Genomic DNA, 133,643 nt, shown 5'->3' with positions numbered 1-133,643 from the left:
ATTCGAATTAATTTAGTATAAAGTCAAGCGGTCAAAATTAGAAGGTTAATAAATTAATTTTAGTGCAATCATTTTTGAACGTTTTTTGACCGCTTGACTTTATACTAAATTAATTTGAATGTTTAAAAACTTCACATGTAGATGCATCACACGTAAGGTAGGCGGATTTCAACGGTTCGGATTCGTCATTTGAAATCGATTTGATGAGTTTTAGAGTTAAGCTCACCAAAACTTTGGTGAGCTTAAGAGCACCCTAGTTCTACTCTAAAATTTGTGCAAAGTTCTTTGGACAAAATCCAATTCGTGTATATTTATGCTTTCTTCCTAGGGAGTCTGTATCTTTTAAGAACTAAATTTTACATTCTTTTTTCTAATTTTGATTATCTGTGAACTACAATACAAAAAAGAAATCTATGTTATATTTATGAATATGTACGAGAAAATAATTTCTTTTAACCTTTTTGGGTAAAAAAAATAAAATAAAATGAATCTATTTTTGTTACTGCGCTTATTTAATAAAAAAAATACATTCCTTTTTCTATTGGATGGCCTCCTCGTACTACATATATAATAAAAACTTAAGAAAAATAATGCCGTTGATCAACTCACATACAATTACAAGATTGCATTTGTAATGTTTTTCCTCATTCTGCATGCGATATGAACTTGGATATAATACCTATATGTTCATCACATTGTATACTTGTATACCAATATTTGCATGATATATATTTTTGCTAGGAGTGGGGCTGTGGTACTATGCATAGTGCGGATTAATTAGTTTGTACTACAAATTAATATTTTTGTTTCAAAATTCTAACAATCGATTCGAACCGTACTCAATATAAATCTCCATATGAATATGTACTTATAAAGCAAATTTTATATATTATTTAATTTTTTTACTAACTTTTTAGATGGGTAGAAAATCATTGTTTTTGAATGGTTCAAAATTTTCAAATCAAGTGATTCGAACCGTCCATCCAAAAAAAAAATAGTAAAATAATTTTAAAGAATGTAAAATTTAATTTACAAATACATATTAATGTCTCCAATCAACAGTTAGAACTTTCAAACTGAAAATTTGAGTCTGTAGCACAGTCCAATATGTGCTATGCATACTACCATAGCCTTGCTCTTTTGGTAGTGAACATTCTAAGGTTCAAGTTGGGTTCCATTCCATTCCTCTACAGTATCATCAGTACAATTAAAAGAGGAACAAATTAAATTAATTAAACTGTTGTTAATTGTCAAAAGTGATGACAGTACATTGTTTTCCGTGCAAAAAGCCTCTTTTGACTATAAATATGCATGCAATAACACTGCATGGTTTTTATCAGAGAGAGAGAGAGAGAGAGAGAGGGGAAAAGAAAACTGAGACAACACATGCATATGCTTCCGAAACACTCAAACAACAAGATAACAAAAGAGAAAAAGAGAAACAAATTATGCCTTGCCATGCATTGCAAGGGAGAACCATTTAACATGAGAACAAGTCCCCTTTGGAATAGATGCATCACAGAAAGAGAGAGAATAGAGAAGAGAGAGATTATAAGATGCTGTCGGAACATAACAACATAATAAAACACAAGTCTCATGTCAAGTCCTTGTCAATGTCATGCCTTGCCATGCATCAAAGTGAGAGTCTCACAGATCATTTTTTTTTTCTTTTTTTGCTTTAGAATAGTGACACAATTCAAGTTTTGAATTTTCATTTTATATAGATCAACATCTACACTTCTTCTTACTAAACAAACACATGCAATTCTACAAAGTATATATATTGATACAGTGTTCTTTAATTATACTGGCTTCCATTTCATTCATTATCATTGACAGTGGGCCTAGGGGTGCAAACGGATATGGATACGGATCGGATAGTGGTAACATCATATCTGTATCTGCTTTTATTTTTTTGATACGGATACAGATATCTGCTTTTTATAATGGTGAATAACATAATTTTTTTTCATAAAACATATTAAACTATATGGTATATATTTACTATTCATATATGGATAACTAAATTTGAAGACATATCCGTATTTTTATATGCACGAATATTCAAATATCGAATATTTATAAATAATTTTCAAATACGGATTCAAATACCAACGGATAATGTCCGACCCATTTGCACCCCTAGCTAGTTGGGCCCCCTTATGTCAGTGGAACCCATCTAAATGGAGTTTGTATAGCTTAAATTTTGAATTTGAATCCGGAGCATTCGATCATATTTGACACGAATATTAAAAGGGTTTATTGCAAATTGGAATGAATAATTAGTCCGGATTTTGATCAAATAATCTTGACTTCAAATAAGCACATTAATTTTAAAAACATGATGAATAAATGCATGTTTTTGGTGGGTAAGAATTATAGTTACCCTCTAAAGTTCACATATTTTAGACCAATTTACCCAAAAAAAAAATAAAAGATACAGGATGAGTGCTACTTTTTTGCTTGTACATGTCTTTGTTTTGATTCAAATGAGTGTTTATTTAAATATGGTTTAGATAATGAATTTAGAAGATTAAAACAATAAGTATACATTTCGGAGGAGTTTGATAGTAAATTTAAAAGTTTAAAATAGTCATTGACAACAGTTAAAAAATATATATATGACAACTGTCAAAATATTTATTTACCAAATTATATAATTATTTATTTTGATTCAAACAAATGTACTTGTAAAATATTATTTCACATTTTTTTTCATATAAAATAAAATTTAATTCATGGTAAGATTAAGATTATATTATTACATGGAACAAAAGGTACTTGTAATTAATTTATCAGAGGAACATATGGCAGAGGATTTGATTTGATTTCTACGACCATCGAAATTTCACATCAAGGAATCTACCTCAATTTTTCTTTTTCTTTTTCTTTTTTTTTTACTTTTTACGTCATAGTAGTTCGTTTTAGAGATGTGACACAACACAAGACTTTCACCATCCAAATTTCATACACCGACCATACAATTTTAGATTCAAAAATGACAAATTTTGATCTTTGAAGAAAGTGTCTGTACAAATTGTACACAATTTTTGTCAAAAAAGTTATGGCATTTATCTTCTGTGGCATTTGCACTGTTGTGATCGTTGTGGATTTATAGTAACAAGATTTGTGAATTATTCGCAAATAATTCAGATTGAGATGTCGACGTATATATAATTCTGAAAAATTTGTGAATCACTAAGTTTTTTACCCTGCCGAACCTTTTCCAAATCATTAAGTTGTCACTATGGAACTACTTGCATCTTCTTTTTCTATTTTAGATGATTCGTTACACGGATATAGACATAGAAATGAGCGGACAAGAACTAGTAGTGATGCTAGAAAAAGTAAGAGAAGAAGAGAAGCACCGAAAGAGGGACACAGTCTGAGAGAAAAAAGTTGGTTATTATAAGAAATGGGGAGTTGGGCCTTGGCGTTACATGGCGTGGCCCATGGGCCCACAATTGGGGGCCCACACGCGTGACTAAGGCACGCTTTACACACGGATGGAGATGGATCCTTCTAAAGGTTCGTGGGTCCCACTTCCTTTCGCTAAACTTACCCAGACTTTTTCCCCAACAAAGCTGCCACCTTTGCAAGCTTTTCATTCCATCTCAGCACTCTTTTTTTTTTTTTTTTTTTTCTACAAATAAATAATGATTTTTAGTTTCTCATGATTAATTTGATATAAAATTATACACGAATGAAATTGAACGATTTCCAGTATATTATAAATCGTATTATAATAATTCGGTTTGTGTAGTAATCTTAAAACGAACAATTAAACCAGATCTACACCATCAATGCCTAATATGAGCTTTAACTGGACATGACATGAATTCAGTCCATCTATTTTAGATCTAATTGACAATATCGTATTAATAAGACATGTTTTTAAGATGAACAAAATTCACAATCACATATTGAGCAACCTTTGATAATAATTAAGAAAAACATTACATATATACCATTACAAATAATCAAATTGATTGATGAACAATGAAACGTGTATGAAATATCACCATTTTTAATGTATGATGCATTATATATCATATGTAATACAATATTGTGTTTAAATTTGTATTTCAGTTATTAAGATTGTTTTATGGAATTCTTTGTCAATAAATCCAATCTGATGGCCAGGCATCATTGTCATTAAATTTTTCATATATTTGTTGGCTTGCATCGTACTTCCATCCACTAACCTAATTAGAAGCAAATATCATATGCTTATGAGTTTTCACATTTGAATGATTCTAAGGATTAGAAGGAAGAACAAGGCGAGACGATTTTAATTTCTACGATTTTTTTTATGATACCATGGTTCATATTATGGTATATGACAAGAATTAAGTCATAACGAATTGAATAGTCAAAACATATACTCATGTTCTTTCTTGCAGTCGCTTGAAAGAAGACATACGTCAACAGACTCTAAATGTTCTATAAGACACTATTGTATCTCACTTTTCCTTTTGCTCTATGTGTAAAAAAAAAATTAACTAGAATATGCATTTGTAAATTATAAAAAATGCAATTAAGGTGAATTATAATTCTTTCTCTATCTAATTCTACATAACATTCTATTTATTCCTTCTGATAAAAAAAAACTTAAAATCCAAACCATCATTATCTTCTTCTTTTTTATATTGAGTGTAGCATCTATGGATTTTTTTTTAATTTGAACTAAAACAAAAATCTTCAGATATAAGGAGCATCAGTCGAAGCAATTTTGTCAAAAAAATAGCTCCACTAAACCAATGATTTGTTCGACCCATGAGTGGAACTTTTAATGGTAGGTTGTTTGGCGAGGTGGACAAACTAATTTCTTGCCTCCACCGAACCGTTGCTTCGGACTATTTTTTTTTTTTTTCTAAAATTCAATCAACCGATGCTCCTTCCATTTGAAGAATTTTGTTAAATTCTACTTTAAAAGAAAAAAAAAATCACATGTGTGTGCACAGAAGTGGGAGAAGCGTAGCAAATCAAAACTAAGTAGTTTCTTCTACACCTTTCTCTTTCTTCCTTAAGTAGTCATTGTTTGTTGGCCTCTTAAGGAAACAAATATCCAATTCTAGTATGCAGTAATCAATTAAGCGGGACCCATCTCTCATTATCGTTACCATACATATATATATATGCACCGTGTGCATGCATGTTGATGTACTTCTGTTTAAAAGCATGCTGTGCTATGAACTGCAAATTACCCAATAGATGTGGTCCACATGCATCGTCTCGTACGATCGATCTGACATGCATGTACGGAACCTGATCATACAAACTTTGTACATGTCGTCATACAAAGACTTGCGTAACTCTCGCCTCTGGGTTTTTACTATGCAGCTGCTTAATTGGTGCATGCAATGCATAGTGAGGCAAGTTGTACACTTAATTAATGAGACTCAATTGGTGCATGCATAGTGAGAGAAATTCTACACTTGCAACTTTGTTTGGATGGAGAGTAAGGAAGGGATGGGAGGTTAAAAAAATAGAAGGAAATGAAACAAGGTTCTAAATAGCGTTTATAACGGTACAGCGGGGAGATAAAAAAAAACTTTAGCAAATAGCGCAGCTATAGCGAAAGCTATCATAAATAGTATTTTTTTTTATTTCAAAAATTATATTTTATATTTCTACTAATAGTAAACATGATGTCTTATCAAGAAAAAAAAAACACCAAATTGATTAAGAAGTTCTAATATTCATATTGAACCAATACAAAGTTCAAATTGTTATTCAAAATATCCCTAATTCAAAAACTATCGATATATTTTATATTCAAAATATATCACTACCATATATTAATTCATGATACAAAATTTAATTAATATAGAGGTATAACCTGCACATGTTCCATTGTATTGATATAGCTTGAGAAAGTAAAAAAAAAATCCATCTGGACATTAAGGCCCATTAAAATTACAAAATCATAAGCCATGTAGCATAGCGGACTGCTATTGCCACTACGCGCTATCGCGGACCGCTATTACCGCTATAGCGGCCGTAGCTCGATTAGCGATATTTTACATCGTAGCTTAGCTTTATAGGTCCAAAACTGCTATAGCTAGCTATTTAGAACACTGGAATGAAATGAAATAAAAAGGGAGACAGGGGCGGACCCAGCATATACTAGGGGGGAGGGGGGCCCTAGATTTTGAGTTTAGTAATGATTTATCGGTACTAATCGATTTTGCCCCCTCTGAAAAAAATTTTGCCCTTCTCTGGATGTTTGATTTGTAATTCAGGTCAAATTTAATGTTAAACTCAAAATAAATTTCTTAAATTATGATTGATAATTAGAATTATAAGTTAAAAGCATCAGAAATTACAAGTCAGAGCTTTGGAGAATATAAGTCAAAATATTATTTTTTATTGAGTACTTAATTAGTTAATAGATTTAAATCCATTAAACTATTTAAACCCGATTCAATATTTTTTTACCTCCCCCCCGACGAAAATCCTGGATCTGCCCCTAAAGGGAGATTAACATATTTAATCTCTCATGTTTTGTTGATTAATGAGTGAAAATAAATTTAAATTTCTTTCCAGTTTTATTTCTTGTTTGATTTATTAAAACTTAAAATATTAATGAGATTCGGTGTTTGCTATAATTTTGTAACAAAGAAACTTTGATGAGAATTAAATATGTAAGATATAAAGTTCGACATTTAATTGTGTTATATTTTTTTTTTTTGAAAATATTTGCAACAAAATTTCTTTCCATTTGTTACACCCCAAATAGAGGAAAATTGATTTTATTAATTACAATCATGCAAAATTAAACCTTTATCCTCATGTATCTTTCACATCTGTCATAATTTTGTCAACCAAACACGATTCGAAGAAAAAATTTCTTTTATTTCCTTCCCTTCACTTCCTTTACTCTCCATCCAAACAAGGTGTTAATGAAATGAGGGCTAGATTGGGTGCAAACAGATCGGATATTCCGAATCCACATTTGTATCCGAAGATTAGATACAGATATATGATATCTGAATATCCGTGTGGATACTTATATGATTTTAAATTTTAATTATCCGCATCTGTATAGTAAATATATATATATCATATAATTTAACATATCTTATGAAAAAAATTATGTTATTCACCGATAAATATTATGAACTTTGATATTTTTTAAGATAATATTATATTTTTTTAATAGAGAATAGTATTGGAAAATATCCAATTTGTATCTGTATCAATATCTTTAAAATAAAAATAGATACGAATATAGTTTTATCACTATCCGATCCGTTTGCACCCCTATGGCTAGACCCTCTTTTCTTTTTCAAGAAAATTATGAGACTCAATTAACATTAAGTTTAACAAGTTTTTATTTTAAGTACTTTTCTTCAATTAACTTTTTTTTGGATGAAATCTACATATGAAAACATTATAATCGAATACATATCTTGGCATTTCGATCTGTTCCATAGAATAAACATGTATAAACAATATAGATAATGATATTGTTCCCAAAAGAAAATTATGCAAATTTCATCTAGTGTTCATTTCTTCTTATTTTTTCGCTCAAAAAAGATGAACTCTAGTTATTTAAACAATGAATTTTGCATGAATTTTAAAGCAAATAAAGAAAAACTTCATATAGAGTGTTAGACAAAAATAATAATTTGAATGATAAATTAGCATTCCTTGATCAAATTAAGCAAATGTTTGACAATCCTACATCTATTTTTTAAACCCGATTCGCTATTTTTTTTGCCCTAGGCGAAAATTCTAAATCCGTTCCTGCTTGTAGATCAAATTTTACTTTTTTTAATAATTTTTACTATTTTTTCAAATGGATAAATAATGCAAAAGTTGTGATTTTAGAGACAATTAAAAATATTCTTGACTCTTAATGCTCTCTAATAATAATAAAACTCTCTTGTCTATCTAGAGAGTAGGGGTGGCAACGAGCTGTTAAAGAGTGAGCTAGGTCACACTCGTATTCGGCTTGTTGGTGTATCAAGCTGAGCGAGCGAGTTTGGATTTTAGGTTCCAAGCTAAAATTATTGCTCAAGACCGACTCGTGGCTTGTCCGAGCGAGCCGAGCTAGCTCGTTACTAGCTTGGCATATTTATAATTTTGTATATTTTCTTTCCTACTATATCTTAAATTTTCATAACACATATTATCAATTATGACTAAAACAAAATAATATTTATATAACTAATTACTGAGGAATACTCTTAATTCAATTATAATTAAGCAAATCAACTACTATAAATTAACTTTACAGCTAAATTCATACATACAAATATATCAAAATCCTAAATTCATACAAACATATTCACAGAATAAATTAATGCATACCAAATCAAACAAATTCATACAAATTAACTTAATTGCTTACAATTAATTCACACATATTCCATATAATATTACCAATCAACTTAAACACAGTCCAAAGTGCAATTGCCATAACATTGACTATAACATCCATACACCATAATATCCCCAATCTGAAGTGAACGGATCCAATTAAACTATTAAACTATGTATATTAAATAGCTCGTTAACGACCGAGCTGGCTCGTGCCGAGCCAGGCCAAACTCAAACTCATTAATTCTGGTTCGAGTATGTAGCGAGCGAGCTAATTTTAACTCGATCCACTAACGAACGAGCTGTTATCAATCGAGTCACGAGTGAATACCAAGCGGGCCACGAGCCACGAGCTTTTTTGCCAGTCCTACTAGAGAGAGAAGGAAAGAAAATAGTGAAAGAAAAAGCAAGAAAATTAAATTAGTAGATGAATGCAATATAGAGACACAATGGCAGACTATGTTTCAGTATCCGCTCTCCCAAACCTAGCATTAGATAATGTCAGTTCTCTCTCTCCTCTCTCCACCCTCTCTCTCTCTCTCTCTCTCTCTCTCTCTCTGGATATATAGCGCCAAGTAGTGCCGCAGCCAAAAGCTGCAGCCATCCAATTATAGATTGAAAAATAAGGAGCACACAATGTGACCCACTTTAGTTTTAAGATATGATTCCACGCCACAGTTCTGTACCGCATGGCTGGCAAATTTTTTTTGTAGGGATAGAACAAATTTTGTACAATATGTACCATATAGCTGGCAAATTAAAATGGTGAAATATGTACAATATAGATGACAAAATAAAATGATAAAATATGTACAATGTGGGAAAAGAAAGGAATGAATTAAATTAATTTTGAAATTTTGGTTTATGATGACAATAAATTGATATATATATATATTTCACCATTTGGATATGTTTTAGATTTATCATTTATCATTTTGGTTTATGATGACAATAAATTCACATTTTAATATGGAGAACACATCTAACGGTTTAGATTTATCATTTGGACTTTAAAAATCGGAAAATGACTTGGTTGCACGGGAGGCGTGGTGCAAACGTTTTGATATTAGCCATTCTCTCTCTCTCTCTCTCTCTATATATATATATATATATATATAGAGAGAGAGAGAGAGATGGGCTACGGTGAGTTGCGAAGTAAAACACGTTTCTACTTCACGCCGTATTTTTATTTTGAAAGTCCAAACGAGTGATCCAAACCGTTAGATGTTTAATCTATATTGAAATGTACTTGGAGACCAAATTTTACATTTTTTGAAATTTTTTTACTATTTATTAAGCATTTTTGAAAATTGTTGTTTTGCTGTGAACAGTAAAATTTTCTGGACTATCAGATCAGCGGCATTCAAAATTGCTTAATAAATAGTAAAAAAAATCCAAAAAATGTAAAATTTGATCTCCAAGCACATTTCAATATGAAGAACAAGATGAACAGTTCGGATCGACGTTTTGAACTATAAAATCGCAAAATATGAGCGTGAAGTAAAATAGTCGCTTTACTTCTCAACTCACTGTAGCCCACCTCTCTCTCTCTATATATATATATATAGGGTCTGTCTAAATTGCTGCTGGCAGCATTTCAGCAGAGGTGCTGCCGGGGCTATATTTAGCCGTGTGATGTCCAAACAACAAATCGAAACCGTTAGATGTTTAATCTATATTATAATCTACTTGGAGACCAAATTTTACATTTTTTGGAATTTTTTTACTATATATTAAGCTGGTTTGAAAACCGCTGATTTCAGTAAATTTTTGCAGCATTGAAATCAGCGGTTTTCAAACCAGCTTAATATATAGTAAAAAAATTCCAAAAAATATAAAATTTGGTCTCTAGTAGATTATAATATAGATTAAACATCTAACGGTTTGGATTTGTTGTTTGGACATCACAAAACAGAAAAATGGGCGGCAGCACCGCTGGCAGAAATGCTGCCGACAGCAAATTAGCCACAGCCTATATATATAGTAAAAAAATTCAGAAAAATGTAAAATTTGGTCTCCAAGCACAATTTAATATGGAGAACAACTTGAACGGTTCGGATCGACGTTTTGAACTTTGAAAATTGAAAAACAAATTGGTAGCACCAAAGCTCAGGAACTACCACTTTGATCTTAGACAATCTCTCTCTATATATATATATTAGTTGTGAATGCATTCATTCAGAAAATAAATATAGACTTTTCAAAATTTGAAAACAAGAATACTGTTTCTGTTGGTGTTACCTTCCATTTGGAAAATCAGGTTAGCCAAAAAAAAAAAAAAATTCAAATATCATTCGTATAATAATGCTGAAATGTGGGTGCATATTTGTGTTATCATTCATCAATTAATTTAAATTTCTACTTATCAAATGATGCTTAAAAATGGCAAAATATGTCCAATAAATTAATTTCTACTCATCGGTCATAGCTTATTGTACAAGTAATTTCACTTTTACTTGGAAATATACTATTTTTTTCAACTTCGTAGAATATTATTACCTTTTGAAATACTAATTAAAGTGTAAAAGCATGAAAGTAATGTTTACATATAATTAATATTTATATTTTCTTTTCTGAAGAATTACCTAAAGAATTTAAGAAACAATGTATCAATTATTATTAATTAAATCTTTGAATGAATTTTAGTCAACCGTATTATATATTCTTGGTAATTAAACTACGAAGTTTACATACGACTACTTTGATCTAGTGAAGCATATAATTTTAATAATCAATTAGCTTATAAACATATTTATTTATTGAATAAGTGTACATCATTGCATGATATAATACTTTATTTTTATTCTATTTGTATTGTTACATGAGTATTGATATCATGTCAGATATGAACACGATAATTAAGTATCACACATAAATACATCACAATACTAAAATGTACATAGGAGGGTCAATATTTTTTTGAATAATTATATTGATCTTCTCACCTCTGTCCCCCCATTTAACCCCGCACTCTCTCTCTCCAAATTAACTCCCTAAACTGCCTTTTATCTCCGCATTAATTCCTCTAAGAATTTCCATTTATCTCCGCATTAATTACTGCCCTTTAATAACAATCCCCGCATTAATTAACAATCCCCACATTAATTATACTGTCCTCTAATAACAATCCCCGCATTAATTATACTATCCTTTAATAACAATTCCCGCTAATAAATATTTATCAGTTTATTGATGTTCAAGAAAGTATTTATCATTGTTCTGACAAGTATTTATCCTTATGTCTGAGAAGTATTTATCATTGTCCCTGACATGATAATACTTTGATTTGATTAAACATTACTTATTGACAAGTTCAAGAACAAAGTTCAAGAAAGTATTTATCGTTGTTCTGACAAGTATTTACGATTATATATGGAAAGTATTTATCATTGTCACAGATGTTTTACTGTAAGTTGCAATTATGTCTGAGAAGTATTTATCCATGTAACATAAAGTATTTATTCATGTAACATAAAGTATTTATCATTATGTCTGAGAAATATTTATAATTGATATTTTACTGAAAGTTGCAATTATGTATGATAAGTATTTATCCATGTAACATATAGTATTTATCAATGTATCCTAAAGTATTTATCCTTATGTCTAAGAAGTATTTATCATTCATATTGTACTGAAAGTTGCAATTATATCTGATAAGTTTTTATCCATGTAACATAAAGTATTTATCAATGTATTATAAAGTATTTATCCTTATGTCTGAGAAGTATTTATCATTGGGTGAGGGGATAGTTTATTTAATGGTCCCCAGTTGTGCGGAGACAATCCAGGAAAAAAAGGAAAATTTGTGCAAGGATAAATGACAAGTATTTATGAGGGGATTGTTTATTTAATGGTCCCCAGTTGTGCGGGGATGATTAAAAAAAAAGGAAATTTTGTGCGAGGACAACTAATGGATTGATTTATTCTTTCCTAAATAGAGATCATTGCATAGGGATTAACACTTTGCAAATTCACGATAAATACTTTGATGCTTCAAGTTAAATACTAACAGTTTCTGCGGAGTATTAATTATTGAGCGGCCCCCCCATGATATTTTTGGCAGTTTGTGCGGGGTTTTTTGCGGGGATAGACCTGCGGGGATTGTTATCAGGATCCTATTTTTTTTTTATAATTCATTAATACATAATACATATTCAGTGACGGTTGTGAGTTCATTAGTGATAATACCGACACTTAAGAATAACATTTATGGAAGTTTGACAACCAATTAACAATGTCACTTCTATGCAATAAAACCAGGTATGTTTTATATGGTAGGCAAAAAAGGAATGGAATCAAAACTCTTATTTAATTATATTTTTCTTATCAAGGTATGTGTTCTTCTACGCAATAAAGACATGCAACAGATGGAAACTGACACTTATAAGTTGTAAGTGATGATTTCTTTGCATTAGGATTGAACAAGGCATGAGAAAAGCCAACTACTACAGCTTCAAGAAAGTGACCATTAAAATGATCTATTCTTGCTAGACACAAACACAAACTCTCTCAGTCTCTTTCTCTTCTCTCTTTCTTTGTGAGTGTGTTTTTTTTAATCGCTCTTCTCTCTCTCACGAGACACTATGACTGTAGATACAGTACACTTTATTCAGAGATAAAGTAAATAAAACCATAGAATACCGTACTCTCCTTCTGTATATCACCTGTCCTATTTGCAAAATGGAAAAAAAAAAAGGGGAAAAAAATTGCTTAAATTTATGTATAAAAAAAAAAGTTCTAGCGCTCCTTTTATATTTTTTCATGGTATTAATCTCTGCTCAGTTGTTTATAGCTTGCTTGCCGACACCTTTCTTGGTTATCATTCCTCTAAAGAAATAAAGAAAAGTATACAATTTCTTACTGACACTTAGTTATAAAGTTTGACCCATTATATAAATACACCATAGCACTAGATAATTTGTGAATGAATGAAATAGAAATTAAATTAACAAGTCTAATGAATTCTTTTAATTTATATATACAAATAAGATGTCTTCACATAATTTCACTAATTAATGATATCAAGGCAAACAATCAATAAATCATAGCAGGTGGTAATTAATGTCGGTGGGAGTGCAAATAATTTTTCAATACAATATAAATTAACAAGCAAATTCCAAGATTCTAGCCAAATGATTACATCAAGGAGAAATACAAACAACTACCTATGATTAATGTTTGTGTTTATATCCTAATTAGACAAGTTTCATGCCTGATCAGGGATCCTTTCAGCTTGTAGAATATATAAAATGATATCATCTGATATGATATACCAAGTCTCCTACACCTCTCAATTATTATTTCAAGATGCATAAGGAGAGAGAAGCATTTGATGATCTTTGTTCTCTACGTCGCTATAATAGAAACTGTTGAGCATACAACCTGCGATAATTAATTAGTTAACTGTATATATAAAGCAATAAATAACTAAAATATCATATGATCATGATCACCATTATCATCTCCAATGGCACCATCATCTCCATCCTCTCCGTCTTCATCCTCATCATCGCCATCGCCATCAGCGTAACAATCAACATCATCTCTCATCACATTATCACCAACAATCATTGACTCAATCATATGTGGTGCATGGCCATCTCCGAATGACCGGACATGATCCTTCAACGATCTCTTGTGCCTGAAATCCGAGCCGCAAATGCAGAACCATAAACGACCACAATTTTTCTCGTGAGTACGCCAATCTCCACGCACTGCAAATGGCTTGGCACAACGCCTACATGCAAAAGGCCTCGGACAATGCTTACGTTTATAGTGTGTTTGAAGTGTGCGAAAATCCTTGAGTGGTCGTGCACGTGGGTGATCGATGTTATTTCTGCAACCTTCGGCACAACAGTAACATGGTAACCGCATAAGTGATGGTGAAAGTGCTGTTGGAGCAACGACCGGGCCTGGCCGGGTTTGACCTCGTAGTGAATCGGAGCCTTTTCGATATTGTGATCCATGCCCCCACATGTGCATCTGCATGAGCAAGAGGAAAGGTAAATATTATTTATAGTTCACATATTGTTACCTATCTTCATTTGATCATTGAGAAAATATTAAATGTATATGTTTCTGTTGTTTATTTTCACTTTTGACAAATATAAAATACTGTAATGTGTAGTTATTATTTGTGAACATGGAATAGAGAGTTGTATATATAATTGTCCATGTAATATTACAAGGAGCATGTACTGTAAATCAAGTTAAACAATAGTGTAGATTTAAAGGTTAAAATACCACCTGTTTATGTGAAAAATGATCATCTCTTTTCGGATTCTTATTGTAAGGAAATATATAGCAATAAGAGTAAGCACTGTAAAAAAGGATCTACATTTGTTCTAGTAAAATATATAACATATGGAAACCATCCTGTATATATGTGTTAACTGATTAAACTCATATATACAAGAGGAAGAAATTAAACCATGAGTAATTAAGCAAATTAATATACATATATCACACATGTTTTTGCCTAATTTTATTTTAAAAAACAACGTTTATTTATGAACAAACAAATGAATACCTGCATATTGTTGAAGCGATTGAACGTCTTATGGCAAACTGTGCATGAAAACTGTGTGGTGCCTACAAGGATCTCAGCAGGAGAAGGTATCCAGTACTGGCTTGGAACATGGTTGCCATTGCCAGGTGCAACTGCCGCTTGGTTCTCACCATTCGTAGAATCAACACCAGGTGGTGCAATTGATAGTGCAATTGTTAGGTCAGAAGGCTCAGAAGGAAAAGAAAAGGAAGAAGCCGAGACAGAAGCGGACGCACTAGAAGAAGAAAAGCAAGGAGAGGTGTAAGAAAAATTAGGGTTTTGGTGGCCAGGTGGCCAAAGTGTGAGAAGTAGCATGGATTGATCTTCTTCCTCTTCATGGTTTTTGTGAAATTGCATTGTTAGGTTCGGAGGATATATATTAGGGTTAAGAGATTTTTGGGGGAAATGATTAGAGGAGAGAGATGAAGAGTTGGTTACAAATATCTTGGTAAGGTCTGTTTGTATATATAGATGTAGAAAGAGAAAGAGTAAGGGAGTGGAATGAAATCAATGATTAATTGGTGGATGGATTTAGTATGGATCAAATTGTAAAAAGCAACTGAAAAGCAAAATGCATGGGTTAGAGGGATGGGTTGCATGGGTTATACGAGATAAAAATATATAAATTACATATATCTAGTTCCATATTTGTACCATGATTCACTAGGTATTATTGTACATATAGTTGATTAATTGTTTATTATTAAACATTAAATTAAGAATTAATTTTTATATATAATAAATGCCAAAAGAAATGAATGGATGTTATTTTCAATAATTCATTGAAACCGAGTTTTATTACTTGAGAAAGTGTATATATATTGTTCCATATATATACCTTTTTATTATTAGCGTAAATGTTTGATGAGGTTGAATATATATATAAATTTATTTTAGTTTCTCTTCTAGTACATTTATATCTTGATGAGATTAAAACAGGGATATATAATATGTAATTAAATAGTAGGAAACTAGTTAACTAGGAATTATAGGATGCAATGATCGGTATTTACGGTATTAAAAAAAAAAAGAAGATGAACTCCCACCTTGCATAATCTAGTCACAAATTCAATATTTTAGTAAATAAAACCGTGACAATCACCATATATCTTGGATAAAAAGAAGATTAGTCGCTTTTATTAATTAATTTCTAATATACAACAACTTAAAATTTAGATATATATCGGACAGTGTTATTAATTAACTAAATTCAACTGGGCCATGGCAAGTTATTAATTTAAGATTCAAATCAGAATTGGAATTAATTGGAATTATTTTATTGCATAACTAAACTGGAGAACTTAGTTCCAAAAGAAATTTCATTACCAGAGAGCAATAGGTTGGTCATAAACCTATATAAACCTAAAAATCATGGTATTTTGGAGGGTTCTGATAGGAGAGGAGAGACACAAGCCCAGCAAAGGAAAGCATGTGGGACCCATTATAGAAACTGGGCCCACAACATGCAGTGGCATGCTGGTGCACGAATTCCGAGGCACATAAATAAATAAATAATTAAATAAAATGTGCTTATGTTAATAAGGTTTCATCTTCTCCACCACATATATCATGCATATATATCACTTCTCTTGTAATTGATTGATCAAGTTTTCCTTTTCTGGATATATTCACTGCTGCCTTTAGACTTGTCCAGTTTTAGCTAAGTTGGTTTCTTTTATTAATTCCTTGAGAAATTAAATATTTCTTTAATTTCTAGACTGGGCCCACCATTATGGTTGGTTTATTATGTACTGAGAACTGAGAACTGAAAACTTAGTTAGGTTTTAATTTGGAGGTTGGGGTTGAGTACTGATTCCTATAGAAGCAGCATTCACTCATCTCCTTTTTTTCCTTCTCTCAAATAGTACAAACATCACTTGTGACACAAGTCAATGGGTATCAGATCAAATTCAGTCCGACGTCAGGAAACCGTTAGATCTTGGTTGAGATTAATTCGCACATCCGGTTTAAATTCACTAATGATTTACAATTTTAATTTTACACACGAATATCAACACAGAGAAAATAGTTCAGAATGTGCATTGGACTGAATTTGGTCCGATGCCCATCAGATGTATCATGTGATCTGATAGCGAGATCAGACGGTCAAGATCGATCTGCCTACAATGCTTCAACAAATGAAGTTCAAGTAATAAGATTAATTGATATTTATCCGCTTTGAATAACAATCTAACTGAGTTGATACACATAAGTAATAAGATCTCACAAAACATACATTTCCGCTTTGTAAATTATCCTTTTTATTTTTATTTTTCAGAAGCTGAAACAAAATATGTACCTTTACCTTAAAATATTTCAACAAAATGGCTTAATTTGTGAGTATGAAACTTTATTCTTACCCTACTTTTCCATGTCATTATCAAAATTGAAAACTTGTAACTATAAAAGAAACAAATGAAAGAGAGATGTTAATAGACTTCACTATTTAATTAGGAGTTGGGCCTAACAATGTGAAACCAGGCAAGGCCCAATAATAACATAAAATTCCCTACACTTCTCAATTGAATAAATTGATATCGGATCCGTCCGACCAAATCCACCCAATTATATTATTTTTTTTCCATAAATAAACCCTATAAAATTAGTGCCCTCTTCCTGTTCAATGATTTTCCACCGGCTTGCATTAATTAATCATTAACCTTCATATAGTACCGTGTATATTTTGATATTGCATTAATTTTGTTTTTATTCTATATATATAATTTTGCCTTAATTAATGGTTTTACATTTATCCTTTGTTTGATACTTTGATACTTTTTTAAGGGGGGATTCTATGTATCTCCTCAAAAGTTTTATATAATATTAGGAATTTCTTTTTTCAAAATCAGTAGTTACATAATGTATGGGTAAAAAATTTAGTGCATGGGAAGTTATTTGCATCACAAAGGGTGGATGTAAGATTTTTGTCGGAGGTGGCAAAAAATAGCGAATTGGATTTAAACCCATTAACTAATTTGGTACTAGATAAAAAAATAATTTTTTAACTTATAATTTTCAATACTTACTCTAACTTATAATTTCTTATTCTCTAACTTTTAATTCTAATTACCAATCATAAATTCAAGAAATTTATTTTAATTGTAATTATAAACTAAATCCGAATTACAAATCAGCATTTCAGAGGGGAGCAAAAAAAATTTCAGAAGAGGACAAAGTTGACCGTGACTGATAGATTTTAATTTAAATTCAAACTCCGGGGGCAGTTGCCTCATGCAAATGAGGGTCATTTGCAGATGCCCTGGAACTGCTTTTAGAAGAGATGCATGAGCTCATAAACCACAAAGTAGTTAAAATTAGGATCAGATTATCTAATTAAATTAGGAGACAGCTGAGAGGAAATTACATGGTGGTCATAAATCAAAGTTGGTTGTACTAAAGAGCTGAGTCTCATAAAAAAATCATATTGATTTATACATCCATTAGCATTAGCTTTGCATGATAACAAATTAAGCTACCTCTTGATTTTGACCTCTCTAACTACCTTAACATTGCCATGGCAGCAGCCTACTTCATATATTTTATTATATTTAGTGGGTCAATATTCTCTGCATGTTTTTTTTTTCTTGTTGAGATAATAAAACCCAAATTGAATTTGTGGTGGAAGTCACCATTTCTGTCTTTGGTCAAACCTTCAAATATAATATGGAAAAGATTGGTTTACAGGCATTTGGTAAGTTAATTCTTAAGCAAGGTATTATATTGGTAATTTAGTGTGGACAAACACCAGAAATAAATTTAACCTTGAAATCGTTAGCATGATAAAATGATATATATAGTAAAGTAGTGTACTGTATATTTATTTGAATTATAATTATTTGAGTTTTTATACACCTTAATAATTATGTAATAACTATTTTTGTTTTAAAGCATAAATATAAAAATAGAACTAGGGTGTTCTTAAGCGCACCAAGTATTTTGGTGAGCTTAGCTCCAAAATTTACCTGAAGATTTCAAATAACAAATTCAAATTGCTGAAACCGATCTATTTCATGTGATGTGTTTACATAACAAAGTAATAATTTTTTTTTATTTATGTTAGTATTAAACAATCGGTCAAAAAAAGAAGATTTATGAGTTTTTTGTAATAACTAATTAATAGCTTGCAATTGGTTAATTAAATTGATAACATATTATAATATTTTTAAAATTAAACAAGTATAAATATGAATGGTTCACATACTAGGAGACTACTATAATACGTACATCTAATATCATATTCGATAAAAAGTCGATCCGAACTTTTCAACATAATCATCATATTAAACTTTGCTTGGAGACAACATGTTTATTTTTTGAAAATTTTTACTTTTTCCTTAGAATTTTTTAAAATTACTATTTTTCAGAAAAATTCTGGACCATCGAAAAACAGTGACATTCAAAAATTCTAAAAAATAGTAAACAATTTCCAAAATATGTAAATTTGGTCTCCCAGCACAATTTAATATGGAGATTAAGTTGAACGGTTCGGATTGACTGTTTGAACTTTGAAATCACAAAATATGAGCATCAAGTAAAATACGTCATTTACTTCATGAAGCACAATAGCCCAACTAATGAAGTCAAGCGATTGTTTTACTTCATACTCATATTTTACAATTTTATATTTTTTTTTACTTTTTTTTTAGAATTTTTGAAAATCATTGTTTTCCATAAAATTGTGGACCATCAAATATCAGTGATTTTCAAAAATTTGAATAAAATAGTAAAAAAAAATTCAATAATTGTAATATTTCTTCAAGCACAAGACCTTCATTTTTCTTAAACAAGCTACAAATTTTTTATACTTTTAATAAAGAGTAAAATGAATATTTTATAAATTTAAAATGAGTTTTAATATAAAAGACAATAAAATGAATAAATTTGTAAGTTTTGGAGGTTTAAAGGGGGAATGCATAATTTTGAAGTTTAAAAGGAACACATAATTTTGTAATTTTTGAAGGGTATACATACGTGAAATTCCCCCTAAATTTAAACGGACCCGTAAATCTAAACTATCTATACTAATTTTGATATGAATTGAACAATTTAGATCCGACTTTGAATAAGATGTTGTCCAATATCTTTTGACAAAAAAAAGACTCAAAAAGAAATATAATATTAAGTTGGGTAAACAAGATTCAGTTGGATTTGCTCGGTCTGAATCCGAATTCAAATTATTCAATTCAGAAGTATAATGATTTTATTATTATTATTGGGCCTTGTCTCTTTCACATTATTAGGCCCAACTCCTAATTAAATAGTAAATTCTATTAACATCTCTCTTTCACTTTTTTTCTTTTATAATTTGAAGTTTTAAATTTTCATAATGACATAGAATGATAGAAAGGAGTAAGAATAAAGCTTAAGGAATTCACAAAGACATTTTGTTGAATATCTGAAGATAAAGATATACATATTTTGTTTTAGCTTTTTTTGTTAAAAAAAAAGAATAAATTGCTAAGCGGAAATGTATGTTTTGCGAGTGCTTATTATATAATTAATTATGTTAATCACACGATCGTCCTTGATTGATTAAAATGTCACAGTAAGGATCAAGATGTATCCGACAGACATCAGATCAAATTCAGTTTAATGCACAGTATGTACCATTTGTTCTACAATGAGATTCGTGTTTAAAATCATTTTTTTTTTTTTTTTGATAAAAGTGGGTAACTCCCACCTGTTTCATATAGAAACCAATAGTAGTTCATACAATAATCGATAGAACAGAATTCTATCGTCCAAAAAGAAATAGCTAGATTACAGCAATAAAGCCTACAACAAAGCAGAACAGAACAGTACTTAGCTAGCAATCAACAACAAAATATAACAACATAACAACAGACCATATATCAAAGTAGTGGTTTAATGGGCGGGCGGGTACGGGTACCCCGGGTATACCCGGGTACGGGTACGGGTACGTCTCGGGTACGGGTATGACGGGTACTAGGGTATACGGGTACGGGTATGTCGGGTATTTTTTTTCAAAAAGCATACCCTACCCGTCCTATACCCGTACCCGTTGTACCCTTGACGGGTAGGGCGGGTATGGGTATTTTTTTTTTCTTTGCTGTTTTTTTTCTGGTTTTTTTTGTTTCAGTTTTTTTGTTGGTTTTTTTTTTTGTTGTTTTTTTTTTGCTGTTTTTTTGCTGGTTTTTTTTTTCGTTTTTTTTTCATTTTTTTTCCGTTTTTTTCCTGATATTTTTTTTTTCTGTTTTTGTTATGTGTTTTTTTTATTTTAAAACAATAAAATATAAATAAAAAACAGAAATTAAAACAGAATTTTAGAAACATAAATTAATAAACTGAAATTAAAAACTGAATTTTAAAAACAGAAATTAAAAAACAGATTTTTAAAAATAGAAATTAAGGGTTTGAGGGGAAATTTGAATTTGGGGTTTGAATTTGGGTCGGGTATAAGGGTACGGGTACGGGTAAGGGTAGACGGGTAGGGTAAAGTCGGGTACGAGTAAGGTCGGGTACGGGTATGGTCGGGTAGGGTATAGTCGGGTATGGGTCCAAAAAACCCCGTCCGGTCCGGTTTTTGCCTCTACCCGCGTATCCGCGTACCCGACCCATACCCGGGCTCGGGCACGGGTACCCCGGGCAGCGGGCACGGACGGGCAGGGTAAGGTATACCCGACCCGGGTATTATTAATACACTATATCAAAGTAGGCTAATATTTTTCAAATACTAAGCATAAGTACTGACACACACACATACTAAGCATAAGTACTGACACGCAAATTAATTTGATACCCATTGAATCCCCATCGCTCATGTCATAGTGATATCATGTTTGTACTAGTTGAGAGGACAGAGATGAGTGAATGCTGCTTCTATAGGAATCAGTACTCAACCCCAACCTCCAAAAACCTCACCTAGTTTTCAGTTCTCAGTCCATAATAAACCAACCATAATGGTGGGCCCAGGCTAGAAAATAAATTTTTTAATTTCTCAAAGAATAAATAAAAGAAGCCCAACTTGGCTAAAGCCAGGCAAGAATAAAGGCAGCAGTGAATATATCCAGAAAAGGAAAACTTGATCAATCAATTACCAGAGAGATGATATATGCATGATATATGTGGTGGAGAAGATGAAGCCTTATTAACATAAACATATATATTTTTTTTATTTATGTGCCTCGGAAGTCGTGCACCAGCATGCCACTGCATGTTGTGGGTCCAGTTTCTATATTGGGTCCCACATGCTTTCCTTTGTTGGGCTTGTGTCTCTCCTCTCCTATCAGAACCCTCCAAATACCATGATTTTAGGTTTTAGGTTTATGACTAACCTATTGCTCTGGCATATCTTCCCTGGTATCTTCTGTAATGATTTTTTTTTTTTGAAACTAAGCTCTCCAGTTACTTATGCAATAAAATATTTCCAATTCCAATTTTTGTTTTGAATCTTAAATTAATATAACATGCTTGCCATATATACTTGATTAAATAGTTTGGTCAATCTAGTATAACATTGTTTAATAAAAAAAAATACTTTGTTCTATATTTAAAACAAAACTAGTGATCTGTTCTAATTTTCTGCTTTTTATCCAATATATTGTGATTGTCCCGGCTTTATTTACTGAAATATTGAATTTGTGACTACATTAATATGCAAGGTAAGAGTTCATCTTTAATTTTTTACCATACCGATCATTGCATCGTGTAATAATTCCAAGTTATATTTGTTTCCTACTATTTAATTACAAAAGATGCAGCCATGTTTAATTTAGGAAGACGGGCAAAAATATATTTACATGTATATTCAACCGCACCAAACATCTAAGCGCCACCTGGCCACCAAAACCCTAATTATTTTTACTCCTCTTTGCAAATGTGAAACATGTTGCCATTATGTGTTGAATATATTTTTATTTATGGTTAATTAACCATTCCAACATCCCAAAAAGTGTTACAAATTAAAGATGAATGCCTATAGAAATTCTCTATGTAACATACAACCAAACTTATAAAAGCCCGGACATATATATATACTAGTATCATGCTCGTGCGTTGCAACGGGAACATATTATAAGAAAAAAAATATCAATGAAAATAATAATTATCCAAAAATTAAGACACATGTTAATAGAAAATTTATATAATTCTATATTTTTAATTAACTTTAATCGTGATCTCTGATAACAATTTGATAATGTGATGATTTTTTATTTTAAGTACTAATGATATCAAATAATAGCTTGATTCGAATCTAATATCAAATATCGTACAACAATTCAATATCGACATATAATATGATATCAAAAAACATAAATAAAAGTGTTATCGTGTGAATGTATAAGATACACACACACACACATATTATAAGAGAAATATATATTCACATACACGTTCCAATATATATTCTTATTTGTTTCCAATTTAGAATATATATATATATATACACACACATTGATATATTGTATATTGGAATTATATTCTAAATTGCCCAAAGAAAAAAAAAAGGAAAAAAAAATTGATTTCCATTGTGATCCATATAGAAACAAAGAAATAAGAAAATGGAAGGTAGAGTCTTCTCAATTGAAGAGGAGAAATATGGAAACAAAGAAATAAGTAAACATAGAAATATATCGCTAAATTTCAGAGTCTGTTCAATTTTAATTGTAACGTATCGTGTGGCAGCACATGCGGTGAGTATGTTTTTAACTAAATTTAGACTTCTATACATAAAACATATACATTTAATTAAAAGAAGACAAATTATGTAATTGGAGGGCTAAGATCAAATTTGAAATTTCATCTTTCAATCGTAGTCGTTGGCGAATCGGACACCCAACGTGCTTAATAATAGAATGAAGATATCTACCATAAAACCCATTAAAAGTAAAAAAATAAAGGAAAAAAACAAATAAAAAAATAACTACAAAATATGCAATTTGTAAGAAAATGTGTAAAATCTCTTGACTAAGTTGCAATCACACTACTTGATTGCCTTTGTATTGAAGCAGAAATGACGATGAAATTCTCCCCCAATGCAACATTTTTCCTTGAGAAAACTTGGCTCCTTTGGAGCTGTCAGAGGCCTTGTAGATCTGCAATTAAAAATATGAATTTAAAGTACTTAAAAACTAATAATCTAAAAAGCTGTATGAAGGTAGGACAAATCCAGAAAATAAGGGGTGGGCAAAATTTTCAGATAAGGCATATTTGTATAATAATTTTAAGCGCAAAAATTTTCTATAAATATTTCAAAAAAATTTGACAAAAGAATCATATTGTGAAACTTTTTTTTGCCTAATCTGCAAAAAAAAAAAAGGAAATAAGGACAAATTGATCAATTAGTTAATTTGGGGTTGGATTAAGTTGAATAATGAAATATTACCTCTGAGGGTAAAATGGTCTGTCAAAAATAGGCATGAGTTGGGCCTTTGGGACCATCTCCTTTCTCATAACTTTTATCTCTTCTTCTTCTATAACCTATAATATAATATGTCATGCATATATGCAACCAATTTTTATTAAGATCGATATATAGTATTGAAATTATTTTATTAATATTTTTTTTGGTGCTTATATATATCAACTTCAAACTGCAGGTGTTGCAACAGATGAAATTTTATGTTTGTATACTTCTTGTTATTTTCAGTGACATGCCACATGACTGGGTTGAGCCTGCTTTTGCCACAGCAAATCTAGACTCTCTATTGGAGTTTCCCTGTTTTCTTTTCTATATGTCACTTAGAACAAATATGAACCGATCACCTATGATAAAGACATATATAAATCAAACATACCTGAAGATTTGAATAGAAAGTTCATATAAATATTTGATTAATTAATAAGGCTTTTAGTATATATATATACAAGTGCTTTGATGAGTACCTTCATGATCTTCTCCTCAAATCTCTTAATTATCCCCAAGGAATTTAGTTTGCTTGACATCTAAAAATTAAACCATATATATACATTGCACAGTTAAAAAATTGGAATTAAAGGACATCAAATGGATTAGTCAAATTAATATTTCTTTGTGATAGTAGATATATATTGTCTCACCATGTAATCGAAACTGGCGCGCCGTAGAGCTCTTTCTTCGCTATGAAGCCGAAAGATCTTCTCTGCCTTTATCGTTTTCTCCTTAGGTGTTGACTTGGGTGAATACTAGAATTAATCATTTGAAAATTAAGTTTAAAGATAAAAAAGAAAAAAAAAACTATTATGCCTTAAATGAACATAAAATAGAAGAAATAGTTCCAGATTATTAGATGAGAACCTTGTATTTTTCATCTTTTGATGGTGATCCTAGTGCCACATACACATATTCTCTAGGCTCTTTCTCAGGTGATCCTTGTATCATTTTTGTGAATGTTTGTTTTTTTGGCGAATACTAGAATTAATGTCATTTGAAAATTGAGTTAAAATGGACAAAAAGAAATATATTATGTCTTAAATGAAGATAAAATAGAAGAAATAGTTCCAATTGTTAGATGAACCTTGTATTTTTCATCTTTTGGTGTTGATTCTAGTGCCGCATACACATGTTCTCTAGGCTCTTTCTCAGGCGATCCTTGTACTCTTTTTGTGAATGTTTGCTTTTTTTGTGAATACTAGAATTAATGTCATTTGAAAATTAAGTTAAAATGGACAAAAAGAAATATAGTATGTCTTAAATGAACATAAAATAGAAGAAATAGTTCCAGATTATTAGATAAACCTTGTATCTTTCATCTTTTAATGGTGATCCTAGCGCCGCATACGCATGTTGTGTAGACTCTTTCTCAGATGGTCCTTGTGCCCTTTTTGTTAATGTTTGCTCTTTTTGTGAATACTATAATTAATGTCATTTGAAATTTAAGTTAAAACGGACAAAAGAAATATTATGCCTTAAATGAACATAAAATAATATCAAATGAACCTTGTATTTTTCATATTTTGGTGCTGATCCTTGCGCCGCATTCACATGTCCTCTAGGCTCTTTTGGTGGTGATAATTGTACTCTTTTTGTGAATGTTTGCTCTTTTCTTATTCCATATTTCTGCCAATTACCAAACCAATTCCGAAATTAGTTAAAACAACCATATTTAAAATATATTTGATATATTTATATAGGAAGTAAACCATTTACTTGCTAGTTCATAAAAAAGTAAATACTTGTAGTGATATGGTATATATCAAGCTAGTATATATTATCAGAGTTAGTACGGTCGACATCTTTTCTTTTCTTTTCTTTTTGTTAATATATATATATATATTTTTAATAACAATCAGTTAGTATTATATCCATATCTTGTTCATGAGCACCTTTTAAGTAAATAGTGATGATTTTATCTGTAAAGCATGTAATTATTATATACCTTATCTGGGTAGAAAGGGACATGCATTTAAAGTTACCAGAAAGTTGTTATCATTAGCTTAAACATTCCAATTATTGGCAACTTAGAAAACATGTACAGTATCATGGAACTAACTTAACAGGGAAGTTAAAGCTAGCAATTAAGTATATTTAAATATTGATTTATTAATTAATTAATCTATATTACTTGATTGGTATTGATCACTCTAAAGGGCAAAGATTGAGTGTTCCTCAACGAGCACTTCGTAACCGGGTTCTGACCTTGCTTGCTTGGGTTCTGCAATCATATATCAAAAATTAAATCAATATATATAACTGCATTAGGTTATTAGGATAAGTAACAACATATAATTAATGGTCTAAATGAAATGATACTTGTATCTTCTTGGAAGTGCATATGTTAACTAAGTAATATATTTACCTTATCATATCATTAATTATTAAGAGTGTATATATACTCTGCATTATAAAAGGCTTCTACTCTGTGAATCATCACTTTACCTAGTTATTGTTATATAAAATAGTCAAACTCATTTCTAAGAAATGCAAAAAGAAAGTACACATGCATATCATGTGCTACATATTTATATTACTATGCAACTCACTAGACTAGTCCATGCAATAGCTAGATATATATATAGTACTATCAAAGAACATTTAGTCTATTGCAATTTCAAAGTTTGTTTTATTCAGCACAAAAGAGTTCAAATGTCTTTTTAAAGCAAGTAAAGAAGCATGTGCAACATAAAGTTGCATGGTATTAATTCTAACCTTTGGTGAGTGTAGCAACTTGGTTGTTTCCTCCACCATTTTGATTAATTTCTCAAGTTGTGATGAATGAATTCCTCTCTCTTATTACAACCTCAATTTATAGCTGCCTACTCCAAGTAGACTACACTAGTGTGGCTTTCATGTCTTATTGCCCTTTCACCAGCCATTACAAGAGTGCAATCCTTTTAGCTAGACCTAGTTTACCACTTCATTACATAGCAAATATATTGGTCCATATTAATTTACAAGTGCTTAATTAACATTTTTCACATAATTTCATACATAAAACTTTTAGTTTAATTAAGTCTGACCTTCTAATTGGACTAATTAGTTCCTCTCATTATACTCGTATCAATAATATGATCAAACATATAGTTACCAATTGTTTTTCCTTTTTTTCTGAAATAAAATAAAAATCAAGCCCCATACTCAACTTTAAATATCCACAAAAAAGTTTCTTATATGAATTGAACATGCGGTTTTCCCATAAACATTGATCTTTGTTTCTTTTTGTGTTGAAAAATTCAGAATCTCTAGAAAGGTTCTCAGCTTGCATTGTCATTCATTGCAGTAAAAAGAAATACACTAATCAAGCATTAATGAAATTAATTATTTCAAACTGTTTTCATTACCCCAATATAATTAGGCTAGTCAAGTGGTGCATGAAACGAGCCTACCTAGCTAACTAATAAGAATTGTCATGGCTCTAATCCATTTGAAGCAACATAATATTTTTTGTCTCAGTTCTGTGTTTAGTGTTCAAGTAGTGTTACCAAACATCAATTGTTACACACTAACAAACTAAAAATAAAAAACATTATGGGTTCAGACAGATTTTTGTGCATGCATGGCTTCAAATTTCATGTATTGTACCCTGGTTTTGAGGGATACCTCGCAACGGGAGCTATCGCTCGATAACGCTGTCACTTATCATAGTTGGTTATGGTAGGAAATAAGTCTTTGTATTATATCATGTCACATAATATGAACATATATAATTAATTCATTGCATGACCAAATTAAGCTACCTCCTTGATATTGACTACTCTAACAAACATAACACTAGCATGCTAACAGAAATATTGCACTGTTGATAATGGGATTTTGGTTCTTTTTGTTTCTTTTATATCTACATATATAACTTTTCCATATGCATGAGTTACTAAAGAAATTAGAATTGTTGTAATTAAATGAAAAAAAAATAAGTACTCCACTTTTGCTATATTCTCTTTTGTGTTAGTACAACTAATTGTTAATAATCCTTACAATAACATAGAAATGGTAATTTAGTGCCTGTAATGCTTGAAAATCAGGTAATATTACACTTGAGTGCTCATAGGCCAAACTTCTATGAAAGAGGATAAATTTTGTAACTGTATGTATAAATTCTCTTCAAATTGCTAAATGCTTGAAATTTGCAAACAAAAACTAACTTTTGATATCCTTGATGTTGTCTAATTAATTACTCCGAATAAGTAAAAATGCTTAATATAATTCCATCTAGGGGTTAGCTAATAAAATTTTGGTTTTTACACTTATGCCATATAGCCAAGTGGTGTTATATAGGCTGAAATGGCATTGATATCATACTTGTTAGACTCAAGATAAATACAATAATCAAGCATAAACGAAGTTACTTAATTAGTTCAAACTGTATTCATTACCCCCAATGTAAGCTATATGGCCAAGTCGTACATGAAACAAGCCTAGCTACCTAAATAATATATAAGAATTGTCATGTTTCCTTCATATGCTCTAATACATTTGAAGCAACCTAAGTACATTTTTGTCTCGACGCTGTGTGTTTAGTGTTTAAGTATGTACTAGCTGTTACCAAACATCAATTGTTACACACTAACAAACTCATCAAAAGGAGTTCTGTGTTCAGACAGATTTCCTGTGCATGCATGGCTCTTAAAATTGCATGTTTTGCACCCTGGTTTAGAGGGATACCTCACAACGGGAGCGATCGATAACGCGGTCACTTTTCATAGTTGGTTATGGTGTGAAATAAGTCTTTGTATTATATCATGTCACATAATATGAACATATATAATTAATTCATTGCATGACCTAATTAAGCTACCCCTTTGATATTGACCACTCCAACAAACATAACACTGGCACTCTAACAGAATTATTGCACTGTTGATTATGGGATTTTGGTTCTTTTTGTTTCTATTACATCTATTTAGAGAACTTAATTTGCATATGCATGAGTTAATTAATAAATTAGAATGAAAACATACAAATTATGGGACTTTACACTTTGCAATCTTGTGTTTGGTATTACTACAACTAATTGTTAATAATCCTTACAATGAAAATCAGGTAATTTTGTACTTGAATGCTCATATATAGTCCACCAAACTTCTATGAAAGACGACAAATTGCTAACTGTATGTATAAATTCTATTCTATTTGCTATATGCTATATGCTTGAAATTTGCAAACAAAAACTAAAATTTTATATTAATTTGATATATTCGAGTTTTTTTTTTCTACTTACTCCTAAAAAGATATCATGCATAAAATAATTCCATTAAGGGGTTAACTATTAATTTTTTTGACTTTGCACTTAAGCTACCCTTGAACTACTTGACCACTCCAATTGACTATTGCCTAAACACTTCCATGTGAACAAAAAACTAAAATGCATATGCATTGGTGACATCATTTATATGTACCTATTATGTACTGCATGCAGAAATGAAATGCTAGAAAAATGAAAATTACTCACATATATATTAGCATAGAAAAAAAATATCATATATATTAATTATCTTAATATGATTTGTTCAATAAAAGAAGAATCTTGATGGCTCAATAATTGGTGTGTTATTGGACAATTTTTAAGTAATCAAAGCTCTACAAAATTAGAAGTATATATCAAGAAAACACACTTCTGTTTATTTATTCTATTAGATTATCGTCTATCAAAAATGATTATCACTTAAACTTGTCAGAATGAATACCTTCTATTTAAAAGGTTCCATGTTCGAAACTAATAGCAAATAGGACTAATGAAAATGAGTGTTTGAGCCATTACTTCACTAAAAAAAAAAATTTGGTGCAAAAAAAATGTGCTTGAAATATAAATATGTGCATTTATATATTGGAGCTAAGAAATCAATACAGAGGATTGGATGCTTGTGTTTGAATTTGTGGACCCAACAAATATTTAAAATTTCATGCATATAACTAATTAAGTTATACTATTTCAAATGTTTATAAAATTATTGAAATTAAAATAATTCTCCGAATACTCAATGCAATAGTATATAATTATTCTACAAAAATAATATATTACGAAATAATTTAACATGCCCAATAAAATTATTATCTATTAATTTGTAAAAAAAAACGTAATATAATCCCGCATTATTTCGATCCGCATATTTTTGTCCACCTCTTTGCTGTTTGCAGATGCCCTGAAACTCCTTCAAGAAAAAATATAGCAGCTCGTAATCCACTGATTAGTTAAATTTTGGATCAAATTTTTAATTAAATTAGTTAAAATTGCATGGCGGTCATAAATCAAAGTTGGTCCTACTTAAGAGCTGAGTTTCATAAAAAAGCATCTTGATTTATACATCCATTAGATTTGCATGATAACAAATTAATTGAGTCTATAAGCTACCTCTTGATTTTGACCTCTCCAACTACCTTAACACTGCCATGGCAGCAACAGACTTAACATATTTTATTTAGTGGGGGTCACACATTGTCGGAGGCCAACATATCATTTTTTTTTGTTAAAATAACAAAACCCAAATTGAGATTTAATTAGGATGATATATATAACAACATAGAATTTGTGTGGAATCTACCATTTATGTCTTTGGTCAGAACCTTCAAAAAGAAATTATATGAAATATATTCGTTTACAAGCATTTGGTAAGTTAATTCTTAAGCAAGGTATTATATATAGCTAGGTATTTTAGTTAATTCTAAAGAGTTATACTATTTTATTTCTTTATAAAAATATTGAAATTTAAAAAAATCTCAGAATACTCAATGCAATACTATATAATTATTCTAAAAATTCAATTATATTACAAAATAGTTTAACGCGCACAACAAAATTAGTATCTATTAATTTGTAAAAAAAAAAAAAAGTAATATAATCCCACATTATCTCGATCCGAATATTTGTGTGCGCCTATTTGTTTATTGGAGATGCCCTGGATCTTCTTTTAGAAGCTCATCAACCACAAATTAGTTAAAATTTGGACCATATTAATTGTCTAATTAAATTATCCGTGTTTTCAAATGCGGCTGCATAGACTTATGTAGTCTGCGGTCGTGCTCAAAATGTCATGCAGTTACATATATGCATATTTAAATATGCCGCCACATATGTGGTTATGTGGACGCATAATACTACATGCGGACACCTAGGAGTTGATTAGGATATTTTTTAGAGGTACCACATTCTGTGCACCCAAAATTGTATCCAGAACATCAAAAATTCAAATAAATTCACCCCTTTTGAGTTTTTGGGGTTACTTTATATCAAAATTTATGATTTTTTTATGAAGACTTTTATCATGAATTTCATTTCATGAAAATCACTGTTCATTATTAGTGACTTTCAAAAAATTGAGATTTTAGGGTATTATTCTCACTCAATTTTCAACGAATTAATTATATGATAAATTCCTTAGATGTACATATATATTCCTGAATTATTCAGGGTTCAATAACAACTCATTTTAAAATCCACATATATAAGCCCGCACTAAAATCTCTATGCATGACCAAAACCGCATTTTAATACATTAATATTAATTATTAGGAGACAACTGAGGGGGAAATTACATGACGGTCATAAATCAAAGTTGGTTGTACTTAAGACCTGAGTGTCATAAAGAAGCATCTTGATTTACACATCCATTAGCATTTTTTTCTTTGCATGATAACAAATTAAGCTACCTCTTGATTTTGACCTCTCTAACTACCTTAACACTGCCATGGCAGCAGCCAACTTCATATATTTTATTATATTTAGTGGGTCACATATTGTAGGAGGCCAACATGCATATTCTCTGCATGTTTCTTTTTGTTAAAATAATAAAACCCAATTTGAAATTTAGGATGATATATTTATATATAAAACAACATAAAATTTGTGGTGGAAGCTACCATTTCTGTATTTGGTCAGACCTTCAAAAAATAAATTAATATGGAATAGATTGGTTTACAAGCATTTGGTAAGTTAATTCTTAAGCAAGGTATTATATGTGGCCCACAACAGTAGAAATAAATTTGACCTTGATTTTTTTAGCATGATAAAATGATTGTAAACTAGCATCCTGTATATCTTCGAATTATAATTATTGGAGTTTAAATACACATTAATAACTATATATTTTAATTTTAAATCATAAAAAATATAACATGACATCAATTTCGTCATTATAACTAAATAATCTTCAATAATCTATAATTAAAATACTATCTTAAGATTATAAGCCTTAATTAGTAGCTTGGTTAAAATGATAACATAATATTTTTTAAATTAAACAAGTACAACTCTGTTTTTTTTCGCAAATTTACAGAAGTTCACATTTTCGTACACAAAAATACAACAAAATAGGATAACGCCCCTATATATGAACCAGTTAGAAGCTTATTCTTAATTTATTATCGTGTTATAATTACTTTTTTTATCTTTGTTTCTGTAAGAACTGAATTTTCGAAATGCAATAGTAACTGACAGGTTTTCCTGCTTTCTCAAAACAAAGGGGGGAGTTAAATGTATTCTCTCAAAAGTTTCAATATTACGTATTCCCCCCTCCAAAATACGTAATATTAAAACTTTTCAGGGGGGAACATGATATTCCTCTTTAAAATTAAGGATGTAGAAAACCTAAATTTTTTTTATTATTTCTGATACTTAAGATATACACACACATACACACACAGTAGATAGGTGTTCTTAAGTTCACCAAACCCCTTGGTGAACTCAAATCTAAAACCCATCGGATCGTCTTCAAACGATGAATCCAAACCGTTGAAATCCGCCTACCTTATGAGTGATTCGTCTATATTTGAAATTTTTAAAGTTTCGAATTAATTTAGTATAAAGTCAAGCGGTCAAAATTAGAAGGTTAATAAATTAATTTTAATGCATTCATTTTTTGATTTTTTTTTTTTTTTTGACCACTTGACTCTATGCAAAATTAGTTTCAAAATTTAATTTTTTTGCAAATAGACACATCACTCGTAAGGTAGACGGATTTCAACGGTTCAAATTCATCATTTGAAGCTGGTCCGATGAGTTTAAGACTTGAGTTCACAAAGGACTTGGTGAACTTAAGAACACCCTAGGTCTACTCACATATATATATGAATATTTAATGCATCCCTGTAACTAATTAGTTCATCATTATTACGTACTTATCTTAGATATATAGATACACTAACACATGATTCATTTTAGGGGCAATTTGCGGCCACAAGAAAATTTATAATGTTAACATATTAACAACTGAACTAAAGACATGACAAATTAATCTCAGTCCCTGTTCCAAACTTTTGCAAAATAAAGCATCCTACACGATTTATGATGGCATTACCTTTATAAGCTAATAGAATAAATAAACAGAAGTATTTTCTTGATATATAATTTTAATTTTGTACAGCATTGATTCCAAGATTCTCCTTTAATTGGGCTAATCAAATTAACATGTATATATAAGTTAATATGATTTTTTTTCTGTGTTGATATATAGGTGTGTGGTTTACTTTTTCTTGCATTTAATCTTTGCATGCACATAATATATAGGTCCATATATAAATGATGTCACCAATGCATATGTATTTAGTTTTGTTAACATGGCAGTGTTCAGTCAGTTGGAGTGGTCAAGTAGTTCAAGGGTAACTTAAGTGCAAAGTCAAATTGAACCATTATCACTTATTAGGAGTAATTAGACAAACCTCAAGTATATCAAAAGTTTGTTCTTGTTTGCAAATTTCAAACATATAGCAAACTGAAGAGAACTTATACATACAGTTGATTAGAAAATTCGTCCTCTTTCATTGAAGTTAGGTGAAAAGGTATCTTCAAGCATTAATTACAGGCACTAAATTACCATTTCTATGTTATTAATGAAAGGATTATTAACTATTAGTTGAACTAATACCAAAGAGAAGATTGCAAAAGTAGAACATGTTTTGCATTTAATCTAAACAATTCTAATTTCTATGTTTGCATTATAATTTGTTAATTAACTCATGCATATATGCAAAGTTGATCTGTAATAAGATATAAAAGAAACAAAATGAATCAAATAATCAACAGTGCTATAATTCTGTTAGAGTGCCAGTGTTATGTTTGTTGGAGTGGTCAATTTCAAGGGGGTAGCTTAATTTGGTCATGCATTGAATTAATTATATATGTTCATATTATGTGACATCATGATATAATACAAAGACTTATTTCACACCATAACCAACTATGATAAGTGACCGCATTATCGATCGCTCCCCTTGTGAGGTATCCCTCTAAACCAGGGTGCAAAACATGCAATTTTAAGAGCCATGCATGCACAGGAAATCTCTGTCTGAACCCAGAATGCCTTTCGATGAGTTTGTTACTATGTAACTATTGATGTTTGGTAACAGAGTACGTACTTGAACAGTACTAAACACAGCTTCAAGACAAAAATGTTAGGTTGCTTCAAATTGATAAGAGCATATGAAGGAAACATAACAATTCTTATTATTTAGGTAGTATGCTCGTTTCATGCACCACTTGGCCATATAGCTTACATTGGTGTAATGAAAACAGTTTGAACTAATTAATTTCGTTTATGCTTGATTAATTATGTATTTGTTTTGAGTGCAATTAATTTTGTTGATGTTTGATTAGTGTATTCTTTTGACTTCAATTATTTTTGTTGATAGTGGTCAGTCAGTTGGAGTAGTCAAGTAGTTCAAGGGTAGCTTAAGTGCAAAGTAAAAAAAAAATTAATAGCTAAATCCTTAATGGAATTATTGTAAGCATTATCACTTATTGGAAGTAATTCATTAATTATACAAACTTCAAGGATATCAAAAGTTAGTTTTTTATTGCAAATTTTTAAACATTTAGCAAATTGAAGAGAATTTATACATACAGTTAGAAAATTTGTCCTCGTTCATAGAATTTTGGCCTTTGAACACAGATCAAGTGCAAAATTACCTAATTCAAGCATTACATTCACTAAATTACCATTTATGTATTATTTTAAGGATTATTAACTATTAGTTGTACTAATTCCAAAGAGGACTGCAAAAGTAGAACATATTTTTGCATTTAATTGTAACAATTTAATTTTCTATATGTTTGCATTCTAGCTAAAAAATTTCTTAATTAAGTCATGCATATGCAAAGTTCTGTAAGTACACATATAAAAGAAACAAAAAGAACCAAAATCCCATAATAAACAGTGCAATATTTCTGTTAGCATGCTAGTGTTATGTTTGTTGGAGTAGTCAATATCAAGGGGATAGCTTAATTTGGTCATGCAATGAATTAATTATGTTAATGTGACATGATATAATACAAAGACTTATTTCCTACCATAACAACCTATGATAAGTGACCGCATTATCGATCGTTCCTGTTGCGTGGTATCCCCCTAAACCAGGGTGCAAGACATGCAAATTCAAATCCATGCATGCACAGAAATCTCTATCTGAACCCAAAATGCTTTTAGAGTTTGTTAGTGTGTAACAATTGATGTTTGGTAACACTACTAGAACACTAAACTCAGCGCCAAGACAAAAAATATTAGGTTGCTTCAAATGGATTAGAGAATATGAAGGAAACATGATAATTCTTATTATTAGTTAGGTAGGCTCGTTTAATTCATGCATCACTTGGTTGACTTGCACTGGGGTAATGAAAACATATACTTTGCACAAATGTTAGAACCTCTATAGAGATTCTTAATTTATCATCAACGAAAAGAAACAAAGATTAATGTTTAGCCCCAGTTCAAATCATATCAGAAAATTTTTGTGGATATTTAAAGTTGAGCGTTTGATTTTAATTTTATTTAAAAAAAAAAACGTTAACTATATGCATGTTTAATCATATTGAAGTATGAAATTATATGAAAATATTAAGCACTTATAAAATATGAACCTATTAATATATGTTGGCTATGAAATGAAGTGGTAAACTAGGTCTAGCTAAAAGGATTACACACTTGTAATGGCTGGTGAAAGGGCAAGAAAACATGAAAGCCACGTGCATTAAGTGTAGTCTACTTGGAGTAGGCAGCTATAAATTGGGGTTGTAGTAAGAGAGAGTCATTCATTCATCTCAACTTGACAACTTAATCAAAATGGTGGAGGAAACAACCAAGTTGCTACACTCACCAAAGGTTAGAATTATTATCATGCAACTTTATGTTGCACATGCTTCTTCACTTTCTTTAAAAAGCCATTTGAGTTCTTTTGTGCTGAATAAAACAAACTTTGAATTGCAAATAGACTAAATGTACTTTGATAGTACTATATATCTAGCTATAGTGGATGAACTAGCTAGTTTAGTGAGTTGCATAGTAATATATATATGTAGCATGCATGCATGTGTACTTTCTTTTTGCATTTCGTAGTAATGAGTTTGTCTATTTTTTATTATAATAACTAGGTAAAGTGATGATGCATATAATAGAAGCCTTTTATAATGCAGAATATATATGCATTTCCAAGAAGATAAAAGTATAATTTGTTCATTTGACCATTAATTATTTGTAGTTACTAATCCTAATAAACTAATGCAGTTATATATTGATTTAATATTTTATATACGATTGCAGAGCCCAAGTAAGCAAGGTCCGAACCCGGTTACGAAACGCTCGATGAGGAACACTCAATCTTTGCCCTTTAGAGTGACCAATACTAATCAAGTAATATAGCAGATTAATTAATTAATAATTCAATATTTAAATATACTTAATTGCTAGCTTTAACTTTCCCTGTTAAGTTAGTTCTGTGATACTGTTTCTAAGTTGCCAATAATTGGAATGTTTAAGCTAATGATAACAACTTTCTGGTAACTTTAAATGTCCCTTTTACCCAGATAAGGTATATAATGATTGCATGCTTTACAGATAAAATCATCACTATTTACTTAAAAGGTGCTCATGAACAAGATATGGATATAATACTAACTGATTGTTATTAAAAAAAAACAATATTAACAAAAAGAAAAGAAAAGAAAAGATGTCTACTGTACTAACTCTGATAATATATATACTAGCTAGATATATACCATATCACTACAAGTATTTACTTTTTTTAGAATTAGCAAGTAAATGGCTTACTTCCTATATTAATATATCAAAGATTTCAATATTGTTTTTATAATGTATATGAAGTTTTAACTGATTTAGGAATTGGTTTGGCTGACGAAACAGGGACCAAGAAAAGAGCAAACATTCACAAAAAGAGTACAATTATCACCACCAAAAGAGCTTAGAGAAAATGCATATGTGGCGCAAGAATCACCACCAAAAGATGAAAAATATAAGGTTCAGCTAATAATCTGGAACGTTTTGTTCTATTTTATGTTCATTTAAGGCATAATATTTCATTTTCTAATTTTTAACTTATTTTTCAAATGTCATTAATTCTAGTATTCACAAAAAGAACAAACAATTACAAAAATGGTACAAGGATCACCTGAGAAAGAGCCTAGAGAACATGTGTATGTGACGCTAAGATCACCAACAAAAGATAAAAAATACAAGGTTCATCTCATAATCTGAAACTAATTCTTCTATTGTATGTTCATTTAAAGCATAGTATTATTTTTCTCCATTTTAACTTACTTTTTAAATGACATTATTTCTAGTATTCACAAAAAGAGCAAACATTCACAAAAAAAGTACAAGGGTCGCCTGAGAAAAAGCCTAGAGAACATGTGTATGCAGCGCTAGGATCACCTACAAAAGATGAAAAATACAAGGTTGATCTAATAATATGGAACTATTTCTTTTATTTTATGTTCATTTTAAAGCATAGTATTCTTTTTCTTCATTTTAACTTAATTTTCAAATGACATTAATTCTAGTATTCACAAAAAGAGCAAACATTCACAAAAAGAGTACAAGGATCACCTGAGAAAGAACCTAGAGAATATGTGTATGCAGTGCTAGGATCACCAACAAAAGATGAAAAATGCAAGGTTCTCATCTAAAATCTGGAACTATTTCTTCTATTTTATGTTCATTTAAGACATAATATTTTTTTATCTTTTTTAACTTATTTTTCAAATTACTATAATTCTAGTATTCACAAAGAGAACAAACTTTCAAAAAAAGAGTACAAGGATCGCCTGAGAAAGAGCTTAGAGAACATGTGTATGCAATGCTAGGATCATCACCAAAAGATGAAAAATACAAGGTTCATCTAATAATTTGTAACTATTGCTTGTATATTGTGTTCATTTAGGCATACTATTATTTTTTCTCCTTTTTTTAACTTAATTTTTAAATAATGACATTAATTCTAGCATTCACAACAAGAGCAAACATTCACAAAAAGAGTACAAGGATCATCTGAGATAGAGCCTAGAGAATTTGCGTATGCGGTGCTAGGATCACCACCAAAAGATGAAAAATACAAGGTTCTCATCTAATAATCTGGAACTATTTCTTCTATTTTATGTTAATTTAAGGCATAATAGTTTTTTTTTATCTTTTTAACTTAATTTTCAAATGATTAATTTTAGTATTCACCAAAGCCAACACCTAAGGAGAAAACGATAAAGGAAGAGAAGATCTTTCGGCTTCACAGCGAAGAAAGAGCTCTACGGCGCGCCAGTTTCGATTACATGGTGAGACAATATATATCTACTATCACAAAGAAATATTAATTTGACTAATCCATTTGATGTCCTTTAATTCCAATTTTTTAACTGTGCAATGTATATATATGGTTTAATTTTTAGATGTCAAGCAAACTAAACTCCTTGGGGATAATTAAGAGATTTGAGGAGAAGATCATGAAGGTACTTATCAAATTTAAAGCACTTCTCAAAATTAAAGGCATTGTTATTTTATCAAATTTCAATTCAAAGTCTGCTTTAATCTGCAGGTATGTTTGATTTTTGTTTTTTTCATAGATTTTGTTATATTTTGTTCACATATGTACTGAGACACTGAGTGACAAAGACAAAAAGAAAAGGAAAATTCCAACAGAGAGACTAGATTCGCTGTGGCGAAAACAGGCTCAATCCAATCATGTGGCATGTCACTGACAATTAAAGGAAAAAAAAGTTGTACAAATTAAAAATAACTTTTATTCTTAATTTCCAGGATTATATCTGACCCTTGCAACACCACCAGTGTGAAATTGATATATAATCACCAAAAATAATATTAATCTTAAAAGAATTTCAATCCTATATATATATCTTAATAAAACTTGGTTGCATATATCCATTGCATCTTTTATTATAGGTTATAGAAGAAGAAGAGATAAAAGTTATGAGAAAGGAGATGGTCCCAAAAGCCCAACTCATGCCTATTTTTGACAGGCCATTTTACCCTCAGAGGTAAAATATTTAATTATTCAAAGTAAATCCAACCCAAATTACCTAATTAATAACTTTTTCCTTACTTTCTTTTTGTAAATTCATATAATTACAGATCTGCAAGGCCTCTGACAGTTCCAAAGGTGCCAAGTTTTCTCAAGGAAAAATGTTGCATTGGAGGAGAATTTCATCGTCATTTCTGCTTCAATACAAAGGCAATCAAATAGTATGATTGCAACTTGCTCAAGAGATTTTACACATTTTCTTACAAATTGCCTATTTTGTAGTTCTTTTTTTCTTTCCTTTATATTTTTTTTCTTTTTGATGGGTTTTATGGTAGATATGTCCTGCCTTTTATAAGTTTGGTTGTATGTTACATAGAGAATTGGCTTTAGGCATTCATCTTTTGTAACACTTTTTGAGATGTGAGAGTGGCTAACCATAAATAAAATATTCATACATGATGGCAACATGTTTCACATTTGCAATTTTTGTTTAACAATAAACAAAACTAGAAAGTGGACCAAACTTTTACCAAGAAATCTAAATTATCCCCATATCTGTTCACATGGATATAATATTATGAGGAAGGTATAACTATATATAGAGAGAGAGAGATGAGCTATGGTGAGTTGTGAAGTAAAGCAACTATTTTACTTTACACTCATGCTTTGCGATTTTATAGTTGAAAACGTCGATCCAAACCGCTCAACATGATCTCCATATTGAAATGTGCTTGGAGACCAAATTTTACATTTTTTGGAATTTTTTTACTATTTATTAAGCCACTTTGAAAATCGCCGATCCGGTGGTCCAGAAATTTTTATTTTTTACTGTTCATCCGGATTTTAATCCGATTTTCAAAGTGGCTTAATAAATAGTAAAAAAATTTCAAAAAATGTAAAATTTAGTTTCCAAGCATATTTTATTATGGAGATCATGTTGAGCGGTTCGGATCGACGTTTTGAACTTTGAAAATGAAGATATTGCGTGGAGGATAAACGTGTTTTACTTAGCAACTCACCGTAGCTCATCTCTCTCTCTCTCTCTATATATATATATATATATAGAGAGAGAGAGAGAGAGATAGGCTAATAAACAATCGATTGTTCCTAGCCTCCCGTGCAACCAAGTCGTTTTCTGACTTTTAAAGTCCAAATGATCGATCCAAACCATTAGATGTGATCTCCATATTAAAATGTGCTAGGAAGACCAAATTTTATATTTTTTGGAATTTTTTCACTATTTATTAAGCCACTTTGAAAATCGCTAATCCAACGGTGACTTAACCAAACAGTAAAATCAGAAGCTACCTTTGGATCAATGATTTTCAAAGTGGCTTAATAAATAGTAAAAAAATTCCAAAAAATGTAAAATTTGGTCTCCTAGCACATTTTAATATGGAGATTACATCTAATGGTTTGGATCGATCATTTGGACTTTAAAAATCAAAAAACGACTTTTTTTTTTGAAAAATTGGCAGCAGCTGCCAATTGAACAATCGATTGTTTATTAGCCTATCTCTATCTCTCTCTCTCTATATAGAAGAAGAAAGTAGTCTTTTTATATAGTTTGGATGAAAAATATACAAACTTTTTGAAAGGTAAAATGAACTTTTTTCCTTTACCTAAGGATGTGATTTGTGAAACTATGTATGTGGATTTGGCACACTTAATTGTTGCCTTTTGCTAATAAAAGCAAGGACATGATTACCTATTTATAGAGGACTTGACGGAGCGAAAGGATCCGATATATCCGTTCTAGACTGTTCAATCTGCATCTAGATTCGTGCATCCAGTTTAGCAAATTATAATTTAATCATACACACGAATCTTGACACATCCTGAGGGACTTGACATAACGTACACAGATTATAACATGCTCTGATCCTCTGTTTTGTATCCATCAAACATAAAGAAATTAGGGAATAATGAAATAAATTGAGTAAGATTGTAAGAAAATATACTAGTTCATTATGTAAATATACACCAAATGGAACCAATACAACTATACATTATTATTTGGAACAGAAGAAGGAATTAATGAAATAGATTAAACACTGGAATACATTTTCTAAAATAAATTAATAGTTGTTCACAAACAAAGATGCAATTATGCAAACCTATATTTAGAAAGATAAGATAAGGTTCTTTGGGGCCTAATATAGCCCATTTAAGCTCTTTTGGGCCAGATATAACCAGACAAAAAAGATTTTAATTGTACCATAAAGCTAATATTAAATTGGGAGGAACTTGTGTTGCTTCTCTAGGAGATAATTTTACATTATAGCTATCTGTCAAATGAATAGAGAACTTTATACTGTTATGAAAAAAATCATACACACAAATAAGAAACTTCAACATTAAACAGGTAAAAGGAAGCACCTATATAATTAGTATAATTGAAAATTTTTACAACTTCTGTACAAAGTATAGAAAAGATTGATCTCTGTTTTCTTCTATTTTTCAATTTAATCAGGGTGCAGTTTGCGAAACTAGACGAACTTCATACAAATCATTCTCGCCTTTTCCTACAATAATCAATTCAAACACAGTTATTTATTCACTGCAAGAATTTCAATCACTAAATTTTGCAGCACATATCCGAATTTAGTAATACTTTACTCTTTTGAGTGAGGCTACGGTATTATGAATAGCACATATTCGTCTGTACTATGGATCAATATCTCAATTTTCAAAGTTCAAATAATCAATATGAACTGTTTAACATGATCTCCGTATGTGACTATACTTGTAGATCAAATTTTATATTTTTTTAAGAACCTTTTTAGAAAGGTAGAAAAATCATTTGATCTAAAGATTCTAGACCATTCAAAGATAGTGATTTTCTACTTATCTAAACAAAACAGTAAAAAAATTCAAAAAAATGTCAAATTTAGTTTGCATGTACATTTTCATGTGCAAATCATGTTGAACGATTTAGATTGACTATTTAGATTTTGAAAACGAAAATATTGATCCATAGTACGGACCAATCTGCGCTATGCAAAATACCATAGCCTCACTTTTGCTCTTTTAGGTTTTGGTCCTTTAGATAACAAAAAAATAAAAATAATTGGATTAAAATATGCTAAATTTTTGGAATAAGGATTAAGGAATAAGAAAACTAACGAATTTCTGCATTGATCCCTGGTCCAAAGAAAGACGTGAACTTTGGCTGAAAAGGAAAAATAACCGTCACACTAATTTAAAATCAACCACATTTTACCATGATACATGTAATTATGTAACCAAGATAAAATTTAGTATCATCACCTTATCCTATGGACAGTTTATGTAGTTTTTTACCGAGATGTAATATCACTGAAATTGAAATAATTCTACTAAAATACAAAATTCAGGTTTTCTTTCTTGTCTCTTTTTACTTTTGTCATCAATTGCTACAAATTTCATCAGAGAAGTGTAACAAGTGGAGTTAAAACTCACCTGTCTCTTTTCAAAATCAGATAGTTGCAATGCTTTTGCTTCAAAAACAAGCACCAGAGCATATTTTCCCTCTTCTGTAACCTAAACAAAAATATTGAAACAAAAAAAATTACAAAAATGCCATTTTTGATAGGAACTTGGTGTTTAAAATGGTGATATTATTATAAAATTAGTTTGTGCTCTTATCAATAATTGAATAATAATTTCACTATTACAGAAAATAGCTCAAACTTACTTCTTCACGAATCATTTGTAACTTAGGTGCACTGCGTCTTGGAATGCCTCCTCCCTAAATAATTTTGAATTAAACATTAAAACAAATTGAATTAGGATTTGTCAAATTAAACATTAAACCTATGATTTTCTACAATTCTTGAATTCAACAAAAGAACTTTCTCACCTGGAACACTTTATGTATGATTTATGGGACTTTTGCAATTAACCCTGATAATTAACTGTATTTGCAAATAACACCCAACATTTCTAATACTCCCCATTAAAAAATGAGGTATTTGTCAACCAAGAATAAATTACTTAACCAACCATAACTTTTCTATATTCACTCAACAAAATCTACAGATCACAAATTCTGTAATTCTGAGACCAGCAATCAATTTCATTTTGCACAATTTCAGTTCAGTTAATGGTTAAAATATACAGAGAAATATTTGTTTTATTTTTTCAACATGAAACATTCGATTTGATTTACAAGTGAAAAGGTTAGGGGTAAAGATATTGACAGAGCTAGTATGGCTTTGTGCAGCGCACAATCAATAAAGACAAAATGAATAAATATATAATTGATGCGCTGGATGGAGCCAAATCAGCTCTGTCATATCTTTACCGAAAAGTTAGAATCAAATGTTCCAAAGAGCCCTACTAACTATAGATTAATTTATCAGATAACAGGAAAGATGTAAGTTACATAGTGAAATTAATAAGGTATATAATACGTACCAGACCATATTGAAAGATTCGTTTAAGAGCTTCATCCAAATGTTGCTCGTCACCATATCTGTACCGAATGACATCACTCCTTACCTAAAAATTTATACAATGTAAAATTATTAAGTTCTATTTTAAGTTTTTAACCTACTTTAGTTTATTCAAAATATAAAGAAGGCAAAGCATTTGTACCTGCTTAAGGATATCTGTAGCACATTTTTCTCTCAAGGCTTCAGCATCAGAGAAGGTTATACAAGGTACTGGTTTCAATTCAGCATACTGATTTGAAAATGAAAAGTGAAGAAGAATCAATAAAAAAAATCAATATTTTCGTAAAAAATGTACTTGCAGACTAGATTTTATATTCTTTTACTATTTTTAGATAGGTAGAAAATCATTATTTTTGAAAAAATGTAAAATCTAGTATGCAAGTACATTTTCACATAGGGATCATGTTGAACAGTTCAAATTGACCTCAAATAAGTTTAAATCAACATCTAGTTCCACTAAAGGCTAAATTTCAGCCAAGCTTATAAAAGACCGCATTTGTTCTCCAAATTTTGTTTAAAATAAACAAATGTGTAAAGAGATAAAATTGAACCTTGAGTGCCATGCCGATAATGGTAAGAGGGAATCCATAAGTTAGCATTATAGCCGACCACTCTGAACCGGGAAGTATATTGAAATATGCTCCAAATCCATATCTATCATACACATGCACCAACAAAAAAATGCAGATATACCCCTTTAAAATCTAGAAATGTAAATGACACAGCTTCGAATCTCCTAGTTGGTCCTAAAATGCGAGTTTATGTAATTTATATAAAAAAATATATAATACTAACTGATTCACTTACGAGAGAAGTGTGCCTCCAACTCCTAAACCAATCACACCAAACGATACCTACAGTATCAAAAATCAAAAACCCATTAAATATATGACAAGGGAGTATCTAAATTTGCAAATTTATCAAATATATATATATATTAGAGGTTGATTTCGGCCGAAACGCCATAGGGCCAAATTTCAAATTTTCATATGCAAAACATCATCTAAGTAGCTCAGTAAATTGGTTATATATTGAACTTGTAGAATACTAATTTTTTGTGATTTTTTTAATTTGTTTACTATTTTTTATGATTTATGAAATATAGCAAAATGGCCTAAAAATAAAAGAACATAGTGTGTGTGTGTGTCTGAATTTTCTACCTATATACAAAAATAGTAAAGAAATTCTAAAAAAATGTAAAATTCAGTCTGGTAATATCGTAATTTCCAACTACTTCAGGGGTAATATCGTAAAAATAAGAAACAGAATCTCACTTTAGCAAGAGAGAACTCCTCGTCTGGTACTATGCTCTTATCGCCAGCTGTTGAAACGGAGGCGGGAGTCGACGACTCAGCGGCGCACGTGACAATCATGTGCCTCGCGTGACGGGCACGTGCGCCACTAGGCAGCGACACGGTGGTGAAACTGCGCCGTACGGGCAGCACAGACATGGCTGCTGACGTGTAAGAACAGGAAGCCATGCTTTTTGCTGTTTGTGTTTTGTGTGTTTTTTATTGGTTTGTATTCGTTAGTCTCAGAAGAGAGACGAACGAGATAATCACTTACAGTTCTCTCCGTTTAATATGAACTGGAGAGTTTTTTTTTGGAAAGAAGAGAAGAAACTAATTGGGTTTTGTACAAATTGTATTGGACCAACTTTATGCAAAGTCTAACTTAAAACCGTCCGATCGGAATCAAGATTCGTGTAAAGGATTTTAAACTTAATAAATTTAAACGATTCCATGAATCTCAACCGTTTGTGCGAATTTTGGCAAGATCGGACGGTATAGGTTAGGCTTTAGATGAGGCTTTGTCCTAAACCTTTGCACAAAAACCCAACCGCGAACAGAAATGGGCCAAGTTTAACTGGGCCGGATGTTGAGATAGGAAGCCATCTTAAATTTTGCATCTCTAAATTTTGAACAAAACTTGCACGCACGAACCACTTTAAGATATTTGCAAATCAAGTGTGCACGAATCTTGATGCAGATCGAATGGTTCCAATTGGACCATCCTCCCACTCCATGCAAATTTTGAAGAAAAGGGCACAACTAAATTAGTTTGAAAGTGAACGCATTTACATTGTTAAATTTTATTTTTGCAACAGCTACCGATACATGTAAGGAAGCAGCAAACCTTTCACAAAAGTCACAACATTAAAGCTTGATGCAAAAATGACACAAACAACAGCAGAATAATAACTTGTAGGAAGTAATCAGCATTTCAGCATTTCATGATACAGTATATATAGATAACAAAGATAACCTAATTAGACACCAGAATAACACACTGCACTCCTACTCCTACTATAAATATGGTCTAACCATAGTTATCTGAACAAACTCTCTCTCTCTCTCTCTCTCTCTCTCTACAAATATTCTTTACAGAACCTTTCTTACACTGTCAGAATTACATCTAACCCCTCCATTCTACTTGATCAACTATCAGTAAATTACCTACTATAAAAAGGAGGGGCTAAAATGCAATTATTTTTTACCATATTGGAATTTTATTGCATAAAGCCACCTCCACCCATGGGACCGGGAGGTTTCCCTTGAGGCATCATCTGGGGCCTACCGTGGCCTTGCATGAACGACTGGCCCATCCCTGTTCCGATCATCTGTGGTTGCTGCTGCTGCGGCTGTTGCTGTTGTTGCATCTGTTGCTGCTGCTGTTGCATTTGTTGCTGTTGTTGCATTTGCTGAGGCTGTAACTGTTGTTGTTGCATTTGTTGTTGTTGTTGTGGCTGTTGTTGCTGCTGTTGTTGCTGGGATGAGACTTGAGGTTTGAATACCACCATGTCCTGAAAACAGATAGAAATTGGTTAGATTACATTTACCAGAAAAAGATTCTTTCTATATTTTCTACCGTCACTAATTGAATATAGTCAGCATTCGTCCCTTTAGTCATGTTTGGTTGAAACTTAAACCGTAGAATAAGAGGTTTACACCTAAGTTAAGCCGTTAAATGCAGACATGGATTTTTTTTTTTTACCTCTCCTGCTTAACTCACGCAATTACACCATTACCCTTTTCTCTCGTTTTTTTCGAAGAGGAACTATATCGGAATACTTCTCTTGCTTATCTGTCCTTTGTATAGTTAGGAATTCAATTTTTTTCGTTAATTGAATAAGTCGTCAATAGTCCTGGAATTTATCTGTTTGCAAGGTTTATTCCTCCTTATTTTCGGATTTTTATTTCTTGTGAATTGGTTGAGTGAAATTTGTTTCCATTTATGACTTTATACGTAATGTTACATTTCAATATTAGCTTGGACTTCGTAAAAGAAGCGCTTTCAAAAGAAGATCGGAATCGATAGTGAAATTAACAGTACTATGTTTAAGATGCCAGTGGTATCAATTTAGACCAGGTACCAATGGTATCAATAGAGATGGCAAAAGCTTAATATTAGAGCCTCTATATCCCATAATCAATCCATCAATTCCAACATGAGATGTTAAACAAAGCAAAAACAAACAGCACTGAGATCTATCACTAGAATTTTTTGTTAGTAACTAATTTGAGATCTTTTTTATTTTCTATAGAAAAACCTAATGAAAATAAATGTTGAAGTTGTCACAAAGATTACGCATGCAGTCCTTCCCAGCATATTAGTTACTACATTTACATTTCTGCATTTCAAGGAAAAAAAAAACAAAGAATTTTGAAATTGATAGTCCTTTACAGATTTGTACCAGTACTAGTATTGAAAGGGGTTTGGAAAATCAAGGAGGGCTATGTTTTATATACAACATCAAACAACAGAATAATGCAATGTTCTTGTTGGATTCAGTTTTTAAGAGTATTGGGTAATGGGTGTGTACCAGTTATGAATGTGCGTCGGTACGGTTATGATGGTGGAAAGGATGATTCCTCCTATATGCAGATCCAGATAAAAAATTTATTTTTAATGAGGTTTGCATGCAAAAGAGATCAATCACAAAAAAAAAAAAACACACACACACACTAGTCATGACTTAATTTTAGGCTTCAACCAAACACCACCTTTTGCATTTTTTAGAATTTTTTTAGATAGGTCTAGAATCTTTAGATCAAGTGATTTTCTACCCATATAAAAAATTAGTAAAAAAATTCTAAAAATTGTAAAATTTGATTTACAAGCACATTTTCATGTGGAGATCATGTTGAACGGTTCAGATGGATTGTTTGTACTTTGGAAATAGAGATATTGATCCATAGTACGGACCAATATGCACTATGCATATTACCATAGCCTCACTCATGTTATTTTTAATTAGATTATCCTAAAATTTATTTTTAATGAGGTTTGTATGAAAAGGAGGTCAAAAAAAACATAAGTCATCATAAGCCATGACTTGACTTTCGGCTTCAACCAAGCACCACCTTTAGATTTATGTTTACTTCAGACAAGTATTGAAAAAGAATGAGCATAGAGAAATATCCAGAAACAGTACCAGTCCAAATGGGTCCGGTACAATAATGCAATATACAACATATGGCATTGTGGCAAATGTCAAAGTTGAAAGGTATTTGGAGTTTAAAGCATGTCAAAAAACATTTACCCCAGGGAAGAGCATCCCAATTAAGCGGCCAGCCTTGTCAGAAACTGAGAGGAGCAAGGTCTGAGAAGGCAGCTGTATAACAGCACACTGGAAAGAAAACAAAGCACCAACCATCAGCAATTGCTCAATTTAGAATTTTTGAAAATCAATGTTTTCAGATTTTTTTTATTATTATTTTACCATATCGAAACACTGTTTTGAAAAATTCTAAAAACAATAGTAAAAAATTTCCAAATAATGTAAAATTTGGTCTCCAAGCACAATTTAATATGGAGAACATGGTGAGAGCTTCATATCAACTATTTTGACTTTGAAAACGCAAGAAATGACTTGTAAGCATATGTCCTCGTATGTTTATACAAGTAGAGTAGCCAACCTCTAAATATATATATAAAAAACAAATTTAATTGCTCAATCTTTTCAAGCAAAAAATATTATAAAAATTTGGGAAATACTGACCAATTTCTTTTCTTGCAGTTGCCCAAGGAACCCATGCTGATTCAGGGTTCGAAATACCAAAAAATCAGCCTTACCAACATATTGCCTACACAAAACATGTGAAATAAAAAGAATTAAACATTGAAAGGAAACAATATAGAGCACCCTAGTACATTGTATCCCTCAGTTCCAAAACATTTACATAGACAAACAGAAATTTGGAAATCAAATCCCTCAAAAGAAATATTTTTCAGAAGTAAAAAAAGTACAGGGAGAGAGAGAGAAAGAGAGAAACTTGTTATTCATATGCTCCTGGGCAATTAGTCGAACTATTTGCATAGTTGACGGCCAATCAGCTGCCAGCCTGTAAATAAAACATTTCATTAATTAAACAACAATACTTCAAGCTTATCAGTCTGTGAACCCGAGAAAGAAAAGAACAGAGAAATACAAAACTCACGTGTCAGATGCAGAGGCACTTCTGTAACCCTATAATAAGAGATGAACACATGGTTTAATACAAAAATTAAAAAAAAAAACATGCTAGATAAGTGAAGAAGAACATTTTTTTTTTTTGAAAGGCTAGATACAATTTAAATGGTCTATTAATTCTTTGAAATCAATTTTTTTTTTAAATCAGGTATATTAATTCTTTTATTTAACTTTATGAAAAGACATGGCTAACCAAATAATGTTAAGCCAGATTATACTTGTACCCAAAAAAATATCAATACTGATAATTTTCTAGTCCGTCACTTTCTGGTAGGTGAATTTAAATTAAACATTAAATTCAGATGAAATAACACTTACTTCAAGTTTACAAATGAATACTGGCTGCCCTTGCCTCTGCCCGGACAATGTTCCCTACCAAAAGTTAAATAAATAAAAATAAGTAAACAAATGCCTTGAATGCTTTCTATATACAAAATATTTATTGACAACTGCTTTCTTAAATCTGTCAAACAGAACTATTAAGAAAATATGGGATTATATCACATTTGATGCACTAAAATCTCAAAATGCTGTGTACCTTCACTAGAACAGGGGCATATATATGTCATTTCTTCAATGGTTCAGAAGGACAACAGAAACATGTTTCTCATATAGTACAAGGCTTAATCAAAGTATGCATTGTGCATTCATGTTTTATTATAGGGTCATACTTCTTCAAATAAGAGTAATTACCACAAAACATACTTGCATACTAAATTTGACATGTTTTAGAATTTTTTTATTATCTAATTGGATAGGTAGAAAATCACTACTTTGAACGGTCTAGAACTTTTAGATCAAGTAAATTTTCTACCTATCCAAAAAATAGTAAAAAAATTTCTAAAAAAAAAATGTAAAATTTGATCTACAAGTACATTCTCACATGGAGATCACATTAAACAGTATAGATCGATTATTTGGACTTTGAAAACAGACCAATCTGCTCTATGAATAGTACCAAAGCCTAACTCCTATATATTTTATTATAGGGCCCCGTATGGCAAATGCATGGAATAATGGAAAAAGTGGAAAAGGGAAGAGTCTTCTATTCCACACAATTCCAATCATGTTCGGCATGTTTGGAATAGTGGAAGAGTGGGATTGAGCCAATTCCAACATATGAAATAGTCACTCTTCCCCAATTCCACCTCTACCATGGAATAGTGGATGGAATAGAGAGGGGCTAAAGTGCAAAAGAGAAGGGTTTGACTACATATTTCCATCCCAATTCGACTTTTTCACTTTTTCTCTATTCCATTCAATTCCACTCACATTCGGCTACCATTCCATCACAATTCCACACTCTACCTCTATTCCTTCACAATTCCTTTGTGCCATACAAGCCCATAGGGTCATACTCTGAAACTTCTTCAAATAAGGGTAATAATCACAAAACTTACCTCCCATATTTTGACATATTTAGACTGTGATGCTGCATTATGTTGCGTAGTAAGAGGCATATTCATGCCTGAGTTGTTTGCCATCCCCATAGAGTTCACACCTCCTGGCTGCTGAGTCATACCGGGTGTAGGCATCATACCGGGTCCAGATGCCATGCCTGGACCCGCCGATCCAATACCACCACCCATGACGGATGGGTTCATGACCATGCTCCCGCTACCTTGCCCCATTTGTGGACCCACATTAGGCATTGATTGGCCCATACCTGTTCAAAAGTTACAAGGTCAAAGACTTCAATTAGGGTTTCCTTCTGGAAATTAATCATGAACAAAAAATAAGAACTAAAAAAGTACCTTGAAGATTGTTTGTATTTCCCAAGGAGGCCGGCATGCTGGAAGAAGTCGGGTTGAACGATCCGAGACCCGTATTCTGGCCAACCTGTGTACCTGACCCAGATATCATATTTGACATGTGTACTGATATAGGAGTGCCTCCCATGGTGGGTATGCCAAGAGAGGTGGGCCCCGCTGCAAGGGTGGTTGACCTGACAGCTGTACCTAGAGCAGATAGATTGTTGAGTATGTTCACATTCCCTGGAGCACCACCACCGGGTCGGATCGGTTGGCTTACCGGGTTTGGGTTTGTTGCTAATGGTTTGAGGTCTTGCATAGGGTCTGTATTGCTCATGGTGGGGTTGTTGTTATTCATCATAGTATTGTTATTACTATTGTTCATAGTTGCGATTTCTTGCTGAATTGGGGAAGGAGAGGATGTTTGAACTGTCGGAATTGGCTGAGAAGAGATGCTGGGTGTAGACCCCATGTGATGAGAGAATCCTGAACCAGGACCAGTTACAATGGAAGAAGGTGCAGTGACCGGCTCCTGTAAAACAAGTAATGGGTAAAGTTATAATATACATACCAAAAAGACCAGTTTGAAACAGCACATTTAACTCTTGCAGCATTGATAAATTTCCTAGATATTAATTTAAAAAATAGCAAATAAAAAGTGGAATTAAAAATAAAACTTACAACTTTAATGTTGGCCGTTGGAATATTGCCTCCTGTTAGAGGCCGGTTTAGTAAGGTCGACCCGTTCACTGGGTTAAAAAAGAAATGGAGTGTGATTAATACTTTACACTTTGATAACAAAAAAAACAAACAGTGGACGGTAAATACAACACAAAAAAAAAAGAGGATATGGCAAACACATCACCAAAATCTTTTTAAGTCGTTTATCACATATAACAGTGCAAATTTTAAAAGCAACAACTTCTATGAAATTTTCTATACTAACTCAACCAAATTGTCTTGGTAGAATATTTTTTCAATTTATTTTTATGTATTTAGAAAGTAGTATATTATTCTCAATTAACATATGCAATATTACTTCCTAACAGTTTATAAAATACATGAAATGATACATATAATAACATGCACATGCAAGCTTTCATGTTTCCTAATCAAGTATCAATGCAATATAATTCATATTAACAATCATAAGCCTGACTAGGTTCAATTAAACCAAACCATTCCAAAAATTTGCTCACCACCTGAGTTACTGGAGATCTGCGGTGCGGGGCCCGGTACTGGTACCGAAACAGGACCAGGGGTGGGCCCATCAAGTTTCACAACACCAGGATTTGGTACCAGATGAGCACTTATCGGGCGGTTCAAGGCCGACCGTGCCTCCAAGAAACTTTCAGAGAGCAACACCAGGTGTTGAGCATGCTTGACCTGGTCAACAGATGGGTCGGCCGGCCTAGCACCTCTCTTTCCCTATCAAGAAAAAACAAACCTTTTATTTAATTAGTACATTTTCTTGTTGCTTGCAAAAAGTTTACTTTTGCCTAGCTTAGTTTGTTGTTTTATTCATCCCTTTAAATGGTATTTCTTTTATGGCATTATAATATTCTATTCATCTTGTATGTGAGATTTTACAAGTATAGCATACGTAAATAAAAAAAATTATATTAGAGGGGAATGTGTCCGAAAAAAAAAAAGGTTACCGCATTGTAGATATCTCTCAATTTGGGCAGCTGTTTTGGCGAAATAACCGACAGAGAAACGGAACACTGCACATATTCCAAAAGAAATCCTTACAAAAATACTAGTAAAAACACATTGAACCTATAAAGTCACAGCTTGACAAAAACCAAAGCACCAAAAAATATAAGTGAAAGTAGAATTAAACCTGTGAGAAGCACTTAGCAACAGCCTCAGCATCAGCCAGGAAAGAAGGTTGTATTGACTCACCGTTCTCATTTTTCTCTGTTGATGGCCGATACACAGGAGTTGGAAGCACGTAAGGATTGCTAGCACAAGCCAGCACACAGTGCTTATTCACCTCACCAGTGACAGCCACACTGGAATCCGGATCATGTAGCATCTACAAAAAATTAAAAAAATTACACAGATCACTGCCCAGTTTACCAGTTGTCACAGGATTAGGGGTGTCAACGGATATGAATCCGATTGGGTGGAAGCATTTTCATACCCTTACCCATAACTGATAAGCTTAAGAAAAAAAAAAAACTTACCCATAATCGTCTTATCGAATAAGGTATGGGTCGGGTAAGCGGATAAAAGGGTGCCATTGAGTAGAAATGTATGGGCCATGAATAAATTTATATCATATCATGCATCATCCCCAGATAAATATATATATCTATATATTCTTTGCTTGTACCCTTACCCGTTATGTTAATGAAAAAAAAAGTGCCTGTTATATCGAATAAGATAAGGGTCAGGTAAACGGATAGAAGGGTACCATTGACACCCCTACACAGGATGTATCCTTTCCATGCAGTATGCAATTTCAAATCAACAGTATAAGTGTATTTCTTTCTGATTTAGTACTAATAAGTAAAGATTAGCTTGAAATTGCACTAAAACTATCGGTAAGTGGTCAAGATCACTGCCACTCTTTTGACTTGCTTCACAAAATTACGTACCAGTATTGCATCAGAGAGGCCCTCTGCAGTACAAGCATCACCAAAACCGCCGCCAGAGAAAGGGAGGTTTGTCAGCCACTGCAAAAACCTCTCCACATCCCTTGTCCATCCCGTTCTTTGCACCTTAAAACCTATTATATTTCACATCTTATCTCAATCAGTAAACCAAGGCAGGCCAAAATCAACAATTTCAGTTCAATTGGTTTGCCAAAATTTTGAAATTTTGAAATATTAAATAATGTTTGATGATTACAGCTATACGGTCCATGTGCACTAAACATGACCAGAGCAAACTCCGAAATTGGTCCGGCCAATTTCTGCATAGCAAAAAGAGACACACATGTCAAATTTATCAAGAACAAAAAATCCTTACACTACAATTTTTTTACACAAAAAGTAAGAAATAAATAAAAAAAGACTTACTGAAAGAGAATTACCTGACCAGTCACCTCATTTCCAGTAAATGCCCTGTAAGGTTTCGTTCAAACATCAATATCAATCAGTATAATCAAGCAACATAAATGATCACAAAACTTTTTTGTTACATTCTGACAGTTGATGCCTAATCTGATTTCTGAAAATTACACTACCAGATGATTAAATTGAAATTAAGCTGTAAAACTTCAGATTTAAAGTTGAAAATCTGAGTATCACAGGTATCAAACAATGCAAAATCACCCCCAATTTCACTATAAATTGCTGATCAGTGACGAATTAAATGCTGCTAGATACATATACAGGTTCTGATCCAAAAAATCATCACTTAGAGAGAGAGAGAGAGAGAGACCTGATGATCTTTTCGACATAATCGGAGAGGATGGTGCTCCAGTAAGGACCCATCGCCGCCGTGGTCTCCACCACCACTATCAGCTGCTTCGCCTCCGCCATTACTCTCTCTCTCTCTCTCTCTCTCTCTCTCTCTCTACCGTGCTCTCGCCATGAGAGTCTCTCCGAGGTTTTTTTGAAAGGAAGAGAAATAGAGACAGAACTTGGTTTCTTTCGCCACAGGTTTAAAAAGACGAAAAACTCAGGGGGTCAAGATTTTAACAGAGAAGTTATGGCTTCATACAGCGCACTAATTATAGAATAAAAACGGATCTGTATGGGATTGGTGAGCTGCATGAAGCCAAAAATACTCTGTTAAAAGTTTACCCAAACTCAGACAAATTGTTTAAACCTAAGGTAACAGAATATTTTTGTTTAGATCAAACCGTCCGACCAGAAAACACACGAATATTAAAGGCATTTTATGCCTTCCACCTTGCCCGGATTCTGATCGGGCGGTCCTGATATAAAAATAAATAGTCTGTTACCTTAGAGGTTATGGACTCTATAAGACGAAAAAACTCTGGGGGTATTGATTTTAACAGAGAAGTTATGGATTCATGCAGCGCACTAATAACAGAATAAAAAGGGATCTGTATAGGATTGGTGCGCTGAATGAAGCCAAAACTACTCTGTTAAGATCTTTGCCCAAACTCGGGCATATTGTTTTTTTTACCTAAGGTAACAGAATATTGCTGTTTTGATCCGAACCGTCCGATCAGTCCACACGAATATTAAAGTTTCCTGTGCATTCAACCTCAGAGGATCTAAACAGAAATATTCTGTTACCTTAGAAGATAGGGACTCGAAAACTCTGGTAGTGTAATTAATTTCTTGTTAGTCCTTCCGAATTTTGAAAATCGCACAATTATAGGTGTTATGGGTAATGATGTTAACAGATCAGTTTGTACTTCTTGCAGCGCATAAACTATAGAATTAAAACATCGCTGGATATGTTTAGTGCGCTGCATTAAGCTAAAACGACTCTGTTAAAATATTTACCCGGTGTTATTGCCGATGTCCTTACACAATTTGTGCAATTAAATACAAGTCCTCGGATTTAGAGAACCAATAGACACTTTTCACTAGAAATTATTTTATTGAACTAACTCTCTCTCTCCACTTGTAAATATATTTAAATAATTTAATCATTTCAACCTACCATGTCGGTTTAAGTTTTTTATATTTTATTGAATTCTAAGTTGATTTTTTAACCTCTTTTTCATTTAGACTTAATTACAATTTTTTAAAATAAAATAACCTAATTAATTATAATGTTATAGAATTTGAAAACACATAAACAATGAATAAAAGATTATTATACGTCATAATTAGTTGTAACTATATTAAAATAGGATTTTGATTACCGTAGAACACTTATTATTAGATGCAACTATGTTAAAATAGGATATTGCATAATTAGGTGTAGCTATGTAATGATTTAGGAAGCTGATAACAGTACCCGCGCTACAGTATCCGCAAGAGGACCACTGAAAATTAAATGTGGAAAAATAATTTTGTGTGGGGATCACAAAAATTTCACAATTCGAATTTGTTTTCCTAAAGTATTAATATCTATGCATAAAAGTATCTCCATTTTTATATTATGCACGTAATTGTCCTGATCCGTCAACGGCTGAGATTAAAGATGAATTTTTGAATTGATTAACCGCTTGACTTGATACTAAAATAACTTTAAAAAATATTATTTTGCGTGTACATGCATCACTTATAAAGTAAACCGGTTTGAACGGTTTTGATTATTAGTTTGAAGTTTATCCAATAAGCTTTGAAGTCGGTGTCATATGACAACAATGTCATATTAGCGGGAGTATGTATCAACAATTCATTCTAGATATTAAAACAACAAAGAGTTGATAAATGAAAACATACAGATTCAGAATCAAGTCATAGACAAATTAAGCCATAATTAAAAGTATTAACCAATTTGTTGAAATTTTAATTTAAAAACTCAAAATTTAACTCAATATATTTGTCAAAAATCTCCTTTTGTAAGACTTCTTAATTCGAGGGGCTAAACGGCAAATTGTGAATCTAATTAAAGACCTCTTGATTATTCCTTATTTTTATATCCGTTTCTTCTCCGTTTCTTCTTTGTTAAGCGTTTGATTTAATAAATTGGACAGACAGACCTCTCCGTTTTGTATTAAAAACAAATCTCCTTTATTAAGAGTAACCTTTGTTAACCTTTTTGCCCCGCATTTAAATGAAATCTTTGATTTATTTTCCATTTAATATTTTGTCACATGAGTGAGCCTGTGACAGGACTCAAAAGAAACTTGACTCAGATGAAGCCATAGTCACAATTTAATTCGCGTATAATTTGTGTATTAAATATATTTTTTTGATATTTTCGAACTGAATTTTAAATAAAACGCAAGTTACAAATTATTTGAGAAAAAATGCCACAAAAATGCCAAAATATTTTTTAATTCTTTTTCTATTTTTTTTGGGTTCGGGTCTTTTTTTTTTCTTTCTTGTTGTACCAAATTATTCCCGAATTATATCTGAATGATAAATTTTTATTCTCGTCAATTCGAACTGCTTGTTTGTCACTATGGTTGCAGCAACTGCTGAGTGCATAGTAGCATTCGTTGCATAAAAGTTGAAAATTTGCCCAACGCATCTGTGAAAAAGATATCTTGAAATCTCGGTGGGTTTCTTGAATCGCAGCCAGTTAAAAACCAATTTAATCCACTAATTGTGTTTGTTGCAAATTAAGGAGTAGGTTAATATACTTAATTCATTTCATTGATTAATATTTATTGATTGAATATTCGAGAAAATAAATTAATTGTATGCTTTCTCACTTCTCAGTAAAGCTTCAATTTTACAAAAGAACCTCAAAATACTCTCCATCTTACATTTTGGATTTTTAAAAAAGTTAGACATTCATTTTGGATTTCTATTATCAATTTATTAACACAAGCACTTAAGGTTGTTCCTTGTTTTCATTCAGACTAACCAGTACTGTGTCATGAGACAATTAAGCAAAAAAAGAAGTTAGTGCTAATGGTTATTTTGCAAAAGCAGCACTTGAGTTGTTCCTTGCTTTCAATCAGCTAAAATAAAAGCAGCACTTACTGATAAAATTCCTGAAAAACATTGTGTTGTCGATAAAACAATAACATTTTTCATTTCAAATATTGAGCATTGGTAGCAACACCCGTCAAATATTAACCTTATACATAATTTAATAGAAATAGAAATAGAAATACTTGCATAACATCACAAAGACACATAAAGAGTTGTTTTCAAGGGAAATTATTATCATAAAAATAAAATATCACACTATACATAATTTACAAGTATGACAAAAGATAGAAATAGAAACATAAATACTTGCATGGGGAATCAAGAAGGGCTATTGCAGGGTATGTTTGGATGTAGCGAGAATAGCAAGAACAGCGAAAATAGTGCTGTTCCGATCCATCCAAACATACTTAGGAACAGCGAGAATAGCGTTGTTCTCGTTGTTCTCGCTATTCCTACAAAAAGTTGGAATAGCAAACGTACCCTCTCAAATGTTCAATCGTTGTTCTCGCTATTCTAAATGTTCAATCCAAACAACATTCCAAATAGCTCCGAATAGCGCTATTCTTAAATAGTAGCTATTCTTAACCTACTATTCTCAACAGTAGCTATTCTAGCTATTCTCTAGTGCATTCAAACGTAGAGTATTGGGTAATGGGTGTGTACCAGTTATGAATGTGTGTCGGTACGGTTGTGATGGAAAGGATGATTCATCCTATGTGCAGATACACATAAAACAACAAGATCATTATGTTTATTTTCTTCATGTTGCTGTCAATATTGCACAATTATGATTGAGGCCTAAATTATTCGGATATCACTTTTTTTCCTATTATGTAATGTTATTTTTAATTAGATTATCCTATTTTAATTTTATTTTTAATGAGGTTTGCATGCAAAGGAGGTAAAAAAAAAAATTCAACTTAAGTTGTGACTTAAATTTAGGCTTCAACCAAACACAACATTTAGATTTATGTTTACTTCAGCCAAGTATTGAAGAAGAATGAGCATAGAGAAATATCCAGAACCAGTACTATTCCAAACGGGTCCGGTACAATAATGCAATATACGAGATATGGTTTGTTGGTATGTGGAGTTCAAAATGTGTCAAAGAACATTTACCCCAGGGATGAGCATCCCAATTAGGCAGCCCGCCTTGTCAGAAACTGAGAGGAGCAAGGTCTGAGAAGGCAGCTGTATAACAGCACACTGGATAGAAAACAAAGCACCAAACATCAGCAATTGCTCAATCTTTAAAAAAAAATAGTAAACAAATATATATATTAAAAAATAGAGTTGGGCTACGGTGAGTTGCGAAGTAAAGCGGCTATTTTACTTCATGCTCATTTTTTGCAATTTTAAAGTTCAAAATGTCGATCCGAACCGCTCAACATGATCTTCATATTGAAATGTGCTTAGAGACCAAATTTTACATTTTTTGAAATTTTTTTACTATTTATTAAGCCACTTTGAAAATCGCCGATCCAGCGGTCCAGAAATTTTTACTGTTTTACTGTTCACCCGGGTTTTCAGATTTTCAAAGTGACTTAATAAATATTAAAAAAGTTCCAAAAAATATAAAAGTTAGTTTCTAAGCATATTTTAATATAAATTAAACATCTAACGGTTTGGATCGGCTATTTGAACTTTGAAAATGAAGATATTGCGTGAAGTAAAAACGTGTTTTACTTCGCAACTCACCGTAGCCTTACTCTAAATATATATATATATATATATATATATAATAAAACGAATTTAATTGCAGTTGCCCAATTCAAGCGAAAAATATAAAACAATTTGGAAAATACTGACCAATTTCTTTTTTTGCAGTTGCCCAAGGAACCCATGCTGATTCAGGGCCCGGAATTCCAAAAAACCAACCTTACCAGTATATTGCCTACACAAAACATGTGAAATAAAGAGAATTAAACATTGAAAGGAAACAATATAGAACATCCTAGTACATTATATCCCCCAGTTCCAAACCCCATTTACATAGACAAACAAAAATTTGGAAATGAAATCTCTCAAGAGAAATGTTTTTCACAAGTAAAAAAAGTATAGAGGGAGAGAGAGATAGAACTTGTTATTCATATGCTCCTCAGCAATGAGCCGAATGATTTTCATGGTCGACGGCCAATCAGCTGCCAGCCTGTACATAACAAATTTAATTAATTAAACAACAAAACTTCAAGATTATCAATCTGTGAACCCGAGAAAGAAAAGAACAGAGAAATACAAAACTCACGTGTCAGATGTAGAGGCTTTTCTGTAACCCTATAATATAAGAAATTAAAACATGATTTAATCCAAAAAAAAAAAAAATGGTAAATGAGTGAAGAAGAACAATTTTTTGAAAGGCAAGATACAATTTAGTTGGTCTATTAATTCTTTTATATAACTTTATAAGCAATGTTGAATACTAAAACCTATTCCGCCATGGCTAACCAAATAATGTGAAGCCAGATTATATTTATACCCAATAAAAATATCAGTACTGATAATTTTCTAGTCCTTTCCACTTTCCCGTAGGTGATTTGAATTTGAGTAAGGTTAAAATGCCTCATGTCTTTCATGCCTCAATCATCCTCACATCTTTATCTCCGTTTTCAAAATCCAAACAGTCGATCTGAACCGCTCAACATGATCTCCATATTAAAATGTGCTTAAAGACAAAATTTATATTTTTGGGAATTTTTTACTATCTTTTTAGATAGGTACAAAATCATTGATTTTGGATGATCCAGAATCTTTTGAAAAACAGTTGTACCTATCTAAAAAAAATTAAAAAAATCCACAAAAATATAAAATTTGGTCTCCCAGCACATTTTAATATGGAGAGCATGTTGAGCAGCTTGGATCGACTGTTTGGACTTTGAAAACGAAGATAAGGATGTGAGGCACGATTAAGGCATGAAAGACATGAGGCATTTGAATTAGGGCTGCAAACGAATCAAATCAAATCGAACTTATCCTAGTTTGAATTTGAGTTTGAATAAAATTCGAACCGAACTGGTTGATTTGTTTTGTAACAAACTAATTTCTAATCAAATTAATTACGAATTACAATTTTTTCAAATTGAAGTCAATTGATTACGAACTACAATTTTTTTTTTGCAACCCTAGTTATACCGATAGTTTATGCATTAGTTTTTTCTCTCGGAACAAAATTTACACGGTTTTCTTTTACCTTTCATGAATTCACACTGATGAATTATGGCCAGGTCAAGATTCCCTTACCTTTTACGATATGGACCTAGTCAAATGAAACTTATTCCATTGTTAATTTGTTACACTACTGAAACATTTTTCTAGTAAAGATTAATGGTTTAATTCATTAGTTGCATTATTCGAGATTAAAACCTAAATAGATCGTGAATCAATTTTGAACGAATTATACCTAGTTTGAGATTGAGTTTGAATCAGATTCGAACCGAACTTGTTTGATTTGTTTCAGAACGAACTAATTTCGAATCGAATTAATTGCGAACTTTTTTCGAATCAAACTCAAATCGAATCACGAACTACGAACTTTTTGTGCAGCCCTAATTTGAACCCTGCTCTTTAAATTTAACCATTAAATTCAGATGAAACAATTTATCATTCATCAACTTACTTCAAGCTTACAAAATACTGGCTGCCCTTGTCTCTGCCCAAACAATGTTCCCTACCAAAAGTTAAAAATAAATAAAAATAAATAAACTAGTAAACAAATGCCTTTAACGCTTTCTATATAAAATTTTTTTATTGACAACTACAAGACTTTCTTAAGAAAATAAGGGCTTATTCACATGTGATGCGGTAAAATCTCAAAATATCCTGTGCTGTAAAATAATTATCAACGCAAACATCCTTGCAAAATATTTGAATCCCATGCCTCGCAAGATTTCTGTAAAGAATGCCAAAACTACCCTCTGTCCTCAACATACATTCCTCTTAGCAAAGCAATAGAACAGGCGCAGTTTAAGCCCTTTTTGAAGATTTCATAGAGATAATATATGTCATTTCTTCAATGGTTCAGAAGAGAAACAGAAACATGTTTCTCATATTCTATGAGGCTTTATAAAAATATACATCATGCAAGATATTTGAGTGAGGCTATCATACTTTGTAAAGTACGGATCAGTCTGTGCTATGGATTCTCTGTTTTCAAAGACCAAACAATCGATCCAAACCACTCAACATGATCTCCATATGAAAATGTACTTGGAGACCCATTTTACATTTTTTAGAATTTTTTTACTATTTTTTTTAAATAGGTAGAATATCATTCGGATGGCTCAAAAAAATTTAGATAATGTGAATTTCTACCCATCTAATAACAATTAAAAATTCTAAAAAATGTAAAATTTGGTCTCCAAGAGTACATTTTTATATAGAGATCATCTTGACATTTCAGATTAATTGTTTGAACTTAGTAAACAAAGATATTGATCCATAGCACGGACTGTTCTGCACTTTGCAAAGTACCATAGCCTCACTCTTTATGTTTTATTATACGGTCATACTTCAAATGAGGGTTATTATCACAAAACTTACCTCCCATATTTTGACATATTTTTGTGCATTATGCGGTTTGAATACCACCATGTCCTAAAAACAGATAGAAATTGGTTAGATTACATTTACCAGAAAAAGATTCTCTCTATTTTTTCTATTGTCACGGACTTATATATCCTCGATGCAGTTTGGTGCACTAATTGTATATAGTCAGCATTCGTCCCTTCAGTCATGTTTGATTGAGGCCTAAACCGTGGAATAAGAGGTTTGGGCCTAAGTTAAGCCGTCAAATTTGATTGAGGCCTCACTGCTAGGTACATCTCTAACCATGCTATCTAGATCTTCCAAGAATTTCCTCTTGGCAGCCTCACTTAGACCTATTTGTGGGGCATACACACTAATGACGTTCAAAACCATGTCACCAACTACCAGCTTGACTACGATGATCCTATCCCCTTGTGTCGTAATGTCGACAACTCCGTTCTTGAGGCTCTCATCAATTAAGATGCCTACCCCATTCTTGTTCCCTTCTTTTCCCGTGTACCATAGTTGGTAGTAGGTGGCTTTCCTCTTTAGAATGGGGACTTGAAGGACTACAGTTTTTCTTCATGTTGTTGTCAATCTTGCACAATTACGGTCGAGGCCTAAATTATTCAGATGTCACTTTTTTTCCTATTATGTAATGTTATTTTTAATTAGATTATCCTATTTTAAATTTAATTTTTAATGAGATTTGCATGCAGAGGTCAAAAAAAAAAAAATTCAGCTTAATTCGTGACTTAACTTTAGGTTTCAACCAAACACAACCTTTAGATTTATGTTTACTTCAGCCAAGTATTGCAAAAGAATGAGCATAGAGAAATATCCAGAACCAGTACCTGTCCAAATGGATCCTATACAATAATGCAATATACGAGATATGGCATTGTGGAAAATTTCAAAGCTGAAAGGTATGTGCACTTCAAAATAAAAAAAATAAAAACATTTACCCCAGGGAAGAGCAACCCAATTAGGCGGCCAGCCTTGGCAGAAAAATTAACTGAGAGAAGCAAGGTCTGACAAGGCAGCTGTATAACAGCACACTGGAAAGAAAACATCAGCAATTGGTCAACCTTCAAAAGAAAATATAAAACAAATATATATATATATATAGAGTTGGGCTACGGTACTTCGCGAAGTAAGGCGAGTGCTTTACTTCACGTCTATATCTTTAATTTCAAAGTTCAAAATGTCGATCCAAACCGTTCATGTTGATCTCCATATTAAATTGTGCTTGGAGACCAAATTTTACATATTTTGGAATTTTTTTACTATTTCTTTAGAATTTTTGAAAATCACTGTTTTCAGAAAATTTTGGACCATTAAAAACAGCAATTTTCAAAAATTCTAAAGAAATAGTAAAAAATTTCCAAAAAATGTAAAATTTGTTCTCCAAGCACAATTTAATATGGAGATCAACTTGAACGGTTCAGATCGACGTTTTGAACTTTAAAATCGCAAAATATGAGTGTGAAGTAAAACACATGTTTTACTTCACGAAGCACCGTAGCCCAACTCTCTCTCTCTCTCTATATATATATATAATAAAATAAACAAATATATAAAATGTAAAAATTATAAAAATATAAAACAAATTTAATTGTGAAATATAAAAAAAATGTAAAACAATATATAAAACAAATTTAATTGCTCAATCTTTTCAAGCAAAAAATATAAAATAAATTTGGAAAATACTGACCAATTTCTTTTCTTGCAGTTGCCCAAGGAGCCCATGCTGATTCAGGGTTCGAAATACCAAAAATTCAGCCTTACCAACATATTGCCTACACAAAACATGTGAAATAAAAAGAATTAAACATTGAAAGGAAACAATTATTTATATATATAAAATATATATAGATAGATAGATAGATAGATAGATAGATAAATGGTAAATAGATAGATAGAGCGAGAGAGAGAGAGAGTGAGAACTTGTTATTCATATGCTCCTCAGCAATGAACCGAATGATTTGCATGGTCGACGGCCAATCAGCTGCCAGCCTGTACATAAAGCATTTAATTAATTAAACAGCAATACTTCAAGATTATCAATCTGTGAACCCGAAAAAGAAAAGAACAGAGAAATACAAAACTCACGTGTCAGATGCAGAGGCACTTCTGTAACCCTATAATAAGAAATGAGCACATGGTTAAAAAAAAACAAAAATAGAACACATGGTAGATAAGTGAAAAAGAATACAATTTAGTTGGTCTATTAATTCTTTGATATAATTTTATGATAAGCCATGGCTAACCAAATAATGTTAAGCCAGATTATACTTGTACCCAAAAATTTAAATTTAAGTTCCCAACAATTTTCTAGTTCCTTCACTTTCTGGTGGGTGATAAATTTAACCATTAAATTCAGATGAAATAATTCATCATTCGTCAACTTACTTCAAGTCTACAAATGAATACTGGCTTCCCTTGCCTCTGCCCGGACAATGTTCCCTACCAAAAGTTAAAAATAAATAAAAATAAGTAAACTAGTAAACAAAGGCTTTAAAAGCAAAGCAGTAGAACAGGGGCATATATATGTCGAAACTACCCTCCTGTCCTCAACATTCCCCTTAGCAAAGTAATAGAATAGGGGCATATATGTCATTTCTTCAATGTCATGTTAAACAGTTTGTATCGACTGTTTGGACTTTGAAAACGGACATATTGGTCCATAGTACGGATCAATCCGCACAATGCATTGTACCATAGCCTCACTCCTATATATTTTATTATAGGGTCATACTCTGAAACTTCTTTAAATAAGGGTTATTATCAAAATGTACCTCCCATATTCTGACATACTTAGACTGTGACCCTTGTGCATTATGCTGCTGAGGAAGAGGCATATTCATGCCTGAGTTGCTTCCCATCCCCATAGGGTTCACACCTCCTGACTGCTGAGTCATACCGGGTGTAGGCATCACACTACCAGGTCCAGATCCAATACCACCACCAATTACGGGTTGGTTCATGACCATGCTCCGGCTACATTGCCCCATTTGTGACCCGACATTACGCATTGATTGTCCCATACAAGTGCACATGCAAGCTTTCATGTTTCCTAATCAAGTATTGATGGTATATAATTCATATTAACAATCATAAGCCTGACTAGGTTCAATTAAACCAAACCATTCTAAAAATTTGCTTACCACCTGATTTACTAGAGTTCTGCAGTGTGGACCCTGTTACTGGTACCGAAACCGGAGCAGTGGTGGGCTCCTCAAGCTTCACAACACCAGGATTTGGTACCAGATGAGCACTTATCGGACAGTTCAAGGCCGACCGTGCCTCCAAGAAACTGTCAGAGAGCAACAACAGGTGTTGAGCGTGCTTGACCTGGTCAACAGATGGGTCAGCCGGCCTAGCACCTCTCTTTCCCTATCAAGAAAAAACCAACCTTCTATTTAATTAGTACATTTTCTTGTTGCAACCATTAGTTTGTTATTTTATTCATCCCTTAAATGATATTTATTTTATAGCATTTCAATATTTTATTCATCGAGTATGTGAGTTCAGAGAGCATACTTATATTTATAAAGTATAGGTACAGTATGGAACCTGTGTTATACAAATAAATAAGTAGCATATGTGAATTAAACAAAATATATATTAGAGAGGATTGTGTCCAGAAAAAAAGGTTACGCATTGTAGATATCTCTCAATTTGGGCAGCTGGTTTGGCGAAATAACCGACAGAGAAACGGAGCACTGCACATATTCCAAAAGAAATCCTTACAAAAATACTGGTAAAAACATATTGAACCTATAAAGTCACAACTGCAGAAAAACCAAAGCACCAAACAATACAAGTGAAAGGAGTGAGGCTATGGTACTATGCATAGCGCGGATTGGTCCGTACTATGGATCAATATCTTCGTTTTCAAAGTTCAAATAGTTGATCCAAACAGTTCAACATGATCTCCATATGAAAATGTACTTGCCAACTAAATTTTACATTTTTAGAATTTTTTTACGATTCTTTTAGGGAGAAAATCACTACTTTCGAATGGTCTAGAATTTTTTGATCAAGTGATCTTCTACCACTCTAAAAAAATAGTAAAAAAATTCTAAAAAATTAAAATTGGGTCTGCAAGTAGCATTTTCATATGGAGGTCATGTTGAACGGTTCAAATCGACTGTTTGGACTTTAAAAATGGAGCTATTGATCCGTAGTACGGACCAATCCGCACTATGCATAGTACCATAGCCTCACTCAAGTGAAAGTAGAATTTAACCTGTGAGAAGCATTTAGCAACAGCCTCCGCATCGGCCAGGAAAGAAGGTTGTATCGTCTCGCCATTCTCATTTTTCTCTACTGATGGCAGATACACAAGAGTTGGTAGCACGTATGGATTGCTAGCACAAGCCAGCACACAGTGCTTGCTCACCTCACCAGTGACAGCCGCACTGGAATCTGGATCATGTAGCATCTACAAAAAAATTACACAGATCACTGCCCAGTTTACCAGTTCTTCACAGGAATACAGGATGTATCATTTCCATGCAGTATGCAATTTCAGATCAACAGTATTAGTGTACTTCTTTTTTATTTAATACCAATAAGTTTATATTAGCTTTAAAATTGCACTAAAACTATATGTAAGGTTTTGCTGAAACATCAATATCAATCAATATAATCAAGCAACATAAATGATCAAAAACTTCTTTGTTACAGTCTGTGTGAAAATATTTGAGGTGGCAAGTATGATATGAATAGAAGATTTCTAACCTTTAGAATATTAAAATGAAAAATTGCACTCAGAGATATAAAAATTGTACTCCTATTTCGGGAGCCTTAAGAATATTGCTAAGGAAAATAATAGATGTGTAGCCTTAAGAGAATTAAAATTGTAATAGAACTTTCGAATCGAGGGAGCTAAGAACATCTTTGCAACCGCAATTCTAATCTAAATTGGAAATATTTTATCAAATGGTATCAATTTCGGGAAAATAGTCATGAAATTAAATTGAAAAGTTACCATTGCCCGAGTTATGGATGCAAAATTAAGCTGTAAAAATTCAGATTACAAATTGAAAATCTCAGTATCACAGATATGATCGAGAGAAACCTGATGATCTTTTCGAGATAATCGGAGAGGATGGTGCTCCAGTAAGGAGCCATCGCCGCCGTGGTCTCCACCACCACTATCAGCTGCTTCACCTCCGCCATCTCTCTCTCTCTCTCTCTACTCTGCCTTCACCAAGAGACTTCTCCGAAGTTTCTTCAGTAATTAACTAATTATATGAGAGAGAAGGGGAGGGAACGTGGAATTCGTATCCTCTGCATTAACGAATCTTTTGAATGCTGCCCATCCGATCTGTTTTAAGATTCGTGCACACTAGATCCGCACTAATATTGAAGGACCTCCTGTATCATAAGCAGTGACCGAATTGACTCCGTTTAAAATCAGACGGTTGAGATTCATTAACTCAAAAAATTTCTTTTTGAGTTAATGCAGAGGAAACGCATTCGGGGAGGAGAACGTTTTTAAAAGTAGTTACTTGCTCAAGTGATGTACAAGAGGAAAGAAAGAGTATACTATTATATTTTATCCATTGTGACTATTTTACTTCTAGCATGATACTTCCTTTTGTCTATTGCTTATGTACTAAACTAACATTGACCCGTAAAGTCTATAACCACCATCTATAATATACATCAAATTGGACATTTAATATGTATAGTTCATTTGTATAAAGTTTGGCCAACAACAAAATATCATGAGTGAGTCTATGGTACTATGCATATCACGGGTTGTTACCGTGCTACGGCTCTATATTCGAGTTTTCAAATCCTAACGGTCGATCCGAACCGTTCATCTCGTTCTCCATATTAATATGTGTTTGGATACCAAATTTTACAGTTTTTTAAATTTTTTTACTATTTTTTTAGATTTATTGAAAATCACTATTTTTGGATGGTTCAGAATTTTCAGATCAAGTGATTTTCTAAATATCTAAAAAAATAGTAAAAAAATTTCAAAAAATGTAAAATTTGGTCTCCAAACACATATTAATATGGAGAACGAGATGAACGGTTCGGATCGACCATTAGAATTTGAAAACTCGAATATAGAGCCGTAGCACGGTAACAACCCGTGATATGCATAGTACCATAGACTCACTCAAATATCATTTATTACACACCAGTAGAAAAATATCATATAATACAAATAAATACTTTTTACAATAATAGTGATTGCATTTTATTTTGTTTTGAAAAAAAAATCTGTACCAACCCATTCTTTTTACAATAATAGTGATTGCATAGTTTTATCTAAACATTTAACATCAAAATTCTATTTCAATGCAAAACTAGCTTTGACCTAGTTGGATCGGTACGTTGGTACCAGTTCAAAACAAAAGCATTTTTAAAAAAAATATTGAGATGGATTCAACATGTTCAAATATATTATATCAATTAGAGTACAGCTTTCCTAATATCTAGCTATTTCAAGCAGCAGCATTCCACTGACATATCTCCTCCACTGTATCATTTACCAGTAAGTGTATAGGACGTGATATCTTTGAGAAAATTTGCCTATTTCTCTCGCACCATAACGCCCAAGTCCCTGTTGTGCAGGTTATGTCCCATTTCTCCCTTGCCTCTGTGTCGAGCGATCTGCGGTTCTCCCACCACGGTTCTCCTACCAGAGATCATGCAGGTCTCATAATTGATCATGGTACCAAACTGACCGGTACGCAGGTCTCATGCATTTTAGCAAAAAAGAAGCCTCAGATTTTTTAAATCACAGAAACCACATAAAAAGTAGATAATAAAAGAAAAAAACCAATCAGTATCACTTCTCCTCCCCCTGATATCAATAAAAGTGGATATTAATCTCTTTAGTCTCAATTTTATACCAGTGATCATTTCTACGATAGCCAAGTGGTACATGCTAAAATGGTAACTGTTACTAGTCTATTACAAAACCACTTCCTACAGTGCTGAAAATAAATTAAAGGATACCTAAAAAACTAGAAAATATAAAAAATAAAAAACAAACTACTAGCAAATGCTAAATTGCTGAGTTCAAATATAATTAGTAAATTAAAATGGGCTTCATAATTTCGATGTAACTTTGGTTAAGAGACTATTTTTCCCTTCAAAAAGTTCTCAGAAATCAAACCGTTCTTTGATTGAATGGTTAGGATTTAACCTCCAATGTTCACCTTTTTTTTCCCCCTTTTTGACCAACAGGGCAACGTATTGAAGCTAAATCGGCTGATTTGGGGATAGTCGCTAGTTGGATAAGGGAGAAGAAGCACGAAGAGGTCACGGGCAAGAGGGTCAGAGCGCTCGGTCAGGCTCATTTGAATGAAGAAGCGACTGCAACTGGGTCCCATTGTTTGAATAGTAGTCAAGATTTGTTAAAGGAAATTATCGCTGACAAGGGGGCCCGTTGAGATCAGACTGAAGCGATCATTTTGCCTAACTGAGCCATCTCAGCATCCTCAGCAAACGTGGCAGCAGACGTGGCAAATGGAGATTCAATAGGAGGCATTTCTTTATCGTTTATAGCAAATTTAGTTTTGTTTGAATCGTCTATATAAGACGGATGTAATGATGGATTCAGATATGAATAAAAATATTCAATTTTATAGAAAGTTCTAACCTTGTTCTTTGTCACTTACTTCCTCCGTATTCTTAATTTCCACCAAAATTCTTTCTGTTCTTCATTGGAATCGATTGAATTTGGTTCTAATCAGCTTCAGGAGATAATCTTGTAGCAACTTGGTATCAAAGCTGCAAGATCACAGCTGGGTGTGAAGGTCTAAGCGATCAAGATTCTGCAAGAATGCCGAGATCGAAGAGAAATGATTATCCAGAGGATGAGAAACCTATTGACGTGGCAGCCATTAATGAAAGATTCGGTCGTTTCACCAAGGAGATGCAGTCCTTGTTTCAAATCAGGGATGAGCGTATTGATCGAGTGGGAGATAAATGCTGGGCCTGAAATCAGACGAGAGACTCGTCATCAAGAAAATTCACAACAAGCACAAAAGGTTCATCTACCTCGATTAGATTTTCCTCGATTTGATTGTTGTTTGAAGCGCTATGCTTCTTGTCTCTGCTACATTTGATACAACATTAAATTTTTCTCTGTGCTTTCATTTAAATCTTGTGTAGACAATGATAAGGAAACAAATAATAGAGCATCTTGGGTGCTATGAATAGCATAGAGGGCTACGGTCCTACGGCTCAATATTCGAGTTTTCAAAATCTTAACGGTCGATCTGAACCGTTCATCTTGTTCTCCATATTAATATGTGTTTGGAGACAAAATTCTACATTTTTTGAAATTTTTTTTACTATTTGTTTAGCTATGTAGAAAATCACTTGATCTAAAAAATTCTGCACCATTCAGATATTTGATTTTCTATCTATCTAAAAAAAAATAGTAAAAAATTTAAAAAAAATGTAAAATTTGGTCTCCAAACACATATTAATATGGAGAACAAAATGAACAGTTCAAATTAACCATTAAGATTTTGAAAACTCAAATATTGAGCCGTAGCACTGTAGCCCTCTATGCTATTCATAGCACCCAAGCCTTACTCTATGTATATATATAGTTGACTAATTGTTGACCCACTCTTCTACCCCTTCAATCTATAGTTAGAGATCTCCTGTTACATACTCCCTGTAGTTAGACTAACGGAGCAGCCCATTTTAGTAAGGGATCAACTGTATTTAACAGAGTATCATAATTCCCTTATAATTCGTATTTTTAACATTTCTAAAACACAAAAAATATTTTATACATTTTATTTGCAAATAAAACATGAACTTTTTTATTTGTTTATTTTTTTTTTTTTTTTTTTTACTTCTTTGTGGTACCGAATCATTTGAGAATTATACTCAAATTATTCTCTAATTATGAGTTTTTCACCCCGTCGAACCGACCCAAACTATTCATTTATCACTATAGTTCCAAGTCTATTCACAGTAGAGATCTCCTGTGACGTACTCCCTGTAGTTGACTACGGATCAACCCATTTTAATAAGGGGTCAATCAGTCTACAGTTAACCATCTTTTGATAACAGTACAATGCTACACAGATGATTATACAAAACTTGACCACATATGAACTGAGCACCCTATCCATGCCCCTTGGCGCTTGAATCGCTCAAAACAAACACTGAGAAAAAGATCTTTCACACCCAAAATAAAACCCAAAAATAAGATTAGATGGCTTTTACCACTTCTCAGTTCAAACTTCAAAACCCAAAACCCAAACCCAACAAATCTCAGCCGTCCATTTCAGAGATCGAACGGGCAATCGGTATCACGCCTGATCCTGCTGTAAAATATCTCTTTAGTTGACTACTTGTTGACTCCCCCTTCAATCCACAGTTAGAGATCCTGTTACACATTCCCTGTATTTAACTGTGGAGCAACCCATTTTTAAAAGGGCTCAGATAGCTAAACATCCTCGCAATAACAGAAATATGCCACATGGACGACTATACAAAATTGACCACATATGAACTGAGCACCCTATCCATGACCCATTGGTCCACTTCCACTGACGCTTGAAATCGCTTGAATTGGGGCATATTTACAGAACAAGTTTTTCTTCATACAGCGCACCAGCAATTGAGCCAAAGCACTGCTGTATAGGTCTATTGCGCTGCATGAAGCAAACTATAATATGTCAATATCTTTATCCCTTCAAAAGCTCAAAACAAACAGAGAGAATGAAGAACCTTCACAAAACAAAACCAAAAACAGAGATATCATGGCTTTCACAATTTCTCAGTTGATCAAACCAAGAAGCCCAACAATCATCACTGCCTCCGCTGCAAAACCCAAACCAATCCGCATGGTTCCATTCCAACCCAACAAATCCCAGCCGTCCATTTCAGACATTGAACGGGCAATCGGTATCCAACCTGATTCTTCTGTGAAATCCCCTTCTGATCTCAACTCTTCCTTCATGGAATTACTCGAGTCATCTCCGATTGGTCGAGAGGGGTCCACTGAGAAAGCTATCAGAGAGGTTGCTGAGAAGTTTACTGACCATGCTGAGGCGCACACTGCTAGTGGTATAAAAGATTGTTTCAATGGATTGTTTATTTTAACATACTGGTAAACATTTTAACAAAACAGTTTCGGCTTCATGCAGTGTACAGAATGTAGAATCGAAACAGTGCTGCATATGGTTCATGTGCTGCATGAAGCCAAAACTACTCTGTTAAATATCTTTACCCTTAAATTATGATTCGTTCTTTCTTTCTTGTTTTGCAGCAGGGATTGTGTGCTTTAATTCACTCGTTTTTACTGTTTCAATGAATTGTTTATTTAACATACTGGTAAACATTTTAACAGGATAGTTTTGGCTTCGTGCAGTGCACGGACTATAGAATCGAAACAGCGCTGCATATGGTTCGTGTACTGCATGAAGCCAAAACTGATCTGTTAAAATATTTACCCTTAACATAGCTGAAGTTGTAAAATGTTGAATTTATTCTGCTGTCAAAGCCAATTTGGATTAGTTTGTACTGGCACTTTTATTTGAGGGTATATTTGAGGAAGTTACTGAGAAATACTTGTTATGTACTGGTACCAGATGGGGAATGGAGGGGTGCTTTAGAATTAAGAGGCTTTTGTCAAATGCAAGCATATACTGGTACCAGTACATTCTCAGTGCACAGCTAGAATGGAAGAACTGGCATGAACTGGTACAATAGTGGCTCAGTAAGTCACTACGCAATACCCTGGTACAGTTATAACGAGATACCTTACCAGAACAATTTCTGAAAAGTTGATTTTTTTCTTATTAATTACAAAGTAATCACGTTTATAATATTTTTTTTGTTGTTGCTGCAGTGCATAGATTTGTTTTGGAGCTATTCATGAAGATACTACCTTTATGGTTACTTGTGTTGGCTGTTGCATCTGGTTTCATTAAACTTCCATTTAATGTTCCTTTTATTGATGATCTAATAATGTAGTTAAATAAAACCATGTTCAATTATGTGGATTTACGTAATGTTATCGTCATATGATTTAAATTTTGGTTGGTTGTATTAGCGTGCGTGTTACCAGCTATGGAACAGTAAATACCAGTAACCCACCTGTACCAGTAAATACCAGTAAATTTTGGCTGGTTCTAGAATCATGGCAAATTTGAAGCAGTGTCCATATTGACAAGTTTTGGAGCTTGAAAAATATTTAGTTAGATCTAGAATTTGTAATTTGAGTATTATACATAATTCAAATATTTTGATGTTTCATAATGGAAATAAATTTTAGAATATTGTCATGTTTATAAAATAACTTTACAAGTTCGATACTAGTAAAATATTGACATTTTTACAAAATAAATGTATTTTAGTGATATATTTTTGCACGAAACTTGATATAAAATTTTGAATTAGAATGGCCGATACTTAGTCCTTAGCTTTTATGATTTTGTGACTTTAAAATGTGATCTAAATTAACTAAAAATACCAATATACATAAAAAAAAATGTTGTAAATTGCGCAACATGAATTTGCATAAAAGATTGTTTTGTCTGTACAAAATTACCACAGCTAATTTTGTTTGTATCTTAAAATAAAAAGAGATAATAATAAAGCATAATGAAGTTTTCTATACATGATGTCTTTAGTATATATCCTATGGTTGAAATTTATACCATGAGAAATGTAATAAATTTCATTTCTTATTTAAGAAAACAATATTTTTGTCAATTTACTTTATTAATAGATGAAAAGAAATATGTTGCATTAAATATATAAATATGAAGATCAAATATAATGATTACAATTTTTCTTACATACAAAAATACTCAATTTGATTTATCATTGAAACATATTTTTTTCATTATATATTTTTTGAATAAAAGTGGGAAAAAACTACACCGATTTCTATTAAACAAAAATCATACAAATTAAAATGGTGTTAAATCTATTGTCAATTCTTACAACTCAATCTTATAATAAAACTTATACAAAATAACTCCTATATTGACTAATTAACAAGTTTAATTTATATATTTTTGGCCTATTATTCTGATTATATGCTAAAATATTTTCATCAAATGATATTTTAAAACATATGTAATTAGAAATGTGTTTCATTTAATTGCATTCTTTCAGATCCAGTGTTTTAGTTATAAATACATAAATCTTTAATTCCTAGTCATGATAAAAGATATTGAAATTTACAATCTTGTTTTCATTGATTATTCTCTAATATCTTAAATGTTAGTAATTGTTTTCTAATACATGTAATATGCGTTGGCTATATTTTAATATTATTTGGTTATTTATAGTTGGATATACATGGAACTCATAACTTAAGCATGCATTTATCATGCAACAAACACAATTTGGCTATATGTGTGTGTCACTTGCTTTGAACGATTGACTAGATAAAAACTCTCCTATCACTAATTTTGGTATACTTCTCTCTTTTATGGTCGTATTTAGAATTTAGAATTTAGAATTTAGAATTTTAGATTTCATATAAAAATTTAATAAAAATAATTTATACCACTTTTACTTGGGGTTTTTTTAACGAAAAAGTTGTATGCATGAGTTTTGATAAAATAGAATCGGACTTAGAAAAAATATTTCAAGGGGCCTTAATTTCTATCGAAGCTACAATATTCTTGTTAGTGTATTAAATGTGATCTATGTGGCTGTATATTTTTATTCGGTTGCAATTCAAATAAAAAATCACATATTCAACTTCATGTTACTGCATATTATTGCATACTTATTTGTATGATACCATATATTAATGCATATAGCACATACTTGTTTTTATATATATGAATTCTCATTTAAAATCCTTAGTGACTAATAAAATATCTAATTACTCTTTTCTAACTTCCGCATAAAAATTTACATACACGGCTGCATACTGCATACAAGATATAAACTGCATTTTAAAACATTAGTTCATATAGTATTTTCCATGCAAGTTTCCAACCTACATTAATTTCTCACACAAAAGACTGATTCACAATTATTTATATTTTTTAATATGTATTAACAAATAACAAACGATATTAAACAAATTTCTATTTTAAAGTTTATAAAATGAATAATTAATTTGTTGATAAAGCAATATACCTTTATTCATTCTTACGCACAAGGGACTGCTTTGAATAAAAATCGCAAATCATTACAACAATTCCTTTTCGACAATGAATTTTTTGTATCAACCGTTGAAATTGAAGATATTAATTTCAAGGGTTTGACATAGAGTGTGCTCAATGATAAAGATTCAATAAATAAATAAATAAATAAACAAATCTTAGTTAAATTTTAAAATTAACGTTTTCTATTTCGAAATAAAAATGTAACTTTTTTCAAGAGAAATGTTTGTAAAGCTTCTTATGAATTAATCACAAATCATGCAATATATTTTGTTTTCAGGTAAATGGTAAAAAAAGAGAGAAGGTAAATCATAATTCACTTTATATTATATTGAGAGGTAGCAGTCAATGTCAAAATTTATTAGATACTATATTTGCATTTTTTATATAATTATAGAATTGAATTATATCATAATAATATAACATTGTACATGCATGAGAACAACAATTCCGGTTTAATAAACATTAGTTTTTACATAATCATTAACTAAAATTAAATTTTTATTAGTGCCTAGCTGCTCAAAACCAAGAAAAAAAATAATCATAAAAAAAGAGTGCATAACTACTCCAAATTAAGATAACGTTATTAGAATCAGCCTGCTCGTTAGATTCTTGTTCTATATTTCTAGTTGCTGCTTCATATGTTCTTGATACTCCACATCTATGGGAATTACAAATTAAAAGTTTATGAATGAATATTAGATAAAAATTTAAAACATATGTAATAAAAAAGTTTTTTTTTAATTGTGTCTTTTCAATTCAAGTTTTGTATAGCTGAGTTTTGATTCACAAACTAATAGATAATTTTTGTTTGATAATGATAAAACAGAAAGAGATTGTATTTTACAATCAACGTTTAATTGATTATTCTCTAATATCTTAAATGTTATTAACTGTTTTCTAATGCATGTTATATGTGTTAGCTATATTTTAATGTATGTTGTTTGATTATATAGCTCAATGTAGAACTCATAACTTAAGCATGTATTCATCATACAAGAAGTACAATTTATTTTTTAACGACAAAGTTATATACATGTGTTTTGACTAGATAGAAACTCTCTTACCACTTTTGGTATACTTTTTTTTTTTTTTTATCATTGTATTTAGAATTTAGATTATAGATTTCTCACAAGAATTAATAATTTTTTTTATGCCGTCGATTTTTTAACGAGAAAGTTGTATACTATAAACAAAAGTTTTTATATATAGAGTAGAACTATTGCATTTTTTTAACTGACTAAAAGTTATCTTCCAAAAACATTTTTTAATTTTTTTAATAAAACAAATAAATTAATTCAACAAATTCTAAAATCACTAAGTTCAAACATAACCTCTTTTTTTTATGATGAAAATGTTCAAACATAATTTATGAAGACTATTTGTTGGTAGTTTTGTTGTGTCACTAAATGCATTGCATTTTGTATACACTTGCACAAAGTTCAAGCTATTGGTTTGAATTAGTACAATAAGCTTTCTTTGCAAATTATTAATGATATTTTAAAAATAAGTTATCAATTTTGATATTTTGTATATTTAATAAACCATAAATTGATTAAAAAGGCTAAAAATAACGTGACATGCTGTAAATATATTTTAATATATAATTACATTAAAGTTGATATTACTTCATTTGTAAAATTTGAATTAGCTAAGAGAAATAAAATTTGTATGTCAAAAGCAATAGACGGGTTCGATCTTTTCAAACTAAAAAAAAGGGAAAATCTGGACCGTTGAAATTGGAGATAAAAAAAAGTGTTTTAGAGAGAGCGGGCTGCCGGGCTCAACGACAATTGACAAAGATCTTTTTAACGGTCCGATTTCTAGAAATCCCAAATTAATCCGGTTAATACCGCAATGTTACAGGTAAACATATTAACCGAGCTGTTTCATCTTTTTTAAGAGCCCTGTTCATATATTTTTTCATTTGGACTCTAGTGATCATGCATTGCCAGAAACAAACATAGCTCTGTCAATAACTTTACCAATCTTATGTACAACACAAACGACTGCTTTGAATCAAAAATAAAAGACCGCCGAGTCCGGTTGGGTTCTAATTTCAAATTAAAGCCAGTCGGTCCTCACCCCGCTCTCATCTCTCTGGGTGGGGTTTTCTCCAAAGAGCTTTCCACAAAACCATATCCAAAGTCCGATCTAAACCGTCCGATCGATATCAAAGTTCGTTCTGACGGTTAGATTCACGGGTCTGTTTAAATCTAAATTGTACGCACGATTTTTAATGTAGATCGTACGATTTGGATCTGTCTTTGGATAAAATTTGTCCAAAAGGCTCAAGACAAAAACCGAATTCCCCTCTCCGCCTCTCTCCAGAAACACTGAATCCGTACCCTCTGCATTAACTGAAAGTTTCAGTTAATGCATCTGGAACGTCCGATTAGGATCCGGGCCAATCCGGCCTAAAATGGAATGCACGGGGCATATATAATATTCGTGCCATCACGGATCGGACAGTCCAGATGCATTATTCATTAACTCATAGTTTTAGTTAATGCAGAGCGTACGTATTCAAAAACACTTCAAGAGTTCAGACTAGATTTAAGCAAGTTCCATCTCTATTGATGATTTGTTGCTGGTTTCCATCTCTATTGATGATTTGTTGCTGGTTTTGTGCAACAACGAATTTGTGAATTTTAGTGTTAGGGTTTAGGTTTCGTTCTCTCAGTTCTCAGATTTCATGGGGTGTTTCGTTTCATGCTTTCGAAGTAAGGATCAGGAAAAGAGACGCTCTAATTCGGATTCTTACCATGACCTGGTTAGCTTTTCTTTGATTTCATTGCTTCTCAATTTGTTGGTATTTCGTGTAAACTGGTAAACAATAATTTTTGTGATACTTTTATTGCAGAAGGAGAGTTTAGGGAAGCAATGTTTTGTAGAGAACGAGATTGGTTCTCTTTCTCTCAATGGAGAAACAGAAAAAGGTGCGATATTTTCTCTGTAAACATACTCCAAAATTTGTAGCAATGATCCTTTTCTAATAATTAATGGACCCAATAAAAATATTTTTGTTTTAATTTGATTCTGATATAGAGGAGAAGGTCGGCCATTTAGAAGCCTTGGAGGAGAAGCTTACACAAGAGGTATGTCCTTTTAACTATAATTTTATTTTCTGAGGAACATTTGATTGGGTAATTATAGCTAAATCGGACTTATTAATGCAAATGATTTGGAGTTCAATTTTCCATAATGGGGAAATAATGTATAATTTGTATTCACTACTTTTGGATTAAAGTTGTTTTAGTGGGAAAAAAATATTTAGAGAACTCTGGTTTTGTTTTCATTTTTTTTATTATAAGTTTTGTGAAATCTGAATAATGTGCTTGTGATGAACATATTCCCTGGCCAGGCAAAAGAAACAAAATAAAGGCTATCTTTTACCAGTAAGGCAGTAACAACAAACCAATGCATTTCTGTAATACTGGTATTAGGTTCCATTGTCATATTAAAATAAAGTATACAAAAAATAATTATCATATTTTTTGTAAAATAGGCCAAACAATTGAAGTTATGTGGTGAGATACAGGAAACCTCAATGGAAATTTCTCAATTGAACAAAAAGATAGCTTTTCAAGAGCTTAACGGGTCAGATCAGTCTTCAAAGTCCGCTCAGAATTTGTCCAATAACAAGATCCAGTCAGTGGCGCATTGTGAGCAAGAAAACAACCCTGACCAAGCAATAATGAGTACACCAAGTCTAGGCAAGGAAAACTCAACTTCTCATCAGAGCACTCCTGGGACTGCAAGGTACAAAATTGCAAAGGATACATATACAGATCAGGTTCCCAATGTTCACACATAACTTAGGAAGAAATTCTAATTTGAATTACATTTTTGTTAGTGTTATGTAAATACCTTAAACGGTACATAAAACCCTAATTTGCAATATTGTGAAATTTTGGTTTAATTTGTAAACGTGATAAGATAATAAGTGGTACTGGTTACTGGTAGCAGTTGGAGAGAGAGAGAAAGATTCTAATTGATCTTTCTGATAATCCAATAGTTCTGAAGAGACGAGAGGTTGCAAATTGGATCAGACCCAGGTCAGCAATGGCACAGGAGTTCTGATTTCGGATCCGAATTCACCATACCGGGTTGCAATGACTATGGATGGTGAAATGGAGGTCTCCAGTGTTGTCAAGTCGGTTGAATTAGAGAAGAAAAATGTGGTGTCTGGAGAGTTATCTAATCGTACCAAGAAGTGTTACGAGTATACTCCTAAATTTGTTGTTTCAGACCTTTCACAGCAGCCGAATGGAATTCCAAATACCACGACCAAGTATAAGGAGGTATATTATTATTTGTATGATCATATGTATTAGAATGATATAGTATGTAATTTCATGTGATTGGTTTTAAATTTAACACATATGATGAGGTTGGTACCGGTACGTACAGCACTTTCCACAGTGATCAGTTGGTACCAGACTTATCTGGTACAGCTTGGTACAACAAGCATGTATGCTGAAATTAAGGAGAGTATTTTATTCTAGAAATTATTATTAAATAATACAGGGAACCAAAAAGAGTACCTTGGATTTTCAATGGCATAGATGGATCTGAAAAAGAAATTCAGAATCGAAGTTTGGAGCCGAAATTACTGGACAAAGGTTGGAGCTGAAAGTTTGGAGCTAGAGAAATTTTTTCTCTGATCCGTCTGTACCATTGAAAAACTTTAAAACTCTTTCTATTTTCCTTTATTATTTAATAATAATTTATATAAATAAAAAAAATTCTCAGATATAAGCATATCTTGGGTTTCAAATTCAATGTATACTATTTTTTTTTGTAACTGCTAAAGACCTTATATTTTAAAAATATATCAGGATCAACAGGTAAAGTGGCATGCTACTCCATTTGAAGAGAGACTTGAGAGGATTTTATCAGATGAGACAATGCCACCTCCAAGGTTTTGTCTATTTTTTTTTTGTCCATTTTATTTAGTGTTCTTTAATCTTTAGTTCTAGCCTTCTAATTATTTTGATCTTGATAATTTCCATCTTTTGCCATCTTGAATTGTTCTGCAAAATGAAGAGTGAGGCTATGGTACTATGCATAGCGCTGATTGGTCCGTACTACGGATCAATATTTTTGTTTTTAGAGTCCAAATAGTTCATCTAAATCATTCAACATGATCTTCGTGTGAAAATGTATTTGAAGACTAAATATTACATTTTTTATTAGTTAGCTTGAGTGATATTCTACTTGTCTAAAAATATAGTAAAAAAATTCTAAAAAATGTAAAATTTGATCTACAAGTATATTTTCATATGATGATTACGTTGAACAGTTCAAATTGAATGTCTGGACTCTGAAAATAGAAAAAGTGATCCATAGTATAGACCAATATGCGCTATGCATAGTACCATAGCCTCACTCCAAAATGAATATTAGAGCAAAGTTTTAATGTTTAGTTTTGTTTTGGTTTAACAGGGAACTCATTTCAGGGAGGCTGATTCAGTTAGAGGAATAACTTGAAGAAAAGAGTATTTACCAGCTTTATGCTAAAATAAATATATTTGGTGTTGTTTGAAAAATGTTTATTGCAAAAAAATAGATTTTGGTTTGTATAAAGGTATTAATTCATTAAAGAGTTGGGATTCATTTACAATAATTTGGTTTGTATAAAAAATAAATTAATCTAATTTCAAAATCCAATGTTTAGAATTTAATGCAAATTTTACTGTTCATTTGATGACTTCAAATTTGTTATGATGTATACATCTAATGGCTTTGATGAAATGTCCAACAATATACTTAAATTTCATGAAAACCATATGTGAGGAAATTAAAGACATATTTTAGCATTTTTTTTTTACTGAACTGATTTTTTTGACAGAAAAATTGTATGTTTCTGGAACCTAAATTCCAACTGGTAAAGTTAGTATTCCTGTTGGGAAGCATAAAATAGAAACAAGAATATACCCAGACAAATGTATCATTTATAGCATATAATTCCAAAATGGTAAATACAACTAAACATATAATTCGAAAATTGTAATGTATCATATATAGCATCCCAAACAAATGAACAAATGAATATCATACTTTCTCAGAAAGAAAGCAAAACTATCTAGGTTAGTACTATACTATTATACAATTTCTCATCCTTCCACAATGCTTTATGCATTCTGACTGGGAAAGAAAATTAAGAAAAAAATGAAATTGAAAAGAATTATGATGTATTTTTTCATAGTGAATCAATCGTGCCAGCAAAGAAGCATGACGACACACCGTCGAATAATGTAAAGCTTTGCTCTCTGTTCTCTCAAAGCTCTAGTTGCCCCTTTTCTTTGCTTCTGCTGACCTCCAAGCTTCATATTTGAAATCTGACCTGTTTTGATCAAAATAGGAAGAACTGAAATTGAGATAGTTTGTGGGTGGTTTTGGTTGAAACTGAGAATGAGATTGTTTCTGTTTGGGTTGGATTGGTGCTTTTATATAGAGAAGTAATGAGAAGGATGCAATGTACTTGAACTACTCTGTGATTTTAAATTTATATATTGTTTGTTAAGTATTTGACTTAGATATAGCTTGTCAGTGCATTTAAATCCAAATTTAGTTTATTTTGAGTAGTGATCTCAAAGATAACAGGAACATGTTAAGATTCCCTATTGTCAACCACATAAAAATTAAAAGAAAAAAAAGTTAACTTTCTAACTTAGCTAAGCTGACTCTAATTAGCCTCTTGCTTACAACATATTTTGTATATATTTTTTTAATTATTTAAGTGAACTCATATCAGTAATTTTGTAATTCTTAATAAACAGACTTTTTTTTTGCTTCTGATATTGCAATGTATGAGTTTATTCTTATCAGATACATCAATTTGTAATGTGAAAATTTGATTTTTCTTTTTTAAAGTAAATTAATTCATCAAACTACAGATAATATAACAAAATGATTCTGAGGATATTTATTAATTATTCTGAATTGCTGTAGATAACTTTTTATTAATTAAAGTGAATAATTTTTTTTTCTCTATATATAAAATATTACTAAGAGAAATTCTTATCAATTAAGTCTTTTCTTTTTGTCTTTTTAAGTAAATTAGTTTCATCATCCATTTGCAGATTGCTAATATATTTGTGCCTCTCATAACTAATTAATGAAATTATTTTGCATACCACATTAATTTAGAGGTTTGAATAGAGTAATTTAAACAATAGCTCATTTTTCAAGAAAAACAAAACCAAGTTTTGGGTTGTCAACCATGGTTTCACCTCAAAAGTTGGTTTTCAATCCCTTTACTTTTATGGTCAAATATATTATTTTTATGTACTGTGCTCTGCTCAGGGCTCAGATGTATTGTAGGGGTTGAAATTTGACATATAATTAATGAATGATATAAATTATAAAGTCAAATAGCTCCTAAAGAGAATAGAAAAATGAACACATTGGGTGCATGCACTTTGTTTATAATGCTTTTAAACAAAACTTACTCAAACCCAACTAAACTTCATTTACCATACCAAATTTATATGAAAATATTTTGATAGTTAAACTATTTTTGTAAGAAAAGTTGGCCCATATATTTTGGCCATACCTTGATATATTTTTATGGGTTGTTTTGTAGGAGAATTTAATTAGAGTCAATATTAATGTGCAAAAATTATAGAGACAGTGATATATATTGGCAGCATAATACACTTATCCATATATTGACTGGAGAAAAACAAAATTACAGGAAAGCATGTATTTTCAAATTGCTAAAAATAGTCTGTCAGTGACTTGTAATAAAGACAGTGTAAAAAAATAATAATAGAGATTTAAAGGATCATGTGTAACACTGTGAACTTTTAAAATTCAGATTAATGAAAATAATATGTGGTTAAATCGAATAATATATATATATATACGTGTATACGAAATTAGTGACGTGGATGGTGAACAATAATTATACGATTTATTGTGTTAAGGAAGAGGAGCAATAGGTGTTATATAAATCATTTAATCAATATCGAATAAGTGGAGGGTTTATTTTGCAAAAATACCACTTACAAGTGGGGCCCTTGTCATTCTTTCCTCTCCCCTCCTTCCTTTCTTTTCCTGCGCCCCCTCCCTTTTCCTTTGCTTCCGCCAAGAGAGACAGAGAACGAGAGAGTGAGAGAGAGATCTAAACCCCCCGGTGACCGTATTTCACGAAAACGGAGATTTAGGAAGAGGAGCTCAAATCTCGTACATCCATCCGTTCCATCGGTAATTCCCCTTTCTATTTCTCTCTCATTTCGTGATTCCTTGTTTTTAGGGTTTCGGTGAAAACCCGTAGAATCGTACCAAACTTATTATTCCGTGCCTTTGTTATTTCTATAGTGTAAATTGACTGATTCCGTGTTCCAAAGTGCCACCAAATTTCCAATTTACGGATTTTCCCAAATTTCTCGATTCCGTGTTTTTAGGATTTCGGTGAAAACCCGTAGAATCGTACCAAATTGATTATTCCGTGCCTTTGTTGTTTCTAAAGTGTAAATTGATTGATTTCGTGTTCCAAAGTGCAACCAAATTTCCAATTTACGGATTTTCCCAAAAATTGATTAGGGTTTAAATTGTAAAAGTGCCTGACTTTAATAAATTGACCTATGTATAGATCCTAACGAGCACGGCTAGCGGGATTGACGAGCTTACCGAGTCGCGAGATCGCGGACCCTCTACGTGCCCTACGTAACCAGGTGCGGGGGTTCACGGGATCTGTTTTGGGGTTTATTCGTAGAACTAAATAACGGTGCATATTATTATATTTATGTTGATTGCTTGATTTAAATAAACTGTGCATAGCATGTTGAATCTCTGATTGAAAGCATTTGTTGCCGCATTGCATTAATTGTGATATTAGTGTAATTGAATTGTATAACTGTTATGATTCTCATGTTGGTACGGTTTATCGATTGTTGATCTGTCGTTTTGAATAAGTGAGTGGAACCACAGTATGACTTGGATTGATTGTGTGAAGTGAACAGTGTATCATAGTGGAAAGTCTAGCTAGCTACTAGACTTTCATCCAGGACCCTTATGCGCATCTGGAGAATGGCCCTAGTGAACCCAGTACCGGTTGGGTAAGGGAAGTGCAGTGTAATTTTAGGTAGAACTGTGGTTCAGTGATTCAGTGAAAGTGTCAGTGATTTCTTATTGAGAAAAGTGATATTCTGTTGCATATTCGCGGAATATACCCGTGTATATTTTAAGTGATGAATTGATGAGATTGTATGACTTGAAACCAGAAAATAGAACTGTTAAGCCGGAGGTGATCGATAGTTGATATCTGTACCTCATAACCAGACTTATATATATTATATCTGTAAAACCAAATCTTTCTGGAAATTCGTTGATTGATGTTGATTTTTGTGAATTGAAACCCATTTGAATCTATTCCCGGTACATGTGCATTTATTATTATTGGTGAATAAGTAAATAGATGCCCTATTGCTGGTGTATTTAGTTCTGGTGATGGATTTCTCACAAATCCAGTAGCCCTTTAAATTCCGCACTGAGAAAACGGATGACAGGTTTTCTCACCCCCTCCCCTCGGGGAATTTTTCCCTTTGAACTGATATGTGCAGGTAAACGCGAGTGAAGTGGGACTCGGGCTCGACTCGTGAGTATAGGCCGAGCTAATAGGTTATGCCAAACCCTTTTTATGCCATTTTGAATGTGTAGTTGAACCCGTAGTCGGTTATTTTGATGTATAGGTTATTACCGAACCGTATTATGTTATAAAACCCTAACGGTATGTTTTAAATGGTTGTTATGATTTAAATGTTGAAATTGCATGTTAAACGTCATTAAAATTTCTAGTGAATGGGGAATAATTGTTTAGTTATACGGGGATTTGATCGGGTTTGAAAACGGGGTGAAATTCCACGAAAATGGGCAAAGGGATGAAAAACAGTACCCTTATTACGGGCCGCAATAACCCTATTGCGGGCCGCAATGAGAGTAGACAGAGGAAATTTCGCAGATTAAAAACCCAAACAGGTCATTGCGGGCCGCAATGAATGGATGCAGAGGCCAACCAGGTCATTGCGGGCCGCAATAAATTCATTGCGGGCCGCAATGAATGGAGGCAGAGACAATTTGCAGAGGCTGTAAATTTTGGAACTTGTTGCGGGCCGCAACAGCCCTATTGCGGGCCGCAATGGGGATTCTGAAAAATGCTGTTTTGAGTATAACTTAGCCAAATTAAATCGGATTTGAACCAAACTTGTTTTAAATCAAATCATATGATAATTTGACTAATCTGGACCGTCGGTTAAAGGATTTTCATGCAATTTGACTTCTCCAAAATAAAATTTTCCGTGCTCTATTGAGCGGTGCTTCGTAACCTCAGACAATGCTCGCAGGGGGCTGCCGCCCCCCTGCCACCCCCCGCATACTCCTAGAAGCGGGCCCACACACATAAACATAACAATTTATTTATATATATATAAATCTACACGAACAAAACCGCATTTTAAAACAAAACTGCGCGACCCCCTGTTCCGGGGTGTGACATCATGATTGTGCTTTGTCTATTTAATTATTATCTTAAAAGCTCTGATATTTTTGGACTTAAAAAATATTGCCAAGATGCCATAAAAATGTTGGAATAAAAATATTGCCAAGAAAATTCTCTGTCACAAAATTTTTAGCATAGCAAATTTTAAAAGATTTCGTTTTACATGCACACAACAGAAAGAGCTACAATTAAAAAAAGGAAAAAAAAAATATAACAAAGATGGACAGCAATTGACGGTCCCACTAAATTTTTCAAATTTGAAATATAATTTTTTGTCAAAGTATTAAGAAATATTAATAGTCAAGCTATTAAAATTTTTTCTTCTAAGCCCGGTCTATCTAATTAAAGCTCATACATACAACTTTTTCTAAATTCTAAATAAGACAATAAAGAAAATTATATACTGTCAACAATATGGAGATTTCTATTGAAACAAAACTCATGTATACTACTTTCTCATTGAAAAAAACATGACTCACATATAGCAATATTGTATTTTTTACATGATGATGCATGCTTAAGTTATGAGTTCTATATCCAGCTATAAAAGTGCAAACACTATAACTAAATATTTGCTAAAAATGTTTATAACTAAAAAAAAATTAAAATTAACTAATGAGTAAAACACATATTAGAAAATAATAACTAACATTTAAGATATTAGAGGTTAATCAATGAAAAATATATTAATATTTGACAAAATTATATACATCAAAAACTCATACAAAGAATTAAAAAACACGTGAAACACATACAACAATATTGTATATCTTACATGATGATACATGCTTATGTTATGAGTTCCATATTCAACTATATATAAAATACAAGCGCTATAACTACATATTTTCTAAGAATGTTTATAACCAAATAATTTTATTATAGAACTAATGAGTAAAACACATATTAGAAAATAATAACTAACATTTAAGATATTAGAGGTTAATTAATGAAAAACATATTAATATATAACTAAACTATTAATAAAAATGAAACTATAAATGATATTATAAAGCACTTTATTTTATCAAGTCATTTATACTAAAAAAAATATATGACTAAATTATAAATTAACCACCCAAAATGAAACTGTTGACTAAATATATTTTATAATTTAATTTTTGTTAATTATTCTGTAAAAAAATGTATTTATTGAACTGAGTCTCTAATTTTCAATATTGTGAGATATATATTCTTTAATTACATAAAAATATAATTAAATAAATTTATCAAATAACACGTAATACTCTCATACCCAATAAAAATTTTGACATGAACAATTTTCTTCCAAGATAATATGCAATGAATTATTATTTGTTTCTAACTTTCTTTTTTTATTTTAATATTTAATAATGAGTATTTTTTATTAGTTAACCTTATTTATAAAAAAAAAATCGTATAATTTTCTATTAATTTATAAGAAATTGTCCAAACATATTTCCTAAAAGATAAGCAAAATTTCCTTATTTACTAATAAAAATTGTACATTAAAAATGCACAAAACTATATGAAAATTTGATTAATTGATTGGTCAAAGTCCAAATTACGACTTCTATTAAGGCTCAGTTTTATTTTTATTTCTGAATGTATTAGTTAGTGCACACTAACTTTAATATAATTTGTGCTTACTGTCATTTTCCCCAAAAAAAGTTTACAATTATTAGCGTACATTTTAATATATCACTAAAGAAAACTAGAAATATATGACCACCTCCATTTAATTAAAGAGCATATTGTTCAATTCAATTATTAAAATAATTAAATAAAATATTAAATAATTAAAAATAAGATAAAAGAAAAAATATTAAGTTTTAATGAACATACTGGTTATTAGATATTAGAGTGCTTTCATAAAAAAAATTGACTATTGCAATAGTTTAGATGGAACTATGGGTGCACTATAAAATTTCCCCAAGTATTATTAATGTGCAAAAATAATAGAGAAAGGACAATATTTTAACAGCCTAGTCCACTTAACCATATATTGACATCATGGTACACTTGTACATTTTTTACTTGAGAATTTTCTCCTATAGAAAAACATGTATTTTCAAATAAGCAAAATAATTGTCGCATAGTATAGGTTCAATTCAAATACCCAAGACTAGTTACAAGCTCCTAAGTTCAAATTTTTAAATAATAAAACTGCCTAAAAAAATTATTAATAATAAAGATTTAGAGGATCATGATTGTGCTTTGTCTATAATTAATTATCTTAAATCTCTAATAATAATTGGAGGGGAAAAATTATCGCTAAGATTTCAAAATATTTTGTAATATAAACTGAGTAGTGGTACAACGCACAACTTGCTAAGATCGATCAGAGACCAAGACAATCTTTAAGCATAGCGAATTTTTAAAAAGGGTCGTTTAATATGTGCTATAATTAAAAAGAGAAAATTAATTACAAATATGGATACCAAGGGCCGGTATATTAATTAATATATGTGTGTGCATTTTCATCAAAAGTATGTAAAAATGTGATTAATTTTATATATAATCTTCAAATCTTATAAATATTTATTTAATACATATTATTTTAAAAATCAACAGTTGAACTGGTTGACCCACATATATCTGATCAGTAAATTAACCGATCTGAAACTTTAGGACATCAATCGGCTCCGATTATGATAACATTGGACTATACAGATAAAAAAAATATAAATAATGGAAAGTATTTAGCCACAATTGAAATTATGCTTAAAAACTAATTAATGCATACAACTTTTTCGTTAAAAACCGGGCAATAAATTAAAAGTGTACCAAAATTTTAAATATGAAAGTAGAAAAATATATCAATAAATTAGTAAAAACTCATATATACGAACTTTCTCGTCAAAAAACACGTGAGACACATATTGCCAAATTGTATTTGTTGCATGATAAATGCATGCTTAAGTTATGAGTTTTATGTTCAACTATATATAAAGTGGTGGAAAGACTAAAACTAGATGCTTGTTAAGAATGTTTATAGCCGAATAATTTTAGAATGTAGCTTAAGGAGTATAACACATTAAATTAATGACATTTAAGATACTAGAGAATAATCAATTATAATGAGACTAAAACTAGGCATTCTAAAAAAAGATAACGTATAGAGGGGGATGCCCAATGAATTTGTAAGGTTTGCCTAAATAAAAAAATAAATTGCCAAAGTCCCGAAACGGCACATCTAAGATTAAATTATTAAATAGCAATTAATAACATGTATATAAATTTTATATCTTTTCTCCAACCAAGTGGGCGACCTATGGGCTTCTTGGAACAATGACCTACAATAAAACCAAAAATATTATTACATAATTTGATTAAATCCAGGGTGTTTATAGTAACTATAAACCCTAAACCCTAAATTTAATATAATCCAGAGCGGTGTTTATAGTATCCGGCATAAGAAATTATGCTCAATAAAAATTGGTATTTATACTCTTATTGAGCAGTATTTATGACCGCGATCTGAAATCATGCCCTCTTTCTATTCAATTTGTGCTTATTCTTTTTCGTGGTTGTTTGTTATATTCATCGATGCTCTCTCCTCTCTGATAACTTAGATTAGTTTCTTTCTAGTTTTTCTCTGATTATACTTTTTGATCGCTCCTTCTATCTCTCGTTTATTTTTTCGATTTTTCTCTATCGGAAAGGAGAGGAAGCAGTTGGTATAAACCCTTACCTGGACTAAAATATAGGCGAAATTATATATATCGGATACGGTTCAAACTGCAGAATACGGCTCTGTCTAGACCGGATACGCATCTGTGCACCGCGGATACACCAACGCCAGATCACAGGATTTGTGCACCGCATATAAAATTATTCTTTTTGTGGTCTGTAGGAATCAACCAGGGGCAATGCGTGCAGCAAACTACCCAAATACCACTGCAACAACTCTCATTTAATATTAGAATTGAGTAACAATTATATTTAATGATATTTATTGTATAACTGCAGAATTTTTTGTATTTAATTTATATAATTTAAGTGTTGAATTATTAATATAATTAAAATAATAAAAAATAATAAATTTAATAGACGTATCGTATCTAGGATTTTTGAAAATTGCCATATCGCTGTATCCGTATCGTATCCGATACGATACCCGTACCGGTATCCATGCAACATAGCCCATCAATTTTAATTGTATTTAGATATTTATCCATCCATGAATTGATGACTCTCTTTGATATTTGTCCATAGTTTTGAAAATTTTGAATTAATTAAAAGATCATAAACCCCAGCGCACCACTGATATAAAATATCTGAGAATCACGAATATAACCACCAGCGCACGCTGATATAAACTCCAGCAAAGGGCTTGGACCCAATCTGGTCTGAGCAGATAACTGAAAAACAAATATGTGTTTATTTATGACTAAAGCAACCAGAATAACATTATATGCATTTTTGAATAAACATGTTTCAAAATATCATTTGGTATTTATTAATAAATTTTAAATTTTAGTTAACAATTGTGTTAAAAATTAGTGTTTATTAAATTGGGATTTCTACTCATTTATATATGTTGATTTTATATTATTATAGTATATTTTAATTCTCTAATATTATAAAAAAATATAACTACAAAATAATTAAATTACTAATCTAAAACAATGCAAAATATCTAATTTAATAAATTTTGGCATTGACTGTTAAATGTTTTAATTTTGTATTTTATTCACATGTTTTTGTATTTTAGTGAATAATGAGTATTGTATTACCGCTTATCTTTTATTTATGAAAACAACATATCTTATGATTTTTTTATTAATTTATTGAAAATTTTACAGAAATTCCTCCTAAAAAGATAATTTTTTTTTCCGAAAGGGAAAAAGTAAATTAGATTTTAGTTTTCAATCGTAAACATAACAACATGTATTTTCTAGTATTTAGGGGTATATATAAATGGAGCCGGATTCGCTCTGAATCTGCTTACTATTGTTATCCGGATTAAACAGAGAGGATAGTTCACAGATATGAATATGGATAATTTATTAAATAGGGAGAAAATATGTGGATTCAGATACAAATATTTTCACAGATTTAGTGAATATTCGGATGTATCTGGAATCCATTATTTGAGGTCTGAATTCATTATCGGATAGTTATGTCACAATATCCATGTTCTATCTAAATTTCAGATCTCATATTAAGCTAAATTTTATACACATTTTATCTAAACTATGAAGAACATATTTAAAATTCAAAATTTCATATCGACAACTATTGATTTGGTTTTCATAGCTGTCAAATTTTGGTCATTAAAATAGATGAATGTTCAAATTGAAAATTTGTTAATATGTAGTTCTATCTTAAAATTCATATGATTTAATTATCCAACAATTATCCGCTTTGTATTCATGAATTATCCGCTCTGTATCCGTATCCATTTAAGACAAATTTGGTTTTGAGTTTTATTATCCATTTGTATCCGTATCTGTATTCGTATCCATTTATTGAAAGGCGGATACAAATTATGTATCAACATTATCCACTCCGTTTACACCCTTACTAGTATTGCATTGAAAAAAAGAGAATAGTTAAATTAATGAAGAAAAAAGCCTGATTAAGAAATTAAACATATTGTAAATTTCCTCATTCACTAGAAAAATTCTACATAAAGAAATACGCAAAATTATATGGACATTTGGGTCAATTGATATAATTAATAACATCCAAATTAAACTTTTATTTAAGGACAAGTTGTTCTTTTTATTTGCTGGATGTATTAGTGTACTCTAGCTATTTTAAAGAAATTTGTACTCTTTAACTATTTTTATGTAATTTGTGTTTGTGGGCATTTTCTCAAAAGAAAGTTTACAATTTTTGTGTACATTTTAATGGATCACTAAAAATTGTCCTTCCAAAAATTGCACTGGTATTAGATATTGAGTTGTCTTACACCTTGTTTGGATGGAGAGTAGAGAAAGGAATGAGAGGTAAAGAATAGAAGGGAATGGAATGGAATAGAGAGGAAGATTAACATATTTAACTTCTTCGTATTTGGATGATTAATGAGAAAAAATAAATTAAATTTTTTTTTTCGTCTTATTTCTTGTTTGGTTGATTAAAATTTAGAAGGTTAATGAGAAATTCGGTGGCTGTTGTAGGTTTGAGGAAAAAATCTTGTATGAAAATTATATATGTAAGATATAGAGTTGGACATTTGTGTTATTTTTTCTAAAAATATTTGTAATAAAAATTATTTCCATCCGTTACACTTCAATTTGGGAGGGAAACCAATTCTATTAATTATAATGATACAAGGTTAAACCTTTCACCTCCTGTACCCTTCACCTCCGACATAATTTTATCAACCAAACACGATTCAACAGAAAGTTTTTGTTCCTTTCCATTCCCTCCCTCCCTCTACTCTCCATCCAAACAAGGTGTTAAAAGAATGTCCTTCTACTGGCATTTGTCTCTAGTGATTAGTGATTAGAAGTTTGCTGGCATTTGTGTTAAAATAGAAACAACCATCATATAATTATTGATCACCATATCTAATTAATTTAAAGACCAAAGTGTGCCTAGAAGAAATCACCATATCTAATTAATTTAAAATAGAAGAAATGATTATAAGTTTATTTCAGAAATATATGTGACTAGAAAGATATTCTATCTTTATTTTTTTGTTTTTGCATATCTGATTTATTTTTCATAATTTTACACATACATATTTTTATTTAAATTGTTGAGCCGCCAAACACATTCAGCCAATCAACAAATTAAATTATGAAAAAAGAATCAAAACTAAAACTTTGTAATGCCAACTACAATGCTTCAAAACAAGTATATAAAACAATGAAAGAGCAATAATACCCAAAAAGTATTTTTCCAATGCATTAAGGTCCAAATTTTTTTTTGTTAAGTATTTGACTAAGATATAGGCATCATGTAAAGCTAAAACAAATCCTCTCAATAATGAAAAAACAAAAAAATTGATTGAGGCATCATGTAAACATTTCCCCTCTGTTCTCTTAGAGCTCTAATTACCCCTTTTCTTTGCTTCTCCTTTCCTCCTAACTTCATATTTGAAATCAAATTTGAGCTGTTTTAATCAAAATAGGAAGAACTGAAATTAAGATAGTTTGTGTTTGGTTGGATTGGTGCTTTTATATAGAGAAGCAATGAGAAGGATGATATGTATTTGATCTTACTCTATGAAATCAATTTTTTTGTTTGTCAAGTATTTGACTAAGATATGTATTGCTTGCCAGTGCATTTAATTCTACATTTAATTTATTTTGAGTAGTGATGAATTATCTCACAGATAACATTAACATGTTAAGATTCCCTATATATTGTCAACCACATTAAAATAAAAGGAAAAAAGAGAGAGTCAACTTTCTAGCTTAGCTAAGCTGACTCAAATTAGCCTCTTGCTTATCAGCAAATTTTGTACTTTTTCTTTTGAAAATTAATAAGATGAAGTCATATCAATAAGTTTGCATTTTCTAAATAAACATGAAAAAATGGCTATCAGATACATCATTTTTTAAGGTGAATTTGTTTTTCTTGTTTTAAGTACATATTTTTTTAGCAAAACTACAGATAATATAACAGAATGATTGTGAGAATATCTATTAATCATTCTAATTAAGTTTTTTCTTCCTATCTAATATATTATCACTGATGTCTTCTTCTTCTTCTTTTTTTCTAAATTTTCAATGAAATATGGCGATATAGCTCGAATTTTAAATATGATTTAGCTCAATTTCCTTATAACATATCATACATTTTGCACATTGCTAATTAATTTTTGCCTCTCATAACCAGTGTTGTAAGAAAAAGGCTATTTAAGTCAATTAATCAGCCGATTAGTTGTTAGCAGCGACCAAACATTCATAGATTTTTCCGACTAATCGATCAATTATTTCCGATTATTTCCATTTAATCACTTGGCGGTACCCTATCCGTCCGACGAGCGCATACCGTTATATACATCACTGCTCATAAGTCATAACTAAATAAGGGGCGCAATTGGAATTATATAAAATATTTTTGCATAACACATTACTTAATTTGGTGGTTCAAATAGGCTAATTCAAACAGTAGCTCATTTATCAAGGAAAACAAAAACAAGTTTTGAGTTGTCAACCATGGTTTCACCTTATAGGTGGTTTTGAATCCCTTTGACTTTTATGGTCAAAGATTTAATTTTATGTATTTGGCTCAGGCTCAGCTCAGCTGTATCCTGTAGGGGTTTGAATTTGCAACAGATAATTAATAAATGATATAATTAATTATAAAGTCAAATAGCTCCTCAAGAGAATAAACACAAAGGTGCAACTATTTTTAATGAAAAGAATTTGATAGTTCAACTATTTTTTGTAAGATAAGTTAGCGAACCTATTTTGGCCATACCTTAATATTTTTTCTTGGGAAAATTGGTGGTTGAATTTTCAACTTTGAGCTAAAGATTTGTATTGTGAATTTGTCATGCATAGCTATTCAACTATTTTTGTAAGATAAAAGATGAAGAACAAGTTTCTCATATTAAAACATTTATAAAAATTGTCTATTGGAATTTTCAATCTGCAATCTCCTATACAAAGAACATTGTCTTCAGGCTGTAGATCAGATATTGATTCTTAGACAATGCAATATATATTGGCATATATTGAATTTTGACAAGGAAAAATTATAGAGAAAACATGTAATTTCAAATAAGTAAAATGGTGATGATGATTAAGTATCTATTAATTAAAAATATTATCTAGCTATGTCTCTAAATAATTGTCGCAAAGGTCGAAGTCAAATACTACAATATATATTGTCACAAGCTGTATGGTGCTGCATGTGTCAGAAAATTAATAATATAGAGATTTTATAGGATCGTGATTCTGTTAATATGTCAATTAAATTATCATAAGCAAGATGCCAAAATATGTTGGAATATAATCATTTAGATTTTGATTTGTGGTACAACTCACAAGTCACAACTAGCTAATTAAGATCCGAGACCAAGAGCATCTCTGGCGCAAAATCTTAAAGCATAGCAATTAATTAGCAAATTTAAAGAGGGTCGTTTTACATGCACAAGAGGTGCTATAAGAAAAAATAACAAAGATTGATAGCAAGTGCCGGGCCCACATATATTTGATTTAGAAGTTTGGGTGAGACTATAGCTATATATGTTACATTGTAATGTGCGGATCGAGACGTACGTGTATGTGTTGGATTTATATTTTCGTTCTCAAAGTAATTAATTTGAATTGTTTAATGTTATTATCATATGAAAATATACTTGGAGATCAAATTTTGTATTTTTCGGAATTTTTTCATTATTTTTTATGTAGTAAAAAATCACTACTCTCAGATGGTCTAGAATTTTTAGATCAAGTGATTTTCTAATTGTCTAAACAAATAGTAAAAATGTTACAGAAAATATATAATTCGATCTCTAAGTATATTTTCGTTTTCATATAATAATAATGTGGAATGATTCAAATTAATTATTTGAACTTTAAAAATATAGATATAAATCTATTGCACAGCCTAATTTGCACATTGCAATATACTATAAGCTCATTCTAGATGTTTGAAGATCGTTAAATAATATTGTAAGCCATGGTAGATTTGATCAGTACCACTGTAACACTGTGAACTTTAAAATTCAGATTTAATTATAATAATAAGTGGTTAAATCGAATAATATATATATACATACGTATATACGAAATTAGTGACGTGGATGGTGAACAATAATTATACGATTAATTGTGTTAAGATAGAGGAGCAATAGGTGTTGTATAAATCATTTAATCAATATCGAACAAGTGGAGGGTTTATTTTGCAAAAAGACCACTTACAAGTGGGGGCCCTTGTCATTCCTTCCTCTTTCCCCTCCTTCCTTTCCTTTCCTGCGCCCCCATCCCTTCTCTTTTTCTTTCTTCGTTTCCGCCAAGAGAGAAAGACAACGAGAGAGTGAGAGAGAGAGAGCCCCCGGTGACTGTATTGCCCGAAAACGGAGATTTAGGAAGAGGAGCTCAAACCTCGCACATCCATCCGTTCCATTGGTAATTCCCCTTTCTATTTCTCTCTCATTTCTTGATTCTGTGTTTTTAGAGTTTCGGTGAAAACCCGTAGAATCGTACCAAACTGATTATTCCGTGCCTTTGTTGTTTCTATAGTATAAATTGATTGATTTCGTGTTTCAAAGTGCAACCAAATTTCTAATTTATGGATTTTCCCAAAAATTGATTAGGGTCTAAATTGTAAAAGTGCCGGAATTTAATGAATTGACCTATGTATAGATCCTAACGAGCACGGCTAGCGGGATTGACGAGCTTACCGAGTCGCGAGATCGCGGACCCTCTACGTGCCCTACGTAACCAGGTGCGGGGGTTCACGGGATCTGTTTTGGGGTTTATTCGTAGAACTAAATAACGGTGCATATTATTATATTTATGTTGCTTGCTTGATTTAAATAAACTGTGCATAGCATGTTGAATCTCTGATTGAAAGCATTTGTTGCCGCATTGCATTAATTGTGATATTAGTGTAATTGAATTGTATAACTGTTATGATTCTCATGTTGGTACGGTTTATCGATTGTTGATTTGTCGTTTTGAATAAGTGAGTGGAACCACAGTATGACTTGGATTGATTGTGTGAAGTGAACAGTGTATCATAGTGGAAAGTCTAGCTAACTACTAGACTTTCATACATGACCCTTATGCGCATCTGGAGAATGGCCCTAGTGAACCCAGTACCGGTTGGGTAAGGGAAGTGCAGTGTAATTTTAGGTAGAACTGTGGTTCAGTGATTCAGTGAAAGTGTCAGTGATTTCTTTTTGAGAAAAGTGATATTCTGTTGCATATTCGCGGAATATGCCCGTGTATATTTTAAGTGATGAATTGATGAAATTGTATGACTTGAAACCAGAAAATAGAACTGTTAAGCCGGAGGTGATCGATAGTTGATATCTGTACCTCATAACCAGACTTATATATATTATATCTGTGAAACCAAATCCTTCTGGAAATTCGTTGATTGATGTTGATGAGATGTGAATTGAAATCCGTTTGAATCTATTCCCGGTACATGTGCATTTATTATTATTGGTGAATAAATAAATAGATACCCTTTTTGCTAGTGTATTTAGTTCTGGTGATGGATTTCTCACAAATCCAGTAGCCCTTTTAAATTCCGCGCTGAGAAAACGGATGACAGGTTTTCTCACCCCCTCCCCTCGGGGAATTTTTCCCTTTGAATTGAAATGTGCAGGTAAACGCGAGTGAAGTGGGACTCGGGCTCGACACGTGAGTATAGGCCAAACTAATAGGTTATGCCAAACCCTTTTATGCCCATTTTGAATGTGTAGTTGAACCCGTAGTCAGTTATTTTGATGTATAGGTTATTATCAAACCGTATTATGTTATAAAATCCTAACGGTATGTTTTAAATTGTTGTTATGACTTAAATGTTGAAATTGCATGTTAAATGTCATTAAAATTTCTAGTGAATGGGGAATAATTGTTTAATTATACGGGGATTTGATCGGGTTTGAAAACGGGGTGAAATTTCACGAAAATGGGCAAAGGAATGAAAAACAGTACCCTTATTGCGGGCCGCAATGAGAGTAGACAGAGGGAAATTCGCAGATTAAAATCCAACCAGGTCATTGCGGGCCGCAATAAATTCATTGCGGGCCGCAATGAATGGATGCAGAGGCCAACCAGGTCATTGCGGGCCGCAATAAATTCATTGCGGGCCGCAATGAATGGAGGCAGAGACGATTTGCAGAGGCTGGAAATTTTGGAACTTGTTGCGGGCCGCAACAGCCCTATTGCAGGCCGCAACAGCCCTATTGCGGGCCGCAATGGGGATTCTGAAAAATGTTGTTTTGGGTATAACTTAGCCAAATTAAATCGGATTTGAACCAAACTTGTTTTAAATCAAATCATATGATAATTTGACTAATCTGGGCCGTCGGTTAAAGGATTTTTATGCAATTTGACTTCTCCGAAATAAAATTCTCCGGGCTCTATTGAGCGGTGCTTCGTAACCTCAGACAACGCTCGCAGGGGGGCTGCCGCCCCCCCTGCCACCCCCCGCATACTCCTAGAATCAGGTCCACATACAAAAACATAACAATATATATATAAATACCGCATGAACAAAACCGCATTTTAAAACAAAACTGCGCGACCCCCTGTTCCGGGGTGTGACAACCACCTTAGTACTGTATGTATCTGAAAAAAAAATTAGCCGAGCGAATTTAATTCGGGACCTGTTTTAAATGTAAGAGATTTTTAAAATTTGCCGATTTTTTTATTTATATCCAAAATAAAATATAAATTTAAAAAACTAACCAACTAGCTAATGAAATTGCAAAACTACTCAAACCGGTTAACCATTAACCGGATTCAAATCAAATTTCCGGTTATTGGTTTCCCGGACCCATTGAAATAGTCTAGTTAACCATTAACCGGAAAATTGATTTGAGTCCGGTTAATGGTTAACCGGATTTGTGCATTTTTTTTTCTTTTTTTTTTGAAAACAGAATTTTTTTTTGTATTAAAATATTAGAAATATTGAATATATTAATTTGAAAATAAATAGAATACAATATAATTTGATTTATTAGAAAGACTGCAACTAATAACCCGGATCAATATTTTTCAGGCCGAATTTTTCGCGGCTGTAAGAAAAATTAATATATTTCTTTATGTGCTATTGGAAAAAAATAAAAATGCTTAGATTCTGAGTTATTGATCCCGGTTCAAAAGTCACTTCTATGTAATCTAGAAAATATTGTGATCCTTCTAGGATATTTAATTTATGAAAAGTTGTATCTATTTTTGAAAAAAAACAAAAAATTTAATTTATTTAATGATTGTTTTTAAAAAAGAATTCTCAAAATAGATACAACTTTTTATAAATTAAATGTCCTAGAAGGATCACAATATTTTCTGGATTACATAGAAGTGACTTTTGAACCGGGATCAATAACTCAGAATCTAAGCATTTTTATTTTTTTCCAATAGCACATAAATAAATATATTAATTTTTCTTACAGCCGCGAAAAGTCCGGCCTGAAAAATATTGATCCGGGTTATTAGTTGCAGTCTTTCTAATAAAATCAAATTATATTGTATTCCATTTATTTTCAAAGAAATATATTTAACATTTCTAATATTTTAATACAAAAAAAATAAAAAAAATTTTGTTTTCAAAAAAAAAAAAGAAGAAGGAAAATGCACAAATCCGGTTAACCATTAACCGGACTCAAATCAAATTTCCGGTTTATGGTTAACCGGACTATTTCAATGGGTCCGGGAAACCAATAACCGGAAATTTGATTTGAGTCCGGTTAATGGTTAACCGGTTTGGGTAGTTTTGCAATTTCATTAGCTAGTTGGTTAGTTTTTTAAATTTATATTTTATTTTGGATATAAATAAAAAAATCGGTAAAATTTGTGTCATATTAAAATAAAGGGCTCACATCTCATTTTACCAGTCCTATTTAGTCAAAACTCGTACATACAACTTTCTCATTAACAAAAGAACAATAAAAAAATATATCAAAAGTTTAAATTAATTCATGTTTGAAACCCAAAATTATAAATTATAAATACGTCAATGGTAAAAAAAATACATATCAAATGACCTAGTCAAAACACTAATGTATACAACTTTCTCGTTAAAAAATAAATGACCCACAATAGCCAAATGTATTTGTTGCATGATGAATGCATGCTTAAGTTATGAGTTGCACATTCAGCTATATATAAAGTTGAAGGATTACAAGATGTTTTCTAAAAATGTTAATAACCCAACAATTTTAAAATATAGCCTACGGATACAACACGCACTAGATAATAATTATTATTAATATTAATTAAAGATATTAGAGGATAATCAATTAAAATGAGATATTATAATAAACAATCGCTTTTATCATAAGTATACATCTTATAATTTCATATTTGTGAGAAAAATATTGGTCTTGCAAAAAAAAATAATTCGAAAATATTAATAAAATAAAACATGTTAATATATTTAAAATATTATGGATATTCATTTGTAAATTTTATATTTTTAATTTTAGTTAGTAATTTTGTAAAAGTATTGTTTATTATTTTGTTTTTTATTTGCAGTGAATTATTATTCTTTTTAAAATTTTATTTCTTATTTATTTTGTAGAGTATTTTATTACCATCTATCTTTTATTTATATAAACAATATATATTGTATGATTGCTGATTAAGGCATAAGAAATTTTACAAAAGGTAAACATTTCATATCATTATTAATCATGAAAAATGATATAATACGTTTAGCATGGAAGAAATCATCATATCAATATTAATCATTATATTTATTCAATTTAAATATACAAGTGTGGTGTCATTTAATAAGAATGAAATCATTTTTCTTACATTATATATGCATGCTTATTTTCCAATCAATACTATGATCGATAACAATTAATACAATTTTTCTTCATTTTGATTCCCATCAACAAAGTTTAATTGAATTGAAATCAATTGAACTCAGAACAAGTATTGTGTTTCTGATCATAGTGTAAGGTTTTGCAACTAAACAATGGAGGTCAAATAAATTAACAAGGTTATGACCATTTTGCCCTCAATACCTCAATTTCCTGTTACTATTCACCTCCAAAATATCTCAACAATCAAAGAGATTCATTCAAAACACCAAATAGAGCACCAGATTGCAGTTTTGATTGTTTTTTTAGCTATTGCATTATTAAAATGTTTGCTTAATTAAGGACACAAAATCTGAATTAGTTAAGCTATTTTTAATAATTTAGATATTAATTTACCCTAATTAATAAGAATGTTACTTAATACAAATGATCAAAGTTTCAAACAAAGCATATTTTTTTATTTACTAAACTGGAGATCAAGTCACCCAATTATTTATATCCACAAGAGATCTCACATTAGAATTTCTAACATGCGACCTCCCACACAGATTTTATCTTTTCCACTTAATCAAAGGTTGATTCTCGTAAAATGATTAAATTATCAAAAATGAAACTAACTTGGTGTAACTTCTTTTAAATATAAAATCAAATCTCAATAGATGAATTAATAATTAGACACTCATATGGCATGACAATATTACAATTTGGAGAATCTAATCTTAAATTTGAGATTTTACATGTTGGAGAATCTTGGACCGGACTTGCAAAGATTTTTGTCATCCAACTTGTCATGTTTTCACAATTTTTCACATGTTACACTTGACAAGATGGCAATAATGATGACTTTTGTGACAAGAAAGATATTCCATCCTTATTTTTTATTTTTGTATATTTTTTTTATATAAATTCGCACATATATATTTTTATTTAAATTGTAGCGCCGCCAACCACATTCAACCAATCAACAAAAGTATGAAGAAATCTAAACTAGAACCATTTAATGCCAACTACAATTACATAAAGGGGAAATTTCATGTATACCCCTCAAAAATCTCAAAATTACATATTATTCTCTCTAACAATATACAAAAATGGAAGAGCATTAATAATAACCAAATAGTAATTTTACATGTACGACTATTATCATCTCTCGCTAAAGCAAATCCTCCCAATAATGAGAAAAAAATTGTGAAATATGAAAAAGTAAGAAATATATACTAAGGAGATAGATGTAATATGACATAATCATTCATGCCAACATAAAAGCATTACAATACATCTCCGTATGATATAGAATTTGCTCCTTTGCTCTTTTAGAGTTTGGTTTAGACACCCTCCTCTTTGTTTCTTTTCACTATATCTCTCCTTGCTATCCATACACAACTCAAATGTTAGGTATATATATATCTAGTGCTTATCTATGGAGAACACCATTTGTATGTAGCTTAATATCTTGGTTTTGGTCCCACTTGTATAGGCCTAAGTAGCTTTTATAGAGAAGAGATTTCTATTACTACTAAAATAAATGTATCATGTGAAGTGTGACATCATGATACATAATTTGCTTGGTTACTTTTGAAATTTCTAATCATGCCTTAGACTTTTGAAAGTAAAAAAGAAGAAGAAGCCAATGTTAGCAATGGAAAAGTCAATGGGAGTAGATGTAGGGGTTTTGTTCATGCATGTCAACCAAATTAGTACTTTAAAAGATCAGATATTAACCTAGCTTAAAGACAACTTCAAATAGTATCCAAGACAACTTCATTGAAAAGAGAGCACTTAATTTTTAATGTTTTACTAATTAAATGGGGTTATAATTTCGATATTACAGATACTAATTATAGTAGTTATTATATATATATATATATAGAGAAAGAAATATTGACTAATATGCTTTCGGTAGCACTTCGACCGAGTGCTACAAAGTCAAATTTCAAAATTTTATATTGAAAACTTTGAACTAAGTAGGCGATCAGTAAATTGGTTATATATTGAACTTGTGGAATACCAATTTTTACTATTTTTTATGATTTATAAAAGATGGCAAAAAAATGACTTAAAATTTTGAAAGCATATTAGTCAATCTGACTGAAGTGCTACCGAAAACATATTAATCAATCTCTCTCTATATATATAAGAAATGGGAGAGCTCACTACCGTTCAATTTGGCTTCAACTTCCTCTTTTAACTTAATGTTTCTTAAAAAAAAAGGTTTGTGTTACAGAATTTTGTTTTTGAAATTGTACTGAATTTTATATGGTCACACAATGCGTACACATAAAATAAGAGCTACTGTTTGAATTTGGTATTGAACTTTTAAATTTTACAAATTAATGCCAAAAGGGGGTGTAATGACTTGCGTCACCAAAAACATGTCCAAGCAAAAAATATCCATAAATAAAAAAAAACAGAGGTATAATATAATTTTAATTATTTCACCGCCGACCATAAAAAAAAATCATTTTAATTGTGGTTAAATTCAAGCTATGAATATCTAACCTCGTAGCTTGTACCATTTTAAAATTTTAATTAATGCCATGTACATTGATTGTTTTGGAGATTGATGAAAAATAAATATCATGAATAGTGTCCCTAAATAAATATATAGAAATGTATACCTTAGAGTGTTTAATAAAATATAGTTAGTTTATTCAAGTCAAATTCATGAATAAGATTACTTAAAACAGAGAGAGATTTAGCTTAGTGTCAAGAGTAAGAATACATATTTTAGCCCTTTTGACCTTATTAGATGAATTAAAATAATGTATTTCAAGAGTAACATGCATATTATTGTCCCTTTTGACCTAATTAGATGAATTGTAAGAAATGAATACTTAATAATTAGCACACATTACTGGTCAACTAGTATCAAGCCCATAAAATATAATTAACAGATTTTTATATGGTTAAGAGTAAACGGACAAATCCTGAAATTTTTATTCATACCATATTCTCAAAAAATAAATAAACTAAAAAAACCATGATTTTTGAAGAATTCAAAAAATAGTCAGGCTGCCAAGCCAATCTATGGCCCCAAAAACAGAGGACTGCCAAATGAATCTACAGTACCACAAAACAAAATCAAATCTCAGAATTTGATCAAAGAAAAGTATTTATTGTTTAATAATTTTTAGAAATAAAAGAATAATTAATAATTTAAATATATTAGAAAGAAAATTAAATTAAATAGATAAAACATCTTATTTTAGATGTAATAGGACTCCGAAATATTTTCCAGGTATGATTTTTTTCCAGTTGTAAAAAAAATTAAACTATTTTTTGGTGTGCTACTGAAAAAAAATAAAAATACTTTATATCTAAATTATTGATTCCGGTTCAAAAAACACTTCTAGTAAATATAAAAATTATTATATTCTTTCTATTTTTGAAAGTTATTAAACAAATATTATAAAATCAAACGAATTTGGGGCTTGGTTTTGTTTTGTCTGGGTCCGCAGATTCATTTGATGACCCTCCATTTTTGAGGCCGCATATTAGCTTAGCGGCTTTCTTGGATAGTTTTGAAAATTTTCTAAAATCAGAATATTTTGGTTTATTTTCCTTTATTATTATGGTATAAATAAAAATTTCGGGATCAAATCACATAAAAAAGGTAAACAGCCACAAAATAATAAAATAAACGCACATAGATGATTAGCTAATATCTCTCTCTATCATAAAAATAAATAAGAATATAAGTTTCTTAACACTCATTCCCCATAATTTTTCTATACCGTTGGAAACGCTTATTTTCAGTGTTATTAAAACCAGACCAGACCAGACCAGATGTCTAGATCGGAAAAACCCGGAACCTATCCAGTTTAGTTCAGATAAAAGACTAAATAAAATAAGTATATAAACCGGAATAATATAGAAAACCGGCCGGTTTATATAGAAAACCCTTAAACCACCCAAAAGCCGATTTTCTTTTATTTAATGGCCCATTTATTCGTTTGAGCAGAAAAAAGTAAGAGAGAGAACGTGGTAGTAGTTCACATGTGATTTTCTGTGGAAATCAGACAGTTGTCAAAACAATTTTTTTTTTAAATCATTATTCCAAATGTTAACCTCCAAAAAAAATGAAGAATTCCTATAGTTTTAATTATTCAAATTTAAAATAAAGTGTAAAATTGCAAAACCTCTTTAATGAAAAAGAAAGCTTTCCCATGTTTATTTAGAAAAAAATAAGAATAAGTTTTACATATTTTGAGCTTCAAAACATGTAATCTATGCATTTTTAATAATCTATAATATTGTGTGTTATTTAATACGTATGTGGAAAAATTTATTAGTATGAAAATGATTATTTTTATTATTGTACTCATATCTCATAAATATAAGTATTACGAAATCATACCAGTGAATCCTTAGCTCCGAACTTTACCGGATTGATGTCCGGTTCAGTTTTCATAACTTTACATGTTTTGTATACAATTTTTCCTACAATATCGTTTGAAACACCAACATTTGTTGAGTTGTTTTTAATGATGATGCACAATTCTGAGGATTTTTTAAAAATAGAACTGTTTTTAATCTTTTTAACGGAAAGCATTTTCTCCACCGATCCCTAGAATCGGTGGAGCCATTTTCGGACCATCGATAGTGATAAATGTGAAGTTTTTTGCTCCACCGATCCTAGAGATCGGTGGAGTCTTTTTTTTATAGCTTCCCCATGTATAGTGTTTCTTATGTTAAATTTTTTAAAAACAGTTCTATTTTAAAAAAAAAAAAAATCCAATTCTGATATATTTTAAAGAAAGAATTTTATGTATACCCTTCAAAAACATTAAAATTATGTACTTTCTCTTCTAAATTTTTTAATATGATATTTAACATTCTTATATTTTAAAAGTCACAAATTTATTCAGATTATTGTCTTTCTATTAAACTCATTTTAATTTATAAATTTTCAATTTTATCCATTATTAAAAAATATCCATTATTAAAAAATAGAAAATATGTAGCTTGCATAAAAAAAATAATTAGTCTTCTAATTCACAGGTTTGTGAGTGTAAATAATTTATTTCTTTATTAGTGACACATACACAATAACATTTAGGAATATGTCTCTGTCGAACAATTTACCCTCATAAATCGGCAAATTATAAAACCAAAGATTTCTCTTACACAAGTTAAATATTGTTTCTTATATTTTTTAATATAGGGTAAAATGAGAAATTTAAAATTTAAAATCAATTTTAATAGAACAGACAATAAATGGGGTAAATTGAGAGTTCTTTAAATTTTGAGGGGTAAATATGATATTATGAACTTTAGAAGGAAAAATACACAAATCTGATGTTTTTGAAGGGTATAATAATTAATGCACAAACGGTCTAGTTAGGGTTTAATTATATTGATGAGAATCAAATCTTACATGTGATTGGTTATTTCTTCTAACAGCTAGCTGTTAATTGCAGATCCATGCTTGTAAGTTGTAACTTACAGCTAACAAAGATTTTTCTCAGGAAATCATTCAAACAAACAAATAAAACAAAGAAATAACCAAAAGTGATGATAACAAAAACAACAAGAAGAAAAAACAAAGTACAACTAATAAGATCTTGATAACATGTAAAGATATGTGTTTAAAAATTTCCCAGTGGCCTAAATTTGTGCAAATTAGAATTCTGGTAATACCTGACAAGCCTGATCTTGTTTCCTGTTTACCAGACACAGTTTGGATGCTCCATGCAAGTTGCATGTAATTTTCCAAGGGAAAAATACAGCTACCAGACAAATCCAACCTGTTTTTGACAGTTGATATTATTTTTTATTTGTTGATGCAGCTTTAACTTTTCCAGCATATATTATTGTATAAATGTCTTTGATATTTTTCATCACTTGATTTGTATTTTTCATCTCTAATATAATTTAATATATTGTGTATTTTTCATCACTTGATTTGTATTTTTCATCACTTGATTTGTGAAAACAATATTAGTAGAGAAATTAAAATTAATCGTCACTTGATTTGTATTTTTCATCTGTAATATAATTTAATATATTGTGTTTTAAATTATATAATATTTTTTTAATTTTAGAAATCTTTAGTTATAATTTTTGTGTGTCTACATATTAATTAATTAATATAATGCGCGACAACATGTCCTTCTCCTTCTCCCAATCCACGTGCAAATTAACCTGCGCTCTTTATATCCAGAGATTTGGTCTCCTCCTTAGTCCTTACCTGCCACATCATTTCTCTATATTTGCTGTGGCCAACTGTGTGTCAAACTAAATGCTTCACTTGTGTGATACAACTTTTGACTTCATACACGAATACTTTTTCCAGCATATGTGATTGTAAGAAATGTCTTTGAAAGTCAGACTGACTCAAACCTAACCATACTTGACTCATCTGAAATTCAGACCAAATTAAATCCAAACCGATTAAACTGAACCAACATATCCTATATATATTCCTATATATCCAATTGCCACCTCTACCAATTAATCATTACCAATAATCATTAAGCCAAAAAATTAATTTATATTGGGTGGCAGTATATTTACTTATGCAGTGTATATATATTAGCCAGCTGTCATGTCTTTCTTACAATGATTAAAAACCATATATATCAGGTAATTATTTGTAAAGATAATATATGAAGCCTTGTCAAATTTGACCTATATATTACAATTTGCATCTCTGTTTTAGAGATGATAGGGAAATTGAATTTAGTATTTAATACTAATTTGAAGTGTATAACAGAGCATTCTTAGAGGTTCAAGAGATTGTGCATTTTTTTTTTTCAAAGAGAAAAAAAAATAGACCATGCCATAAATTAAAGAGTATGTTCATATTTAAAAATGGTACACTGCATTTAGTTAATGATTCTTCTTTCCTGGCAAAAACATTCTTCTTTTGATTATACTTTAGACAGACCATAAAATAATTACATGTTTCCTCTTTTGTAGATTGGTCTGTACTCTGTTTATGTTCATAATTGCTCTGTTTTCATATTTACTTCTCAAGCCATTTATTGGTGCAAGGATTTTAACAGAGGAGTTTTAGCTTCATGCAGCATACTGGTTATAGAATAAAAACAGCACTACATATGGTTTGTGCGCTGCATGAAGCCAAAACTCCTCTGTTCAAATATTTACCCCATTTATTGTTGTTTCTCGAACTAAGGTTAATTGCATTTATTTTGACTTTTCATTGTACAAAAAAAAAATACTAATTCTAATTCAAGAAATCATGAAATAAAATACCCATTTATAGGCAAAATGTGAAATGAAAAGACAGAAAAGAAAACTCTCTTTATAACTTAAGATATATATGTACAATCTCTAATCCTTCAACTTAAATTAAATTCTAGCTATCTATAGTTACCAACCCCCCAAATTGCCAAGAATTACAACAAAAAGAAAAGGATTAAAAAGTAGCAATTTTTTTATTTTTCTCAAGATTAGTCATGCCAGCACAGAAGCATCACAACACATTGCCTGATAATGTACAACTTGGCCTTTTGCTCTCTTAGGTTTTTCTTGCCTTCTCTTGCCTTCTCTTGACACTTTAGCTTCATCATACTTTTAGAGAGAGAGAGAGTAAGATATGTGTGTTTAATTTGAATTAATTTGAACTTGAACTTGCATAGACTAAAGGGATTGATGTGTGGGTATATATAAATAGGTGGTGGATTGGTTAATATAAATTAATGGTGCATGAAACATGATCATATGTCATGTCTATGGGTTGCCTACAAACAAACAAAACATGCTACACCAATTTTAGGTAAGTGTCTACTCCTTTACCTCTTTGACTACCATATCTTGTGGGGTGATTGTTTTTTTTCATCTTTTAAAATGTAAATTAAATTTCATCCTTTTGCCTATGTATATATATTATACTGAATTTGGCTAATATAATATCAGTGTCATTTCAACCTATATAACACTAACTCTAAAACCTATCAAATCGACTTCGAACGACTAATCCAAACCGTTCAAACCGATTTACATTATGAGTGATGCGTTTACATACAAATTTTTTATATTTTCGAGTTATTTTAGTATCAAATCAAGCAGTAAAAATATTGAAAAATTAATGTATTAAAATTAATTTAAAAACTCACACATTTGACCGCTTGACTTGATACTAAATAAATTCAAAAAGTTATAAATTTTGCATGTAAACGCACAACTAATGAAGTAGATCAGTTTGAATGGTTTGGATTCACCGTTTGAAGTAGATTTTATAGGTTTTAGAGTTGATGTTATATAGGTTGAAATGACACTGATGTTATACTGGCCAAACTCTATTATACTAGTTATAGGGTGCTAGAAACCACATAAAAGATGAAAAGTAAAAGTTGGTAACCACATAATGTGTGTACATTTGTTTATCCAACCTCTTTTTTTTTTTTTACATTTTATTTTATTTCTTATGTAACTCTTCTTCAAAACTCCATTTTATTTAATAAGGTTTGTCGGTTGGTAAAAAAATATATTTAATTATGTGTCAGCCATGTTCAATTCTCAAGGAAAATATAATGTTGACTGGTAATTTTTTTTTTTTTTGATAGAAGCAATACTTCAATACAATACTTCATCTCTTTGTCATTTTCTTCTTGTAAATGCTTTGTACAAGATTCTCATAACAAGGATATAAATGTTGAAAGATATATGACAATGCAAGATTCTCATTACAAGAATATAAATGTTGAAAGATATTGCTAAGATTTGATTACAATCTCAGTTAATTACACATTATTTTATCAATTTCAAACAAAGTAGGGGGCAATAATTAATTAACATGACAAGATTTTGATTGATTGAATTGAACCAATTTCCAACAAAGATAATGATGCCCAAGCTAGAATTATCTATTTCAACTAACATCCCTGTACAATAATTTTGGATTGGCCAAGAAAGAGGTCTTGTTGAGTCAAGGTAGACCAAATTTCAAAATCATGCAAAGCAAAGTATATCAATCATGCACACATGTGGTTGGTTGAGCCGTTTCTATCTTTACATATTCAGCTAATATTGTTTTCTTGCATACATTCATGCATTTCTTTGGACTATATATACATATATGTTGCATTAATATTTTTTCTGGTTGTGATTCAACCAAAACAGCTTATACATGTACTATATTTGCTCATGGACCAGTAGCATATACAGTGCTAGCTTTGGCTTTCTTCAATTAATCAATTGAAAATAAAGACAAATATAGTACAAGTACAATAATGCATTATGTGCAATAGTACTATATATGTCTCCAAAAAATCACGAGGAAATTAAATTACTGAGAATTAATTAATCTTACCACTATTTGAAGGTCTATATATAGTACCTTAATACATGAAATATATTAAGGATAATGCCATAGGAGACCCTCAAATAGTCCAATTATAGTTTATCATGTATAAACAATTAGTGAGTTAAACTATTGTATATATATATATATATATTTGTATATTAGCCTAAATATAAATGGTCAAAATTATAAATTTGTATGCCCAACTTGCTGAAATAAATAAATAAATATATATTTATCAATAGCATTAAATATCAATAAATCATGATATTAGCTTTAATGTTCATGTCATTATAACTTAATTAAAAATAGACATATATCTTATTATAAATAACATTATAACATAAATGCAAATGTGATTCTTCATCTAATTTATTGTTTTCACTGATAATAATGGTGGGGCTAATTTGTTATATATCAAAAACTATAATAGTCAAAATGACAAGTGATACTTTATAGACCAAAATATTACTTTTAAAACTTTTTGACATCAAAATGATAAACTAGTGATACTTTAAGGACTAAATGATAAACAACTAATACTTTAAGAACCATTTATATAATTAGCTTTTTAATAAAAACCAGGGGCATCACTTATTTCTTTTCCTTGACAGTGCTTAATTAATAGTCTTTCAACTGTCATTTCCTAAGTCCGTTCTCATAAATAATTTATCATTTATAGTAACAAGTAGTGACCTTTTGTGCTCTAAAAATAGCACAAACATGTCAGTGACCATGTCATACCTGGGTTTTCACACGCTCAATTCCAGTGCCCACATATATAGGTGTTTATACCTAGTTGTATATATACAGAGAGTAAGGCTACGCTACTTCACGAATTAAACGGGTTATTTTAATTCACGCTCATATCTCTAGTTTTGAAGTCCAAATATTCAATCCAAACCATTAGATGTTTAATCTATATTAAAATGTGCTTGGAGATGAAATTTTACATTTTTTGAAATTTATTTACTATTTATTAAGATGGTTTGAAAACCGCTATTTTTATTAAAATTCTGCACCATTAAAAAACAGCGATTTTTAAACCATCTTAATAAATAGTAAAAAAATTCCAAAAAATATAAAATTTGGTCTCGAAACACATTTTAATATAGATTAAACATCTAATGGTTTGGATCGGCTATTTGGACTTCGAAACTAGAGATATGAGCGTGAATTAAAATAACCCGTTTAATTCGTGAAGTAGCGTAGCCTTACTCTCTCTCTCTCTCTCTCTATATATATATATATATAGGAATATGCTAGCATGCTATGCATAGCATAGAGGGTCTCCATGCAACGGCTCAATATTCGATTTTTCAAAATCCTAACGGTCGATCCGAACTGTTCATCTTGTTCTCCATATTAATATGTGTTTAGAGACCAAATTTTACATTTTTTGGAATTTTTTTACTATTTTTTTAGATTTATTGAAAATCTCTGTTTTCAGCAAATCTGGACCATAACAAAAACAGCGATTTTCAATAAATCTAAAGAAATAGTAAAAAAATTCCAAAAAATGTAAAATTTGGTCTCCAAACACATATTAACATGGAGAACAAGATGAACGGTTCGGATCGACCGTTAGGATTTTGAAAAATCGAATATTGAGCCGTTGCATGGAGACCCTCTATGCTATGCATAGCATGCTAGCATATTCCTATATATATATATATATATATATATATATATAGAGAGAGAGAGAGAGAGAGAGAGATAGAGATGGGCTATGGTGCATTGCAATGCATAGGCACCCTTGTGCATTTGACCATAAATCACCGATTCAAAGTCCAAATGACCGATCCAAACCGTTCATCTTGTTCTCCATATTAATATGTGCTTGGAGACCAAATTTTACATTTTTTTGGAATTTTTTTACTATTTATTAAGCCACTTTGAAAATCGCTGATCCGGTGGTCCAGAAATTTTTACTGTTTTTACTGTTCATCCAGATTTTCAGATTTTCAATAAATCTAAAAAAATAGTAAACAAATTAAAAAAAAAATGTAAAATTTGGTCTCCAAGCACATATTAATATGGAGAACAAGATGAATGGCTTGAATCGGTCATTTGGATTTTGAATCGGTGATTTATGGTCCAATGCACAAGAGTGCCTATGCATTGCAATGCACCATAGCTCATCTATATATATATACCTTTCATTTTTGTGCTAGGTGTTCATAGAGGTGTTTATGAGTACGATACGGATCGGATGAAAATATTTTATATTCATACCTACTTAAAATTAGCCTTACTTATAATACTCATCACTATTCATTAAATATGAGATTACTCTTACGTACTCTACCCTTACCCACCTTATCCAGTAAGATAACTGGTAACAAAACGAATAACGGCTATTTCTCATGTAATATAGGCGATTGAATAATTAGTCTATTTTAATTACCAATTTATTGGTTTTAAATTTGACTCATATTACAAAAATCATAAAATTTAACAATTACATCTAACACAGTTGGTTAAGACATTCCTATTCATATAAAATGCACGAATTTGACATTCAACTATTGTTGAAATTTATAAAAGATAAGGGCAATTCATATTTACACGCATTTTTTAAATCCATCTATTGTTGGGATTTATTAAAAAAAACAGGGGAATTGGTATGCAGTGCAAATTAATATATTTGTTTTTAAAATTTAAACAGTCAATCTGAACCAATCAACCTAATTTCCATATGAAAATGTACTTTCAAACTAAATTTTATAGTTTTTAAAATTTTTTTACTAGTTTTTTAGATAGATAAAAAATCATAATGGTCTAGAATATTTAAATCCAGTGAATTTCTATCAAATAAAAAAATAGTATAACAATTCTAAAAATGTAAAATTTGATCTACAATTACATTTTTCACATAGAGATCATGTTGAACGGTTCAGATCAACTGCTTAGATTTCAAAAATAAAGAAATTGATCCGTAGTACAAGTCAATATGCGCTATGATATTACCGTAGAGATTGAGTTTTCTTTTTCTTTTTTTTATGAGAAAAAGATATAGATAGATGCTTACTGAAAAGGGAAAAACAGGTGGATGAATTATGTGCTTTCTAAAAAGAGAAATAGTAAAAAGGAAAGCAAAGTCTAAAAAAGAAATGCAGTTGACTGAAAATATTTAATTAATCTTACTACAAGAAGCAATCATTAATTACTCATTCGAAAAGCAATCTAAAAACTAGTTTTCTTTGGGTAGTTACTAAAATTTACCATTTATCATGTAATATAGGTGACTAAATAATTAGTCTATTTTAATTACCAATTTAATGGCTTTCAATTTGACTCATATATATATTACAAAGATCATTAAATTTAACAATAACTTCTAACACAATAATTAATTAAGCAATTCCTATTGATCATATAAATGACATGGATTTGAAATTTATAAAAAATAAGGACTATTCATATTTAACTAAGGCATTATGTTTTAATCACTTTATTAAAACAAGAAGTTAATAGTACTATAATATTTGACTAAGGCACTATCCTTGAGAGATGGCACATTTAAAAAAAATCCATCTATAGTTGTAATTTATTTTTAAAAAATCCAAGTTAGCCAACTCTTTTGCAAATGTGGTATAGTTTTTTCTTACATGATTAGTGATTAGTATTTAACTTGCTTTAGAAATAAATTAAAGTACAAGTAACTTGTTTGAAACAAATTATAGCTAATTAAGTTACAATTCAAGAGGACTTGAATTAAAAAAAATGATTAATGGTCAGATGAAGTGCAGAATTGCAAAGACTTTAGTTTGGCTGCAATTACACTTCATTTCAAATTAATATAATATTTGAAAGGCTTACGGAATTCGATTTAAACTCTAAAATAGAATTATATCAATTTTTCTTTATATATAGTTCTTGTTTCACAGCAAAAGAGAGGAGAGAGAAAATTTAGTACTGAATTCAAATATAGTACAAAAATTAAATTAACTTATTTACTGGATTAATTTAAGTGCAACGGTGATACTGTTTCAATTATAATTTGAATAATATCACAAAATAATAAACACTAAGAAAAAAAATATAAAAAAAGGATACTTAGACAAATGAATAAGATCAAATTTGGTAACCAACATTGTTCTTCCAATGCCATTTTTACTGAATTATCTCTACTAATTACATGTCAAAATTATAAATCCTCGCTTATTCTCGCAAGAAAATAGAAGGGATCCTACATTACATGTACAAAAACTAATTAAGCAAAAAAAAAAAAAAACCAAAAATTAAAAATCAACTCGAATCGATTAATTAATCAATCATCCGATTTAAGAAGCATTATAATGCAACGGCGAATTATGTAGAGCTTGGATCTCTTCTCCTTTAAAGATCTGCCCATTGATCTTGTTCTTCCTTGGCTCATTAGCTTCACCATTTTTCTCTCTAATCAAGTAATTAGTGAAAAGGAGAAGGGGCTTATGAAAATTTTGTGGGTTTGTTTTGTTTCTTGTTTCTTCTTCTTTTTTCCTCTCTTGTTTTTGGAAATGGTTGATACAAGAAGAGGTGTTGATGGATATATTTATATACAATGAGAGGAGAGATGGAGGGATGAAGTGACAGAGATATGTTTTTTTTTTTTATAATTAATATATTTATTTTTGGATTTTACAGAGAGAGTTGACAACCAACCCATATGGGGTTGTCTAGTAAATGTTCCCCACTAATGAAGGCTCAATTAAAGGGTTATTAGGTAAATAGTTTATTTCATAATCAATAAATTAATTGCAATTTCTTTTTCCTTGTCTCTGGTCCAACACAGGCAGAAAGAGACCCTTTTTTCTCTTCAGAAAATCTGTCTGCTAATGATAATTAAGTTGATAATATCTTCTTTCATTGAACAGCAATTCCATTCAATTTAAGCAAGACACAATTAATGCACCTAACAGTTGGAGGTGAGGGAAAAAGGAAATTTATAATTTTATCCATTAAATTTATAATTTTTGCATGCTATATTATTTTTGGGTCTCTTTATTAAAATAAACTATACTATACTAGATTATCCAGTCTCACAATCTCAAAATTTTTTTTGCTTTGTCCTAACTAGTATATTGCAAAAGTACGGCGTGTCGGAGACACTTGCCGATAAACACAGTTAAGAACACATCATAACATGACACGTCTTGTTACACATGCCATGTCAAGTGTCCGTACCGTATGTGTTCTTTACCTTGTCCTTATCCGTGTTGTATCCGATTTTTTTTTTTAAATTTGCATTGTTAAGTACGGAGCGTCTAGCACAGACAAATATGGGTACAATTAACACATGTACGATATAGCATGGCACAACACATTTAATATTTCCTATTTTATAGATATTTTTTTGAAAATTTTATTTCAAAACACAAAATTACTACAAAATATTAAAAAAAATTGAAACCAATCTAATTTATTTCCGACTTTCTCGATATTTTTTTTCAAAATTTTCTAACATTTACACAATTTTAAAGTAACAATTTACCAAAAATCGGCATGGCATGACAATCGAATACACCGTACTAAACCGTGTTGTGCTGTTAAACGTGTTGTTCATTTCCAGTATTGTGTGGCACGACACAGTATGTCTAAAAATTTTAACGTATTAACACGTCATGACCTTGTTCTGTACACACCTAAACACAATATATCAAAACACAACATAGTACGGCCACAATACACTAGTCCTGGCTAACCGTTAAATTTTGTTTTTGAAACAACACAAGCACAAACTACCTCAAGAAAAAAAAATTAGCACAAAAATATATATATATATATATGAGGAAAGTTAACTAACATTTTTGTGTCTTTGCATTAATTATATATCTTTTAATAAGGTAAGATTTTGCAAGATATGCAAGTATGCAACAGAATGGCATATTTTTTTTATATATTTTGTTCCCCTCTGAAGAAACAGTACAAGTATAGGGTCTCATTTTTATTATATTATGAAATGAGGGGAGGTTATAAATGTTCCGTTAACATAATATACTGATATTGAGCTCCTAATTTATTAATTCCCAAATTGTTGTTTGTTAAGTGGTTAATTAGCTGGACATTGACTACAACCGACTCAGCAAATTAAATACATTAATTGACCATCTTTTGTTTTACAGAAGCCAAATTGCAATTTAGTCCCCTTAGTTAGAGAAAATTACTCAACATTACTTTAATTATATACTTCTTCTAATTAGAGTATTAATTAGACATGGATATTCTCTTTCATAACAAATTAAGAAACTAGTATAAATAAATTATAATTTGCAAATTGATTGGACAAAACTAGCTGAATAATTATCCCAATTTGATAACTATGGCAAAACAAAAATTGAAATTAAGAAGTATGTGTAGAGGATTAAAATATGCCATAAATCTTCCTTGCATTCTATTAATTCCATTGATTTATCAAAGTGGAAAACCTCATACAAGTTACAATTAACATTGCTCCTATTCCAAATTAAACCAATCTAAAGAAAAACCCTACAAAAACATGACTATATTCCTCATCCTATTTACAATTGGATTCACCACAAAACTATAAAAAAAAAAACCTAAAAATTCAAACTTTTCTCTCCCCTTTTTTTTTTTCCATCAATTAATTATTCCATGGGAGAAGCAACACAATGCACCGTCGGATGATATATAGCTTTGCTCTTTGCTCTTTCAAAGTCTTGCTAATCCCTTCTCTCTCCTTCCTCATTCTATTATTAGCTCCAAGCTTCATCTTTGATCAATTAATGGAGATAAATTTTTGGTATCTAATGTGGAAAAGCTTTGTTCTTTGGTTGATTTGATTTGGGTTTTGAAAGAAGGGAAGGAGGGGCATTTATATAGTGAATCTCTTTAGGTAAGATAATATTTTGTAAAGGGAGATGGAATAAAAAAAATGCATAAATTAGGTAAAGTGTCATAGAATCCCTCGTGTGATGTCTAGTAGGTGTCTCCTAACAGACAATGTTAGAGGTCTCTTTGGTTGATTTTGTGTCTCCTATTTGATTCCTTTGACTAATTATTGGGACCATGTATTCATTGGTTTTGCAATCATTACAAAAATTGCTTTAAATAGTGGTCTCGTGAGATCATAGGCAATTATTTAATCTTAATAGTTGATTAGATAAGCATTGGTTATGGTGTCAGAATAAAATAATAAATTAGTAAACTATTAAGACATGACTGTTGGGTTACATGAAATGTTGAGCCATTTTGTACCTGACTGTTGGATGCAATGAAATGTTATGACTTATGAGATGTAAAATATGTTTACTTAAATACAAAATTAAATATGAAAAAAAAAGTTTTTGTCTAGAATAAATTCTCTATATAGTTAAAATTACACATAATTTATACTTATGTATGAAAATACAAAGATAATTACCTTTTCCCCTTGTTAGTGACTTTCAAATGTAATTTTGGGTTTTGTGCATTATTCATAACATGAAATTTGCAAATTATGTCTTGTTAATTACAAAAATACATAGGAATTTCATATAAGTTTTTGTCAAGAATAAATTATATATATATATATATTACAAATTAAGAGAAATAATTTTCCCCTTGTTAGTAACTTCCAAATGTTTTTTCTTAGAATGCACATTTTTATCTATGTATTTTTGTAAGCTGTTTTGTTGGTCACGGTCAAAAGCAAGGTATCACCCTTTTTAGAAACAACTAAAGCTAGAAAGTCAACAAGAGAAAAAAAGTTGGCTTTGATTTGTGATAACATTATATACATGCATATGATTAATCAGCATGTCAACGCTTTCCCCTTGATTTTAATATCCACAATTAATTAAAGAGTCAATTGATTGTATAAAAGCATATGAATTAACCATAAATTAATAGCTTAACTTGAAGAAATTAATGATGCATGCTCCTAAAAACATGTTTTGTTTCCTTGGTTCCTTGTGAATAATAGACATATATTAGACATTTTAACATACAGACATATTTCAGCACAAATAACTAGGTTTTTGTTTGGTGTTTTGGTTGTGTAATTGTCAATTTCACTTAAGCATTAAAGTTTTTGTTTGCTCCAAATTTTGAGAAATATTATTTGTTGCCAAGAAATTTTTGCTCCAAATTTGTTCACTATTAGAAACGCTTTATATTTAAATAAATTTTTACTATGTCAATAAATTTTAATATAAACTATCTATACAAGTTTCTTTTAAGTGTGATCATGTTCAAATTTTAATTTATAGAATATTGGCATATATAGATGAAAATACAAAGAGAAAATGCTCTTCTTAATTAGATGGTTAGCGCCCCTCAATTGTTATTACTTAGATTGTATTTTTTTTTTTTTTTTTTATGTATTTTACATGCTATGTAGTGGTACCAAAGTAAGGTATCACTTATTTTTTGATACAATTAAAAATTAAAAAGTCAACAAGGCAAAAAAATTGCTTGTGATATATGATAAGATCATATGTACGCAATGCATATAGTTAGCATGTCAACTCTTTCCCTTAGTTATGATATCCACAATTAAAGAGTCAATTAATTATATAAATGCTTATATGCATTGACCATCAAAACCCAAAAATATTAATGCATGCTCCCAAAAACATGTTTTACTTCTTTGGTTCCTTGTGAAATACAGACATATATTAAATATTGTGACATGTAAAAACATATGTTTCTGCACAAATACCTAGTGTTTTGTTACTGTCACATTTAGCATTGAAACATTGAAACATTTTTTTTTTTCACTTCAAACACCACCATTTATAGTAAATAGATAATATATAATATTGATACATTATGCTTCTAATAAGTATAAACTTCAAGGATTTTTCGCAATTAATATAACTTGAGGGCTAGAAAAAAAGAAAAGCTCAAGATATTTTTCTTGTACTAAAAACAAAGTTTTGTTTCTATTTTTTTTTTTAGTATCTTGAAGTCAAAATAACTCATAATTTTTTTTACATTTGTAACTTTGTTGAAGTGGCACAAGGAATCCATGACATTTTTTTTTTCCATATTGGCTTCTTATTTAGCAATTATTTTGAATAAACAAATTTCTAAATCAATGCACAATACAAAACCAAATGGTGGTGAAGAAAATTGAATATAACAATTAATTAAAACGGTTCTTTACATGTTTAGTTCAAAAAATAGCTATGGGCCTAATTAAAGGTCTAAAGCAGAGAAATTTCTTCAAATTTCCCTCTAAAAATTGCTTCATTTTATGAGATACTTCCATACATAATCGGAGAGAAAACGCAGAAGAAAGACGGAAGGAGATGAGAGAAAAGACAGATAGAACGAAGAATTTAGCAGTGAACGCAACGAGGGAAGAGAGACAAGTGTTCACAGCACGACGAGAGAACAAATGCTAATCACTGAAAACCATTGGATTCAATAAATTGATCATATCCACAATTAATTAGTCAAGTTAATAGTAAAGCATAAAAGCATTGACCGTAAAACCTAAATAATATAATCGATTAATCCATGGTCCCCATGACATGTCTTGCTTCTTAGTAATTAAATTACCCAGACAATATTGTTTATTTAAACAACATGTTTTTTAGTATGAATTAACCAGACATTGTGACATGAAGACACGCATTTTCAGCATATATATATGCTAGGTGTTTTGTTTTGTTGTTTTGCTTATGTTTTGCCACATTTGATTTGAGCACTAATATGTTTTATATATTTCTCCTCAAAAGAAGTACCATCTATGATTTATTTATATTCCCTTTTTATAACTTTGAGACCTTTGTTTTCTTACACTTCAATAGTTATTTTTTAAGGATGTTACAGTTCATAATTTAGCGAACTTGGATTTAATGATGACGAATATTTAGAAACACTTCAGTTGCAATAGTAATTCGATTGTCGCTTTAATTAGATGCATATATGTAGGGGTGTTCAACCAGTCGATTCAGTTGAAATCAAAATAAAATAGGTAATTTTTTTTGAAAAAAACAAACAAACTAAATAATCAACCGTTTAAACTTTAAACTAACGATAATAAATGAATGTCAAAGTTTAAAACTAAATCGCTTTAAACGGATACGGATATTGCGTTGTTGGATGATTGACTCATGAACTTTATGATACAAATTATATTTAAGAATTTTAAAAACAACAATCAGAAGAAAAAAAATGTTTGAAATGTGTTGGAATTTGTAGAAAAAAAAAACTAATTAAGATAAAAATGGAGGTGTCCGGAATGGAGAAAGGGAACAAAATAAAGGTAAAGAGACAAAAAAGAAAAGGCAGCGCATGAGTCCGGTCCGTTTCGGTGCTCTATGCAATTAGTCCCATTTGTGATATTGGAAGTTTAAAACATATCTTTTGAAAGTTTAAAACATATCTAGATATCAGTCTTGGAGCGCACAACAAATAAACTTTGGATATTGGATTTTGATTCGATTTGATTTGGACATCTAAATTCTTTTATTTTTTTGTATTTTTTTTTTACTTGTAGGGAGAAAATCTATTGATTGAAACAGTTAGATTGTCTGGTTTTAAAAAAAATTTCCTCATAATAAAAATGGTAAAAAATAAATTATTTAGAGTAATATTTTAATGTCTTCAATATAATGTTATCTTTGTTCTTCATAGAGCCATTATGTACATTGTACATAGTGTCAAATGTAATACTAACCGTACAACAAAAACATGTTGTACGTCTTAGCCTATACATTGAATTAAAAATAATTATGGTGCCAATGAAACAGTAAAAATCTTTTAAATGTATAAAATGAAAATGGAGGATATGGTAGCAACAAAGCAGTATGATACAGACTATACAGTAGTATTATATTAGGATGTATATATTTTTTTTTACCTTTTTAAAAAATCTTGAATAAAGAAAAAAATATAAGTAAAATTGACCTGCTATTTACAAGCACACTAGTTGTATTTAAAATCACTACAGAGTTTGTCAAGTTCAATTGTCAAAATATAAACAAGGTTATTTTTGAAGTAAATTCATGCATTCTAATTTCTGAAGCTTCAAAGCTTAGATCATTGAAATAAACTAATGCAACAAAGCTTAGATCATTGAAATTTTAATTAATTATATTTTTGAAGTTTGTAAACACAAATTACAAGGGTCATATGAAATTTTAAGTATATTTCTATTAAAACAATGTTACAACCCACTAGCATTTAATAACAATTCCAGCCCAAGTTGGCCCAAATCCAATAAAGAATTACAATCACAAAAATTGAGAGAGAATCTATGTAAGATTGTTGCTTGAAATCCAAACTCAATTGAAATTGCAAAAAATCTTTTCCAAACTGAACAATCACAATCAGCATAGTAAATGAAATTTAATCAAAACAACTTTATTTTCAGAACCTCATTTCTATATTACTGATTAGTAAAATAGCATATCAATCTTAATAAATCAATTGGTGGTACATTATAAAGTTATGAGATTATATAGGCTCTACCAAGGTTGGTACCAGTACATAGTTTATACGCTGGATTGAACTATTATAGTAATTTCCCTAATAACTATAAGCAGTGATTTTTTATTATTCATATTTTCCAATGAACAGTGACTAATATGGTATTTTTTCTAAGAATACAAGTATTCTGGTCCTCTTTTGGTAAACTAAGTTTTTCATGTTTTTCTTTAAGCTTTTGGGTGTTCTGGTTCATTTCTGGTACATTCATAGTCATAAATTAATTAACAAACAAAACAACAAATAAAATGCACAGAAAACACAGTTCCATAATTTAAACCAAGTATGTTTTATGCAGCCTAAAACATGCAACTTTCAACTCTCAAGCTCTATGAAATTATGTTTTATGCAGCCTTTAATTTGGAGAGAGCCTTCTTCCTTTGCCCGAGCATATATGTGTACATGTGCGGGCTACCTATGGAAACATAAAAAATGCAATGATCAAAATATGAAATAAAACATGATAAATCTGGAAAACCCTATCAATCAGATACGCAAAAAAAAACAACACGAAACGAACCTGGGACATAGATACCAAGCACGGCAAGTGATGCAAAGTAATAATCAAAGGATGAGTTCCACTTGTTTGGCATCCTTACACAGTATTTCTCAGATGCCTGTGGTAAAACCAGCAATTATTGCATAAGAAAAAGTTATTGAAATTGCAAAATGAACTAACTCTTTCATAAATATAGGAATATTGAAATGTTGTTTTTGTTCGCAACATGTACCATTTATTGGACAAATTTGCCCCTTCTATATCATTTGCCGAAATCCATTGCTTATATAATTGTAATAAGTTATCAAGGTTAGGGGCTTAAGAGTAAAAGAGGAAAAAATATGAGGTCGACAAGGGGTAGGAGATATGTTTGTGAGTGTTCAAACAAGGGTAAAATGGTCATCTTGTACTATTTTTTTTATATTCAGCAAATTTTGTTATACCAGCACAATAAATGCAAATCAGCTATAGTAATTCGCAAAAAGATTTCTCTATAACAGGTTTTTCAGTTACCTTGATATATGGCAGAGCGATATAAATTAGGCCAACTTCGCTTGTGATACCAGTTGGGTATAAAAGCAAGAATGTGCTATATCTGTACAAAAGATTGAAAAATCAATAGTTAGATTATATTATCTTCTCTCTTCAAGCTGGGATTTTGAATCTGGTAACGAAATGCCAGTATAGTACGGTTATAACCTGAGCCATAGAAGCCATGAAGGGGTAAATCCGAGCGCCTCTTTCATACCAAAAAAGGAGTATCTGATTATCTGTGTACAAATTTATTATCAATTAGCAAAAAACTGTACATAACCTTTTTTTTCCCATTCTTTCTTTTTTGGGGGAATTTTACGTATACCCCTTAAAAACCTTGAAATTATGCATTTTCCCCTCTAAAATTCATATCATCTATATCCTTCTATATTTCAAAAACTCACAAATTTATCTAATGTTTTGACTTTTCTATTAAAACTCATTTTAAGGGGGCAATACGTAATTTGAAGATTTACGAGGGGTATACATGAAATTCCCCCTTCTTTTTTTTTAAAAATTTTGAGAGACTATACCTCAGTAAGAGACCAGCTGATAACCAGAGAACTAACCAGAACATGAGTCCTTGTCTACACAACCAAAAGGTACAAAAGCCAATCAGAAAAGAGAAATTTCATTATTGAGTTTGTATTTTGAGTGAGGCTATGGCCTACGATACTATGCAGCACATATTGGTCCGTACTATGAATATTTCCTTTTTAAAAATCCAAACAATCGATCTAAACCGTTTAACATGATTTCCATATGAATCAATATTTATTTTTATACTATTTCTTTAGATAGTTAGAAAATCACTTGATCTAAAGATTCTCAACCATTCAAAAGCAGTAATTTTCTAAGTATCTAAAAAAAATTATAAAAAAATAAAATTTAGTCTGCAAGTACATTTTCATATGAAAATCATGTTGAACGGTTCACAGAGACTATTTGGACCAATCTACGCTATGCATAGTACCAAAGCCTCACTCTTTGTATTTTTAATTTTTATACCTCAGGGAAGCTGTACAAAATGCCCCAAGTAACAAATAGCCGAGACCCAATTTGTGGCAGAGTAGCTGACACAGGTGATCTAACCAATCCTACACTAATCAACTCAGTAAATCAGTAATAATCATAAAAAAAGACAATAATTTTATCTAAAGATGAAAAATAATTACTTACCAACAAGTCCATGGAAAATCTGCCCATCAAGCAAAGATAAACAATAGAAGGAAAAAAAAAAAGGGTGAAAAATCAGCTCAAATTAAACAACAAAATGATGCTTTTAAGTTTTTTACAGTCATTGGAACATGTTCATTTGATCCAGTTTATTTGGTTTTCAATTAAACTGACAAATTTTAGATTAAATGGTTCAATTTTTCGTTTAAAGGGTTCGGTTCGGTTTTTTTATCTTTGGTTCAGTTTAATCTCTTTTACCGACTGATATATATCTTGAGTTTTGATCTTTAAACCAAACAAACCGAAATTTACTTTAATTTTTTTTTTTGTTCAGTTGGTTCAGTTAGATTTTTGAAAACCGAATAAAATTTTGGTTTAACTAGTTTTAATCTGGTTTTAATGGAACCAAATTGACATAAATTGGAAAACAATGTTGTATGAAATGCTTCTAATTGTTGATACCTCAAGGATTGCTGCTGTTTGGGCAAGTTGCAAAGGTTTCTCCACAGCATCATACACTGCTGCTGTACCCGACTCGTTCAAAGCCTTTATAGCAAAAACCAAAACCTGAAGCCTGATCAACCAAATCAAACACACAGTTCAATCCAGAAGCAATTGAATTACAGGAATCAAGAAATCAAGAAAGAGAGAGAGAGAGAGAGAGAGGTCACCACTCACCATCCAGTGAAGATTGCCCAGTTGTAAAAAGCGAGATAGATCCGCTTGACTGTGGAGAGAAAGCCCGCCATTGGTGATGCTTCAGAGTTCAGATCAGAATCAGCTTGGGGTTTAAAAATGGCGAGAGAAGGGGAGGGAGAGAGTTCAGATCCCCTGAAGTAACTCAAATTTGGAGTTTATATCACAACCGTCCAATCATAATCCAGTTCAACCCGGTCCGAGATGATTGCTCGGTTTCCTTTAATATTCGTGCAGATTAGATCGAACGGTCTAGATTCAAACACAAAATTTGGATTACTTTAGGGAACTGAATTACTGAGAGAGTTAACATTCCCTGGAATACCTCAAATTGTGAGTTTGGATCCGTACTGTCCGACCAGAATCCTTGTAATTCACGGGCACGCTTTAATACTGATTGTATGGTTTACGTAACCTTACAAACAAACAGTTTTACCGGGTGCTTTTGATACGATCGAATACTAAAATGCCACCTCAGCTCTGAGTAAATTAATCGTATGAGATTTAAGTGCAGAAATATTATAGCTGGTGGGTCGGGGTTGGCTCGCACCATAACTGACATGATTCTCTGATCATAGTATATATATGTACTGGATAAGGCTTTTATTTTTTTAACGGTTTTGATTGGCTAAGATCTCAATTGAATGAATCTTGGCCATTGAATTGAAATGGAGATGATTGTAATGGATATGTTACTGGATCTGTTTTTCATGAGTTGATTCATTAGGTGATCAAATCTACATCTGCTTCCTACTGCTCACCGCTGCATAGTAAATGCTTATAACAAGAAACTAGAAATTAAATTTCTAACAAACAGCTTGTTTCCTAACTGATTCAAATGAGAAATTTAAATTTATTGAAAATCTACTAAGTGATGTATATATATGTAAATAAAAAGAAATTAACTTATTAAATAAATAAAAATCAATTAACCTCCATTTACACACCGCCTCTACAGATAATAATACGGATATAATTTTAAATTTTAAATTTTATATATATATAGGAGGGATCAAATGACTGTTTTTTGGTGACATCGGATGACACCGTCCATTTTTAAAGTTCAAACAGTCGATCCAAACCGTTCAACTTGATGGATATGTTAAAATGTGCTTGCAGATCAAATTTTACATTTTTCTGAATTTTTTTTGGGTTTATTCAGAGGGGTTCAAAAATTCAACGGTCTGAATATAGTGATTTTGTTAAATACTTAATAAATAGTAAAAAAATTCAGAAAAATGTAAAATTTGATTTCCAAGTTACTCTTAATATATCCATCATATTGAACGGTTTGGATCGACTATTTGGATTTTGAAATTTCAAAAATGGACACTGTCACCCAATGTCACCAAAAAACGGTGTAATCCGATCCCTACTCATATATATATATATATATAGAGAGAGATAGGCTAATATTAAATCGATTGTTCCTGGAGCATGGAGCAATCAAGTTTTAAACCGTCCGATCTGCTCTGAAATTCGTGCTTGATCAGATTGATCTGATTTCAAATTATCGCTGAAAAATTGAAATGGACGGTCCAGTAGCTAATACCCGCACGACCCCTCTCTCCCACGCGGCTCAGCTTTCAACCCCTCCGCCTACCTCAGACACTCTCTCTCCGGCCTCCCTCTCAGAACGGAGAAGTCAGAAATCACACCAAAATATTTTTTTCAGCGTTTAAGGTTTGTTGGCTTGCTTTAATGTGATAACTGAAATCAATGTTCTTCTAACATTGGATTGAAATCAGCGTTTAATGTGATCAATTTTCTGTTTTGTGGATTGAAATCAGCGTTATTCAATTTTCTGCTTTAATGTGATCAATTTTCTGTCTTGTATTTTACAGAGATATATGGTGAATCATTTTTAACAACTAAATGTACCAATCACATTATCCGCTTTGACTCCTGGAACCTACAAAATTGAATTTTTTTTAAAAAGGATGAGTTCAATTTATTTAGCACAATCTGATGCACTATGTTCTGAATTTACTCTTATTTTAAAAGGTTCTTCATAGTTGCAAGTGAAACCTGTATCAAGTTAAAAGGTTGTAATTTTTTGAGTGCATAACAATCTTATCATTTAATTTTTAGTTCAAAAATCCTAAATCAAGGATGATGTTGCTAGAGAGAGAGACAGAATATAGGTCTACAGGCTTTCACTTTGGTTAATGCTAGTAGAATTTTAGGCCAGCAATATCTTTACTATGATTGGCATTATATTATATATTAGAGAATTTCTGATTCATCCTTTTAATTTCTTAAATAATAGCTTTTATCTGTATTAAAAATGATTCACTAAATATCTGATTCATCCTGTCAGGTTGCACTTGTCCTAATCTACTTATATATTTTTTTGTAGATAAATGGATCAATTGGATAATTTGAGAGTAGATGAAATAGAAGATATGGTAATAGATGGAAAAGAAGAACAAAGTATTGAGCCTCATACAGGGATGGAGTTTGATAGTGAAAAACAAGCTTACGATTTTTACAACACGTACGGATACATTGCTGGATTTAGTATTCGTAAGCAATTCAGCTACATAAATTTGAAAGGGATAAAGACCGTTATGAGAATGGTTTGTTCGAAAGAAGGGAAAACCAGAAAGACAAAGAAGCAAATGGAGGAGACGATTGGTGGGTTAATTGAAAAGACACCCGAAAAGGAAAGATCGATGCAGAGAAGCGAGTGCAAAGCTTTTATGTCATGTTAGGTTGCATAAGAAGCGAGTGCAAAGCTTTATCCATGGAAAATAGGACTAAAATCGAGTTGTTGAGTCAGCACAATGTTCATGCCGCTCAAATTAGAGAAATCATTGCGGATCAATCCGGGGGTAAAGAGAACCTCCATTTCAGCAAAAAAGAAGTTCACAATCACATTACAAGGGTGAAGAAGAGTCTAGTTGGCGTTGATGTGAATGCGATGTATTGGAATTTAAATTATCATTGCTTTATGCTACTGTATTTATGTTTAATTATGTATTATGAATTATGGAAGTCATGTATTCTGTATTTATGTTTAATTATTTTAATTATGTATTCTTTATCACTTGTTACATTTCACAAGAAGTCATGTATTTTGAATTATGGAAGCTTCGCTACCAGTTACCAAATGCTTTGTACAAGCAGTGTATGTTGTCAAATGCTCTTTTTTTATATATGTTGTTTTGTAACACTGGTACCACTGTTGTCAAATGCTTGAATTATAGTGCTTTGCTTGCTTTATGCACAAATGGCAATAAAAAATATATCAAGGATCTTCCTGCATAATTCTATGAGCCAAAGACTGACAAGGCAAAAATTTAGCAGCAAAACATAATTAATTTAATATTTCTCATTCTAACTTTACATAATGGAGAAACAGGGACAGATTTATGAACTAAGTAGATCACATTATTAAGAAACCTTATAAAACATCAAACAAATGAAATTATTTAATCTCCAAGTTCATCACTAAAAGTGGAGGTTAATTGAAACTAATAACCACATAGAACAGGAAAAGAAGAAAAAGAAGATCGAATTTACAACATAATAGCCTTAATTGAACTTTGTAAATTATACATAGCCTAGCTAAAGTTACACATAGATTAAAATCATAACCAATTACACACAACCTAACATCATAAGCAATTACAATGTTAATTTGAAACTAGCTAAAGTTTCAGCACCGTATGTGAATCTGAAATAGAAAAAGAAAAAGGTTTATATGTTAGTATCCAGAGCAAGTTAATTATAGTTCTTTTTATAAACTAATTTAATATTAAAAGAAGGTCAACTTATAAGGTCACCTCGACAGAATGATTTTTTTTGTTTTGACTTTCGATGTCGAATTCACAGCGATGCCACCTTTTCTTTTCACACATGCTGCAGTTGATCATCTCGTGGTGCCAATACAGAGCAATGACTGAACTTTGTGAATCTGTGTTGAAATTAACCTATAAAGCATCTGAAATTATTCAAAACTGGTTTGAAGCTAATAAAAACTGACACCAACCATTTTAACAAGACTAATTACCATTGAACAATGTCGAATGTCTCGACAATCATCACAATTGCAACTATTATCCTGCATTTTGCACGATTTTAGAATAAAAATGTCATTTATTTTTTTCACTTCTATTGTACATGATTTAGATTAAAAATACACAAAAGAAGATCACATTTATTTTTCCTGTGCACAATTTGGCACATCTGGAAGAACATGAAAGCTATCATTCTCATAAATCATAAGTTGGAAGCTAGATCTATAGGTTCTAATTTGTGTAAGATATGGAGTTATGGCTAAAAAATTGCTAAGAGAGTATACTGGTACGAGAGTGACTGGCAACAGAATTGATTGTTAATTGTATTTTTTTTTTTGGCTTTACCTTTTATTGTAAGGATGTACTGAACCTTTGTTTGCTAATAAATACCAATGGCAGCTTCTGCCATGCTCTAAAAATATATATATATATATTGAAATTAAAAGTACCAAATACCTTCACAGGAAAAATAAAAGACGGTGGGAGGGAGCAAGAGTAATACGAAAGTAGTCTGATCGAGCAAGCGACTCACAATTGTGGCTTGTCACTATTGAGGAGAGAGCTTCGCCGCGAGTTCGACTTCGCCTGGTGCGATTTAGGGTTTCGGCGGGGGTGAGAGAGGGCGAAGTCACGTGAGAGAGCGGGTTCTCTTGGTGAGAGAGAGGCTTCGCCTGGAGTATTTTGCGTGAGAAAGAGGCTTCGCCTAGGCTGAGAGAAGGAAGAAGCGGGAGAGACAGAGAGAGAGACCGAGAGAGACAGAGTGAAAGGTCGGGGTTTGGGTCGGGTATTAGCTACTGGACCGTCCATTTCAATTTTTCAGCGACAATTTGAAATCAGATCATCTGATCAAGCACGAATTTCAGAGCAGATCGGACGGTTTAAAACTTGATTGCTCCATGCTCCAGGAACAATCGATTTGATATTAGCCTATCTCTCTCTCTCTCTCTCTCTCTATATATATATATATATATATATATATATATATATATGGAATATGCTAGCATGCTATGCATAGCATAGAGCCCCTCCGTGCAACGGTTTGAATTTTGACTTTTCAAAATTCTAACGGTCGATCCGAACCGTTCATCTTGTTCTCCATATTAATATGTGTTTGGAGACCAAATGTTACATTTTTTGAAATTTTTTTACTATTTTTTTAGATTTATTGAAAATCACTGTTTTTGGATGGTCCAGAATTTTCAGATCAAGTGATATTCTAAATATCTAAAAAAATAGTAAAAAATTTTCAAAAAAATGTAAAATTTGGTCTCCAAACACATATTAATATGGAGAACAAGATGAACGGTTCGGATCGACCGTTAGGATTTGAAAACTCGAATATAGAGCTGTAGCACGGTAACAACCCGTGATATGCATAGTACCATAGACTCACTCTTAGTATAAAGTCAAGAATTAAAAAATATAATAAATTAATTTTAATATATTAATTTTATTATTATTTTATATTGTAGGTATTTTGGTTGAAACTTATTTTCTTTTTTGTTCTTTCTCGTAATTACATAGGCTTTGTGTTTAATTTTTTTCTTGAGACTTTGTTCTGAGATGAAGTCTTTATATCCTGAGGTACTATCCGTTATTTAAAAAAAATGTTTTCCATGCGGCACTTGGTTGGTGCAATGTTCATATAACATATACAATTATTAGTGGTACACTGGTACTTACCACAGTGACAAATGAATATTCGGGTTCGGTTCGACGGAGTTCAAAAGTCGTGATTCAGAAATAATTTGAGAAAGATTCGGAATTATACATTGAGTCCGCACTGAAGATCTCAGTCCCACAAAAGAGGAAAAAACAAACAAACAAGAAAAAGTTTGAAGAAACATTTGCAAATAATTCGGAAAAAGTTTGTAAAATTCGCGAATAAATCGGTAAAAATTAAGTCAACCGAATAATTCGCCGACACCAAAAAATAAATTATTCGCGAATAATTCGTGAATCTTGCCACTATGCACTTACTGTTGATGTTATGAGATGGTCAATAAATCAAATTAGGATCATACTGTATTCATACCAGTTTGATAGTAACCTATCCTGGTTTTCACTGGTCCAAAAGTTACATCAAAGAAAGAAATTTCCGAAAATTTGCATTGCTATTTTGGGATCAGTTCATGTTTATCAGTTTGTAAAATTATAAATCCAAAATCTGCATCGTACTAACCTATACTGGTTTAAACTAATCAATTTTTTTTGCTCACATTTCTGATCGATCACATGTTCACAATTTTTATATTCGAAGGTTATGTGCCTTTTTGCAATTATGCCCAAAATAGTTTGGGTTGGTCTTATTAAATTTGTAAAAATTTTGTTTTAATACTCTGAAGATCTTGTATATTTTGTTTTCATTTCTCGTGTGTTATTTTTAAAATTGTTGCTCGTAGGAATCTCACGGAGGAAAATATAGTTAAAATATCTTCAAAATATACTGGATCGGACCGGATATCGACTCGGTAAAGTTTCGGATCAACGATTTACTGGTCAAATAGGCGAGTCAACCAGTTCAACTGTTGATTTTTTAAACAATTATGTATTTAGTAGATATTATTAGATTTCAAGATTATATATGAAAATAATAATATTGTTACAGAGTTGACACATACATATTGATTAATATACTATATAACTGAATTTGTATTTGATAGAAAACAAAGGAAAAAGACAAAGAAAAAGATAAAAAGAAAAACACCTAGTCGCACTATTTTTTTTATTTCGGCTAGGCCTTGTTTTGGGCCTTTTGGCCCATAAATGTAAGTAACTCAAATTCGGGAGATGTGCAATGCACTTCAAATTTGTGCGCACAAATCTCAGAGGATGGTCAGGGATCTTAAAACGCATCAGACGGCCTCGGTGCCTATATTTTTCTCCAAATTCTGATATCCGATCAAGTGAAATGTTTAGGTCCGGATAATTATCTGAATCCGTATCTAATTTTATATTCAAAACTGAACTGTATCTGCATTCCGCATTCGTGTCCAAATTTGATAATATCTCCATCCAAATATTAAAATTCATTATTTTCTGTATTTAGATCCAGATAAAATTGAATAATATCGGATCTGTTTACACCCTTGCTGCTTCATAGTCGTTAACAGTAATAGATAACAGTTTTTTTTTCAATGATAACAACAAAAAATAGCCGTGTTATTAATTATGGGTGATGTTAATATATATTTAAGCTTATTAAACAAAGCACTCTTTTCATTTTTTTTAATCTTTTTTAATTTAGTTGTACTCTAATGTTTTTATCTTATTTCTTTCCTCTTTTTCAAACCAATTCTTAAGTTTTGTAAAAGTTTATTAAACAGGTGCTACTTTATTCACTTGAATCTTACTAAAAAATGATCGAAGGATTAATTAATTAGCTAAATTTTAAGAGCACCTGTTTAATAAATTTACAAGTAGGAGGCCTTCTTCCTTTAAGATATCAACGGAATATCTCCAACAAGATGTATAATACCAGCAACTTGACACAAGACACTCGATTTGTTGTCTGTACTTCTCAACCCAAGCAGTTGATGATGCAATTACTGCCACTTCTCCAAATACATCCACTATGAGGCCTGACAATCTGTGTTTCAGACATCTAATTAGAAATAAACAGCATTGGCAAAAGAAGAAATTCTAACTAAATAATTAATGATTAAATTTGATGAAACATCTAATTAGTGTTCACACCACAACTAACTGAACCATATCCAAAAAAACCTTTCCCATATTGTTTTTGTGTCTAAGAAAACAAATAAAGAAGATTTGGACATAAGTTGTTGGTACATTTTTTTAATAACAGATTGAAAATTCAAATGACATCAAAGTTTTTACTCTTTTAATATTAGCAAGCCATGTCCAACATATATTACCAAGTGTTTGTACTACAGACAACAAAATAATTCTCACATACCCATTAATTGGTACTGGCACGTGGCGTAATAAAAAACTTTTCAGTGTCAATTTATTATTTGCTATATAAATTGCTTTCATTGATTTGTGTTAGTAAATTCAATTTGATCAGAAATGATCATGTCTGTTTTCTATCAGTAGGTTTTTTTTTTTCCAGTGTTTAAATTAGTTGAGACCACACCAATTACTTAAATTAATCAATAGGCCTAACAACGATGCATTACACCAAAGTTAGATAAGTTTTCAGGCCTCCCTAATTTTTGTTATTGAACTGCATGCAAACAATTTCTGTATGTTAACATGAATTCATTTCAGGATATTGGTACTGTTATCTAGCTGAAATGCAAGATGAGACAATCGAAAATTAAGAATTCGATGAAGGTTAGGATCACAGATTGAGATTGATGAGTTTGCTGATTCTTTCGATTTTAAAAAGTGAGATAAAAGAGAGTGATAGATCATATTGAAGTTCCACTGCAACATCTATATATATTTTGGTAGGTGAAGACTTATCTTGTGTTACATAATTTCTGTATGTGAGTAGTAGTTCTACAAGAAACCTCATTTAGTAAAAGAGGAGGGTTCAAATGCCTCCAATTTTTGTGCCTCTACTATGCCTTCATTTTTAAAAACTTTAATAACTCAAAATTTAGAACCTAAAAGTAAAAATAAAATCGCTAGATGTGATCTATGTTATTTTCTCTATGTGCTCATAAAAAATTATCATATTTCAATTTTGTTTTTATTTGAAGCAATAAATTGAAAAATCAATGTCTAGAAATTACCACATTAATACATTTTTTTATAAGCCCTTGATGACAACTACAATAAAATCGAAATGTCATAATTTTATACACGTGCATAGATAAAATAATATAGATCATATGCAATGATTTTATTTTGAGTTATTAAAGTTTTCAAAAATTGAGACATGGTGAGGGCATTTGAACCCTCCTCCCATACTTATGCCTTCAAGATAATACATTAATCCATATCCAAATTTTATAATACACAAAATATAGACATGCTCCGATTTTACAGCTAAAGGTCCCAAAATCATATTTGATGGCTGAAATTGATTCCACTTACTGTCTAATTAGTGAACTAATTACTTGCCTTAATCAAAGACAACTTCATCAATCTGACCTTAATCGCAATTCACACATCTGATTCGACATCAGATGTTTCCATTATGGGCTACGATCTTAAATGTGCATCTATCTCTCCATTTTTTGTTCTTCTCACAGAATATTCTATCCTCTACAAAGGTTATCGCCAGAAGCATAAGAATTAAACTGTACCTTCCAACCACCTGGTCATTGTTTTCAACAGTATAATTAATCAATGCATTTTAATTTGGGCTTATGGTCATTGTTTTGCTTAGTTGTACTAATTAATACCAGCACAAAGGATTATCCGTTTATCACAGAATTGTTATTTATCCTAAACAAAGAAGGCCATTTTTATTAATACCCAAAAAGAAATGATCATGTCTGATTTCTATCAGTAGGTTTTTTTTTTCCAGTGTTTAAATTAGTCGAGACCACACCAATTACTTAAATTAATCAATAGGCCTAACAACGATGCATATTACACCAAAGTTAGATAAGTTTTCAGGCCTCCCTAATTTTTGTTATTGAACTTCATGCAAACAATTTATGTATGTTAACATGGATTCATTTCAGGATATTAGTACTGGTATCTAGCTGAAATGCAAGATGGGACTTCGAAAATTAAGAATTTGATGAAGGTTAGGATCACAGATTGAGATTGATGAGTTTGCTGATTCTTTCGATTTTAAAAAGTGAGATAAAAGAGAGTGATAGATCATCATATTGAAGTTCCACTGCAACATCTATATATATTTTGGTAGGTGAAGACTAGCTTACCTTGTGTTAC

The 133,643-nt window shown here is 31.1% G+C and overlaps 10 protein-coding genes and 2 pseudogenes across 19 annotated transcripts; 3 read left to right on the top strand and 9 right to left on the bottom strand.

Annotated features, from left to right (window-relative positions):
* Positions 1 to 13,405: 13,405 nt before the first annotated feature.
* Positions 13,406 to 15,292, bottom strand: LOC144549150 (zinc finger protein WIP6-like). Its single transcript, XM_078297888.1, has 2 exons — positions 14,861 to 15,292; positions 13,406 to 14,313 (listed from the first exon to the last, which is right to left on the bottom strand). The coding sequence occupies exons 1-2, from the start codon at positions 15,233 to 15,235 to the stop codon at positions 13,759 to 13,761; spliced, it is 930 nt and encodes a 309-aa protein (XP_078154014.1). The 5' UTR covers positions 15,236 to 15,292; the 3' UTR covers positions 13,406 to 13,758.
* An 8,415-nt stretch (positions 15,293 to 23,707) lies between these two features.
* On the bottom strand, positions 23,708 to 27,125 carry LOC144549030 (uncharacterized). 3 transcript variants are annotated; one of them, XM_078297789.1, is made up of 10 exons: positions 26,967 to 27,125; positions 26,383 to 26,472; positions 25,758 to 25,877; positions 25,557 to 25,670; positions 25,336 to 25,449; positions 25,116 to 25,229; positions 24,899 to 25,003; positions 24,725 to 24,784; positions 24,225 to 24,319; positions 23,708 to 23,934 (listed from the first exon to the last, which is right to left on the bottom strand). In XM_078297789.1, exons 1-10 carry the CDS (start codon positions 27,003 to 27,005, stop codon positions 23,823 to 23,825), a joined length of 963 nt encoding a protein of 320 aa, XP_078153915.1. In that variant the 5' UTR covers positions 27,006 to 27,125; the 3' UTR covers positions 23,708 to 23,822. The 3 variants fall into 3 exon arrangements, with proteins under 3 accessions (XP_078153915.1, XP_078153916.1, XP_078153917.1); XM_078297790.1 differs by lacking the exon at positions 25,116 to 25,229 and having other exon boundaries at positions 26,967 to 27,035; XM_078297791.1 differs by lacking the exon at positions 25,557 to 25,670 and having other exon boundaries at positions 26,967 to 27,035.
* Positions 27,126 to 37,381: 10,256 nt separating this feature from the next.
* LOC144549056 (uncharacterized) lies at positions 37,382 to 39,986 on the top strand. Its single transcript, XM_078297816.1, has 10 exons — positions 37,382 to 37,495; positions 37,601 to 37,714; positions 37,819 to 37,932; positions 38,038 to 38,151; positions 38,256 to 38,369; positions 38,479 to 38,592; positions 38,698 to 38,802; positions 38,917 to 38,976; positions 39,428 to 39,522; positions 39,617 to 39,986. The coding sequence occupies exons 2-10, from the start codon at positions 37,631 to 37,633 to the stop codon at positions 39,726 to 39,728; spliced, it is 912 nt and encodes a 303-aa protein (XP_078153942.1). The 5' UTR covers positions 37,382 to 37,495; positions 37,601 to 37,630; the 3' UTR covers positions 39,729 to 39,986.
* A 1,809-nt stretch (positions 39,987 to 41,795) lies between these two features.
* Positions 41,796 to 45,508, bottom strand: APE1 (acclimation of photosynthesis to environment). The gene is made up of 9 exons (XM_078297521.1): positions 45,217 to 45,508; positions 44,750 to 44,796; positions 44,494 to 44,596; positions 44,085 to 44,171; positions 43,905 to 43,988; positions 43,183 to 43,236; positions 42,948 to 43,028; positions 42,633 to 42,678; positions 41,796 to 42,031 (listed from the first exon to the last, which is right to left on the bottom strand). The coding sequence occupies exons 1-9, from the start codon at positions 45,421 to 45,423 to the stop codon at positions 41,976 to 41,978; spliced, it is 765 nt and encodes a 254-aa protein (XP_078153647.1). The 5' UTR covers positions 45,424 to 45,508; the 3' UTR covers positions 41,796 to 41,975.
* A 613-nt stretch (positions 45,509 to 46,121) lies between these two features.
* LOC144548799 (mediator of RNA polymerase II transcription subunit 25-like) lies at positions 46,122 to 67,377 on the bottom strand. 6 transcript variants are annotated; one of them, XM_078297519.1, is made up of 17 exons: positions 54,557 to 54,749; positions 54,207 to 54,237; positions 54,023 to 54,086; positions 53,770 to 53,900; positions 53,010 to 53,204; positions 52,825 to 52,890; positions 52,366 to 52,594; positions 51,848 to 51,915; positions 51,170 to 51,698; positions 50,816 to 51,081; positions 49,734 to 49,787; positions 49,384 to 49,412; positions 49,219 to 49,287; positions 48,945 to 49,029; positions 48,486 to 48,572; positions 47,766 to 47,817; positions 46,122 to 46,745 (listed from the first exon to the last, which is right to left on the bottom strand). In XM_078297519.1, the coding sequence occupies exons 1-16, from the start codon at positions 54,655 to 54,657 to the stop codon at positions 47,791 to 47,793; spliced, it is 2,031 nt and encodes a 676-aa protein (XP_078153645.1). In that variant the 5' UTR covers positions 54,658 to 54,749; the 3' UTR covers positions 46,122 to 46,745; positions 47,766 to 47,790. The 6 variants fall into 6 exon arrangements, with proteins under 6 accessions (XP_078153645.1, XP_078153642.1, XP_078153641.1 ...); XM_078297520.1 differs by lacking the exon at positions 46,122 to 46,745 and adding an exon at positions 47,330 to 47,573; XM_078297516.1 differs by lacking the exons at positions 47,766 to 47,817; positions 54,557 to 54,749 and adding an exon at positions 67,259 to 67,377.
* LOC144548803 (mediator of RNA polymerase II transcription subunit 25-like) lies at positions 58,262 to 119,502 on the bottom strand. The gene is made up of 11 exons (XM_078297524.1): positions 119,497 to 119,502; positions 66,425 to 66,619; positions 65,833 to 65,897; positions 65,340 to 65,569; positions 64,971 to 65,248; positions 64,585 to 64,638; positions 64,285 to 64,313; positions 64,120 to 64,188; positions 63,887 to 63,971; positions 58,771 to 58,857; positions 58,262 to 58,363 (listed from the first exon to the last, which is right to left on the bottom strand). The coding sequence occupies exons 2-11, from the start codon at positions 66,617 to 66,619 to the stop codon at positions 58,262 to 58,264; spliced, it is 1,194 nt and encodes a 397-aa protein (XP_078153650.1). The 5' UTR covers positions 119,497 to 119,502.
* On the top strand, positions 71,827 to 73,163 carry CRR3 (chlororespiratory reduction 3). Its single transcript, XM_078297933.1, has 2 exons — positions 71,827 to 72,240; positions 73,025 to 73,163. Exons 1-2 carry the CDS (start codon positions 71,847 to 71,849, stop codon positions 73,147 to 73,149), a joined length of 519 nt encoding a protein of 172 aa, XP_078154059.1. The 5' UTR covers positions 71,827 to 71,846; the 3' UTR covers positions 73,150 to 73,163.
* LOC144549031 (uncharacterized) lies at positions 77,920 to 80,998 on the top strand. The gene is made up of 7 exons (XM_078297792.1): positions 77,920 to 78,078; positions 78,169 to 78,244; positions 78,354 to 78,403; positions 78,814 to 79,067; positions 79,324 to 79,609; positions 80,147 to 80,229; positions 80,754 to 80,998. The coding sequence occupies exons 1-7, from the start codon at positions 78,001 to 78,003 to the stop codon at positions 80,791 to 80,793; spliced, it is 867 nt and encodes a 288-aa protein (XP_078153918.1). The 5' UTR covers positions 77,920 to 78,000; the 3' UTR covers positions 80,794 to 80,998.
* On the bottom strand, positions 81,521 to 81,640 carry LOC144549149 (small polypeptide DEVIL 4-like). Its single transcript, XM_078297886.1, has one exon. It carries the CDS (start codon positions 81,638 to 81,640, stop codon positions 81,521 to 81,523), a length of 120 nt encoding a protein of 39 aa, XP_078154012.1.
* LOC144549148 (small polypeptide DEVIL 5 pseudogene) lies at positions 107,477 to 107,764 on the bottom strand (annotated as a pseudogene). The gene has a single exon (XR_013509591.1). The product of XR_013509591.1 is annotated as a small polypeptide DEVIL 5 pseudogene (transcript).
* Positions 115,836 to 116,314, bottom strand: LOC144549082 (small polypeptide DEVIL 4 pseudogene; annotated as a pseudogene). The gene has a single exon (XR_013509565.1). The product of XR_013509565.1 is annotated as a small polypeptide DEVIL 4 pseudogene (transcript).
* Positions 119,503 to 121,038: 1,536 nt separating the features above from the next.
* LOC144548798 (very-long-chain (3R)-3-hydroxyacyl-CoA dehydratase PASTICCINO 2A-like) lies at positions 121,039 to 123,953 on the bottom strand. The gene is made up of 9 exons (XM_078297513.1): positions 123,787 to 123,953; positions 123,571 to 123,682; positions 123,112 to 123,130; positions 122,941 to 123,029; positions 122,466 to 122,519; positions 122,098 to 122,168; positions 121,912 to 121,993; positions 121,420 to 121,516; positions 121,039 to 121,314 (listed from the first exon to the last, which is right to left on the bottom strand). Exons 1-9 carry the CDS (start codon positions 123,855 to 123,857, stop codon positions 121,244 to 121,246), a joined length of 666 nt encoding a protein of 221 aa, XP_078153639.1. The 5' UTR covers positions 123,858 to 123,953; the 3' UTR covers positions 121,039 to 121,243.
* Positions 123,954 to 133,643: the final 9,690 nt, after the last annotated feature.

This window comes from Carex rostrata, chromosome 34 (genome assembly GCF_964058835.1).
Source record: "Carex rostrata chromosome 34, lpCarRost1.2, whole genome shotgun sequence".
In the NCBI taxonomy this organism is placed as follows: Eukaryota; Viridiplantae; Streptophyta; class Magnoliopsida; order Poales; family Cyperaceae; genus Carex; species Carex rostrata.
Note: the sequence above shows the minus strand (reverse complement) of the source record. Positions and strands in the feature narration are given on the sequence as shown.

Bases quoted from the DNA above. Each gene is read 5' to 3' on its own strand.
- LOC144549149 (XM_078297886.1), bottom strand. From the start codon at position 81,640: ATGAAGCTTGGAGGTCAGCAGAAGCAAAGAAAAGGGGCAACTAGAGCT.
- LOC144549056 (XM_078297816.1), top strand. From the start codon at position 37,631: ATGGTACAAGGATCACCTGAGAAAGAGCCTAGAGAACATGTGTATGTG. The intron at 38,370-38,478 runs GTTCATCTAATA...CATTAATTCTAG, and splicing joins CAAAAGATGAAAAATACAAG to CATTCACAACAAGAGCAAAC. The intron at 38,593-38,697 runs GTTCTCATCTAA...GATTAATTTTAG, and splicing joins CAAAAGATGAAAAATACAAG to TATTCACCAAAGCCAACACC.
- APE1 (XM_078297521.1), bottom strand. From the start codon at position 45,423: ATGGCTTCCTGTTCTTACACGTCAGCAGCCATGTCTGTGCTGCCCGTA. The intron at 44,597-44,749 runs GTAAGTGAATCA...TGTGTATGATAG, and splicing joins GTTGGAGGCACACTTCTCTC to ATATGGATTTGGAGCATATT. The intron at 42,679-42,947 runs GTGAGTTTTAAC...TTTCCTTTTCAG, and splicing joins CTGATTTTGAAAAGAGACAG to CCAAAGTTCACGTCTTTCTT.
- LOC144549031 (XM_078297792.1), top strand. From the start codon at position 78,001: ATGGGGTGTTTCGTTTCATGCTTTCGAAGTAAGGATCAGGAAAAGAGA. The intron at 78,245-78,353 runs GTGCGATATTTT...ATTCTGATATAG, and splicing joins CAATGGAGAAACAGAAAAAG to AGGAGAAGGTCGGCCATTTA. The intron at 80,230-80,753 runs GTTTTGTCTATT...TTGGTTTAACAG, and splicing joins GAGACAATGCCACCTCCAAG to GGAACTCATTTCAGGGAGGC.
- LOC144548803 (XM_078297524.1), bottom strand. From the start codon at position 66,619: ATGCTACATGATCCAGATTCCAGTGCGGCTGTCACTGGTGAGGTGAGC. The intron at 65,249-65,339 runs GTAAGCAAATTT...ATACTTGATTAG, and splicing joins GAACTCTAGTAAATCAGGTG to GAAACATGAAAGCTTGCATG. The intron at 64,189-64,284 runs GTGAGTTTTGTA...CTTTATGTACAG, and splicing joins AGTGCCTCTGCATCTGACAC to GCTGGCAGCTGATTGGCCGT.
- LOC144548798 (XM_078297513.1), bottom strand. From the start codon at position 123,857: ATGGCGGGCTTTCTCTCCACAGTCAAGCGGATCTATCTCGCTTTTTAC. The intron at 122,169-122,465 runs GTATAGTCTCTC...ATTTGTACACAG, and splicing joins TCAGCTGGTCTCTTACTGAG to ATAATCAGATACTCCTTTTT. The intron at 121,994-122,097 runs GTTATAACCGTA...TCTTTTGTACAG, and splicing joins TCATGGCTTCTATGGCTCAG to ATATAGCACATTCTTGCTTT.
- LOC144548799 (XM_078297516.1), bottom strand. From the start codon at position 67,359: ATGGCGGAGGTGAAGCAGCTGATAGTGGTGGTGGAGACCACGGCGGCG. The intron at 53,205-53,769 runs GTACGTAATTTT...AATTTTTTGTAG, and splicing joins GCCTCTCTGATGCAATACTG to ATGCTACATGATCCGGATTC. The intron at 52,595-52,824 runs GTAACCTTTTTT...TTTTCTTGATAG, and splicing joins TGAGAGATATCTACAATGCG to GGAAAGAGAGGTGCTAGGCC.
- LOC144549150 (XM_078297888.1), bottom strand. From the start codon at position 15,235: ATGCAATTTCACAAAAACCATGAAGAGGAAGAAGATCAATCCATGCTA. The intron at 14,314-14,860 runs GTATTCATTTGT...TTGCTCATGCAG, and splicing joins ATCGCTTCAACAATATGCAG to ATGCACATGTGGGGGCATGG.
- CRR3 (XM_078297933.1), top strand. From the start codon at position 71,847: ATGTCAATATCTTTATCCCTTCAAAAGCTCAAAACAAACAGAGAGAAT. The intron at 72,241-73,024 runs GTATAAAAGATT...TTGTTGCTGCAG, and splicing joins TGAGGCGCACACTGCTAGTG to TGCATAGATTTGTTTTGGAG.
- LOC144549030 (XM_078297789.1), bottom strand. From the start codon at position 27,005: ATGGTGGAGGAAACAACCAAGTTGCTACACTCACCAAAG. The intron at 24,320-24,724 runs GTACTCATCAAA...ATTATATTATAG, and splicing joins TTGAGGAGAAGATCATGAAG to GTTATAGAAGAAGAAGAGAT. The intron at 23,935-24,224 runs GTAATATTTCAT...TTTTAATTGCAG, and splicing joins AGACCATTTTACCCTCAGAG to ATCTACAAGGCCTCTGACAG.